The sequence below is a fragment of the Rattus norvegicus genome, chromosome 3 (genome assembly GCF_036323735.1).
Source record: "Rattus norvegicus strain BN/NHsdMcwi chromosome 3, GRCr8, whole genome shotgun sequence".
NCBI lineage: Eukaryota > Metazoa > Chordata > Mammalia > Rodentia > Muridae > Rattus > Rattus norvegicus.
The window spans coordinates 93,215,753-93,359,931 of NC_086021.1; the positions used below are offsets into that span (position 1 = coordinate 93,215,753).

General features: G+C 38.0%; 7 protein-coding genes and 3 pseudogenes across 7 annotated transcripts; 7 read left to right on the plus strand and 3 right to left on the minus strand.

The window, feature by feature from the left end:
* Positions 1-4,285: 4,285 nt before the first annotated feature.
* Or10ag2 (olfactory receptor family 10 subfamily AG member 2) lies at positions 4,286-5,257 on the plus strand. The gene has a single exon (NM_001000511.1). The coding sequence runs from the start codon at positions 4,286-4,288 to the stop codon at positions 5,255-5,257; it is 972 nt and encodes a 323-aa protein (NP_001000511.1).
* A 26,594-nt stretch (positions 5,258-31,851) lies between these two features.
* On the plus strand, positions 31,852-32,808 carry Or10ag58 (olfactory receptor family 10 subfamily AG member 58). Its single transcript, NM_001000667.1, has one exon. It carries the CDS (start codon positions 31,852-31,854, stop codon positions 32,806-32,808), a length of 957 nt encoding a protein of 318 aa, NP_001000667.1.
* An 11,479-nt stretch (positions 32,809-44,287) lies between these two features.
* Or10ag59b (olfactory receptor family 10 subfamily AG member 59B) lies at positions 44,288-45,232 on the plus strand. Its single transcript, NM_001000666.1, has one exon. It carries the CDS (start codon positions 44,288-44,290, stop codon positions 45,230-45,232), a length of 945 nt encoding a protein of 314 aa, NP_001000666.1.
* Or12e7b-ps1 (olfactory receptor family 12 subfamily E member 7B, pseudogene 1) lies at positions 54,852-55,623 on the plus strand (annotated as a pseudogene).
* Positions 57,374-58,216, minus strand: LOC108350559 (alpha-enolase pseudogene; annotated as a pseudogene).
* Olr565-ps (olfactory receptor pseudogene 565) lies at positions 69,617-70,503 on the plus strand (annotated as a pseudogene).
* Positions 83,572-84,516, plus strand: Or12e7 (olfactory receptor family 12 subfamily E member 7). Its single transcript, NM_001000665.1, has one exon. It carries the CDS (start codon positions 83,572-83,574, stop codon positions 84,514-84,516), a length of 945 nt encoding a protein of 314 aa, NP_001000665.1.
* A 26,775-nt stretch (positions 84,517-111,291) lies between these two features.
* Pramel7 (preferentially expressed antigen in melanoma-like 7) lies at positions 111,292-114,264 on the minus strand. The gene is made up of 3 exons (XM_578142.3): positions 113,978-114,264; positions 112,803-113,384; positions 111,292-111,859 (listed from the first exon to the last, which is right to left on the minus strand). The coding sequence occupies exons 1-3, from the start codon at positions 114,262-114,264 to the stop codon at positions 111,292-111,294; spliced, it is 1,437 nt and encodes a 478-aa protein (XP_578142.3).
* An 11,282-nt stretch (positions 114,265-125,546) lies between these two features.
* Positions 125,547-129,019, plus strand: Pramel6 (preferentially expressed antigen in melanoma-like 6). Its single transcript, NM_001109342.1, has 4 exons — positions 125,547-125,775; positions 126,525-126,838; positions 127,274-127,858; positions 128,299-129,019. Exons 2-4 carry the CDS (start codon positions 126,552-126,554, stop codon positions 128,903-128,905), a joined length of 1,479 nt encoding a protein of 492 aa, NP_001102812.1. The 5' UTR covers positions 125,547-125,775; positions 126,525-126,551; the 3' UTR covers positions 128,906-129,019.
* Positions 129,020-141,024: 12,005 nt separating this feature from the next.
* On the minus strand, positions 141,025-141,951 carry Or8w1b (olfactory receptor family 8 subfamily W member 1B). Its single transcript, NM_001000326.1, has one exon. The coding sequence runs from the start codon at positions 141,949-141,951 to the stop codon at positions 141,025-141,027; it is 927 nt and encodes a 308-aa protein (NP_001000326.1).
* Positions 141,952-144,179: the final 2,228 nt, after the last annotated feature.

The window sequence follows — 144,179 nt, forward strand, 5'->3', positions numbered from 1 at the left end:
TTCTACCAGAATTCTCAACTATACCACTCTGGTCAAATACTCCCCAAATGCCCTAGTATACCATAGGAACTATTGCTCAAAATGTTCATCTGCACTTTATTTGCAATAGCCAGAAACTGGAAACAAGCTACATGTCCTTCAACTGAAGAATGGATGAAGAAAATGTGGTCTATTTACACAGTTGAAAACTATACAGCTATTAAAAACAAAGACATCATGAACGTTCAAAGAAAATGAATGGAAGTTAAGAATATCATCCTGAGTATGATAACTAAGACTCAAGAAAGATGAATATTCAATTATAATTGGCCATTAGGCACAAAGTACAACATAACCATGCTACCATCTACAATGTACAAAAAGTATTCTATCACTAAATTTGTCCCAGTTTTACAGGGTTTATTCACTGATGGCCCAAATTTTCTATATTTTTCTTTGTGTATGCTTCCTTTTCCCATGGTGTCCTTCAATGTATCTCTCATACTTAAGCCCGAAAATTGAAGCACCACCTGATAAAGCAAGATCAGTCAGTCAACCTGGTCTCAAGGAAGGGAATATTAAAGCAAAAGGAGACAATTAGACTTTATAACATGACCCCACACCAGTGCTGAAACAGGTTTAAGTATTTCAAGTCTGATTTTATCATTCTAGATAGAGGTAAAAAATTATGGCCAGTTCTAAATCATAGAAAAGGAGTCAAGGAAAAATGAGGTATAAACAATGGTCCTATGGTATACAGGGACTTATAAACATGATCAAAATCTTGAACCTACTTCCTTGTCCTACCCCAAATATAAAATATTCTTGCCAATTTCTTTGAAATGGCGCTAATTTTTCTCCACACGGACTCATAGAATGTTGTTAATAAGAAGGGTCCAAGGGTGGCTGATGAATTTCACTCAAAAGGTAAAACAAAATAGTCATTAGATGTGGATGGAGAAAGGAAAGTGAGTGGGGGAGGGGAAAGAAAGGGAATGTGGGAGAGGATCAGGTGTGGGGAGAGACAGGAGAAAGAATCCAGTGCCAGGAGAATGAAAGGAAATCTGAAGTTGCCAAGAATAGGGAGTATGGGGAGATTCTTTACAAAGTCCAAGAGACCAGGTATGGGGAGGCTCCTATACGACCACCCAGGTGCTTAAAAAAACCTGAAGGGGCTACCTCTAATAGCCAGCCAGGACCCCCAGTAAGTACACCATTCCACCACAAAACTTTCACTCAAAATGTGTCCTGTCTAAAGGAATGCAGAGACAAAGATGAAGTTCAGACTGAAGAAATGGCCAACCAATAACCAGTCCAACTTGAAATTGATCCTATGGGCAAACATCTCACCCTTACATTATTAGTGGTAGTATGCTATGTTTGCAGATTGGAGCTTAGAATAACTGCCCTCTTGTAAGCTTTACCCTGTAGCTACTGAAAGAGACATAGATACCCATAACCAAGCATGGGATAGAGATCAGGTACACTTTTGGAAGAATTAGGAGAAAGATTGAAGGTGCTGAAGAGAATGGGACACCCACAGGAGGACCAACAGACCTGGATCTCTAGGAGTTCTCAGAGACTAAACCACCAACCAAACCTGGAACAAGCTTGGAACAAGGCTCTTGCAAATATGTATCAGATGTGCAGCTTAACCCCATGTGTGCCCCCAAACAACTCTACCAGAGGTTCCCCATGGAGGTGTAACCTGACTGATACCAGTGCACCAAACAAATTGCCTTGCCTAGTCTTGGTGGGAAGGTATGTGACAGGGATTTGATGCGCCAGAGTAGAGGAATAACCAGTGAGTGATCACAATCTCAGAGAGAAGGCAGGAGTGAGGATCTCTGTGGGAAGAGGCAATGTTTGGGATACAAATACACACACACACACACACACACACACACACACACACACACGTTCCAGTCGGGTCCCACACCCAGTCCCACAACATCCAGAGGAAGCTCAACTCACAGGTGCTCTAACACACCCAGGAACATACATGAGCAGACCACATCTGCCCCAACATCCTGAGTAACTGAGGTCTCAAGCATGAATCCCATAAGAGGACAAGGAGTTGGGCAGATGTGTCTTCTAGGGAAGGGAATGGAAAAGAGTTGGAAGAGGGAAGATGAGGGTTTATATCACCAAAATATTTGTATACATGTATGGCAGTTTCAAATAATTAAAAAATAAAATGAATGGACACACAATACAATCAAAATGGTAGGATTTTTCTGGCCTCTATGTGGGTATCTCTAAAAATCTACACAATGAGAATTCTAGTCTTTTCAAGAACATACCGGAACAGTCACAAGCATACATAGACACATGTCTACACACATATGTGAGTACATGGGCTCCATGCTTTTTCTCTCCCCATCTCCTTGCCGTCACACATACATTGGTTCACATAGGTGTTCTATTTCTGTTTCTCTGTCTGTCTCTGCCTGTCTGTCTCTGTCTGCCTCTCTCTCTTTCTCTTTCTCTGTCTTCTTTCTAGCTCTCTGTGTGAGACACACACATGCACACACAAAGGTAGAAAAATCCTATGAGTTAGCTTAATGATGAGTAACTAAGTAAGGGACTTGTTCATGCAAAGAAGAAAGCTTTGAAAAGTGAACCATAATTGTTGCCTAACAGATTTATTCCAGATAAATTGTTACGCTGGGGAAGCTTATCCCTAGAGTGAACATCAGTATTCTTATTTAAGCAGAGTTGCTGTTCAAAGCCAGCAAAATAAACTTGTAGAAGTTTTGTGACATTGAAAAATAAGATTAAGAAACTATAAATTAACAATCACTTATTTAATTAGTGTCTTCATGCAAAGGTACAAAGGTAAGATGCAACATTATTGTTTATAATTTACTTAAGGGTAGTTATAAATTTAAAAAAAAGAAAAATATATGCACTTTACTTAAATGGAGGACTTAATCATAAATGTTTAGGTTTATTATTTATAACATTAAAGAGTAGTATGTTTCAAGAAATAAAATTTTACATTTGAAATTAAAATGAGATAAATTTTTAAAACTAGTACTAATATAAGATAGGAGAAAATGTTTGAACATGAATGTAGCATTATCCTAACAAAAAAGTATCAGTTTATTATTCTGGAAGGTATGAGCACTTGAAAATTATGAAAGAACAAAGTCTTGTTTTTCAAACTTAGAAAATATGCATAAAGAAAAAGGTAAGCAAATCTTCAAATAGTGTTAACTTCTTTGCATTAGATGATTGTAGTATGAAAAAGCATGGAAATTTCTGTTTATTTTTGCTTTTAAGACTCCTTTCCATATTTGATCAATTGAAGATCCAGAGGAATCTGTAACTATATCTTTAAAAAGTCCAACAGTAAAAGTGAGAAAATATAGAAAAATGTGAAAAAGGAATTATACCTGAAAATGAGGAGTCTGTGTTAAAGAAAATCTCCACAGGGGCTGGGGATTTAGCTCAGTGGTAGAGCGCTTACCTAGGAAGCGCAAGGCCCTGGGTTCGGTCCCCAGCTCCGAAAAAAAGAACCAAAAAAAAAATATATATATATATATACGCAAGAAAATCTCCACAAAGAAAATTATGAAAATGTTTCATTTAAAAATATGAAAATACTATAAATGGAACTTATTTATTTATTGAAATGAATGGTTTTAAATATTTAGAATATACTTCACAGGAGCTAAAGGGTAAGGTTAATTTAACAAAACAATAAAATTAATCAAATAATAAAGCAAGACAACAGAAAGGAAAATAAAACCTAGATGCAATATTAATAAAGCATTGATAGAGAAAGGAGGGACAAATAAAACCAAGTTTGTTAATCCCCAAGAAATCATATTATTATATACAATACATATATATGGACAGCGGAGTCATGGTTTGTTATTTTGTCAACTCTCTGTTCAAGCCTCTATTTCTTTCTTTGATGCACACAATTAAGATTGCTCTGTTACTCCAAATGTCAAAATCTGATCTTTCTAGGTTTTATATATGTTAAGCTGCTTGAGCTACCAATACTCACAACAAAAAGCATAGGTTAGTAACATTTTAAACGGTAATGGCTACTGTTCAATATCTTCATGTCATTTTATCCAAAGCTGATAAAATAGAACAGATCTTATTATTTGGATTTAATTGATTTTTATTATTTACCTGTTGTCTACAACAATTTCAAGTCTCATTGAGACACCTTAAGTTAGCTATCATAATTTTTCAGTTATATATATAATATATATTATATGTATATTAATGTTCTTCATTCAAGTACAGTAAAATGTCAATGAGAATAGAAGGTATGACATAATTAACCATGTTTTATTTACTGTTTGTAGATGAACAGAAAATTAAATCAGAAATATCAAATGCTTCTTCTCTGATAGAATTTATTCTACTGGGTTTTTCTGATGTCCCCAATCTCCAATGGATTCTGTTTGGGATATTTTTGATGGTATATTTGACTATTCTAATGTGCAACAGTACTATAGTGCTAATAACAAGAACTGACCCTGCACTGCAGACGCCTATGTATTTTTTCCTTAGCAACTTTTCTTTTGTGGAAATATGTTATGTAACAGTCACAATCCCAAGGATGCTTGTGGACCTGTGTACTCAAAAAGGAAATATCTCAGTACTTGCCTGTGCCACTCAAATGTGTTTTATCCTTATGCTTGGAGGCACAGAGTGCCTCCTCCTGACAGCAATGGCCTATGACCGTTATGTGGCCATTTGTAACCCTCTACACTATTCTCTAGTCATGAACCACAGGATCTGTACCCTGTTAGTGGCAGCCTGCTGGATCAGTGTCATACCAGTTGTAATTGGACAAACATATCAAATTTTCTCTCTGCCTTTTTGTGGCTCTAATAGAATTAATCATTTCATCTGTGACATCCCACCTGTACTCAAACTTGCTTGTGGTGACACATTTGTGAACGAGATAGCAGTCTACATAGTTGCAATGGTATTTGTCATGGTTCCCTTTATGCTGATCATTTTTTCCTATTGCAAAATTATCTTGAGCATTCTGAAACTGTCATCAGCCAAAGGAAGGACCAAAGCTTTCTCCACCTGCTCCTCTCACCTGATTGTTGTAGTCTTGTTCTATGGAACAGCTGGCATCACATACTTACAACCCAAGCCAAATCAATCAGAAATTACAGGAAAACTGTTGTCTCTCTTCTACACCATTTTGATACCAACTCTGAATCCCATTATATACACTCTGAGGAACAAGGACATCATGGCAGCTCTGAGAAAACTGCTCAGTAAGATACTAGTGTGAAGCAAATACTTGATAGGTGGATGTCTGTTCATCATTTAGACAAAAAGAAAAATGTTTTATTCTGATGTTCTTTAAATATTGATTAAAATATGGAAACCACCCAAAGTTTGTCATGCATCATTAAGTTCACACTTTAGTACAGGGCTTTCATATTCCTTATTATATATTACATCACCTGTCCATGTCTTTTATAAAGCCTTTCCTTTTCTGTTTTTGCTAAATACTCTGTTCAGAATGCCTAAAGAACTTAGGATGACCAAAGAATGGATAATAACTAATTTTGTCCTATAACAAGAGGCTATTGTCATGATGTGAAATGGATTTTCTTTTGATTTGATTTAATATATGCTTGGTACTTTCATTCTGTGTTTAGGATCAGTCCATTGAAAGGTTGAAAAGTAGCTAATGTAGTGAGAGTGTAAAGGTAAGTCTTGGGTGGGAGAGGAGCTCAAAGATACTATGTCTCACTAATGAATTTTTTTGTCATTAATAAATTTCAGGTGAGTGGGTAATGACATAGTCAAGCCCTAATAGACAAATCTGACATATGCTCACACAGAGGTCCCTGGTTGTACTTAGTTACAGAACAAAAGAAAAAGTCATGAATCTTAAAAGGGAAAAGAAAGAAAGAAGGCAGGATTAATAGGGTTCAGAGACAGATATGAGGAGGTGGGAGAAAGTACAGAATTCATTATGTACATGTACTGCAAGTACAATGGATAAATATGCATCTAGTGTAATCCAAACTCATCATAGACATGTATAAAAATAATGAACTACCCTGAGAGAAACAAGTCATAGGATTTTAAATGTTAATTATTTTAATATTAAATGAAGCAACACCTCAAATCATTCTTGGTTGCAGCATTAGGAAAACATGAATCTACTGAAGAACCAAAATTTTTGAAGCAACACTGGCATTTTGTTTACTATAGTCATAACAAAACATATATAGAAATAAGAATAAAAAGATAATGATGTGTTGAGGATAAAGTTAGTGGGAAATTTTTATGAACTTACAAAAACACTGAAATAGAAAAAAAAACCTCATTAAAAGATTGTGCATCAATGTGCTAGTCCTCAAATATGAAACTTTTATGAAAGTATGTTTATTCTCTTAAATTATGAGGTTTTATTTACATATAGTCCCAAAATATGAAACTTTTATGAAAGTATGTTTATTCTCTTAAATAATGAGGTTTTATTTACATATACCAATATACTTTAAGGGCTGAAGAGATTGCTCAACAGTTAAGGGTTATTGCTGCTCTTGCAGAAAACACAAAATTCTCATGGAGCCTCATAACTCTCTTTTACTCTAGTTACAAGGGATCTAATTCTCTATTGTGGTCTCTGTGGGCATCAGGTATGCACATATATAAAATAAATATTGATAAATGGATATTAGCCCAAATGCTGGAATTACCCTAGATGCACAGAGCACATGAAACTCAAGAAGGATGACCAAAATGCGAATGCTTCACTCCTTCTTTAAAAAGGGAAGAATACCCTTGGGAGGGAATAGGGAGGCAAAGTTTAGAACAGAGGCAGAAGGAACACCCATTCAGAGCCTGTCCCACATGTAGCCCATACATATACAGCCACCAAACTAGATAAGATGGATGAAGCAAAGAAGTGCAGGCCTACAGGAACCGGATGTAGATCTCTCCTGAGAGACAGAGCCAGAATACAGCAAATACATAGGCGAATTTGCCAGCAGCAAACCACTGAACTGAGAATGGGACCCCCGTTGCAGGAATCAGAGAAAGGACTGAAAGAGCTTGAAAGGGCTTGGGACCCCATATGAACAATGCCAACCAACCAGAGCTTCCAGGGACTAAGAAACTACTCAAAGACTATACATGGACTGAAACTGTGCTCCAACCTCATAGGTAGCAATGAATAGCCTAGTAAGAACACCAGTGGAAGGGAAAGCCCTTGGTCTGGCCAAGACTGAACCACCAGTGAACATGATTGTTGTGGGGAGGGCGGTAATGGGGGAAGGATGGGGAGGGGAACACCCATAGAGAAGGGGAGGGAGAGGGGCTAGGGGGATGTTGGCTCGGAAACCAGGAAATGGAATAACAATCGAAATGTAAATAAGAAATACCCAATTTAATAAAGATGAAAAATATTTCAGTTTTACTAAAATGTACATTAAATGTTGATAAATAATTGGTTTATTAATTTGTCAAAGCAAAACAGTATGTTTGGTAAATACAAAGAATGATGGAGATGTGTGAAATAAAAATAGGCACATTTGAAAAAGAAACAAATAATATTATTATATATTTACCAAAAAGTAAATCCAAAAACCTATAACACCCTTAATTCTACATATAAATATGCACATATATTTTTTGTTTGCTTCCTTTTTTTTATTTGAGACAGATTTACCCTATTATGTTGCTCTGGCTGTCCTAAAATACACTATATATAGAACATAAAGATTTAATAAACTTTTCTCACCTGGGTTAACATTGCTCCCCTCAAGTGTCAAAGATTACCAACCAAAACCCCTGATACTAAGCATAAGAAATCCTCTTTTCAGTTATTGCCCAGGGCAAACCAAAAGAAAGTCCTAAAACAGAGTCAATTGTCTTTTTTTTTTATTCTGAGTAAGCAGAATGAGAGTCCCTATTGTTTAAAGAGATCATGGACTTCAGAAACAGAGCATAAAGACTCTTTTTAAATTTTTATTTTAAAAGTTGCTTTATTGGTTACAATTGTACTAATCTGGGACTGTATTAGGGCAGTGTTGGTAAGTTTGGGTGTCCAATCACAGCTTCACATGATTCATATTTTTCATTCACTGAGTGAACTTGTGCCTTTAGCATGTCTGTTGCTGTTCCACAGTAAAGAGGAAGCCGTTATTGAACACAGAGCCTAGTCACTACCTCTGTTTCTATGTATGTATGTATGTATGTATGTATGTATGTATGTATGTATGTATTATTGTTATTATTATACCAGAAATTTTATTCTCCTCCTAGTCTACCCCCTGAGGATTCCATTATCGAACACAAAGCCTAGTCACTAGCTCTGTTATTTATTTATTTATTTATTTATTTATTTATTTATTTATTATTACACTCGAGATTTTATTCCCCTCCTAGTCTACCACCTGAGGATTCCATATTCCATAACTCCTGCCCACCCCCACCCTTCTCCACAAGGATGTCCCCACACCACCCACCCCACCCACCAGACCTGTAAACTTCCTGGGGCCTCCAGTCTCTTGAGGGTTAGGTGCATCTTCTCTGACTGAAAGCAAACATGGGAGTTCTCTACTGTATATGTTTTGGGGGCCTCACCTCAGCTGGTGTATGCTGCCGCGTTGGTGATCCAATGTCTAAGTGATCTCTGGGTTAATTGATACTGTTGGTCCTCCTACAGGTTTACCCTCTTCTTTATCTTCCTCCACCATTTCCCTAATTCAAACAGAGGGGTCAGCAGCTTCTGTTCATTGGTTGGGTGGACATATCTGCATCTGACTCTTTTAGCTGCTTGTTGGGTCTTTTGGGGAGCAGTCATGGTAGGTCCCTTTTGGTGACTGTCCCATAGCTTAAGTAATGGTGTTAGGCTTCCTTAGGGCCTCCCCTTGAGCTGGAACCCACTTTGTGTCTGTTGCTGTACCTCTTTTTCTTCAGACTCTTCTCCATTTCCATCTCTGCATTTCTTTCAGACAGGAAGAATTATGGGTCAGAATTTTGACAGTAGAATAACCACCCCATCCCTCACTTGATGCCCTGTCTTTCTGCTGGAGGTGGATTCAATAAGTTCCCTTTCGCCATTGTAGGGCATTTCATCTAGAGTACCCCTCTTTGAACTCTCAGAGTCTCTCACTTCCCAGGTCCTTAGTACATTCTAGAAGGTCTGTACTTTTTAAATATTTGGCTAATATCAACCTATTTATGAGTACAAACCATGCATGTTCTTTCAGGTCTGAGTTACCTTGGCCAGGATTATATTAGAAAATTATTATTATATTATATAGAAAATTATATTAGAACTAGAAAGTTCCATCCATTTGCCTGCAAAATTTAGGATGTCCTCGTTCTTAAGAGCTAAGTAGTATTCCATTGTGTAAATGAACCACATGTTCTTATCCATTATTCTGTTGTGGGATATCTGGTTGTTTCCAGCTGTGCTGGAACTGACCTGAAAGCCCACTTCCTGAATATTAGCTTTCATAATAGTAGAAGGCACTATGCAAGCCCCAAAAGAAGTTCAGCGAAGTTATGATGCTTTGAAGTATATAAACATATATCATGACATTGTAAACATAGAGTGTAATAATGGCATACATACTTTGGGGATAAACATCAGCTCACTAAATGGATTTAACATGTGGGATCATACTCAACATTGAGAAACCTACCTACTCAGTGCTAGTGAAGCCATAGTTACTAGAGGAAAATCTACAGCTACTAATTTCTAAACCTGCATAACCCCTAACAACCATCTATAAACATTTGTCTGTATACCCACAAATAAATGGTCTTCAACCTTCAGCTAGAAAAAATATCTTTGCTATAGGGGATCACTACAGAAAACCAGAACCCATCAAAATACTGAATTATGAAGCCCACACCCAGATATAGCTATAAAACACCTAAAGACCTATGGCTCAGTGAATATTGAGAAATGGATGGTTAAAAGATTTGTTAGAGTCAGAGGACCAGGAAATTTGCTGTGAGATTGTTTATCATAGAAACATATATATATATATATATATATATATATATATATATATATATATATATATATATATATATACCAAACATGAACTGAACAAAAATGCCATCAATAAACATGCCATAGTGGACACAAAGTACCTTGTGAATCATTAACCCCAGAGAAAGAACTATAGTAAACTGAGACAGAGAGAGGTAATATTTTTCAGGGTAGAGTATGCCAGTTGTTTGTATATTATATATGAATATAATAGCAATTAGTGGCAGAAGAGGCTATGAATTTGATGAGTAGAAAGGGATTTTTATGGAAGGGTTTGCAAAGAGAAAGAAGAAGGGAGTAATCTTGAAATTATATTAAAACTTCAAAATTAAAATTAAAATTAGAGAACAGTAAACAAAATTGAAATACCTTATGACATAGGAGATTATTCAGTCAGCAAAATATTCATTTTCAATTATGAGAATTTCAAGTTGAGCCATGAAAACCACGTATAAATTCGGACAGACTATCACAAGTTTGTTATCTTAATGCTGAGAGACTGGAGACTGGATGGTTGTTAGTCTAATTATGACTAAATAATTGTAAACAAGTTTCTGTAGAGGAACATGTCTCAGAAAGTAAGGGGGACCTCTGGGTTCCATTCAGGTATAAATATGCATGTGTGCAAATACAATGAATCTGTAAACAAGAGATACACACATAGTACATGAAAATATTTAAAATATGTAATCATAGACATGTGATCAAACAATTAAAAATGGAATCAATGCTACATGAGAGCTGTGTATATAAATATGTGAAATGTAAGGAGTCTAAAAACAAGTCGAAGTAAAAGTGTCTATTGGGATCCATATAATTATAGGAAAATGCAAGGCTGATAGATATTGTTTTAATATCCTTAGAATTTTATTATATATTAACTTATAAACACCAGTGAGGTTTATGAGTATAACTTGAAATATTAGAATTTGAAGATAACATTGATATATAATGAAACAGCTATAGTTAGTACAATTTAAAATAATGAATAAATGTCTACTAGCAGCTTCCAGATGAAGATGGAGAACTCTCGGCTCCTCCTGCACCATGCTTGTCTGGATACTGCCATGCTTGCACGTTGATGATAATGGGATGAAACTAGAAACCTGTAAGCCAGTCACAATTAAATGTTGTCCTTATAAGAGTTGTCTTATAGGACAATGTCAGGGCAAGAAGGCAGGAGGGTGTGGGTGGGTGGGTGGGGAGCATCCTCATAGAGGCAGGGGAATAGAGGGAAGGAGGGAGAGGATAGTGGGTTTCTGGAGGGGAAACTGTGAAGGGGTATAACATTTGAAATGTAAATAAAAAATATCCGACAAAAGGAAAAATGGAAAAATAATAAATAAAAAACAGGATTACAGGGTAATTGATTACTTTTATTATTATTAGAGACAATACATAAACTAAAACTATAAATAGTACTTCACAACTAAATTTATTCTTTTCTGATTTTGTGGCATTTTCAAACACTTACATTTAGTGAGACTTGTCTGTGTAGCAATACTAACAATGATTAGAAATGGCATCTTTCTTTTTTCTAGTAGGTATTTGTTTAATGATTCACATTTTTCATCTTTTGGCAGTAAACTTTGAAATTAAAACAACCAAAACTCATTCTTTTCTTTAACTATGACACCTACATATATTTGTTCTTTTGCTTGGAAACAGAGTATTTCTTCCTGACAGTATTAGGTATGAATTCTTTGTGTCAATTCAAAAATTCCATACCTATCAAAGTGCTCTATACACTCCCCTCCAAGAAAAACAGATCAAATGCCCTGACACTGATAAAAAAAAAGGGGCCAAAATATGCTTGAAAGACTAAAAGACAAAAGAAAAAATTTTCTAAACAGGAAAAGGTAGCCTAGACACTAAGAGCAACAACTAATAAAGGGAATCTCATGAAGTCCAGAAGCTTTAGTGTGGGAAAGGACACAATCATTCAGAAATAGTAGACTACAGAATTGGAAGAGATTTTTCATCATACATACACACAATAGAGGTAAGTATATGAAATTTATGAATAACTTTTAAAAAAAACAAAACAATAGTGTGTATAGCCAGAGTTGACCTGGTCCCACAGCTCTCTGTACCCAAATCACCTGGGGGAAAGAGCTGGATACTCAGAAGTGCAGAAAATCCTGAGAGCTCAGTGGAGACCACCACTTCTGCTCACATTTTTCTCACATTCTTAGCCCAAGAGGAACCTGCCTAGGGACCTCTGGACACAGGAAGCTAGGATCCGTCCAGTCTCTGCCTGCAACCAGAGCTGAGAGCCAATGTCCAGTCTTTGGAACACCTGAGAGCAGAGGTAAGACTATTAATTCTGCTCTAAAGGACCTGTCTGGAGCCCCCAGGACACAGGAACACAGGAGCAGTCTTAGACAGGATCCTTCTGGTTTCTGACTGTGCCTGGAGCTGACCTTGTGTCACAGCTCTCTATACCAAGATACCAGTGAGAGAAAGTTGGGATCTAGGAGTGCTGAAACACAGGCTTACAGGAGGGTCAAGCCACTGTTAGAGACAACAAGACCAGCTAACACAAGGGACAACTGGATGGTAAGAGGCAAATACAGGAACCTGAGCAACAGAAACCAAGACTACTTGGCATCATCAGAGCCCAGTTCTCCCACCAAAGAAAATACTGGGTATCCAAACACACCTGTAAAGCAAGATTTGGGTTTAAAGTCACATCTCATGATAATGATAGATGACTTTAAGAAGGACATAAATAACTCCCTTAAAGAAATACAGGACGACACAGGTAAACAAGTAGAAGCCCTTAAAGAGGAAACACAAAAATCCCTTAAAGAATTACAGGAAAACACAAACAGGTGAAGGAATTGAACAAAACAATCCAGGATTTAAAAATGGAAATAGAAACAATAAAGAAATCACAAAGAGAGACAACCCTGGAAATAGAAAACCTAGGAAAGAGATCAGGAGTCACACATGTGAGCATCACTAACAGAATACAAGAGATAGAAGAGAGAATCTCAGGGGCAGAGATATAATAAAAAATATTGACACAGCTGGCAAAGAAATGGAAAATGGAAAAAGGTCCTAAACCAAAACATCCAGGAAATCCAGGACACAATGAGATCAAACCTAAGGATAATAGGTATAGAAGAGTATGAAGATTCCCAACTTAAAGGCCCAGTAAATATCATCAAGAAAATTATAGAAGAAAACTTCCCTAACTTAAAGAAAGAAAGGCCCATAAACATACAAGACCCCTACAGAACTCCAAATAGTTTGGACCAGAAAATAAATTGCTCCCTTCATGTATTGTCAAAACTCCAAATGCACAAAATGAAGAAAGACTATTAAAAGCAGTAAGAGAAAAAAGGTCAAGTAACATATAAAGACAGACCTATCAGAATTACACCAGACTTCTCACCAAAGACTATGAAAGCCATAAGATCCTGGGCATATGTCATGCAGACCCTAAGAGAACACAAATGCCAGCCCAGGCAACTATATTCAGCAAAACTCTCAACTAGCATAAATGGAGAAACTAAGACATTTCATGAGAAAACCAAATTTACACAATGTCTTTCTACAAATTCAGTCCTACAGAGGATAATAGACGGAAAACTCCAACACAAGGAGGGAAACTACACCCTAGAAAAAAGCAATAAAATGATCTTCTTGCAAAAACAAAAACAAAACAAAAACAAAAACAACAACAACAACAAAAAAAGATAGCCACACAAACATAATTGCACCTCTAACAACAAAAATAACAGGAAACAACAATCACTATTCCTTAATATCTCTTAACATCAATGGGCTCAACTCCCCAATAAAAAGACATAGACTAACAGATTGGATACATTAAAAGAACCCAGCATTTTGTTGCATACAGGAATATACCTCAGTGACAAAGGCAGATAGTACCTCAAAGCAAAAGGCTGAAAAACAATTTTCCAAACAAATGTTCTGAAGAAATAAGCTGGAGTAGCCATTCTGATATCAAATAAAATCAACTTTCAACCAAAAATTATCAAAAAGGATAAGGAAGGACACTTCTTTTTTTTTTAATTTAGAGAATACTTTATTAGTTTTTGTAATCAAACCCACGTATATAAGACCTTACATATTTAATACAGTGTGTTACCCCTGTACAAATGGAAAAAACTTAAGTTCAACATTTCTAGACCAATATGGCTGTTAATTTCTGTACAGTGCCAACTCAACACAGTAAATGGGGATACTTTTTTCCAAAGTTGACAGCACAGGTAAAGTTTCAAAAAATTCAAATTATATATCTGTATATATATATATATATATATATATATATATATATATATATATATATATATAGACCAATAATAGCAGTGTGTTATGCATCAACAGCAGCAACAGCTTTTCCAGGTTCTGCAGTCATCTGAACAAAACTGTAGAGACATCCAGCACACTCCATTAAAAAAAAAAAAAGTAAAAAAACAAAACCCGAGAAAACAGCACAGTTCTGTTACTCTTGTGGTACCTGGCACCATTTTTTTTTTAAATTAGCTTCTCAATCATCATCTGGAAAGAAAACATTCTGAGCAACATCATTAAAAACAGCTCTGATAAAGCACGGTCACTACTACGTATCATAAAGCAGGTACAAGCTATTTTACATCCACAGAGGTATGATACAGTACTGTTCTACATCTATAATACTAGAGGATACAATTTAAAAGGCATTATTTGAGACTTGATTCTACTTTTCCAGCAGAGGGCCCAAAGGATGGTGTGACACAGCTTTGTAAAGAAACATACTCTAGACAGGATTTCCTTTCACTAGTGGCACACTTCTAAGGATTCATTCTCCCCATGAATGTCAGCTAAAACCGTTATTAAAAAAATGAAATATCCCTAGAAGAAAACCGTATAACCACCGGATTCACATGAAGATGACCTAGTGGAGACAAGCTGGACCTCACCTTACCAACAAGCTATCAAATCTGTTATGTTTAAACAGTGAGACCTCCAAGGAAGGAGATGCCAAGTAGTGCTTCAAAGCTTCGGACCACAATCAAACACAGCATCCTTTTCAACAGAAGCAGAAGCTCATCTGAATATGCTCATGGATGCTGACATCAACATTTAATCATCTCCTCACTCATCAGGGAGAGGGGGAGATCAGTTACTACTGTACTTTATTGTGTTCAACCAAATCACCATGTTACAAAAATAGCAAGCTGCCATAATAAAAAATAAGGCTCCTCTATCCAGCACCAGATAGCATCATTTTACTTTCAAGTCTAGAAATTGCACACTTGTATATAAACCAATCGAAGATGAGGATTGAGAGTTCATCTTGGTGGATTTTTCCTTTGATGAATATGAAGTGTCCTTCCTTATCTTTTTTGATGACTTTTAATTGAAAATTGATTTTATTTGATATTAGAATGGCTACTCCAGCTTGCTTCTTCTGACCATTTGCTTGGAAAGTTGTTTTCCAGCCTTTCACTCTGAGGTAGTGTCTGTCTTTGTCTCTGAGGTGTGTTTCCTGTAGGCAGCAGAATGCAGGGTCCTCATTGCGTATCCAGTTTGTTAATCTATGTCTTTTTATTGGGGAGTTGAGGCCATTGATATTGAGAGATATTAAGGAATAGTGATTATTGCTTCCTGTTATATTCATATTTGGATGTGAGGTTATGTTTGTGTGCTTTCATTCTCTTTGTTTTGTTGCCAAGACGATTAGTTTCTTGCTTTTTCTAGGGTATAGCTTGCCTCCTTATGTTGGGCTTTACCCTTTATTATCCTTTGTAGTGCTGGATTTGTAGAAAGATATTGTGTAAATTTGGTTTTGTCATGGAATATCTTGGTTTCTCCATCTATGTTAATTGAGAGTTTTGCAGGATACAGTAACCTGGGCTGGCATTTGTGTTCTCTTAGGGTCTGTATGACATCTGTCCAGGATCTTCTGGCCTTCATAGTTTCTGGCGAAAAGTCTGGTGTGATTCTGATAGGTCTGCCTTTATATGTTACTTGACCTTTTTCCCTTACTGCTTTTAATATTCTTTCTTTATTTTGTGCGTTTGGTGTTTTGACTATTATGTGACGGGAGGTGTTTCTTTTCTGGTCCAATCTATTTGGAGTTCTGTAGGCTTCTTGTATGCCTATGGGTATATCTTTTTTTAGGTTAGGGAAGTTTTCTTCTATGATTTTGTTGAAGATATTTACTGGTCCTTTGAGCTGGGAGTCTTCACTCTCTTCTATACCTATTATCCTTAGGTTTGATCTTCTCATTGAGTCCTGGATTTCCTGTATGTTTTGGACCAGTAGCTTTTTCCGCTTTACATTATCTTTGACAGTTGAGTCAATGATTTCTATGGAATCTTCTGCTCCCGAGATTCTCTCTTCCATCTCTTGTATTCTGTTGGTGAAGCTTGTATCTACAGCTCCCTGTCTTTTCTTTTGATTTTCTATGTCCAGGGTTGTTTCCATGTGTTCTTTCTTGATTGCTTCTATTTCCATTTTTAATTCCTTCAACTGTTTGATTGCGTTTTCCTGGAATTCTTTCAGGGATTTTTGCGATTCCTTTCTGTAGGCTTCTACTTGTTCTCTAAGGGAGTTCTTTATGTCTTTCTTGAAGTCCTCCAGCATCATGATCAAATATGATTTTGAAACTAGATCTTGCTTTTCTGGTGTGTTTGGATATTCCGTGTTTGCTTTGGTGGGAGAATTGGTCTCCGATGATGCCATGTAGTCTTGGTTTCTGTTGCTTGGGTTCCTGCGCTTGCCTCTCGCCATCAGATTATCTCTAGTGTTACTTTGTTCTGCTATTTCTGACCGTGGCTAGACTGTCCTATAAGCCTGTGTGTCAGGAGTGCTGTAGACCTGTTTTCATGTTTTTCTTTCAGCCAGTTATGGGGACAGAGTGTTCTGCTTTCGGGCGTGTAGTTTTTCCTCTCTACAGGTCTTCAGCTGTTCCTGTGGGCCTGTGTCTTGAGTTCACCAGGCAGGTTTCTTGCAGGGGAAAAGTTGGTCCTACCTGTGGTTCCAAGGCTCAAGTTTGCTCGTGGGGTACTGCCTAAGTCCTCTCCGCGGCAGCAGCAACTGGGAAGATCTGCGCTGCTCTTTCCGGGAGCCTCCGTGCACCAGGGTTCCAGATGACGTTTGGTGTTTTCCTCTGGCGTCTGGATGTGCACAGAGTGCAGTCTCTTCTGGTTTCCCAGGCGTGTCTGCCTCTCTGAAGGTTTAGCTCTCCCTCCCACGGGATTTGGGTGCAGAGAACTGTTTATCCGGTCTGTTTCCTTCAGGTTCCGGCGGTGTCTCAGGCGCAGGGATCCTGCCGCTCCTGGGCCCTCCCCTACGGGAACCCAGAGGCCTTATACAGTTGCCTCTTGGGCCAGGGATGTGGGCAGGGGTGGGCAGTGTTGGTGGTCTCCTCTGCTCTGCAGCCTCAGGAGTGCCCACCTGATCAGGCGGTGAGGTCTCTCTCCCTGGAAGGACACTTCTTATTCTTTGTAGTGAGCCATATTGGATTTGGGCTTGGCCAGTTTGTAACTTGTATGGCCACAGTTAAGATTACTGCCATAAAGTCATGGGATTGTTGGACAGAGGCCTCTCCCATGTATTTACGGCACAGGAAGAAAAGACCAAGTAGTAAACACCCGGTGTCTCCACTGCATGACCTCTGCTGAGCCCGGCTGATGCATGTGGAACTGACACACCTGGACCACGCCTGGGTGGTGGTCAATTTACTTCTGCCTTTTGCTTCCTCAGCCTTTATCCTTGAGATTTAGGCTGGTCTTCTTGGATTTCTCCCTAATTAATTCAGGTCTCTTAGTAGGTCTTTTGTCACCGAAGTCTTGAGTCAGGTAGTCATGAGCCAGGGTTTCCCACTGTGCTTCCCAGATATTCTCTACCTGGAGACTTGGGTATGTAAGTGGTGAATAAAGCTACAGGCGTCTCTTCCGCTCTCCCTCTCTTCCTCCTTCTTCTCTCTCTCTGACTCTCTTCTGCTCTTCCTCTCTCTCTCTCTCTCTCTCTCTCTCTCTCTCTCTCTCTCTCTCTCTCTCTTCCTCTCCTGGCTTGGCACAATAACCTGTATGTGTGTGTGTATGTGTGTGTGTGTGTGTTTCTTTCATCCCGAAGGCTTTCACCCTATTCTCGGTGCCATGTTGGTGCTGGCGCTGACAATTCTTCAAAGGAAAAATCCACAAAGATGAACTCTCAATCTTGAATATCTATGTTCCACACATGGATAGACCCATGGCTTCAGCTGCATGTGCAGCAGAGGATCACCTTATTGGGTACCAATGTGAGGACAAGCCCTTGGTCCTGCCATGGTTGGACACCCCCCCCCCACTACTGAAGGAGAATGTCAGAGTGGGGAGGCAGGAAGGGGTGGGTGATTGGGTGGGGAAATACAGTCATAGAAGAAGGGGAGGGAGGTGGGATAAGGAATTTATGAATGGGAAACTGGGAAAGGGGATATCATTTGAAATGTAAGTTAAAAATAACAAATAAACAAAAAACAAAAGAACAAAAAATAAAAATAAAAATCTCTTGCTCTTGGCACTCATACATCACACAGCTTAAGTTTCCAATATCCTGAAATTAGACAAGCCGTGGACCTAGGTAACTATTTATTCTGCTGAAGGAACTTCACAATAAAATTACACCTAATGGCATTTTTGCCATACTCATAGGCCTGTACTTTGCTTAACCTTCCACCAATAAGCTTCTGCCTGCAGTTCATGGAAGCTAGCTTAGAGGTTCACAGCTTCTCCAAATAGATGTCTTTATTTAACTCCCTCAGTACTCAAGGGACTCAGCAGAAGAGAAAGGGAGAAGATTGTAATAGCTGGAAGGAGCACTTCATTCAAAGCTCCCCTCCCTTGAGTCCTAAGAATCTCTCACCTCCCAGGTCTTTGGTACATTCAAGAGACACCCCCTCATCTCCGCCTACCTCCCAAGGTTGCCCATTTCTATCTTTCTGCTGGCCTTCTGAGTTTCAGCCTAATCCCCTCTCCCAATACTTTATCATGTTACCTCCTTCCCCTCTCTGTCCCCTCTCTTACCCAGGTCTGTCCCTCACTCTACCCAAGGTGACTGCATTCTTCTCCCTCTCAAGTGAGATTGAGGAATCCTTACTTGGGACCATCAACTTGTTAACCTTCTTGAGTCTTGTGGTTTGTGTCCTGCCTATCCTGGTTTGGCCTCAGTGAGAATAGATACACCTAATCCTCAAGAGACTTGAGACCTGAGGGAGTGGGGAGACAGAGGGTGGGGGATATGGAGGGATGGGGGCATCCTCTTGCAGAGGGATATAGGATGGGGAACAATTGCAGGGCAGACTAGGAGGGATATGAAATCTAAACTGTAAAAAAGGATTCAAGAATAAAAATCATAAATATTTAAAAAGAAGAGCTAAAATGATGGAGCACTCCAAGGAAACTGCATACTATAGACAAATTAAGACTGATACATACATGAACCTCACAGATATTGTTGCATCATGTTCAGGACCTGCACGGATTCATGCTAGATGGATTCCCTGTGCTGAATGTGGGAAGTAGAAAAGAGCTCCCATCCCTAACAAGGAAGCTATCTGCAGTTGATAACCACTTGTTTTTTTTTAAAGCCTCCTTTTATAGATACTGAGAATATCAGCCACACATCAGGAGAGGTCCCATGCCCATCAGCAAGACAGCAAGATAGTCAACACCAAACAAACACAATGATGTTTTTGTCTCATGTTTCTTTGTTTCAACAAAGTTTTGGTCTTATTTGACCTTTGTTCCATTATTATGGTTTCAGATTTTGCTCTCTCTCTCTCTCTCTCTCTCTCTCTCTCTCTCTCTCTCTCTCCCATGTCTCTATATTTGTGAAGAAAGATAATGATAGAGAGAGATTCTTATGGGTTTTTTCCTGTTGTTTTCAATATTGAGAAAGAAAGGACCTGAAACTGTGTCATGATATAATGCAAGGGTCTCTCTCCTTCCCCAAATCCCACTAAGGCTGTGTCACATCTCTCCATATACAAATCCTGCCCTGGGAGAACTGGTATCACAGTTAGCTACACAAACATAATTCCATCTCTAATAACAAAACATTAGGAAACAACAGTCACTGGTCCTTCATATCTCTTAATATCAATGGACTGAATTCCCCAATAAAAAGATGCCCCAATATATAACAAGGACACATGCTCCACTACAGCCTTATTTATAATAGCCAGAAGCTAGAAAGAGCCCAGATGTTCCTCAACAGAGTATTTGATATAGAATATGTCGTACATTTATACAATGAAGTACTACTCAACTATTAAAACAATGACTTTATGAAATTCACATGCAAATGTATGGAACTAGAAAATATGCTGAGTCAGGTAACCAGGCACAAAAGAACACACATGGTATGTACTCACTGATAAGTGTATATTAGACTAAAAGCTCAGAGTACACATGATACAATTTACAGATTACAGGAGAAGAAAAACCAAAGTGTAGATTCCTCAGTCATCTCAGAATGGAGAAGAAATACTCACAGGAGGTAGAGAGAGGGGAGGATAAATGGGATGCAGGATCAGGTATTGGAGGATGCAGAGATAATATATGTAGGGTTAGAAAACTTAACAGAGATGTGTAACAATGGGAGATGAAGAACTGGTGGTAGCCACCAGAAAGTCCCAGATGTCAGGAAAGCAAGAGGCTCCCAGGACTCAATAAGGATGAGATTAGCTATAATGCCCAACAAAGGGAAGGGAGAACCTATAAAGACCATATCCAGAGGTTAGGCAAGCCCCTGGTTATGGGATGGGATCACCCATTCATCTCCAGAATTTTAACCCAGTATTGCTCCTGTCTAAAAGAAATATGGGGCAAAGTTTGGAGAAGACACTGACTGAAGGAAAGGCCATCCAGAGACTCATCCCATATACAGACACAAACCCCAACCATTATTGGGGATACCAATAAGTGCTTGATGATAGGAGCCTGATATAGCTGTCTACTGAGAGGCCCTGCCAGAGCCTAACAAATTAGAGAAGGATACTCACAGACAACCATTGGACTTAGCACTGGGACCCCAATGGAGGAGTTAGGAAAAGGTCTGAAGGAGCACAAGGTGTTTGCAACCCCATAAGAAAAATAACATTATCAACCAACCAAACACCCCAGAATTCTCAGGGACCAAACCACCAACCAAAGAGTACCCATGGAGAGGCCCACGGCTCCAGCTGCACGTGTAGAAGAGGATGGCCTTAACTGGCATCAATGGGCAGAGAGGTCATTGGTCCTGTGAAGGCTCGATGCCCCAGTATAGGGGAATGCTAAGAAAGTGAGGTGGGAGAGAGTAGTGGGTGGGTGGGGAAGCACTCACTTAGAAGTAGGGAGACGGAGGATGGGATACAGGTGTTTTGGAGGAGAAACTGGGAAAGGGTTAACATTTGAAATGTAAATAAATAAAATATTAAAGAAAAACAACCAAAGGACCATAATATTTCTGAAAGAAAGAAAGAAAGAAAGAAAGAAAGAAAGAAAGAAAGAAAGAAAGAAAGAAAGGAAGGAAGGAAGGAAGGAAAAAATGACAGGGCATTAAATGGTGAGAATGGGTTGCAATCCCACAGTCAAAAACTCTGACCCCACATTGTTCTTGTCTAAAAGAACTGCAGGGACAAAAATGGGGAAGAGACAGAGGAAAAGCCAGTATAGTGATTGGGCCAACTTGGGATCCATCTCAAGGGGAGGCTCCAAGGCCTGACACCATTACTGACGCTATGATGTGTTTACAGACAGGAATCTAGCATGGTTGTCCTCTGAGAGTCTCAACAAGCAGCTGACTGAGATGGATGTGGTTGAATTATGGAAAGACTGGAAGAAGCTGAGAAGGAAAGCGACTCCATTGGAAGAGCAGCAATCTCAACTAACATGGATCCCTGAGATCTCTCAGACATTAGCCACCAATCAGGCAGTATACAAGAGCCTTTCCAAGGCCCCAAACTCATATACAGCAGAGGACTGACTGATCTGGCCTCTGTGGATGAAGATGTGCCTAACCCTTGAGAGACTTGAGGCCCTTGAGTCTTGAGGGAATAGGAAAGCCTGTCAGGGGGCTTTGGGAACATCCTCTTGGAGACAATGTGAGGGGGAATTAATGGGTTGAGGAACTGTGGGAGGTGTGACTAGGAGGAGGGTAATGGCTGAACTGTAAAAATTAAAAGTAATATAAAAAATACAAGATGATAAACTCTATAGAGAAAAACTGTAATTAAATTTCATGTAGCTCTATAATGTTATTTTGTGCATATTTACTGTTTAAAAGATAAATGTCTAGGGTTGTCTAAACAACTAGATGCCTAGTCTAGTTATAAATATATATATATATATATATATATATATATACAACATATAATAGAAATATAAATCCTTGCTCTTATTATAGAAAAAATACAGTGGATTATTTTTTTGCCATCTACTACTGCACATTGAACTAAGTACACTAATATGTTAAGGAATTATTTTTAAAAGATGTTATAATTAATAACATTAATAAAAATGACTCCAAACTAATGATACTAATAAACTACAATTTTCAAAAAATGTTTTCTATTGTATAGGCATACTACTCAAATGCTTTAGAAGAGAAGGCAAGATAAAATATATTTAAAAAATAGTCTTAAATAGCCAATTATATGATGTCTCACACAAAGTTTACTTTACCAAATTAGAGAAAAAAACTCTCTTAATACTGAGAACACTCTCATTCATATACAGCTTAATCATTCAATCAGTTAAGTTCAGTGATATTAGTTTTGTATCCTCATGTAAAATTTATGCATGCAATAAAAGAAGTTCTAGGTTATTGGTAACTATAAATGTTCTGATTTAGATAATTAATACTGTTTGGTATCTGTTCCAAAACTTACATGATTTTCCCCTTCTTTTCTGTGATAAAAATATTAATTTTATTTTGGGCTTTGCTTTTGTATGTAAAGATCTATTACTAAGGGGAAGTAGCTCTTTATTTGAGACATGAATTTTAGTGTTTTCTTATTTATCAACAATGCCTTGCAAAATGTGAAACTTGTTTATTTTGCCTATGCAAAATTATTTTATTTTATAGTTTATTTTTAAGTTTAATTTTGTTTTAGAAAAATTTAGATATAGCTAGATTAGTAACATTTAAAAATAAAACATTAGATGATTTAATAATTTTACATTTTAAAGACTACTATACATAATTTTAGATGAAGTTTACTATAATTTAAATTATTAATAACATTTCCTTTCGAAATCCTGTCTAGAGTTTCTTTACAAAGCTGTGTCACACCATCCTTTGGGCCCTCTGCTGGAAAAGTAGAATCAAGTCTCAAATAATGCCTTTTAAATTGTATCCTCTAGTATTATAGATGTAGGACAGTACTGTATCATACCTCTGTGGATGTAAAATAGGTTGTACCTGCTTTATGATACGTAGTAGTGACCGTGCTTTATCAGAGCTGTTTTTAATGATGTTGCTCAGAATGTTTTCTTTCCAGATGATGATTGAGAAGCTAATTTAAAAAAAAATGGTGCCAGGTACCACAAGAGTAACAGAACTTTGCTGTTTTCTCGGGTTTTTTTTTTTTTACTTTTTTTTTTTTTTAATGGAGTGTGCTGGATGTCTCTACAGTTTTGTTCAGATGACTGCAGAACCTGGAAAAGCTGTTGCTGCTGTTGATGCATAACACACTGCTATTATTGGTCTTTTTATATAAATATAAATATAAATATATATATATACAGATATATAATTTGAATTTTTTGAAACTTTACCTGTGCTGTCAACTTTGGAAAAAAGTATCCCCATTTACTGTGTTGAGTTGGCACTGTACAGAAATTAACAGCCATATTGGTCTAGAAATGTTGAACTTAAGTTTTTTCCATTTGTACAGGGGTAACACACTGTATTAAATATGTAAGGTCTTATATACGTGGGTTTGATTACAAAAACTAATAAAGTATTCTCCAAATTAAAAAAAAAGAAGAAGGGGCTTGAGAGATGGCTCAGCGGTTAAGAGCACCCGACTGCTCTTCCAGAGGTCATGAGTTCAATTCCCAGCAACCACATGGTGGCTCACAACCATCTGTAAAAAGAGATCGGATGCCCCCTTCTGGTGTATCTGGAGACAGCTACAGTGTACTTATATATAATAAATAAAATAAATCTTAAAAAAAAAAGAAGAAAAAGATGAAGAAGAAGAAGAAGAAGAAGAAGAAGAAGAAGAAGAAGAAGAAGAAGAAGAAGAAGAAGAAGAAGAAGAAGAAGAAGAAGAAGAAGAAGATGACGACGACTCAAAATTGAGTGGGAAGTTGGGGGAGGGAATATGAATATGTTCTAAATGCATTGTATGAAATTCTCAAAGCATTAATAAAAATATTATTTAAACAAAAAAAGAAAAAATAACATTTCCTTTCTTTGCTTAAAAATTATTGTTTTCTAAATTATTATGTTTTAAATACCCATATGTTATGAATTTGTCTTACTATGCTTCATATAATTTTCATTTATATTTGCGTGGTTGGCAGGATATTCTTTTTCTGCCATCAGAAGATGTCTCTGTCCATTCTTTTAAGGGGTTAGGTTCTTACGTAAGCTTTTATCTCACCCTTCACCTAGCTACGGTTTGTATGTACACAGAAAAGAGCTTATTCTTGGTTGGCCTCTCATTGTCATCCTGAGCAATGCCATCGCTGGTCCCACATGAGGCCGTACTGCTTGTTCCTCTCCCCTTTTTCATGATGTTTTCATGTCTTCTCCACTTCTCATTAACTTTACCAAGTATGGTTTGCTCTCATAGTACTAAGATATAGGAGGTATTATCAGGAATCTTTTTTAATAATCAGAATTGTAAAAGTCACTAATGAATAATAATATTTAGTGTTATATTAGAGCCATAACAGTTTACCTTCAGTGAGAATCATTTTTAAAATCATTTTTATTTAAATATTATTCTTGCAATATATTTTGATTATATTGTTTCCCCTATTCATTGAAGAAGATTTTTAAGCTACCTAAATGTTAGGAGTGATTGTCATTCTCAGGAAAACATAGAAGCTTGGAATATATAGACATTGTTCTTCATGGACATTTTATTATTGCAACTGAACTTATTCCAGATTTTCATTCCCTCCTAAAAAAAGCTTGCCTTTTTTATATTTGTTATTAAAACTATAGCATAAACTTTTCTGTGAATAAAGGACACAGAAGCCATTATAGAATAGTGACTGGAGAAAAAAAAAAAACAAACAAGCTTACAGAGTCAGTGAACTGTGAACCAAGACAATATCTAGTGCCTTCAAAATAGAGAACATCGCAGTTGTAAATTTGCCAAAATAGATAATTAATGTCAAGCTGTGAATTGTGGACTCTCTTGCCTAATGCTGTCAGTATCCAGGAAATAAACTACACTGTGTTTTCAATTCCACTGGGAGCCAAATTTTATGTCAAGGTGGACTAAATATAATCTGGAAAAAATAAAATGGGCAAATAGGTAAACATAAAAGACATTCCCTGAGGTAGAAATTGGGACCTATGACAGAAAGCTAGTGGGAGATAGAACTACATTTACTTTATTGTCTTCAGAAACAAAATTACTTAACAGAAGATTACAAACCTTTGAAGATACGACTGGTTCCACTTAAAATAAATGGAATGTCTAAATTTGGGTGACAAAAAGTCAAAATTAATTGTGTAAGAAAGGTAAATATGAATTATTTTATACTGATATCATTAGATTAATATCAATTCAATCAATCTTAATAATTCTACATATAACATTCTACCTATTTTATAAATTAAATTAATTTAAAAGTTAACAAGTATTTAGTTGTATAAATATAATTTATATTGTGTTTCTTATAGTAAGCAAAGATGTTGAAATACATCAAAATAGACAAAGTTGTACTTATGATAATTTGTTAAACATGATTTTAGAGGAAACTTTGAAGCAGCAAAATTTTAATAAATTAAGTGGCAAATTTCTATGTTTAATTTTAATCATATTTTATTATGAAACTAAAAATTAAACAACCAAGAAAATAGATTATAGAACAGAAATTAAAAGAATAATCATTCTAGAAAAAAGATAATGGAATAAGGATGTTTTAAAATATTAAAAATTATTTTAATTTCAATGTAGTACTTTAAATTTATTAAAGCATTTGCATATAGTTCTTATGCATACCAAAATACACCCTGAAAACTTGGAAATTCTGAACTTTGGAAGACTTAGAACACTGTTAGAAATTCTTTTAAGTCTTTGGATTTATTCAGAAAAGAGAGTTAAAATACAAATAACCTGGCATCATTTTTATTATTGTAAACACTTATTACAAAGAAGAATGCTATTTGAGTAGAGCACACTGAATAATTTCTGCTATCTGTAGTTTCTTCTCCTCTGGAGTAGAAGATACATCAGTAGTCGGAATGTTGTTTTACTAAAATTTCATATTACACAACTTGAAACTGAATGACTTAGGAAATATTTTATAGGAGTATATTATAATAATCATTAAGGCTTAAAAACATGATGTAAAACATTTTATTTTTCATTTCTCCACATTAATTATCATTTTCTTCTGCTTGAAAGTGAAATTTTTCTTTAGACAGACTTTAATTCAAATTTAAATAACTCACAACAGACCATGCAGTACACCATTAATTGAAGAATAAACAGACTAAAGTAGGAAATTAGTCATAGCCTTTTCTGAAATATCACTTACTATTTGTATGATAAAGGCCATAACAAACCATAGAGAAAATTTCAACAAAAGGTTCTCATGTGGAGTCCTGATGTTTGAGCCACATTAAGGAGAGGTGACAGAAAGAAGAAAAAAAAATGTAAAAACAGATTCATGGGTAAGTTACCTTCAGGAAGGCTTTATGACTTTCTTTTAGTTTTTTATCATTCTAGGGAAATGACATTCATTTCCATAATAAATGTCAAGCAAATGGAGAGACTCAGAGAATGTTTTTTGGACTAAGTTTCGATTAAATCATTTGGACTAAGTCAAACAGAAAATATAGAAGAATCAAAGGTAAAATTTGAGAACAAATATAGATAACATTTGAAGAAACATATGTGTCATGAATAACTCAAGCATGTTTTGTTTTGGTTTGTTTGCTTGTATTAAGATGTATGATTCACACAATAATCTTAAGTAGTTTTAGAATTATTAGCTCATTTGATAGCTTAACAAATTATGCCCAATTGTTACACCAGACTGTATGTTATACAGTGAAAAAAAAGTTGAAAACAATTCAGCTGCATACGTTAGTAGGACTTTGTCCTATACTGCTAATTCTATTACTACATTTTTTTTATTTCTGGGCACTATTCAAAATATGGTATTGAAGAGATGAAAGGCAAACAGGTACACATGAAGAGTCAGACTTCATCTCAGATGAATTTCTTAGGAAGCAAACTTTTCAAGATTTAAAAAAGTACAATTTGATTCCTTAACATGAATTTCTTTGTCTCTATATGAAAATACTTCCTCTGAACATACCAAAATCCTGAGCCAGAAAAAAAAGTTTTCAGTAAAGTAAATCAATAAAGTCTTTAGATAAAGTTTTACTAAGCAGTGTGATGCATTCCTGGAAGAAAATAACCCAGTAGTACAAAATATCTAAAGGTTTACAAAAGTGGCAAAACAAAACAAAAATCTCTTTGAGTAAATAAATAAGTTATTACTGAATATTTCATCTATTTCCATTTCAAATGTCTGATTTCAAGATTACCCTTCCAGAAATCCCCTATTACATTCCCCCCTCCCAATGCAGAAGAAATGAGGTGTCACTCACTTACCCTCCCACCCACTCCCACATCACAACCCTAGCATTCCTGGGGAATCAAGCCTTCACAGAACCAACAGCCACTTTGATGTTCAACAAGGCTATCCTCTGCTAGATATGCAGCTAGAGTCATGGGTGGCTCCATGTGTACTCTTTGGTTGGTGGTTTGCTCCCTAGAAGCTCAGGGGGATTGGTTGGTTGATATTCTTATTCTTCCTTTGGGGTTTCAAACCCCTTCAACTCCTTCAATCTTTGTTTAACTCCTCATCGAGGATGTCATGCTCAGTCCAATAGTTGACTGTAAGCATCTGCCTCAGAATTTGTCAGGCTCTGGCAGTGTCTCTCAGGAGATATCTCTATCAGGCTCCTGTCATCAAGCACTTTTAGGCATCGCAATAGTGTCTGGGCTTGCTGTTGTAATATGGAATGGATCCCCAGGTGGAGCAGTGTCTGGATGACCTTTCCCTCAGTGTCTGCTCCACACATTGTCTCCATATTTCCTCCTTTGAGTATTTTGCTACTGCTTCTAAGAAAGACTGAAGCATCCACACTTTGGTCTTCCTTCTTGAGCTTCATGTGGTCTATGAATTGTATCTTGGGTAATTGAGCTTTAGGGTTAATATCCACTTATCAGTGAGTGCATATCATGTGTGTTCATTTGTTACAGGGTTACCTTACTCAGGATGATATTTTCTAGTTCCATCCATTTCCCTATGAATTTCATGAAGTCATTGTTTCTAATAGCTGAGTAGTACTGCAATGTGTAAATGTACCACATTTTCTGTATCCACTTTTCCACTGAAGGACATCTGGGTTCTTTTCATCTTGGGAATATTATAAATAAGGCTTTTATAAACATAGTAGAGCATGTGTTCTGCTTGTTGTAGCATCTTTTTGGTATATGCTCAGGAGAAGTATAGCTGGATGCTCAGATTGAATAATGTCCAATTTTCTGAGGAACTGCCAGACTGATTTCCAGAGTGATTCTACCAGCTTACAATCCCACCAACAATGGAGGAGTGTTCTTCTCTCTCCACATCCTTCCCAGTATCTGCTATCACCTGTATGGTGCTTAAGGTCATGGATATTAATTCCCCCAGAAGTTCTTTGATCTTATACATTCTGACTGGTGTGAGGTGGAATTTCAGGGTTGTTTTGATTTGCATTTCCTTGATGACTAAGGATGTTGAACATTTCTTTAGGTTCTTCTTTTGCTATTCAATATTCCTCAGCTGAGAATTTTTTGTTTAACACTGTACCCCATTTTTAATAGGGTTATTTCTCTGAAATCTAACTTATTGAGTTTCTTGTATATATTGAATATTACCCCTTTATCAGATGTAGGATTGGTAAATATCTTTTCTGAATTGATGGGTTGTCATTTTGTCCTAACAATGGTGTCCTTTGCTTTACAGAAGCTTTTCAACTTAATGAGGTTGACCTAAGATCATAAGCTTTTTGTGTTCTGTTCAGGAAAATTTCCCCTGTGCCCATTTGTTTGAGGTTCCTCCCCAGTTGTGTGGGTTGATTTCTGGGTTTTCAATTCTATTCGATTGATCTATCTGCCTGACTCTGTCCAAATGCCAAGCAGATTTTATCACTGCTGCACTACAATGCTGCTTAAAGTCAGGGGTGTTAATTCCCCCAGAAGTTTTTTTATTGTTGAGTATAGTTTTCATTATCCTGGGTTTTTTTGTTATTCCAAATGAGTTTGCAAATTGCTCTTTCTAATTCTATGAAGAACTGATTTGGAATTTTGTTGGTAATTGCATTGAATCTCTAGATCGCTTTTAGCAGGATGGCCATTTTTACTATATTTATATGTCCAATCAATAAGTATAGGAGTTCTTTCAATATTCTGAGATCTTCAATTTCCTTTTTAAGAGACTTGAAGTTCTTTTAACATAGATCTTTCATGTGCATGGTTAGAGTCACACCAAGGTATTTTATATCATTTGTGACTATTGTGAAGGGTGTCATTTCCCCAATTTCATTCTCAGTCTGTTTAGCACTTTACTGAAATTGTTTTATCAGGCTTAGGAGTTCTCTGGTGGAATTTTTGTGGTCACTTTTGTATACTATCATATCATCTGCAAATAGTGATATTTTGACGTTTTTCTTTCCAATTTGTATTCCCTTGGAATAAATGATATCTTAACACTGATTTATTTAGCTCTCAAAAAGCAAACATGATCAAGGTGTATTTTTTATTGTCTCACTGACAAAAATACAAACAGTTTGGATTGAAATTCAAGACTAATAAAGAAAATTTACTAAAAGGTATAGCCATAAAAGTCTAGTCAAAATTATTAGATTTTCTAATTTCTATATTATAATCATTCTTTTAAAAGTTAAAGTTAAAATTCTTACCTGAATTTCTGATTACTGGAGAAGTTCAAAATTGTTATGGTTCACAGAGTCATAGGAGTGTACTCCTTTCCCTCTACAGACAGTGCCATTTCTTCTCTATTGGCCTCCTACCTTATAAGAAATAATATTCCAGGGATAAGGGGTTTTGGAGGGGAAACTGGGAAAGGAAATAACATTTGAAATGTAAACAAATAATATATACAATAAAATACATTTTAAAAAGCTGCTTTAAATGAATGAAATGTTCTAAAATCTCTACTTCATATAATTCAGAAAGATACTTCTTTTAACTGTGCTATTCAAATTTTTGTGGTTATTTTTAAATTGTTTGTAACTATGAATTGAAAAATTAGGGAAATATGTGCAAATTTTAAATTCTAAAACAGAGGGAACCCCTGAAATAAATAAACAAAATATGCTGTAGTTCTCAAACAAGCTAATAGAAACACTTGGAAATTTTAATCATAAATTGATATTAAAATATTTGAAGAAATGAATAAATAGTAGTATGCATATTTGAAATACACTGTGCTAAGACATTGGTATGTACCATTATATATTACTCCACTGCTTTTTCTTTTAGGACTAAAATAAATGTTTGATGATTCTATATATTCCAATTATTGTTTGCCCTCACAGAAATCTTCCCACATATATCCACAACCTTTTCTTTCCCTCATTAGAATATAAAAGGTATCTAAAAAGTAATAAGAGTATACGCAAACATACCAAAGGAAGACAAAACCACGAAACAGAAGAAAAAAATCCAAGAAAAGCACAAGCACATATCATAGAGACACATATATTTAGACACTAAAGTCCCCCAAATCACAAAAGCAGAAACTGTAATATGTATGCAAAACACCAGTAATTTTAATAAATAATTCCCTAAAAAGAGATTATGGAACAAAGAACCTTCCAAAATGCCATTGAATTAATTTGTGTTAGCCATCTACTTCTTGGCATGGGGTCTGCCCTTAAGAGTGGTTTGTCTATCATGGGAGACTGTGTTGATGAAAATTATTTTTCCTCAGTAGATATCATTTGGAAACAACTTATGGATTTTATATTTCCAGTAAATGTTTTAAAATTTTTATTTGGAAAATACCAATGATATAATTTTCTGATATCTAAAAAGTTCACTTTAAACAGAAATGGACTGTCTTTTAAACTTTTATTAAATTCTCTTTTATTTGTATAACTATTGGTCAAGCAAGTGTACATTCCAGGTCAGTTTGAATTGTAGTTCCAGACAAGTTGTAAATTGCCATGTATGTGCTGATAATCAAACCTGCTTCTCTTGTAAGAACACCCAGTGATTTGAACTGCTGAGCCAACTCTCCACTCCAATGAAAGGATTGTCAGGAAATATAACTAATGATATCAGAGGTTGTTGTGTGTATCAGAAATGGTTTCTCATAGTTGAAAGGTCTCTGCTGTCTGGAACATAGTTTAGAATATACCATGATTTGTAGACTGAAACAGGTTAACATTAATTTTTGAAAGCATTTTAGAGACCTTATACAGCAATAACACATATGGTCTAATACAGCTGAAAGTAAAATTTGTAAACATCAGTAGTTTTATAGTAGACAAAATTTACCAGATACTTAAAATTAATCAGAATGTCTGTATATTAGGATAAAAGCCTCTTACACTAAAGGGAAAGAAAGGAACCCATGCTGACTGAATCTGCTTCACAGATGAACCATCAGCCAAAACCTCAAGAAGGAAATCTAACGAATCTGAAGGATTTTGTTCTTCTTGGATTTTCAGATGTTCCAAATCTCCAGTGGCTTCTATTTGGACTGTTGCTTGCCATATATTCCTTTATCATATTAGGCAATGGCACCATTGTACTACTCACAAAGGTAGACTCTGCTCTTCAGACCCCTATGTACTTTTTTCTTGGTAACTTTTCCTTTTTAGAGATTTGTTTTGTATCAATTACTCTTCCCAGAATGGTCTTCAACCTTGGAACACAGAGAAGGACCATCTCTTTCATTGGCTGTGCTACACAAATGTGCTGCACTCTTATCCTGGGGGCCACAGAGTGCTTCCTGCTGGCTGTAATGTCCTATGACCGCTATATTGCCATCTGTAACCCCCTGCGCTATCCTCTAGTTATGAATCAAAGAGTATGCTCTCAATTGGTGATTGGCTCCTGGATCAGTGGAATGCCAGTACAGATAGGGCAGACATCACAGATATTTTCTCTATCATTCTGTGGTTCCAACGAAATCAACCACTTCTTCTGTGACATTCCCCCAATACTTCACCTGGCCTGTGGGGACACCTTTATCAATGAGCTGATGGTTTTCCTAGGTGCTGCATTGTTTTCCTTCTTTCCACTCCTGTTAATAGTCTTTTCCTATAGTAAAATCATCTCTGCAGTCCTGAAATTGGCATCAGCCAAAAGTCGAGCCAAAGCCTTCTCTACCTGCTCATCCCATCTTGCAGTTGTGATGTTATTTTTTGGATCAGGTATGATTACATATTTTAGATCCAATACTAGTCATTCAGGTGAGATAGATAAAGTGATTTCTCTTTTCTATACTGTTGTGACTCCCATGTTTAACCCCATGGTATACAGTCTAAGAAACAAGGATGTCACAATAGCACTGAGAAAATTCTTATGCAAACAATTTGTAAAAATGTAATATGACTTATATTGGAGATATCATCAGTGTGAATGTCTGTGATCTGGGCTACAACCTGGGTTCATGTCAATGTCAGAGGGCTGAGATAAGCTGGCTCTACCCCCACCCACCTTTTTAGGGATGTGGAAGAGCTGGCTTCACCCTTACAGACTGCCATAAGCAGCCGAAATGTCCTGGCCCCTCACTTAGACAGCATGGTCCTGTGACTTGGAGGTGGTAGAGTTAATAAGCTGACCAACTCAGTTACCGCCCAGCCCCAGAACCAGGACTTTGAGGTGGTCCATCTCAACAGTACCCCATCTGTCAACCTCTAAGGGAGATGATGGGGACTGCAAAACCAAAGCAGCAGTATTTGCATGGCACATAACAACAAGAAGATATTTGACAGAAATACTGGTAGGGATCCAATATTGATGGTATAGTAGAAGTCAGAGGACTTAGAACAATTACTCATTTAAATGAAATGTGAGACAAAAGGGTGTACTATGTGTGACATACTGCCTCTTCCCCAGGAGAGATGAGATGTTTTTATTTTTGTTCTTGTTTTCCTTTTTTCTTTTTTTTTTTTTGGTTGTTTCCTTTGCAGAGGGAGTTTGCAATGGTGAAGGGAGGATAGAGAGGGTCTGGGAGATGAGTGTACCTCACAAAGAATGAAGAAAATATTAAAAAAAAAACTCCAGAAAGTAAACACCCTCTCAAGCTACTTTGGATATAATGGAATAAAATAGAAACTGAGATATTCCCTTACTAAAGAGGAAAAAATGGGGAACGGGGTGAGGGGAGGGAGTTGGTCAGAAGGAAGGATTGTTTTTAAAAAAGTAAAGTTCAAACACATATGTCATGGAAAAAGTCCAATGAAATCAGTTACCAATAGAGAGCTATAAACGAACACAGGGAGCGATGCCAAAGGCAGGGTTTGGCATTGTCTCTGTTTCTGAAAGACTGGCAATTTGTGAGTCATCCTCATCAACCTGAGAGCACTAATGGGAAGTTGTCTTCCAACATCCTTGCACAAACTCATTCTAACTTACTACAAATGAATTCTGTCTAATAGTCAATAAGATTATATTAATTATTTATTAATTTATGTCAGTAAATTTTATTAGAAAATCAGAAAGGAGACGAGAGACATTCCTGTTTCTGAGCACAGAGAAAAGTCATACTGAAAGGTAGACTAAATAATTATATGAGAATATTCAATGTCAGCTTAGCACGATTGTTCACAAAGATCTGATGAAGTCATGCAACAGCACCAAACTGCAGAGATGGACTCTGTTTATCTCATGGAGATCACACTTCTGAAGAGTCACAAATCTCCCCAATGTTTCCCACAATGGCAATTATGTAGTTATAACAGTTTAATAAAGTGGTTTGACATTGAGAAGTAAAGTTAGTAAACTAGAACTTCTACTGTCAATAAAAAAGAGGCTAGAGTCATGATCTGTTTAGTATCTCTAACTTCTTGAACTTCTTTCTTCAATCTGCCATGCCTTCTGTTGTCAGTCCACTTGAAATACCTCAGATGGCAGCATTCAGTTGTATTATAGAACCTTGCTTTATCTTTTGCTAAAAACTAAAACAATTCCTATTACTATGCAAATATCATGTGTATGCACTAGGATTACTTCCAATTTAATGATTTCCTAAGTTCTGGTAGGGACATGTGGAAATAAAAGTCATGGCCACCTTAACTGCAGCAATGAATTTTGTGTTATCTAGACATTCTACCTATTGGGTTTTTGTTGTTGTTGTTGTTGTTGTTGTTGTTGTTTTTAACACCCCTCCCTGTCTACTCTCTGACTGTCTCTGATTGTTCCACATTCCATACCTCCTCCCCAGGTCCTTGTCTCCAGGAAGCTGACCCCAGCACCCACAATACCCCTCCAAACACACCTACCCTACAGACCTCTAAATTACCTGGGGCCTCCATTCTCTTGATGCATCTTCTCTGACTGAAGCCAGACCCAGGAGTCCTCTGCTGTATATCTGCTGGGTGCCTCATATCACCTGATATATCATGCCTGGTTGACAGTCCAGTTTCTGAGAGATGTCAGGGGTGCAGAGTAATTGAGATTGCTGGTCTTCTTACAGAGTTTCCCTCCTCCTCAGCTTCTTCCAGCTTTTCCCCAATTCAAACACAGAGAGTAGCAGTTTCTGTCCGCTGGTTGAGTGCAAATATCTGCATCTGATTCTTTCACCTCCTTGTTGGGTCTTTCAGAGGGCAGTCATAATAGGTACCTTTTTGTGAGTCCTCCATAGCCTCAGTAATAGTGTCAGGCCTTAAGGCAACCCCTTGAGCTGTATCCCACTTTGGGCCTGTTGCTGGACCTCCTTTTCCTCAGGCTCCTCTCCATTTCCATTGCTGCAGTTCTTTCAGACAGGAACAATTAGCAATTATGGGTCCGAGTTTTGATTGTAGGTTAGCAACCCTATCGCTCACTTGATGCCCTGTCTTTCTGCTGGAGGTGGGCTTTTCATGTTCCTTCTCCCCACTTTAGGGCATTTAATCTAAAGTCCCTCCCTTTGAATCCTGAGGATCTCTCACCTCCCAGGTCTCTGATACATTTAAGAAGGTCCCCTAAACCTCCTGCCTACCATGGTTGCCAGTTTCCATTCTTTCTGTTAACCTTCAGGACTTCAGTCCTTTTCCCCCACCCAATACCAGATCATGTTCCCCTCTTACCTCCCTGTCCCCTTTCCCATCCATGTCTGTCCCTCCATTCCCCCTTTTCCTTGCTTTCTTCTCCCTCCTAAGTGGAACTGAGGAGTACTCACAAGTTTTATTACATTTAAAATAAATTTTAAAAATCAATGTCATCTAGATAGCTTATTTATTGCTACAAAGTCATGAGAAATAATCTTTATTGTATTATATACTATACATTATATAATATAATGGACTAATTTCATATATTGTATATTGTAACATAAATAAATGTTATAAATACCTAACATTTACTAGTTGTCATGACTAGTTTGGATGTCAGTGTCCTAAATATTATATATTACTTTTAACATTGAAAAGAACTTTCTGTCAAATGAAACTCTAGTTTATCTACTCCATGTAACTCATAACCAATAATGCTAAATTCATCAAATCTCTAAACCTTTTATGTAGGCAAATTCATTTTCCTTAAAGATTTTCCAACTTGCTTTAGGAATTTGATCCCTTTACAGAATTTTGGGAAACTTAAAGTTCAATGACTTCTTTTACATTTTTACTTCTTGTTGTATTATTACTCTTATAATATTTTAGTGAAAAAATATTATTATTAATTTAGGGAAGTTTATCAGAAGTTGGAATGTTAGTTGCATTAGCATCTAACAGTTCTTGTTGAGCTTCAAGATTGTGGGTGTTTATTTCACAAATCATATGAGGTTTCTCACAACCATCTGTATCTCGGGCTCTATAACCTCAAGTGTCCTGTTTTAGCCTCTATGTCACCACATGCATGCACACATATTCACATAAATAAAAAAACTATTTCTAAATGATGCAGAGGTTTAGTATCATTATATAATGGTTTGAATATAAACTATAATAATTATAAAAGTAACTTTTGCTAATGTGATGTAACTGTCTTCTCAGAGGCTCTCTGCTGAATAACCTCACCCATTCTATTATTTCTGGACCCTGAGAGGGAGGTTAAACTCAGCTGCCCTGGATCATACTCCTGTCCAAGCTGACTGATTCCATTTGGCTTCTCTCAATTTCTCATGAAATTGCTCTGCTTGACATCAAACTAAACATGGTAATTACTTCTAATTTTTTGGCTTTTTTTTTCTCTGGCCTCAACTGCCTTTGCTGAACTGCACTGAACTGCACTGAACTGCATGAACTTATGAAAAAAATTGAACTCCACTGCAGTACTGCATGGACTACCATTGCAGTCTCTCTCTGCCCACACTGTTCTTAAATAGGGTATCTTTCATAGGTTGGTCTCATCAGAGTGGTGTATATTGTGTCTCTGACTCATTCTGTCAAATGTTTTTCTGATTCATCACTTTGTCTGCTCTTCAATTAGACACCACTTTGAAACATGCCTGCTTCTTCTACTAACTTTACTTTAATGATTATCTGTGGGTTTTGCTGTATTCCAGTCAGAGGCATTAAAGGTGTGTGGTCCCCTGTCACGGCAGACTCTAGCCATGTGTTAGTGGATAAAAGTTCCTCTATAAATAACAATTATTTAGTATTATAAAATATTAATGACTACACTAAAGTAAAAATATTACAACTGTTATTGAGTACGAGATACTTCAAGGGACATGATGGTTGAAGTATCTAAGGTATATAGTCCATTTCTCTTTTCTAAAAACTTTCATCTGCATTAACATTATAAATTGCTGTATATTGTTCTAGTATTCTTCTCCACCATATTTTGACACATCAACATGTATTTGAATGGGAGCATCTGTGAGTCTACAAAAAAATTAGTTATATTACTTTATAACGTTCTACTATGTTTACAGCAGCCTTATTTACAGTAGCCAGAAGTTAGAAGCAACCCAGATGTCCCTAAACTGAGAAATGGATACAAAAATGTGGTACATTTATACAATGGACTACTTATCAGCTATTTAAAAAATGACCACGTGAAATTCACTGGCAAATGGATGTAACTAGAAAATATCATCCTGAGTATACTAACCTAGTCACAAAACAACACACATAGTATGTACTCAATGATAAGTGGATATTAGGAAAAAAGCTCAAATACCCACAATACAACTCACAGACCATAGGAAACTCAAGAAGAAGGAAGACCAAAGTGTGGATGCTTCAATTGTACTTAGAAGAGGGAACAAAATAATCACAGGAGGTAGAGATAGGGGGAGACTTGGGAGAGAGAGAGAGAGGAGGGAGAGGGAAACAGAAAGGGCAGGATCAAGTGTAGGGAGAGATAAGGAAGAAGTACAGAAAATCAGGAAATTGTATGGAGGTATGTAGTAGTTGGGGATCGGGAACTAGAGGTAGCTCCTAGAAAGTTCCAAATGCCAGGGAAGCAAGATGCTCCCAAGATGCAACTGGGATGGCATTAGCTGAAATACTCAACACAGGAGAGAGAAAACCTATAGAGACCATATCCAGTGGATAGGCACAGCCAGCATTTGAGGGATGAAGTTACCCACCCATCTCAAAAATTTTAGTCCAGAATTTTTCTTATCTAAAGAAAATACAGGGACTAAGCATCTAAAAGAATGACTGAGTGAATCACCATACCTGTCCTCAAGCTCTACAACAAAGCAATAGTGATACAAATTGGTACAGGGACAAACATGTTGATCAATGGAATAGAATTGAAGACCCAAATATAAAGCGCACACTTTTGCACTTGACCTTTGACAAAGAAGCTAAAAATATACAATGGAAAAGTCATTTTGAATAAGTGGTGTTAGTTTAACTGGCTGTCTGTATGTAGGAAAATGAAAATAGACCCATATTTGTCACCTTATACAAAGCTCAAGTCCAAGTGAATCAAGGACCTCAACATAAAACTAGATATACTGAATCTAATAGAAGACAAAGTGGGAAAAAGTCTTAAACTCATTGGTACACAGAGAAATTTCCTAAACAGAACTTCAATGGCTCATGTTCTAAGATTGAAAATAGATAAATGGTACCTCATGAAACTGGAAAGTGTCTTTAAGGCATAGGATATAGTCAATAAGACAAATTGGCAACCTACAGATTGGGGAAAAATTCTTTACTAACCCTACATCCGATAGAAGGCTAATATCTAAAATATATAAAGAAATCAAGAAGCTAACCACCAAAAAACCCAAACAACACAATCAAAAAATGAGGTATAGAACTAAACCAAGAATTCACAACAGAGGAATCATGAATGGCTGAAAAGCACCTAAAGAAATATTCAACATCCTTAGTGATCAGAGAAATGCAAATCAAAATGACATTACACCAATCAGAATGGATAAGAAAACCTTGGTGAAAACACATGTTGGTGAAGATGTGGAGATAGAGGAATAATCTTCCATTGCTGGTGGGATTGCAAACTGGTGCAACCATTCTGGAAATCAATCTGGAGGTTCCTCAGAAAATTGGAAATAAACTTACCTGAAAACCCAGCAATACCACTCTTGGGAATATACCCAAAAGATGTCCCATCATGCCACTGGGACATTTGTTCTATTATATTCATAGTGGTCTTCTTTGTGATAGCCAGAAACTGTAAAGAACTCAGATGTCCCACAACAGAGGAATGAATATAGAAAATGTGGTTCATTTTCACAGTGGAATATTACTCAGCTATTAAGAAAGAAGACATCCTAAGTTTTGCAGGCAAATGGATGGAACTAGAAAATATAATCCTGAGTGAGGTAACTCAGATCCAAAAGGACATGCATGGTATAACTCACTAATAAGTGGACACTAGCCAAAGATAAAAGTACATAATACCCAAGATATATTCCACAGAACTCAAAAAGCTGTAGGGCCGAAGTAAGTACTCAGTCCCACTTAGGAGGGAGAAGAAAGCAATCACAAGTGGGGAGGGAGGGACAGAACCGGAGGAGAAAGAGGATGGGGGGAAGGGGAGAACATGATCTGGTATTGGGTGAGGGAAAAGGACTGAAGCCCTGAAGGCCATCAGAAAAAAATGGAAACAGGCAACCTTGAGAGGTAGGAAATTCATTGGACTTTCTAGAATGTATCAGAGACCTGGGAGGTGCTAGACTTTCTGGACTCAAAGGGAGGGACTTTAGATGAAATGTCCTACAGTGGGGAAATTGAACTGGTAGAGCCCACTTCCAGCAGAAAGTCAGGGCATTAAATGAGTGATAGGGTTGCTACCCTACATATCAAAATTCTGACTCATAATTGTTCCTGTCTGCAAGAACTGCAGGAATGGAAATGGAGAGGAGCTTGAGGGAAAGGAGGTCCAGCAACAGGCCCAAAGTGGGTTACCTCAAGGCCAGACACTATTTCTGAGGTTATAGAGGACTCACAAAAATGTACCTGTTATGTCTACTCTCTGAAAGACCCAACAAGGAAGTGAAAGAATCAGATGCAGATATTTGCATTCAACCAGCAGACAGAAGCTACTACTCCCTGTGATTGAATTAGGGAAAACCTGGAAGAAGCTGAGGAGGAGGGCAGCCCTGTTCGAGGACCAGCAATCTCAATTACTCTCCACCCCCTGAGATCTCTCTGACACTGGACTATTAACCAGGCAGGATATATCAGGTGATATGAGGCACCCAACAGATATACAGCAGAGGACTGCTGGGTCTGTCTTCAGTCAGAGAAGATACACCTAACTCCCAAGAGACTGGAGGCCCCAGGGAGTTCAGAAGTCTGGTGGGGTGTTAGGGAGGGTTGGGGACATCCTCATGGAGACAGGGCCCTGGAGAGGAGGTATGGGATGTGGAACAGTCATAGGGTGGACTCAGAGAGAAATAAAATCTGGAGTATAAAAAATGATTAAATAAAAAGAAGGAATAAAAAAGACTCAGGTTTCAAATAAATATATGAAATTAAATAAAATAGTTACAAATTTTTGATGGTTTTTAATGGTTTTATTTTTTGAAAGTTAATACATTCTCTAAACTTTTTTTTTTCATTTCATTATTTGTTTAGAAACAAAGTCTTCCTATGAAGCCCTAGGAGGCTTCAAAATAACAATTCTTTTGCCTCTGCCTGTCAACTTTGAGATACCAGTCCTGTTCCTATTATCTTCTTATAATCACAAAATAGGAAAAGAATATTTAGACTACAAAACATAGTTTACTAAAGTGTATCTTCTTTGTTGTTTTGTTTTGTTTTGTTTTGTTCAGCCTCTTGATTCATGAGGACACATATTCCCTTCAATTAAAAAGTGACTTGGGAAAGAATTTATTCCCAGAGCAGAGACAGTATTGTACTTAAAGCACACAATGTGAAATACATTTGAGAAGGTGACTAACTTGTCTTTAAATAAATTAATACTTAAGCTTAGAAAACCACACATATTTGAAATTTTTATTCTGTAAATTTATAAAGGTAAGGATCATGTTTAGCATAATTTTACTTTGGATATATATCAAATTTGTATTTTCATGTGTTTTTTTATGTTAGCTGTAGGATGATATGATGTAGGTTAGTTGAGAACAAAATATGAAATACCATTAATTATAAAATGTTATGGAGCAGAAAACATTCTCAACATCACTGAGGATGAGTTTCTCCTTATGTGCTATCATAAGTCAAGTAATAATTGATTTTTCATTTTTAATTACATTCAAAGTAATAATTTTTCTTATATATATTTAGCTTTTTTACTAATATAAGATTTAGAGATCATATTCATAAAAATCTAACTATGAAAAATGATCAAAATGTTGAATGAACATCATTGAAATATGCCTATTAACTACAGTTATCAAAAGTACTCATGGTTGCTGAAAATTAAGATCTTTGATAACAGATTTTAAAATTATTAGGGACATATTAGCATATGCTTCACCTGAGTTTAGATTTTTTTCAAAAGAACATTTATGTGTTCAAATCTACTTTTAATTCCCTACTTTGATTCTATTTTATATATTTGCTCTATAGGGTTTCTATATGCTTTCTGTATATTGGGTTACTACATTATTGGATATTACAGTATTGACATTCAAGAACTTCATTCTTTCACAATGTATGCGATTTAAATAAGTACAAATATCTTTAGTCAATGCCAAAAGGACTATATCTCACTGTGTAACATAACAGCTTTTCAATTTATTTTTATTATTTCATATGTGAATATTATATTTACATAATTTTTATATATTTCTTTTGAACTCCATTTCTTAGTAAAAATTAATTGTTATGAAGTTTTCTAACAGAAAATTAGGAGAACTGCTAAAAGACTTGAGGATCCTTCATGGGAAAAGATGCTTATTATGCAGGAGTTGATCGTTTAGTACATTGATGGACCACTTGCCTAGCATGCACAAAGCCAGGGATTCAGATGCTAAACATTGAAATAAGCAACAAAGGAAGATGGAGGTATGTTTTCTGTAAGTATGCACATTTACAGTTGCTCATGCTAACCTTAGTTTAAAATGGAAAACTAAATAAATGTGAATAAAGTGGATGGCTTTTCCATTGAAAATGTTATTTATTTATACCACTTATTAGTTATTTGAGAATCTTATATATGATTACAATATATTTTGATGACTTTATTTTCTGGATAAAATATTGATACTTCCCACTGAGACAGAAATAACCAAAAAATTTCATGTAGAAGTAGAGAATGCAAAATATCTACTAATATAATTTTTATCTATATGTTTTAAGAAACATTATAGTTCTACTTAGAAACATACGGTTTTATTAAAATTGTTTTAAATGTAAACACATGGAGACCACAATATTAGGAAGACCCTGCTCTCCTATTCCTTAATTGAGTAGAGTAAAACCAAATCAAAAGGCATGTTTTATACTATTCATCATTTCAGGACATCATTAAGGAAGCAGATGTCACCTACATAATTCCTGGTTTTCAGGAAGATGATCTGGCTGAAAGATTTTGTCAAAATCTGTGAATATAACTCTACACTGAATTAAGGAGACCAGGAAACATGTTTAAATGAATTATGTAGTGTAATCAAGAAGGGAGAAACTTTTGTAATGTGTTATGATCTTGAGATGACCCTTTAGACCTGACATTTTAATAAAAAATATTTGTAACTTTTGGTTTCCGTTATAATAATTTTGCATTTTCATATTAAATTTTTATTAAGAGAAGTGTAAATTTTAATGTTAGAATGTTAGAATCAAGTTCTATTACTACATTAACTCTATTATAACATATGAAATAGTACAAAGGAGAAAATATTTTTTTACTTACTATTCCTATCCTTGTCACAACCAAGTTAGTCTCAAACCCTCCACATACCAAATTTGCATCTATGCTTTGGAATAAATTTTTGAACACCAACTATACATAACAATTTCAAAACTCAGTTGAAAGCCAAACTCTTCTTTGAAGTGAATTTACTGATTAATCCTTAGGTGAATATCACTGAACTTGTTAATTACTTTCTTTTTTTTTATTAACTTGAGTATTTCTTATATACATTTCGAGTATTATTCCCTTTCCCGGTATCCGGGCAAACATCCCCCTCCCCCCTCCCCTTCCTTATGGGTGTTCCCCTCCCAACCCTCCCCCCATTGCCGCCCTCCCCCCACCACTTTCAATATTGAGAATACCACAGTCAGTTTCTCATAGAGTAGATGATCATTGTAAATTTAACATTTTGCCCAAAGGCTCTACAACTAAAGACAATGCATCTACTATTGAAAACAATGAAATGTGTAGTTAGACAATATGTACCTGGAAGATAATGGGTAACATGAAAAGAGTATATGATAATTTTTGGATAAAGGTGTGTTTGGGTTTGTTATTTATGAAAGAAATGCTTACAAAAGGTTCTAAATAATTGAAATTTTATAATGAATATTAAAAAGCAAAAAATAATGTAAAGGAGTTTTAAAAGGAAATTATAATTCTAGAGGTATATAAAGCATAAGAGAAAGGAATAATAACTTGCCAGTGTTCCAAGTCATAAAACCCAGCAAAAATCAAAAAATGAAGAATGGAACAAGTGAACTAGGTGGGTAAGAAAAATAAGGACAAATATGAAGAGCATGGTGGAGCATGAAGTAAGCTCTGAAGGACCAGATTTTGCTACAATAGATGCATCTTCAAAATGGAGAGATAATAGCCTTAGTTATACTTCCTTGACCATGTGTGCAGATGAGAAAGGGGGTACAGCTTATGATCCTTGAACATACTGAGATAGAAAGACCTTAACATTCTTTATTTTATATTAAGTTCCTACTTTAAGGAGAGAAAGTTTAGTATCTGCTTAAAAAATTACGATATTGGTTTTCATAGTTTGTATCCTGAAAAGAAGAAAGCACAGATAATAAATTCCATATAGTATTTGGTGGACAGTTAATGAAGAATTGTACCAAAATATACTGTGTATAAATAAAACTTTTAAACCTAAAAGAGGAAGAAGGTTTAAATGTTAATATGTGTTATTTCTGAAACTTTAAGGTCTTTTAGAAAATGCTCATATATTATTTAAGAATTTATGAAATTAATCTCAAGTTAGTAATCATAAAAACAAATTACTGGACAGAGAAAAATTCAACTATAAGAATGATTTATTGTTAAACTAAATGTTAACTCAAATTTTGCGTTTAAAATACTGATACCTAAAATTAAAATAGCATGCATAATAATTCAAAAGAGCAAAAAATGCAAAAATTAAATAAAATAAAACTTTCCACTGCATATCCTGACTGGCATGAAATAGACTTCACAAAATTTGAGAATATATCAAAGAAATGTATATTTGTTTTTATTCTTTTAGAAATGTTAAGAAGTTCTAAACATGGTAACTGTAGCTTATATATAAGATAAGAAAACCAAATGCAGTAACAGCAGTAGCAATGCTGACTGAATCAACTCCAAGCATGGAGCACACACAGATCAGGGCAAAGCTCAATGCCTCCACCATTACACAATTCATTCTTCTGGGATTTTCCGAAATTCCCAATCTCCAGGGGTTTCTGTTTGGAATCTTCACCATAATTTACTTGATAATCATAATTGGAAATAGCTTCATTACTGTGATAACTAGAATTGATCCTGCACTACAGAAGCCCATGTATTTTTTCCTGGCAAATTTTTCTACTCTTGAAATCTGTTATGTATCAGTCACACTTCCTAGGATTCTGTTCAACATTGCTACTCAAGACAGACACATTTCTGTGCCGAGCTGTGCCATACAAACATGCTTCTTCCTTATGCTGGGAGCCAGTGAGAGCTTCCTGCTGGCTGTGATGTCCTATGACCGCTATGTGGCCATCTGTAACCCTCTGCACTATCCTCTGATCATGAACCCAACAAAGTGCATTCGGCTGGCAGTAGGTTCCTGGCTGGGAGGTATCCCAGTCCAGATAGGACAAACCTGTCAGATATTCTCTCTACATTTCTGCAGTTCTAACAAAATCAACCACTTCTTCTGTGACATACCTCCCATTCTGAAGCTGGCCTGTGGAGACACTTCTATTAATGAGCTGTCTGTCTACTTAGTGGCTATACTATTTGCTGCAGTCCCTTTTATGTTGATACTTGCTTCTTATAGCAAAATCATTGCCACTGTTCTGAAGTTGCCAACAGCCACAGGACAGGCAAAAGCATTTTCCACATGTTCTTCCCATTTGCTTGTTGTATTTTTGTTTTTTGGATCAGCCACTGTTACATACTCAAGGCCAAAGTCAAGCCACTCTCCAGAAATTGACAAAGTCTTCTCTCTATTCTACACCATTGTAACCCCTATGTTCAACCCCCTGATATACAGCTTCAGAAACAAGGATGTGATTGGTGCCCTGAGAAAACTGTTATATAGAAAATAATGTCACAGTGTATGCCCTGAAAACTAAAGTATTCTATTAACTTCTTGCGACGCAGTGTACTCTTGTCTTGGGGGTCACAGAATGCTACTTCTTAGCTACTTCTGTGTGGTCATCTGTAACCCTATTTGCTAATCTCTAGTAACTAACATCCAATCTATGCCTCCAGATAGTGGTGTGCTCTGAGGTCAGGAGATTTCTCACTTATAAAGGGTGAATTGCAAATGGTTTTTTTTTTGTCTTTTTAATGGTTCCTATCTAATCAGATACTTCTATTGTGCTATCCATTTGATATTGATCTTTGTAGTGTGAACATTGCTGAAAAGATTTAGATGATATTTTTGGTTCTGTTTTTTGCCTTGCTTCTTTTTATGCTAATAATCTTCTCTTAGTGTAAAATTGTCTCATAATCTTGAAATTTCTAACAGCCATATATTAGGCTAAAACAGCTTTCTGTTCATTGTGTTTTATAGTTGCAGTGTTATATAACAAGTTTTTGCCTTTGTATATTTTTGTAATTTCCATAATTATTCCAAGTAACATCCATATCATAATGGCAATTAATATTTAACTCTATGGGCATATTTCACTTTATATTTGGTTATATTTGGTTATATTAACATTATAGAACTCGATTTAGTTACACGATATCTATCTGACTCTACTGTAGTAATGATTTCCAAATAAGATTTAATTTGTATATGTTAAGGCAAAATTCTGTATGAACTATCAAACAAATAACTATTCCATTTTAATTCATACATTTTTGTGCAATATTCACTTTCCAAAGTTCATGTTTTTATAATCAAAAACATTTAATTTAATTTACTACTCCAGTTGGTTGGGGTCCATAATAACAGAACAAAGCAAGGCTACCAGAAGAACTGAGAATTCTAATCTAAAACCTCAGATAGCAGGGACAATATAGACTGGGAATGTACTGAGCCTTTGAGCAGATATTTTGATATACTATCTCAAAGTAATTCTCTTTTACAAACTTTTAAGGTGGTGATTTTGTTTTGTTTGGTTTTACTTTGCTTCTGTTTTAAGACATAGATGAACTGGTTAGTTTTTGTCAACAAACACTAGTTTGTGATTAAAAAACTAGAGACACATAGAAAGTCAGAGCCCTGACTGAAGATTTCTTTCCATTGGATTGGACTCTGGGCATATCAATGAGATGTTTTCTCAATTTCTGCTTGAAGTAGGAGGCCCACAGCCTATGAGTGATGTTATCCCTAGTAAGATGGACATAGTTGAGCAAGACACATGAAGTAAACTCTTTAGAAGTACTTCTTCTTTCCAGCTTCCTGCTTAAGCCTTCACATTAACTTTCTTTATTGACAGTTAGGTGAACTATCACTCAGAAACACACACACACACACACACACACACACACACAAATGCAAATGAAACAAAAACAAAACTTTTCCACTCCCAAGTGGCTTGTGATCAGACTCTCTACGACACAAACAGACAGCAAATGCAAAGTGTGAACAGTAGATAGTAAAAGAAAATATTAACAAAAAGATACAGTTAGGAACGCCCATTCATAACCTGCCCCACATGTGGACCATACATACACAAACTAGATAAGATAGATGAAGCAAAGAAGTACAGGCCAACAGTAACCGGATGTAGATCTCTCCTGAGAGACACAGCCAGAATAAGGCAAATACAGAAGCGAATGCCAGCAGCAAACCACTGAACTGAGAACGGGACCCCCGTTGAAGGAATCAGAGAAAGGACTGAAAGAGATGAAGGGGCTTGAGACCCCATATGAACGACAATGCAAACCAACCAGAGCTCCCAGGGACTAAGCCACTACCCAAAGACTATACATGGACTCACCCTGGGCTCCAACTGCATAGGTAGCAATGAATAGCGTAGTAAGAGCACCAGTGGAAGGGGAAGCCCTTCTGCCAAGACTGAACCCCCAGTGAACGTGATTGTTGTGGGGAGGGCGGTAATGGGGGGAGGATGGGGAGGGGAACACCCATATCAAAGGGGAGGGGAAGGGGTTAGGGGCATATTGGCCTGGAAACCTGGGAAGGGAATAACATGTGAAATGTAAATAAGAAATACCCAATTTAATAAAGATGGGAAAAGATGTCAACCAAATATATTTCTAATAATAATATTACATGTTATTACATTGTTCATAGGAAAGACTCATAGTTATAAAAAGAGAAAAAGCTAAAAAAAATAAGATACATGTGAACAGTTTGGTTTACAAAATGCCTCTCCAAACCACTCAGTTACGTTTTCTTGCTTGTTCGTAGTGTTATGAATTTTACTGTTGAGATTTGGACAAGTACACCAATCTCAGTTAAGGACAAATGGTTTAATGAACACACAGCATACTGCTGGATGTCCAAGACCACAAGAGGAAAAACCTAATTGTGGAACTAGTCAGTCCTCAGGGGAGGTTTTCTGTAGGAAAATCTTGTTTAAAAGTTCAAAGGTAAGTTAGGACGTGGTAGAGTAATTTTTGGCTAACTAGACAAAGTATTATCAGCTAATCTTTAAGCTGATTGGCTCTGATTGAGGTAAGAAGAGTGATAGGTGGTAAAGGGGAACTTCAGAACATTGAGATAACAGGATACAAATGAATCAACTGTAACGATTTGGTTTATTAGTGACATTTTTAATGTCACCTATGGATAATTACTTCTGGGAAGAAGAGTCTGAGAACCTGAACTTGAAAGTACTTAATGAGCAAAAATGAAGACTGAGTACAAAGTGGCTACAGTTCGATTTAAAGGATCAGGTCTCTACACTTCCCTAGATCATCACATATGCTGAGAAAATGTTATTCTTAGCTACATACATAGAAGGTCTCATTTGGGTGTTCATATTTTCATTAGACGTGACCATAGGTATTAAATATGGTTTGTTTCTTTATAGGCAAGGGTTCTATATGCGAAATCATGCTATTTAATACAGTAAATGCTATTAATGTATAAGAACTAAGAGAAGAATGTCTCAGTACACTTGCCTGTAGCTTTTTAATGAATATTGACAAGTGTTTTATAAAAATATTTTTCTCCATTAATTAATTTATTTGTTTATTTTGCATCATGATCACTGCCCCCTTGCCAATCCTCCCCACAGTCTTCCCTCATCATTCCATACCCTTCTCCTTTGAGCGGGTGGGGCCCCTCCTGAGTATGTCTTTGGCACATCAATACAAAAGTATTTTTTTTTTATTAACTTGAGTATTTCTTATATACATTTCAAGTGTTATTCCCTTTCCCGGTTTCCGGACAAACATCACCCTCCCCCCTCCCCTTCCTTATGGGTGTTCCCCTCCCAAACCTCCCCCCATTGCCACCCTCCCCGCATAGTCTAGTTCACTGGGGGTTCAGTCTTAGCAGGACCCAGGGCTTCCCCTTCCACTGGTGCTCTTACTAGGATATTCATTGCTACCTATGGGGACAGAGTCCAGGGTCAGTCCATGTATAGTCTTTAGGTAGTGGCTTAGTCCCTGGAAGCTCTGGTTGCTTGACATTGTTGTACTTTTGGGGTCTCGAGCACCTTCAAGCTCTTCCAGTTCTTTCTCTGATTCCTTCAACGGGGGACCTATTCTCAGTTCAGTGGTTTGCTGCTGGCATTCGCCTCTGTATTTGCTGTATTCTGGCTGTGTCTCTCAGGAGCGATCTACATCCGGCTCCTGTCGGTCTGCACTTCTTTGCTTCATCCATCTTGTCTAATTGGGTGGCTGTATATGTATGGGCCACCTGTGGGGCAGGCTCTGAATGGGTGTTCCTTCAGTCTCTGTTTTAATCTTTGCCTCTCCCTTCCCTGCCAAGGGTATTCTTTTTCCTCATTTAAAGAAGGAGTGAAGCATTCACATTTTGATCATCCGTCTTGAGTTTCCTTTGTTCTAGGGATCTAGGGTAATTCAAGCATTTGGGCTAATAGCCACTTATCAATGAGTGCATACCATGTATGTCTTGCTGTGAGTGGGTTAGCTCACTCAGGATGATATTTTCCAGTTCCAACCATTTGCCTACGAATTTCATAAACTCGTTGTTTTTGATAGCTGAGTAATATTCCATTGTGTAGATGTACCACATTTTCTGTATCCATTCCTCTGTTGAAGGGCATCTGGGTTCTTTCCAGTTTCTGGCTATTATAAATAAGGCTGCGATGAACATAGTGGAGCACGTGTCTCTTTTATATGTTGAGGCATCTTTTGGGTATATGCCCAAGAGAGGTATGGCTGGATCCTCAGGCAGTTCAATGTCCAATTTTCTGAGGAACCTCCAGACTGATTTCCAGAATGGTTTTACCAGTCTGCAATCCCACCAACAATGGAGGAGTGTTCCTCTTTCTCCACATCCTCGCCAGCATCTGCTGTCACCTGAGTTTTTGATCTTAGCCATTCTCACTGGTGTGAGGTGAAATCTCAGGGTTGTTTTGATTTGCATTTCCCTTATGACTAAAGATGTTGAACATTTCTTTAGGTGTTTCTCAGCCATTCGGCATTCCTCAGCTGTGAATTCTTTGTTTAGCTCTGAACCCCATTTTTAATAGGGTTATTTGTTTCCCTGCGGTCTAACTTCTTGAGTTCAATACAAAAGTATTTTTATGAGAACATATAAAGTACATAAAATTAGCAAACAAGAAAGACACTTATATGTAAGTATGCGTTTGTTAAAATGTTGGCACCTCACATGTGAATTTTACATGCATATAAAATTAAAGTACGAATGAAGATTACCAATATGTATTATAGATTGTATCATAATCATCTTCTTATTCTTTCTTTATATCACGGGGAAAAAATTGTGATTACTCTAGTTATGGGATGAATACCATTATATCCAGAAGGGAAAGACCATTTAAGGCCAGCAATGATAGTACAATGAGTTCCAGATCTAGTACTATACAGGCAGACTCGCTCTCCCTCTCTCTCTCTCTCTCTTTCTCTCTCTCTCTCTCTCTCTCTCTCTCTCTCTCTCTCTCTCTCTCCCTCTCTCTCTCTCTCCCTCTCTCTCTCTCTCTCTTTCTCTCTCTCTCTCACACACACACACACACACACGAATATATACATGCCAGTTTCTGATAGTTTCAATGTTCAATTTCTCTTAATAATCACAACATGGAAAAGTAAAACACAATTTGTGTAAAACCCAAGGAATTTCCTTGGTTTCAATTTTGTATGCTTAAATCCTACAGTGGGAGGATACATGAGTTTTCTTCTAGCAGAATGTAGCATGGGAATGGAACTTAATCCCAGAGTAGAGCACATCTCCTACTTAAACCTCACTGAGTCTTCTGACAGTACACTACATGCTTATTGGCTTGTTTGAAGTAATTGAAGTATTTAAGGCTTAAAACCAAAACATTCTTTTTTAATTAATTAATTAATTAATTATTTTATGTATATGAGTATACTGTAGCTGTCTTCCCACACACCAGATCCCATCACAGATGGTTGTGAGCCACCATGTGGTTGCTGGGATTTGAACTCAGGACCTCTGGAAGAGCAGTCAGTGCTCTTAACCACTGAGCAATCTCTCCAGTTCCCAAAACAAAACATTCTTATTGTTAATTTAAACTTACAATAAAGTTAAGGATTATGATTGACTCAATACTACACAGATAACTTCAAACTACATTTTCCAAATAACTAATATGGCCATAGCACGAATCTTCTTTTTAAATATCAGCAGTTGGAAGCAAACATTAAAATAAGTGAAAGTAATTTTGTATATAATTTTAACTAATCACAAATATTGCTCAAATTTCCTTCTACTCTTCTGACATTTTAAGCTTTAGAAGAAAGAATGAACTATGAAATATGTTTTACGATAAATCCAATACAAAAAAATAATAATGATATGGAGAGAATACTATGTGTTAACTTGTATCACAATGTTAGCATATTTTATTCAATTAAAAGTGAGAATGGCTAAGATCAAAAACTTAGGTGACAGCAAATGCTGGCGAGGATGCATAGAAAGAGGAATACTCCTCCATTGTTGGTGGGATTGCAGACTGGTACAACCATTCTGGAAATCAGTCTGGAGGTTCCTCAGAAAATTGGACTGCCTGAGGATCCAGCTATACCTCTCTTGGGCATATACCCAAAAGATGCCACAACATATAAAAAAGACACGTGCTCCACTATGTTCATAGCAGCCTTATTTATAATAGCCAGAAGCTGGAAAGAACCCAGATGCCCTTCAACAGAGGAATGGATACAGAAAATGTGGTACATCTACACAATGGAATATTACTCAGCTATCAAAAACAATGACTTTATGAAATTCGTAGGCAAATGGTTGGAACTGGAAAATATCATCCTGAGTGAGCTAGCCCAATCACAGAAAAACACACATGGTATGCACTCATTGATAAGTGGCTATTAGCCCCAATGCTTGAATTACCCTAGATGCCTAGAACAAATGAAAGTCAAGACAGATGATCAAAATGTGAGTGCTTCACTCCTTCTTTAAAAGGGGAACAAGAATATCCTTGGCAGGGAATAGAGAGGCAAAGATTAAAACAGACACAGAAGGAACACCCATTCAGAGCCTGCCCCACATGTGGCCCATACATATACAGCCACCCAATTAGACAAGATGGATGAAGCAAAGAAGTGGAGGCCCACAGGAGCCTGATGCAGATCTCTCCCGAGAGACACAGCCAGAATACAGCAAACACAGAGGCGAATACCAGCAGCAAACCACTGAACTGAGAACGGGACCCCCATTGAAGGAATCAGATAAAGAACTGGAAGAGCTTGAAGGAGCTTGAGACCCCTTATGAACAACAATGCCAAGCAACCAGAGCTTCCAGGGACTAAGCCACTACCTAAAGACTATACATGGACTGACCCTGGACTCTGACCTCATAGGTAGCAATGAATATCCTAGTAAGAGCACCAGTGGAAGGGGAAGCCCTTGGTCCTGCTAAGACTGAACCCCCAGTGAACGTGATTGTTGGGGGGAGGGCGGCAATGGGGGGAGGGTGGGGAGGGGAACACCCATAAAGAAGGGGAGGGGGAGGGGGATGTTTGCCGGGAAACCGGGAAAGGGAATAACGTTTGAAATGTAAATAAGAAATACTCAAGTTAATAAAAAAAAAAGTATTTATCTGTCAAGCTTTCTTTTCAGTTGTAAATGTACTTGACTGTTTTATATGAATAAGTTGGAGTTCATGGTTCTTAAAAAATCTATACTTTAAAATGGTAAAAAATTAGTGTCATTAAAGCACGTCAGCCTCCAAATACAGTCAAGGTGTTCCTATTACTGAAGGATTAAATCTATAAGTGATTATAAAAATATATATACAACTATAGCATATGTGTGTATGTCTTTAGTGATTTTTGCTAAAAGAAAAACTTTTTAATTTCGTGTAACTTCAAATGACTTTCAACCTCTTTTCTTAATTTTGTCAGAGAATAGTCCCTGTGTACACTTCCATGTTGAATACATTAGTTAAAATTGGAGGAAATGTAGGCAAAAATATCATTCTGTTGAAGATGTCAGATAAATAAGCATAAAGTATTCAAATGGAACAAAACTCCCTATTTCCAAAGGTACTAGTGGCTTTCTTTTTTAAAGTATGAATTGGTTTTTTAAAGGTTTGTAACAGTCCGAAACAATAACAATTATTTTGGAAGCACTAAGTATTATAGACACAGAAGTTCAAGAAGTACAATAGGAACTGATGCTTGCCTAGTGTATATCAGGCTGGTACTTCAATGCAGCATGACAGGAAAACTATATATGTATAATTTGGAAGGATCAGTATAGTTTCATCAACTTTTTAACGTATAGCTTTGAATGATCAATTATTAAAATGCAAATAAAATTTAAGATGATGTTACAAATGAAAATTTAAAATATTCCCACCCAAATACAGAAAACAAAATAAAAATGAAAACATTTTGTTCAGATAGATAGAAAATTAAACACTTGCTAATGATTCATCCATTTTTAGCACTTTGGAAGTGTGATTAGACTTTGATTTAGAAATCTATTACATCAGGGATTTTCCATTTGAACTTTTCTGTCTTCTGTGATGACAATCTTTGAGAGCAATATTTATGCAATGAAATACAACATGCATTATGTTTATGAACATAACATGAAATAATTTAAAAGAATATTTCTTTTCTATTCAAGTTATTGACTTTATGATAAGTCATAGATTTAATTAAGGATGTTAAAAAGAAGTTTAAATATTTGTAATTAATTTAAAGAATTAAACATTTTTAGTGTAGCTTTTCCTTGGAGCATTAATTTAGTAATTTTAGGTTTAATCTGAAATTTTCTATTTATTTTATATATTCAATTACGGTATTTTATATGTTAAGTTAACATTGAAGTATCTATATTTTCCTTGAAAGTATTTTATAGTTTTATTGAAATAGTACCTATTTTGGGTAGTACTTTAATATTAATATAAAAATGAAAATAGAAAGGAGATACTTTTTAACATTTAATCATTATAAAATTAGTGGGAAGTGAAAGTTTTTGCAAGATCAGTACTCATTTTTATGTGTCTTCAATATTTTGATTGTCAACTCTTAAAAGCAAACCCTACACATTCCATAAATCATGATTAGCAGTCAGAATCCTCCTTGTTGACAGTTTCTCCATTTGTCTATAGATAATTAAAATTGTGGCAATTAGACAGGAAGTAATGAAAAGAATATCCTAATGGAAATACCTCTGAAAAAGTAAAAATTTTTAATTCTTACATACTCAACTGTGATTTCAGAGCCACACACAGTATGTAGAAAAATACAGGTGCTATAAAATGAAGTTAAATACATGTATGGGAGTATATAGTATAAATATAGGGAAGTGGGTAAACAAGTGAAATGTTGGGAGCAGTGAAATATTAATTTTGAAATAAGAGGTGTGTGCATTGATAGCTTTTTAGGAAATTCTTTTGGGGTGTATCCATTTTCAGACAATTCCTAGTGAGTTTTGTAAGACTAAAACAATTTAATAGTTAAAAGTTCAGAGACTAATACAAAATAAAGAAATTGAAAAGAAACACACTGATTACTCATATCCGTTCCCACATGGATGTGTAGAGTAAAGTTGATTGGGACGATGCAAGTACTTGGAACACGTTCAGGATGAGCTGCAAAAAAGCTGCTTCTCTATAGTAGAAGCAGACAAGGAATAAAATGAGGTATCCTCCATTTATCTTCATTTCTTGACCACAGATGTTAATGAGACCCCTGAATTCCCTTCACCCTTCTCAACAAGGATGATTTGGCCGTGTTCAATTAATCATGCGAGAGAACAAACTGAAGTAGAAACATGTAATCTAAAATAAAGATTAATTATTAAAGTAAGTAGAAGCAGAGATTATTAATTGGGATTAAGATAAAAATTAATATGCTATGGATTTTCATCACTTCCCACAAAATGCAAAACACTTCATGAGTTCGAAAATATATATGACTGTTTTGCATGCCTTTGTAAAAATAAAATTTTTCTTTTTAAAAATTTGGAGCATATACAAAACATATAATTTTTCTTTAAGGGCATTGGAAATTTTGAACCTGTGTTATCATTACTTTATATGTGAGATAAAGAGTCCAAGGACAAGGAACTATTTCTCACTTTTGCTTGAATAATTCCCACAGATGAAATTCATAGAAATCTGGACTAAGAAAAATACTTCCACTGTGACACAGTTTCTCCTCCTGGGATTTTCAGACCTTCCCAACCTCCAAGGATTTCTGTTTGGAATGTTCTCCATAGTTTACTTGATTATCTTGATTAGAAATGGTTTCATAATTGTGAAAACAAGAATTGATCCTGTACTACAGAAGCCCATGTATTTTTTTTCCTGGCAAATTTTTCTACTCTGGAAATCTGTTATGTATCAGTCACACTTCCTAGGATTCTGTTCAACATTGCTACTCAAGACAGAAGCATATCTGTGTCGAACTGGGCCATACAAATGTGCTTTTTCATTATGCTGGGGACCACTGAGTGTTTCCTGCTGGCTGTGATGTCCTATGACCGCTATGTGGTCATCTGCAACCCTCTGCCCTATCCTCTTCTCATGAACCCAACAAAGTGCACTCAGCTGGCTGCAGGTTCCTGGCTGGGAGGCATTCCATTCCAGATAGGACAAACCTGTCAGATATTCTCTCTACATTTCTGCAATTCTAACCAAATACACCACTTCTTTTGTGACTTACCGCCCATTCTCAAGCTGGCCTTTTGGGATACTTCAATGCATGAGCTGTCTGTTTACTTAGTGGCTATGCTCTTTGTTGTTTTTCCTTTTATGTTGATACTTTCCTCTTACAGCAAAATCATTGCCACCATTCTGAAATTGCCAACAGCCACAGGATGGGCAAAAGCATTTCCCACATGTTCTTCCCATTTGCTTGTGGTGTTTTTGTTTTTTTGGATCAGCTACTGTTTCATACTTGAGGCCAAAATCCACTCATTCTCCAGGAACTGACAAATTGCTGTCTCTGTTTTACACTATTGTGACTCCAATGTTCAATCCACTGATATACAGTCCGAGGAACAAGGACATGGTTGCTGCACTGAGAAAGCTGTCACTTATAAAATAATGGTTCTGGAACAAATGATTAAAGTGCTTCTTACACAGTTACTAATAGGTACATTTTGATTCAGTTTTTGAAATATAATCACTTAATGTTTCTCAAATGCTTTTTTATTTTGAATAGTCGCCTGAACCTTGTTTTAAATGCATGTATGAATCTGTCTGCCTTCAAGAAAATATAATAAAAGAAAAGGCTATGTAATGTAAAGTACATACAGTGTAAATAGCAGTTTCTATGGGAAAACTTTGAACAGAATTAAAATATTGAAACATGATATAAATATACAGATAATTTGTCTAAATAGTTTAACAAATAATTATTCATTATACATACTTAACATGTGCACTTTAATATCAATGTGTGTTGGCTGAATTGCTAAAATAGTTGAAGAAAATGTTAATATATTGTTTCTCAGAGTTCTGGAATCTACTATATATACCATAGTATAAATAAAAATAAAAAATATTTAAACCTACTATTATTTTGTATAGCATATAGCCATAACACTGTGATAAATAGCTGCTTTTATGCTCGCAACTGTTTTTTTATTAGTGCAGAAAATCTTGATTATGTATTTATTTCATTTAATTTTTTAAATTGGATATTTTATTTATTTATTCCCTTTCCTGTTTTCCCCTCTGCAAAACCCCTGTCCCAATCCCCCTTATCCAGTTTCTATGAGTGTGCTCCCTCACCCACCCACCCACTCCTTCCTCACCACCCTAGCATTCCTCTACACTGTAACATCAAGCCTTCACAGGACCAAGGACCTCCCCTCCCATGGATACCAGATAAGGCCCCTTCAGCTCCTTCAGTCCTTCCCCTAACTCCTCTATTGGGGGTACCTGAGATCAGTCTAATGGTTGGCTTTGAGCGTCCCTGTCCCCGTCCCCATCTGCATTGGTGGGAATCTGTCAGAGCCTCTCAGGCAACAGATGTATTAAACACTTCTTATCATCACCAAGTGTCTGGGTTTGGTTGCTGCATGTAGGATGGATTCCCAGGTAGGGCAGTCTGTGAATGGCCTTTTTTTCTCTCTGCTCCACTCTTTGTCCCTGTATTTAATTTCTAACAACTGTGTCCAGCTTTCTGATATTGCAACAGACATGCTTCTCAAGAAAATTCACAGTACAGGATACTATAATCAAGTCCAAAAAATAAAATCGTTTTATGGGAAGGTGATAAAATGTTTCAATGGGTAAGAGAGCTTTCTTTGCAATCATATAACCTTAGGTTTTTGGTTTTGGGCTTTTATTGGGGAGGGGATGGGTCTTCTGCAGCTTTTATTTTTGCATGTAAACCATGGGGGAGTCTTGATGGTGGGCACCCTAGAAACTGCACTGGAGTTCTTGGGGCTCCAGACACTAGCTGGGAAGTCATATGACAGAAATAACGATTCAGACTAATCTCATGATTACAAAACCGTGGTCTTCAGCAGTGTTCCTGGTGGTAAGGTGTACACTTCTAAGGTAGTAGTGACATGGGAGGTGCAAGCACTGGGCCATCCTTGAACCACCTGGATGACATCAGGGACAGAAGACCTAAGCAGTTGGTGGCTCCAAGGATTTCCAATCCACACTTTACCAGGGTTTCCTGAAGGGCCTGCCAACAAACTTAGCTTTTCTACCCAGCTCTTCCTCGATTCTAGGGATCTGATTGCATTTGGCCAGGCACTCAGATCAGCAAGGGGCACCAGTCTTGATTTGCCCAGTGCAGAGCCCCACCACCAGGTCAGTCTGAAAGTGTCCTCAGTCTCTCCAGGTCGATGGGACACCATGACGCCCCAAACATTGAGCTGGGCCGACTTACACACCTACAGAGATTTGGTCACAGTGCTGATCTGGTTCACTTTGAGCAGGAGGCAGTTGCAGGACTTCTTGCCTATGGTCTTGGCAATCGACTTAGGGTTGATCACTGTGAAGTCATTGCTCACTACCTGCATGCCTGCACTAGCTGTGAACTTCTACCAGCCATCCCAGTTGTCTTGGTCAAAGGGGTCTTCAATGGACATCACTGGGTAGTGCTGGATAAAGGACTTGTACAGGTCAGTCAACTGGTCGGGTATGATTTACCTGCTAGAGTCACATGAGAACTTGAAGTTCAGGTCATCCTTGCCAGCCCTCTAGAACTTGAAGGCAGCCACATCCATGCGAATGACAACCTGGTGAATGTAGCCAGAGTTTTCAATGGTAGTCTTGAGCAGCTCCAGTGTTTCTTTGTTCTCTAGGATGTTAGGTACTCATCTGCCCTCACCTCAACATTGGTGGCATCTTTCCCTACTTTTCCTTGATGATGTTCTTCAGGTTGTGGTAAATCTCTGCCCCAAAGCACATGGCTTCCTGGAAAACTAATGCCTCCACAGGTAAGATCATGAACTCTTGCATGGCCAGCTTGTTGCCAACATGAGAAATGCCATTGATTATAATTTAAATGTTATCCACTTTCCCAGTTTTCCCACCAGAAACTCGCTATCCCATCGCCCTGTCCCCTGCTTCTATGAGGATGCTCCCCATCCCACCCACTCATGTCCACTTCAACACCCTGGCATTCCCCTACACTCTGGAAAAGAGCCTTCACAGGACCAAGGACCGACTGATGCCAGACAATGCAATCCTCTGCTACATATGCGGTTGGAGCCACAGGTCCCCCCAATGTGTACTCATTGGTTGGTGATTTAGTCCCTGGAAACTCTAGGGGAATCTGGTTTGTTGATATTGTTGTTCTTCCCATAGTGTTGCAAACTCCTTCCCTTCCTTCAGACCTTTCTCTAACTTCTTTTTTAAAAAAAATTCTTTTTAGATATCCTAAAAAACATGGACTGATCCTGGGCTCCAAATTCAGAGGTAGAAAAGAATAACCTAGTAGGGGCACCAGTGGAAGGGGAACCACTTGGTCTTGCCAAGGCTGGACCCCCAGTGAACAGGATTGTTGGAGGGAGGACGGTGATGGGGGGAGGATGGGGAGGAAAACACCCAAATAGAAGGGGAGGGGAAGGTGTTAGGGGGATGTTGGCCTGGAAACCAAAAGGGGAATAACATTTGAAATGTAAATAAGAAATACCCAATTTAATAAAGATGGAAAAATAAAATAAAAAATTAAAAAAAAATACTGTGAATATCTATAGAGAAGGTTATATATATTCTCCTCTGTCGTCTGTGTGGGCACAGACAAGCACTTGTAAGTGTACGCATTTGTTCTTGTGCACGTTTGCACACTCAGCATGCATGCACACACACAGGTGCATACATACTACATCCTTAATGATTATGTTATAATTTTTTGTTAGACAACATTTATAGCTATTCTGTGGCACATGTGGCCCTTACAATTTTGAGCTTATTAATATGAGCAAAATAGAATTTGACTAATAAATGTCTGATTTTATCTGAAATACATTTCTATATAGATCATCAGCAAACAATGTATGACAGTTTGAAACAAAGCAAATGAAGGACATTGAATTTATTCAGACCATCTCTGTGGAAGATTTTATTAATCCATTCACATTTCTTAAATTTCATCAAGTCCTTTTCAAAGATTATATGAATAAAACAGTTACTTGTGAAATTAGATACTTGTACTGATGAATAAAAGATAATCCAAGCATTCTAATTAATTATGTAAACATTTAAACTAGAAAGAAAAGAGGTGTAGCCTGCTAAGAGACAATTACAAATGAGAATGGAAAATGAGGCACAAGATTTATGTTACAGTTTTCAATTGAGCAAACTGATTAAGCAATAATTTAATAAAGTAGATACAAGGGTACTGAATTAACATTCTTTGATAAAACACTGAAATTGCTCCTTCCTCCTGAAGGAGCAAAAATTTCTAATAACTTTAATGAAGATATAAATTAATTGTTCAGGGAATGGTGGAAAAAATAAAAATAAATTAATTATTCATGATAGCCTCCAGAAGTAAGTTCTTCTCTGCTGCTATCTATATTTTTGCTCAGGTAGACATATACTTTCAACATGATTCTCCATGAGATTAGAACAAACAACATAAAATGTCCACAGCTTTGATGTCAAACCTACAAAACTGTGGAAGCCCCACTATAAAGACACATAGGGAGAGAGAGAGACCCAACCGCCTGGTCAGGTGGGCACTCCTGAGGCTGCAGAGCGGAAGAGACCACCAACACTGCTCACCCCTGCGCACATCCCTGGCCCAAGAGGAAACTGTATAAGGCCTCTGGGTTCCCGTGGGGGAGGGCCCAGGAGCAGCAGGACCCCTGCCTGAGACACCGCCGCAACCTGAAGGAAACAGACCGGATAAACAGTTCTCTGCACCCAAATCCCGTGGGAGGGAGAGCTAAACCTTCAGAGAGGCAGACAAGCCTGGGAAACCAGAAGAGACTGCTCTCTGCACACACATCTCGGACGCCAGAGGAAAAAGCCAAAGACCATCTGGAACCCTGGTGCACTGAAGCACCCGGAAGGGGCGGCACAGGTCTTCCTGGTTGCTGCCGCTGCAGAGAGCCCGTGGGCAGCACCCCACGAGCGAACTTGAGCCTTGGGACCACAGGTAAGACCAAGTTTTCTACTGCAAGAAAGCTGCCTGGTGAACTCAAGACACAGGCCCACAGGAACAGCTGAAGACCTGTAGAGAGGAAAAACTACACGCCCCAAAGCAGTCACTCTGTCCCCATAACTGACTGAAAGAGAGGAAAACAGGTCTACAGCACTCCTGACGCACAGGCTTATAGGACAGTCTAGCCACTGTCAGAAATAGCAGAACAAAGTAACACTAGAGATAATCTGATGGCGAGAGGCAAGCACACGAACCCAAGCAACAGAAACCAAGACTACATGGCATCATCGGAGCCCAATTCTCCCATCAAAACAAACATGGAATATCCAAACACACCAAAAAAGCAAGATCTAGTTTCAAAATCATTTTTGATCATGATGCTGGAGGACTTCAAGAAAGACGTGAAGAACTCCCTTAGAGAACAAGTAGAAGCCTACAGAGAGGAATGGCAAAAATGCCTGAAAAAATTCCAGGAAAACATAAATAAACAAGTAGAAGACCACAGAGAGGAGACACAAAAATCCCTGAAAAAATTCCAGGAAAACATAAATAAACAAGTAGAAGCCCATAGAGAGGAGACACAAAAATCCCTGAAAGAATTCCAGGAAAACACAATCAAACAGTTGAAGGAATTAAAAATGGAAATAGAAGCAATCAAGAAAGAACACATGGAAACAACCCTGGATATAGAAAACCAAAAGAAGAGACAAGGAGCTGTAGATACAAACTTCACCAACAGAATACAAGAGATGGAAGAGAGAATCTCAGGAGCAGAAGATTCCATAGAAATCATTGACTCAACTGTCAAAGATAATGTAAAGGGGAAAAAGCTACTGGTCCAAAACATACAGAAAATCCAGGACTCAATGAGAAGATCAAACCTAAGGATAATAGGTATAGAAGAGAGTGAAGACTCCCAGCTCAAAGGACCAGTAAATATCTTCAACAAAATCATAGAAGAAAACTTCCCTAACCTAAAAAAAGAGATACCCATAGACATAGAAGAAGCCTACAGAACTCCAAATACATTGGACCAGAAAAGAAACACCTCCCGTCACATAATTGTCAAAACACCAAACGCACAAAATAAAGAAAGAATATTAAAAGCAGTAAGGGAAAAAGGTCAAGTAACATATAAAGGCAGACCTATCAGAATCACACCAGACTTCTCGCCAGAAACAATGAAGGCCAGAAGATCCTGGACTGATGTCATACAGACCCTTAGAGAACACAAATGCCAGCCCAGGTTACTGTATCCAGCAAAACTCTCAATTAACATTGATGGAGAAACCAAGATATTCCATGACAAAACCAAATTTACACAATATCTTTCTACAAATCCAGCACTACAAAGGATAATAAATGGTAAAGCCCAACATAAGGAGGCAAGCTATACCCTAGAAGAAGCAAGAAACTAATTGTCTTGGCAACAAAACAAAGAGAATGAAAGCACACAAACATAACCTCACATCCAAATATGAATATAACGGGAAGCAATAATCACTATTCCTTAATATCTCTCAATATCAATGGCCTCAACTCCCCAATAAAAAGACATAGATTAACAAACTGGATACGAAACGAGGACCCTGCATTCTGCTGCCTACAGGAAACACACCTCAGACACAAAGACAGTCACTACCTCAGAGTGAAAGGCTGGAAAACAACTTTCCAAGCAAATGGTCAGAAGAAGCAAGCTGCAGTAGCCATTCTAATATCAAATAAAATCAATTTTCAACTAAAAGTCATCAAAAAAGATAAGGAAGGACACTTCATATTCATCAAAGGAAAAATCCACCAAGATGAACTCTCAATCCTAAATATCTATGCCCCAAATACAAGGGCAACTACATACGTAAAAGAAACCTTACTAAAGCTCAAAACACACATTGCACCTCACACAATAATAGTGGGAGATTTCAACACCCCACTCTCATCAATGGACAGATCATGGAAACAGAAATTAAACAGTGATGTCGACAGACTAAGAGAAGTCATGAGCCAAATGGACTTAACGGATATTTATAGAACATTCTATCCTAAAGCAAAAGGATATACCTTCTTCTCAGCTCCTCATGGTACTTTCTCCAAAATTGACCATATAATTGGTCAAAAAACGGGCCTCAACAGGTACAGAAAGATAGAAATAATCCCATGCGTGCTATCGGACCACCACGGCCTAAAACTGGTCTTCAATAACAATAAGGGAAGAATGCCCACATATACGTGGAAATTGAACAATGCTCTACTCAATGATAACCTGGTCAAGGAAGAAATAAGAAAGAAATTAAAAACTTTTTAGAAATTAATGAAAATGAAGATACAACATACCCAAACTTATGGGACACAATGAAAGCTGTGCTAAGAGGAAAACTCATAGCGCTGAGTGCCTGCAGAAAGAAACAGGAAAGAGCATATGTCAGCAGCTTGACAGCACACCTAAAAGCTCTAGAACAAAAAGAAGCAAATACACCCAGGAGGAGTAGAAGGGAGTAAATAATCAAACTCAGAGCTGAAATCAACCAAGTAGAAACAAAAAGGACCATAGAAAGGATCAACAGAACCAAAAGTTGGTTCTTTGAGAAAAACAACAAGATAGATAAACCTTTAGCCAGACTAACGAGAGGACACAGAGAGTGCGTCCAAATTAACAAAATCAGAAATGAAAAGGGAGACATAACTACAGATTCAGAGGAAATTCAAAAAATCATCAGATTTTACTATAAAAACCTATATTCAACAAACTTGAAAATCTTCAGGAAATGAACAATTTCCTAGACAGATACCAGGTATCGAAGTTAAATCAGGAACAGATAAACCAGTTAAACAACCCCATAACTCCTAAGGAAATAGAAGCAGTCATTAAAGGTCTCCCAACCAAAAAGAGCCCAGGTCCAGACGGGTTTAGTGCAGAATTCTATCAAACCTTCATAGAAGACCTCATACCAATATTATCCAAACTATTCCACAAAATTGAAACAGATGGAGCCCTACCGAATTCCTTCTACGAAGCCACGATTACTCTTATACCTAAACCACACAAAGACCCAACAAAGAAAGAGAACTTCAGACCAATTTTCCTTATGAATATCGACGCAAAAATACTCAATAAAATTCTGGCAAACCGAATTCAAGAGCACATCAAAACAATCATCCACCATGATCAAGTAGGCTTCATCCCAGGCATGCAGGGATGGTTTAATATACGGAAAACCATCAACGTGATCCATTATATAAACAAACTGAAAGAACAGAACCACATGATTATTTCATTAGATGCTGAGAAAGCATTTCACAAAATTCAACACCCCTTCATGATGAAAGTCCTGGAAAGAATAGGAATTCAAGGCCCATACCTAAACATAGTAAAAGCCATATACAGCAAACCAGTTGCTAACATTAAACTAAATGGAGAGAAACTTGAAGCAACCCCACTAAAATCAGGGACTAGACAAGGCTGCCCACTCTCTCCCTACTTATTCAATATAGTTCTTGAAGTTCTAGCCAGAGCAATCAGACAACAAAAGGAGATCAAGGGGATACAGATCGGAAAAGAAGAAGTCAAAATATCACTATTTGCAGATGACATGATAGTATATTTAAGTGATCCCAAAAGTTCCACCAGTGAACTACTAAAGCTGATAAACAACTTCAGCAACGTGGCTGGGTATAAATTTAACTCAAATAAATCAGTTGCCTTCCTCTATACAAAAGAGAAACAAGGCGAGAGAGAAATTAGGGAAACGACACCCTTCATAATAGACCCAAATAATATAAAGTACCTCGGTGTGACTTTAACCAAGCAAGTAAAAGATCTGTACAATAAGAACTTCAAGACACTGAGGAAAGAAATTGAAGAAGACCTCAGAAGATGGAAAGATATCCAATGCTCATGGATTGGCAGGATTAATATAGTAAAAATGGCCATTTTACCAAAAGCAATCTACAGATGCAATGCAATCCCCATCAAAATACCAATCCATTTCTTCAAACAGTTAGACAGAACAATTTGCAAATTCATCTGGAATAACAAAAAACCCAGGATAGCTAAAGCTATCCTCAAAAATAAAAGGACTTCAGGGGGAATCACTATCCCTGAACTCAAGCAGTATTACAGAGCAATAGTGATAAAAACTGCATGGTATTGGTACAGAGACAGACAGATAGACCAATGGAATAGAATTGAAGACCCAGAAATGAACCCACACACCTATGGTCACTTGATTTTTGACAAAGGAGCCAAAACCATCCAATGGAAAAAAGATAGCATTTTCAGCAAATGGTGCTGGTTCAACTGGAGGGCAACATGTAGAAGAATGCAGATCGATCCATCCTTATCACCCTGTACAAAGCTTAAGTCCAAGTGGATCAAGGACCTCCACATCAAACTAGACACACACAAACTAATAGAAGAAAAACTAGGGAAGCATCTGGAACACATGGGCACTGGAAAAAATTTCCTGAACAAAACACCAATGGCTTATGCTCTAAGATCAAGAATCGACAAATGGCATCTCATAAAACTGCAAAGCTTCTGTAAGGCAAAGGACACTGTGGTTAGGACAAAACAGCAACCAACAGATTGGGAAAAGATCTTTACCAATCCTACAACAGATAGAGGCCTTATATCCAAAATATACAAAGAACTCAAGAAGTTAGACCGCAGGGAAACAAATAACCCTATTAAAAAATGGGGTTCAGAGCTAAACAAAGAATTCACAGCTGAGGAATGCCGAATGGCTGAGAAACATCTAAGAAATGTTCAACATCTTTAGTCATAAGGGAAATGCAAATCAAAACAACCCTGAGATTTCACCTCACACCAGTGAGAATTGCTAAGATCAAAAACTCAGGTGACAGCAGATGCTGGCGAGGATGTGGAGAAAGAGGAACACTCCTCCATTGCTGGTGGGATTGCAGACTGGTAAAACCATTCTGGAAATCAGTCTGGAGGTTCCTCAGAAAATTGGACATTGAACTGCCTGAGGATCCAGCTATACCTCTCTTGGGCATATACCCAAAAGATGCCTCAACATATAAAAGAGACACGTGCTCCACTATGTTCATCGCAGCCTTATTTATAATAGCCAGAAAATGAAAAGAACCCAGAACCCCTTCAACAGAGGAATGGATACAGAAAATGTGGTACATCTACACAATGGAATATTACTCACCTATCAAAAACAATGAGTTTATGAAATTCGTAGGCAAATGGTTGGAACTGGAAAATATCATCCTGAGTGAGCTAACCCAATCACAGAATGACATACATGGTATGCACTCATTGATAAGTGGCTATTAGCCCAAATGCTTGAATTACCCTAGATCCCTAGAACAAACGAAACTCAAGACGGATGATCAAAATGTGAATGCTTCACTCCTTCTTTAAATGAGGAAAATGAATACCCTTGGCAGGGAAGGGAGAGGCAAAGATTAAAACAGAGACTGAACGAACACCCATTCAGAGCCTGCCCCACATGTGGCCCTTACATATACAGCCACCCAATTAGACAAGATGGATGAAGCAAAGAAGTGCAGACAGACAGGAGCCGGATGTAGATCGCTCCTGAGAGACACAGCCAGAATACAGCAAATACAGAGGTGAATGCCAGCAGCAAACCACTGAACTGAGAATAGGTCCCCCGTTGAAGGAATCAGAGAAAGAACTGGAAGAGCTTGAAGGGGCTCGAGACCCCATATGTACAACAATGCCAAGCAACCAGAGCTTCCAGGGACTAAGCCACTACCTAAAGACTATGCATGGACTGACCCTGGACTCTGACCTCATAGGTAGCAATGAATATCCTAGTAACAGCACCAGTGGAAGGGGAAGCCCTGGGTCCTGCTAAGACTGAACCCCCAGTGAACTAGACTATGGGGGGAGGGCGGCAATGGGGGAGGGTTGGGAGGGGAACACCCATAAGGAAGGGGAGGGGGAGGGGATGTTTGTCCGGAAACCGGGAAAGGGAATAACACTTGAAATGTATATAAGAAATACTCAAGTTAATAAAAAAACAAAAAAAAAAACAAAAAAAAAAAACAAAAAAACATTAAAAAAGTAAAAAAAAAAGAGTTTCTCAAAATAAAGGAATTATTTTTTAAATTAAAAAAAAAGACACATAGAACTCAACAATTCAATACTAAGACAACAAATAAGTAGTAAGACTGTGAGAAGCTCATGAGAGGACATGCGTATGACATTAAGATATCTGACCAATGCATAAAATCTGTTAAATACTATAGTCATTAAAGAAACTATATTATAGTACATTGTGCTGTTACGTTTTTTCCAGTTGAAATGACTACCATCTAAAAGATAAAAGGCAGGCTAGTGGTGGATGTTGGTGTTGTAGAGTGACAGTATATCAACGCAGAATATATATTATTCCTCTAGACTCATGAGCTTAAGACCCATTTCTCATGGAAGTTTGCTGACAATTGCCTGTAATTACGGACACAGACAAATCTTGTTGTTTCTGGTCTTTGTTTACTGTGATATACAAGTTGCACATAACCACACAAACATACGTGTATACACATATAATAACTGAAATGACTATTCCTGCTTGTTAAGTTGACTACATCTGGAAAGAACTACAAACCAGAAATGAAGGATACAGCTTTGATACAGAACATGAGGCTAGAAGGCATAGCCTTCTCACCTAGATCTTTATTTAGATATCTTGAGGCTTTGTGGCCATGAAAATCTTAGGCCCAGGAAAGATAATACATGCTTTTAATCTCAGGAGACTGAGGCTAGCAAGTCTCTTAATTCAAATCAGCATGACACAAAGCAAGCTCCAGATCCAGGGGGTAGTACACACATTTAATGTGGGCCACACTTTCTGCTGGAGGCCTACATAAGGGCAAGGAAAGAAGCAAGACACACTCTTCTTTGACTGCTTGCACTTACTTGCCAGCACATCTATTGGAACCTACTTCTTCATGATTCTAGCTTATACAGAAGACCAGCTGAAACAACTAGCCTCGTGGACTGAGCAACTACTAGATTCTTGGACGTCCCACTCACACCTGCTCTTATTCTGTTAGTTGAACTATAGAATGTAAGTCATCACAGTAAATTCCGTTAATACATAGATACATTCCATAAGTTCTTAGACTCTAGAGAACCCTGATACAATAACTTAAAAAATAGCCAGTGTGGTTGACAAGATGACTCAGCAGATAAGGATCCATGCTGTGCAAGCTTCATGACTTGAGTTCCTAGAAACCATATAAATGGAGAAGGAAAGCAGCTCCAAAAAAAGTGTACTTCCACTGCCACATGCATGACACAAACATAATACAAACATTAATAGTACATTTGAATTTTTAAAGTGAATAAGTCAGGGCACACCAGTCAAAAGAAGAGGTGACCCAAGAAGGAAATGCTGAGACAAAATGTAGAACAGAGACTGACTGAAGGAAAGGCCAACCAGAGACTGCCCCATCTAGGGATCTATCCCACATAAAGACACCAAACCCAGACAATACTGTGGATGCCAAGAAGGGCATGCTGATAGGAGCCTGGTATAGCTATCTTCTGAGAGGTTTTGCTAGAACCTGACAAATACCGGATGCTGATGCTTGCAGCCAACCACTGAACTGAGAACGGGATCCCAGTGGAGGACTTAGAGAAAGGACTGAAACAGCAGAAGGGAGCTGCAACCCCATAAGAACAACAACAATATCAACCAACCATACCCCCCGAGCTCCCAGGGATTAAACCACCATCCAAAGAGTACACAAGGAGGGATCCATGGCTCCAGCTATATATATAGCAGAGGATGACCTGGTTGGGCATAAATGAGAGAAGAGGGCCTTGGTCCTGTGATGGCTGGATGCCCCAGTATAATGAAATGTCAAGGCAGGGAGCCTGGAGGGAGTGGGAGTGGAGGGAGCACTCTCATAGAAGCAGGGGGAGGAGAGGTGGGAGAGCTGGTTTCAGGAAGAGAAACCAGGAAAGAGGATAACATTTGAAATGTTAATAAAGAAAATATCCAGGGGCTGGGGATTTAGCTCAGTGGTAGAGCGCTTACCTAGGAAGCGCAAGGCCCTGGGTTCGATCCCCAGCTCCGAAAAAAAAAAAGAACCAAAAAAAAAAAAAAAAATAGTAAAAAAAGAAAATATCCAATAAAAAAGAGAAAAAAGAAACTATAATGACTTTAGAAATTATAATGGACAACAGCAATCAAATTATAGACCCACAAATCAGGGACAATTATGATAAGAGAAGCAAGTCCCCAAGATGAGAGCTATGGATCTGATGATGGGAATAATGGCGATTGTAACAAAAGATTTTCATTGAAAAAATGCAGCTATTGACTAATGCAATATGAATTCAATTAAGTATACATTCCTGAGGATGCTTTTTCTTTTTTCTTTTCTTTTTTTCAGAGCTGGGGACCGAACCCAGGGCCTTGCGCTTGCTAGGCAAGCGCTCTACCACTGAGCTAAATCCCCAAACCCTGAGGATGCTTTTAAAATCTGTTTTAGTTTTGTTTTTTTCTTTTCTTTTCCATGCATCAGGCATATGGCCCTATAAATTATGATAAGTATAGTAGGAATAAAAATTTAAAGAAAAAAATTTAAAGGTTTATAACACTAAAATGTTTAAGGCATCCCATGTTGCTGACATAAAAAGCAGGTTGAGTATAGAGAAAGAAAAATAATTTGGCTCAGGATGAGGTCAGGCTGATCATATGTCCTGTTATGTTCAAAATCTCATTATTACTATTATTCATGGAAATTTTCCAAACGTGGCTTTCATTCAAATCCAAGCTAGTTTGAACTGTTATGTCTAGACTGCTGAAGAAACTTGGAAGAAGGCCAAACACCCTGCCACACATCTGTATCTCCTTAGGAGCAAATTTCTCTTTCCCTTTCACTCTGGATTGTGTCCAACGCCATAGCTTCCAGGTTCTGAGTCTGAGCTATAACTCTGAGTCTTGGGGAATAGTTTCAATAAACCAGTCCTGTTTAAATGAGACCCTAGTGCAACTGGTTTGTGAGGCAATTCCTGAACACCAATGCAAATAAATAAATAAATAAATAAATAAATAAATAAATAAGCAAAAATATACTGAAAATTATTACTGCATTTCCACACTGGCAAGAAACAAATTTCACATTGGAGAAAATATATATGATGTGTACTATTTTACATTCTTGTAAAAGTATTAGGAAGCTCTGGACTATGGTACCTGTAGCCGATATATAACATAAGAAAAGCAAATACAGTAATGTGACTTGTATTACTGACTGAATCACTTCCAAGCACTGAACACAAGAGATCAGGACAAAGAACAAGGCCTCCACAATTATAATTCATCCTTTGGGGGTGTTCTGAACTTCCCAATCCCCAATAGTTTTAGTTAGGGAAGTTCTCTATAATTTACTTGATTATCATAATTGGAATTAGCTTCATTACTTTCCTTATGAAAATTGCTCCTGCACTACAGAAGCCTATGTATATTTTTATGCCAAGCTTTTCTTCTCAGGAAATCTGTTTTTTTATCAGTCACTCTTCTGAGGATTCTGTTCAACATTGGTAGTCAAAATAGAAGTATATCCACCCTAGCCTGTGCAATACAAACCTGCTTCTTATTGTGAAGGGAACCATTGACAGTTTCCTTCTAGCTGTGATGTCCTATAACCCTTATATTCCAATCTGCAACCCTCTGCACTATCCCTTATGAATCCAATAAAGTAAAAAAGTACATATAGCTTACAAAAGGCTTCTGGCTCAGTAGCATACCATTCCAGTTTGGGCAAGCATTTCAGATACTCCCTATAAACTTCTTCAATTCAAACCAAATCCACCCCCTTTTCTGTGACATACCACCATTCTCAAGCTGGCCTCTGGAGACATTTCTCTTAATGAGTTGTCTGTCTACTTATCGTGATCCTCCTTGTGGCAGCCCATCATATGTTGATACTTGTTTCATATAGAAAAGTCATTACCACCATCCTGAAGTTGCCAAGAGCCATGTGAGAGACAAAAGCATTCACAATATGTTCTTTAATTTGAATGTGTTGTTTTTGGAGTTTTAGATCAACCACTGTTACTTATTAGAGGTCAAAGTCCTCCAATTCTCTAGGAACTGACAAACTGCTTCCTCTTCTTAACCCCACTGTGATCCTCATGTTCAACTCTTAAATACAGGTTAAGTAGCAGTCATGGTTGCACTGAGAAAATTGTTACATGAGAAATAATGGCATGCTTGTGTGTATTAATAACTGAAGTACTTTCTTTGATTAACTATGACACGGGGATACTCTTATCCTGGATGTCACAGAGAGCTACTTTCTAGCTACTGCTATAGCACCTTCTGTAGGCCTCTATGCTAAGGCCTAGTGGTGGGCTTTTAGATCAGTAGAATCCTGGTTTACATAGGGAAGGTTTGCACATGTTCTCCTTGTCATTTGAGTATTCCTACCAAACCAGTCACCTCTTTGACATTGGCCCCCACCCATGATTCACTTGCTATGTGTGATAATCTTTGTGAATGAGACACTGATCTTTCTTAGTGCTGTGTTATTATTTATGTTCCATCTATATTCATAATTTTCTACTAAAGTATAATCATATATACAATCTTAAAATGGCCATCAGCCATATGTAGGCATGAAAATTAAAAACCTGCTCTTTCTGTGCATTGCAACTTAGAAGTGTGGTGTTATTATTGTGACTCTGATGATTTATCTCCAAGAAAGAAAAATATTATGAGGCTGCAGAGATGACTTAGTGGTTAAGAGTGCTGACTGCTCTCAGAGGTCCTAAATTTGAATCCCAACAACCACATGGTGGCTCACAACCATCTATAATGAGATCGTATGCCTTTTTCTGGTGTGCCTGAAGACAGCTACAGTGTACTTATATATAATAAATAAGTAAATAAATAAATAAATCTTTAAAAAAGAAGAATATTATGTCAACATTGAGAAAGTATAACATAAAGAATTATCTGAAATTTATTATGGCAAATTCCAAACAAGATTTTAAATTTGTGCTTTACTCCTTTTTTTTTTTTTTTTCTTTTTTTCCTGCTTCTTTTTTTTCCCGGAGCTGGGGACCAAACCCAGGGCCTTGCACTTCCTAGGCAAGCGCTCTACCACTGAGCTAAATCCCCAACCCCTCTACTCCTTCTTTAAAAGGGGAACAAGAATACCCTTTGGAGGGAATAGGGAGGCAAAGTTTAGAACAAAGACTGAAGGAACACTTATTCAGAGCCTGCCCCACATGTGGCCCATACATATACAGCCACCAAACTAGATAAGATGGATGAAACAAAGAAGTGCAGGCTGACAGGAACCAAATGTAGATCTCTCCTGAGAGAAACAGCCATAATATGGCAAATACATAGGCGGATGCCAGCAACAAACCACTGAACTGAGAACGGGACCCCCGTTGAAGGAATCAGAGAAAGGACTGAAAGAGCTGAAGGGGCTTGAGACCCCATATGAACAACAATGCCAACCAACCAGAGCTTCCAGGGACTAAGCCACTACCCAAAGACTGACCCTGGGCTTCAAATTCATAGGTAGCAATGAATACCTAGCAGAGGCACCAGTGGAAGGGGAAGCCCTTTGCCCTACCAAGGCTGGACCCCAGTGAACATGACTGTTCGGGGGAGGGTGGTAATGCGGAGAGGATGGGGAGGGGAATACTCATATGGAAGAGGAGGGGGAGAGACTAGGGGGATGTTGGCCTGGAAACCAGAAAAGGGAATAACAATTGAAATGTAAATAAGAAATATCCAATTTACTAAGCCACTACCCAAGACTATATACATGGACTGACCCTGGGCTCCAACTGCAGAGGTAGCAATGAATAGCCTAGTAAGAGCACCAGTGGAAAGGGAAGCCCTTGGTCCTGCCAAGACTGAAGCCCCAGTGAACAGGATTGCTGGAGAGAGGGCAGTAATGGGGGGAGGATGGGGAGAGGAATAACCATATGAAAGGGGAGGGGGAGGGGTTAGGGGGATGTTGGCCTCTAAACCAGGAAATGGAACAACAATTGAAATGTAAATAAGAAATATCCAATTTAATAAAGATGGAGAAAAAATGTAAAGAAAAAATATCCAATTTAATAAAGATGGAGAAAAAATGTAACAAAAAAACGAAATACCCAATTTAATAAAGATGGAGAAAAAAATGATTTTAAATTTGTTCACAGTAACATTTCAGAACTATTCATGTTTATGTATGTATCATTTGTTTTTTAAATGGCCAATATTGCCAAATAAAATTTTATTTGTATGTGCTGAAGGATGGTGTTGTACACACTACCAAATAACTAGACATTCAGTTTTCATACATACAACTTTGCATAATATTCACTTACAAATTTCATTGGTTTTAAAGAAAGCATTTACTTAGGTTTACTAGTTCAGTGAGTTAGACTACATGATGACGAAGCTCTTAGAAGAGTTGAGAGTTCTAATCTCAAACCACAAGCATTAGGCAAAAATGCACACTGGGAATATCTTTAGTCATTAGCAGAAATGCTGTTATATTACAACAAATCTTGTAATTCTCTTACAAGAAATAGTCTTGTTAGGGTGGGCTTTTTCTTAAAGAAGATAGGTATGTTTTTCAGTTTTTGTGAACTTACCATAAGGTAATGTCAGTCTTGTGGCAAGCAGAAACTTAATTGAGGAACTGCCACTATCAAGTTGGACCCAGAACATGTCTGTGGGCAATTTTCTTAGTTTCTGAATTATTTAGGGTACTCTAACATGCTGTGAGTAGTGCTACCTTTCCCTGGTTTGTGTGTGTGTGTGTGTGTGTGTGTGTGTGTGTGTGTGTGTGTGTGTGCGTGTGTTTTTTGTTGCTTCCTTTGGTTGAACAAATCAGAGGAATTAAATCAATTAGCAAGGCTTGATCATGGCCTTTAGCACATCAAGAGAAAGAAAATGTATAGTAAACAATGAGTATATGCTCAAAAACAGGCACTCATGTACTTAGTTTGGATTAGAAATGACTCTACAAAGAACTCAGTTTAAACATAAGATCGCCAGGTTTCCTTATTCAGGTTTTTGTAGTATTGAGAATAATACCAAGTGCCTCACACATACTAAAGAAAAGTTTATGTTACTTAACTAAATGCATAAGGACTTAAAAATATCATTTAGATGTCCATAGTTCTATTAGTAATGACTGTATTAAGTACAATATATGTTTGATTATAGATGAAGTTTTATATATGATAAATGTTGCTATGAAAGAAAATAAATGTTACTAAGATGTTAATATGAGATATCATCCTCTGGGATCCATATTCTACTTCAGAACTCTTTCCCTAAGTCCTGTTTTCCCTTAAGTCACACAAATAACAAAGGCTCCATGTAAGATGATGCACAATGCTCTATCCCATATATCTATCAATTTCCCTTAAAGCACATCCAGGAGCTATAAACTGGACTGCATCCCATTGGCTTCATATTTCAGCCCACACCTTCCTGCTATTCTGGAGGCCATACTGGCATCAGAGAACACAAGCTAAACTTCATCTAGGAAATGCAGAAGTAACATTATTACCAAAAAACCCCACTGATCTTAACAGGCAATAAAAAAGGCACTGGGGAAACACTCTACTGGATCTGAAGACTTGCTAATCACCAGAAACCAAGGCCACTAAGGCTAGAATAACAAAGAGCAAACAGAAACAAAGGAGGAAAACATGTAAAAATATACCCATTTAACAAAATCAGAATCTAAAAATGTAATAACCCCAAAATACAAATTGCTACAGGCCAGCATAAAAACAATCAATAGCCAAAGCAATATAATTCTACCAGTGTCTAGCTACCCTGCAGTAGCAAGCCCTGGATATTCTAACATAGATGAAGCACGAGAAAATTATTTAAATTCGATCTTATGAACATGATGGAGATCTTTAAAGAGAAAATAAATCCCATAAATAAATAAAGATATAAAAATGCAGTCAACTGCTTAAAAGAAATGAATAAGTCTGTTAAAGTCCTGAAAATGAGAAAGGAAGCAGCAATACACGCAAGCATACACACACACACACACACACACACACACACACACACACACACACACACATACACGGACCTGAATTACGGAAATCCTGGAGACAGAAAATCTAGGTAAACCAATAGGAACTACAATTGCAAGCAATACACTGAAAGTGATGGATGAAAGAATCACAGGCATAGAAAATATTGTCAAGGAAGAGCTGGAGAGAAGGCTCATTGGTTAAGAACACTAACTGCTCTTCCAGAGGTCCTGGGTTTAAATCCTTGCAACCACATGGTGGCTCACAACCATCTGTAATGGGATCTGATGCCCTCTACCGGTGTGTCTGAAGGCAGCTACAGTGTACTTATATATAATAAATTAATAACTCTTTTGAAAAACAAAAAAGGAAAATATTGTCGAACAAATTGATATATTAGAATAAGGCTTTAAGTGTAAAAAGTTTCTGACACAAATTATCCAGGAAAGAGGGGACCTATGAGAAGGACAAACCTAAGACTAATAGCAACAGAAGAAAATTCTTAGCTGAAAGGCCTTTCAACAAAATCAGAGAAGAAAAATTTCCTAACTTAAAGAATGAGATACCTACAGCAAACCACTGAACTGAGAATAGGACCCCCGTTGAAGGAATCAGAGAAAGAACTGGAAGAGCTTGAAGGGGCTCGAGACCCCATATGTACAACAATGCCAAGCAACCAGAGCTTCCAGGGACTAAGCCACTACCTAAAGACTATACATGGACTGACCCTGGACTCTGACCTCATAGGTAGCAAGGAATATCCTAGTAAGAGCACCAGTGGAAGGGGAAGCTCTGGGTCCTGCTAAGACTGAACCCCCAGTGAACTAGACTGTTGGGGGGAGGGCGGCAATGGGGGGAGGGTTGGGAGGGGAACACCCATAAGGAAGGGGAGGGGGTAGGGGGATGTTTGCCCAGAAACCGGGAAAGGGAATAACTCTCGAAATGTATTTAAGAAATACTCAAGTTAATAATAATAAAAAAAAAAGAACAATGCAACAACTACAAAAAAAATAAAAAAGAATGAGATACCTATAAATGTATTAGCAGCTTACAGAACACCAAATAGATTGGAGAAGAAAAAAAAAAAGCCTCTAGCTACATAATAATCAAAACACTACATATAAAGAACAAACAGAGTGTTAAAAGTTGCAAGGGAAAATGGCCAACTACTATATAGGCAGACCTATCAGATTACAATTGACTTCTCAAAAGAGAATCTTGAAGACTCTAGGAGACTACAGATATCAGCTCAGATTACTATAATCAGCAAAACTTTCAATCACTGTAGATAGAGAATAGAACATATTCCATAACAAAACCAAATTAAACAGTATCTATCCTTGCTTCCAGCAAGTACAGAAAGTACTGGAAGAAAAATTCCAACCCACGAAAATTAAATATTCCTGTAAAAACACAGGAAAATATTTTATACCAGCCAAACCAAAAGAAAGGAAACACGAGTAGACATAGAAAACCATACACCTGTCACCTGTCAATATCAAAGTAACAAGAATTGATAACCATAGGTTATCAATACCCTTTAATATAATGAACTCAATCTCCAGTTAAAAAAAAACAAACAAAATAGATGTGAAAACAGCATCTATCATTCTGCTGCATACAAGAAAAACATCTTCACATCAAATCTCCAAGTTAAGGGCTAGGAGATTTTCCAAGAAAATTGACCCAAGAAGCCATCTGGCATGGTCACTCTAATATCTTCCAAAATAATCTTTCAATCAAAATTAATAAAAAGAAAAGGGAAAAGATACTGCACATTCATCAAAGAAAAAAATCCATCAAGATGGCATCTCAATTAAAGTATCTATGCCCCAAATGCAAGGAACACACATTTGTGAAATAAATATTACCAAGATTTAAATGATGCATCAAACTTCACATGTTTAATTATTTTTTCCAATGTTTATATAAGGGATTTAGTATTTTCCTTTTTAAAACCCTCTGTTTGATAGAATTTTCCTGTATTTCTCTGATGGATTTATTCATTTCTGCTTTAAAGGTATCAGTTATCTTTTTAAGGTTTTATTTAAGATCATTTTATTGTACATCATTTGTGTTAGAATATTCATGGCTTGCTGTAGTGGGATAGCTTTACTCTGAAAGTGCCCTGTAGCCCTGGCTTTTATTGTTTGTGTTCTTACACTAGCCTTTGGCCATGTGGTTTTCCCTTGCTATTCCTGGTACAGTAGGTATCCCGAAAGAAGGCCTAACCTGATGTTCTCCTGTCCCCCTTCAGCAAGACTCCAGTGGCAGCCTTGATCTGAGGGTACTTAGTGTAGCAGAATCTAGCTTGTTCTGTGGGAGTTATAGAAGGCAACAGAGCAACGGGCAGACAAGGGAGCTGAGGAGAGAGGTTGCAACTGGTTCAGAGCAGGTGGGCATGCCCCTGAAAATAGGCCCATTCTATCACCCTTCATAAAACTTATATCCAAGTGGTCCAAAACCTCAACATAATTCTAGACACATTGAACCTGACAGAGAAACTGTGAAATAGCCTTGAATGCATTGGCATAGGAGAAGACTTTCTGAACAGAACACCAATAGCACTGGCAGTAAGATCAATAAATAAATGGGGAATAAATAAATGGGGCCACGTAGAAATGAAAAGCTTCTGTAATCAAAAGGACAAAACACCAGCATAGAGAAGTGGAAAAATCTTCACCAATCCCACACCTGACATGTATACAAAATATATATTAAAAAATGAAAGAAACTAGACAGCAAAAAAATCAAATAATCATATTTGAAAATGGGATACAGATCTTCTAAAAGAATTCTCAACAGAGGAATCTTGAATGGCTGAGAAGCACTTAAATAAATGCTCAACAGTCTTATTCATCATGGAAACACGAATGGAAATGACTCTGAGTTCCCATCTTATACTGATCAGAATGGCTTAGTTCCAAATCTCAAGGGACAGCTCACGCTGGTAAAGATGTTGAACAAGGGGAACACTGCTCCCTTGCTGGTGGGAGTGCAAACTTGTGCAGTCACTTTGGAAATGAATTTGGTGGTTTCTCAGAAAATTGTAAATAGCTTTAAGACCCATCTGTACCACTCCTGGGGATATACCCAAAGTTGATCAACCATGGGACAAGAACACTTGTTTGATGATGTTCACAGCAATTTTATTCATAGTAGCCAGAAACTGGAAACAAACTAGATATACCTCCATGGAAGAATGGATAAGTAGATTGTAGTGCTTCTACACAATGGAATATACTTGGCTATTAAAAATGTCATTGTGAAATGTATAGGTAAACAGATGGAACTAGAAACAAACAAACACAAAAGCATCTTGTGCAGGGTAACCTAAACCCAGGAAGACAAATTTGGTATGTATTAAGTTACATATGGGGCTGGAGAGATGGCTCAGCGTTTAAGAGCACCCGACTGCTCTTCCAGAGGTCATGAGTTCAAATCCCAGCAACCACATGGTGGCTCACAACCATCTGTAAAGAGATCCGATGCCCTCTTCTGGTGTATATGAAGACAGCTACAGTGTACTTATATATAATAAATAAATAAATCTTTAAAAAAAGTTACATATGGATATTAGCTACAAAGTAAATGATAACCATGCCACAGTCCACAAACCCAAAGGAGCTATGTAACAAGAAGGAATAAGGGCCACAGGTGAATCTCACTGAGAAAGGGATAGAGGTAAGTCATAATGTTCAAAACTAAGCACATACATGGACAGATGGAAAGGTAAATGTCACTTTTATGTCCTCAGATGAAGTGATGAGATAAGTGCCATACTCAAGCTTTAAGTTACATGGCTCGGGCTGATCACAAAGTAGTTTCTTCTAAGTTCTATGTATCCCAGAGCCTAGATGTGGAAGCTTCTAGACTCCATACAATCTAATACTCAGCAAGCCCAGGCCTTGAAGGCTTTAACGTCCAGCCTTTGTCAGCTAACCTAGGCCTAGATTGTTTCAAACCTCTTGAGACTTACTGCAGACAAAACTTATTCTTCCTAGGTCCTTTTGAAGTCAGGCTGGCTGGTTTAATTAAGCTGTTCTGGATGAAACTCATCTCCAAGTTCATTGATTGCAGTTGGCTTCTCTCAGCTTCTGACTGAATTGCTCTGCTTGGAAAAACTGCCTCTGAACTAAACTGCTCCCAACTGACTCCTCTCCTCTCTGAACTGAACTGAACTTTTTCTCTCTCACTGTTCTTTAAGGAGCCTCTTTCCTCTCTGTTCTGAGAGTTGGGAATATCTTATCTCAAACTCATTCTATCAGTTTTTTTCTCAGATTCATCACTTCATAACTTTATCTGCCCCTCAACTAGATGCCATGGATTAAAGGGTATACTAAAGGGCCTTGTGCATTCCAGCCAGATGATTCAAAGGTGTGTCCTAGGGACATGGCAGAATTCTCGACAGAGGAGTTAAAAATGTGTATTCCAGCCGAAGAGATTAAAGGTGTGTGACTGTCTGCATTCCAGCCAGATCATATCTTTGGAAGTGATCATTTGCCAGAGCACCCATGTTACTAGACTAAAATTCCTCTATAGACTCTATATTTGTGGAAGGGTGGGTGGAAGCATGAGTGGTCAGGTGTTGGGAGGGCAGAGGAAGAGAGTACTGGGAGAGACAAGTGGAATGGGGTAGGAGAACATCCCTGGGACAACCTAGAAACCTAGAACAATAGAAACTCTTAGTAACTTATGAGGGTGACACTAGCTAAGACTCCTCAGAATGGGGGATATGAAGTCTGAACTAACCATCTCCTGTGACTAGGTAAGACATGAACCCAGCCAGAAAACCTCTGGCCTACAATTTTCCCTGCCTACAAGATGTGCACTGGTAAAAGTATAGCAGAAACTGAAGTAGTCAACCAAAGACTGGCCCAGTTTGATACCCATGACCTGAAAAAGATCCCACCACTGTCACTCTGATACTCTGTTACATTTGCACACAGGAGCCTAACATACTCCCATCAGATATGCAACTCACCTGCAACTAATGGAAACAGATGCAGAGACCCTCAGCCAAACATCATGTGCAGCTTGGGTAATCCTGCAGAAGGGGGGAAGAAAAGATTGTAGGAGCCAAAGGAGTCAAGGAGACCAAAACAAGAAGTGCTGAATCAAGTAACCTGGGCCCATAGGAACTCAAGGAGACTGAACTGCCAGAGAGACTGTGCATGTGACTGACCTAGGGTATCTGCGTGTATGTAACAGTTGTGTAGTTTGGTCTTCATGTGGGATTCCTAACAGCAAGGGCTATCTCTGACTCTGTTGACTGACTGGACTAAGCCAACTCGACTCCCTCATCTAGCCTCAATAGGAGAAGATGTGCCTAATCTTAATGCTAGATATGCCTGAGTGGGCTGATATCCTTGGGAGCCTCCCCTGTCCCTGCCCCTGCCCCCGCCCCTGTCCCGCCCCAACACCACCCACTGAAAAGAAAGTGTGGAGAAGTGGCTAGAGAAAAGGATAGGAGAAGAGGAGGGAAAGGAAACAAGATTAAAGGAAATTAATTCATTAATGATTAAAATTTAAAAGGTAAGTATGAAGTTTGAACTAAGAAAATGAATATTGGTAATATTGGCAAGTCGTTTTACATAGAATCCTGACAGGCTGTTTACTGAAAAATAGTTTTCATGTAGAGATATAAATATATTAAATCAGTGATTAAGACTGAACTTTAAATAAAAGCATGTATTTATTTTATAAATGCACATCACATGTGGATTAAATGGAAGTATTAATGAGGATATAATCATCAATGTGTAGGGTGTCTATGTCAGCATCGATTATCTTCTTACTCTTCCTTTATTTCTCTGACATAGGGATCTATATATAGGGTTAGACAGGGGCAAGTGTCAAGCACAAACACTTCTGAACATACACACTGTTGCCAATTTCTAACACTCCTTTCAATGTTCATTTTTCTTCATAATCACAAAACTGTAAATAAAACCAAAATGTATATGGGAGCAGTTACTTCTATTTCATTTTATTTTTCTCATTTAATGTATACATCCTATTGCTTAACTTTTGGACTGGAAGGAGAATTTTCTTGAATCAGGCCATAGCATGGGGAAGGACCATGATATCCCCAGAGTGGATATAATTTCCTATTTAAACAGCACTTGTGTTTGACAGTACATTAAAATGCTTGAAAGTGTTTTGCTTGAACAGATTAAAAAAATTAAAGGCTTAAAACCCAAAGTTACTTAACATTTTCTTTTACAACTCAATAAAGGTAAGATGTAGATTTAACCTAATATGACCTCAAACTACATGCCTACCTATGCCAAATATATATTTGAACTTGTCTCTTTTAAATACCAATATGAGATGGAATTGAAAAAGAAAATTGGAACAAATCTTATCTAAATTTTTATTTCAAATATTGTTTATTTTTTAGTCTTCTCATATTTTATGATATAGCTCAAAGAAGAAAAATATGAAGAATATAATATTGTATAAAAGGCCAGTGTATTAAAGAAAACTAACACAGACACCATCTTATATGGTAACCTGTATCAACTTGTTAACATAATTTTTTTCAATTATAGGTATTATTTATCTTTTGTCAAAGCCTTAATTTCAGCCATTCACATATTTATCTGCTTCATAGGAATAAGTTGGAGGTCATAGATTTTAAAATTTCAACATTTTAGGATGATAGAAAAATGAATTTCGTTAAAACATGTGTGCCACCTACTACAGTCAATGGTGTTGTTGGAGTTAAGGAATAAATACTGTAAGTGATTATAAAAATATTATACGACTTTTAACATGTGTGTGTGTGTGTGTGTGTGTGTGTTCAGTGATTTTTTGCAAAGAGAAAAACCTTTTTAATTCCTGTAACCATATAGGACTTTCAATATTTATCTTCACTTTTTATGAATTTGGTCAGAGAAATATAAATCCTGTGCATCATGAAACTTTAGGAAGGCCAATCTTTCATTCAAAGAAGATAACAGATAAATAAGCATAAAGTTCTTGAATAAAATAAAAGTGCCTGTATTTCAAAAAAGTGCTAGTGGCTTTCTTTCTTAGAGTATTGTTTGCGTTTTCCAAACGTTTTTTCAGTCAGAAACAATAGCAGTCAGGGCAAACATCTTAGAGACACCAAATTTCATAGGCAGAAAAATATAAGAATGCTTGCCTAGAGTGTGTAGGCTGGAACTGCCATGTCACAAAAAAAAAAAAAAAAACTACATCAGTCCCATTTAAATATATCAGTATACTTCCAATATCATGTTGACATGTAACATTAAATGGTCAAGTCCCAGAATGTGAATAAATCTGAGGATAGTTTTAAAAATGAAAAATTGAGATGTTCCCTCCCCAAACCAGAAAACAAAATAAAAATAAACAGAAGATTTCTTATAGCTATAGAAGAATACAATTCTGGCTAATGCTGCTTTCCATTTAGTAGTTTGGAAGTATGATTAGACTTTTATTTAGAAATCTATTACACCATCGCTTTTATATTAGTACTTTTTCAACCTTCTGGGATGATCATTTTGAGGGCAATAATTATCTACCAAAATACAATATGTATAGCATGAATATACCATGAAATATTTTAAACTAATAATTTTCTTTTCTATTTAATCATTGCCTTTATAATAAGTTCTAGATTTAATTAAGTAGTTAAAAAAGAAATTTAATTATTCCATAACTTATTATTTAAGAAAATATAACTTTGTACTTCAGTTTTTACCACTTGGAGACATACTTCAACAATGTGAGGATTTATTTGGAATTTACTATTCCATATATATATATATATATATATATATATAATTTTCACAATATAATATTAAATTATTTTGAAATATCCATATTTTTACTGAGAGTATTATATAGTTTACTAGGTAGTCCTTATTTTATCTAATGTTTTAATTTTTAATGTGAAAGTCTGAAATGGAAAACAATTACATGTTAAAATTTGAAAAATGTGATTTCCATCTCACATAAGTGTTTGGTATATGAACTCTTGAACACACACCATGCCCAGTTTTAAAATTATTTTTAGAGGTCAGAACTCTCTAACTGTGCTAGTTTGTCTCTCTCTCTTTAGGTAGATAACAATGTGGCAATTGGGCAATAAATATTGAAAATAATGCCATAATGGAAAAATTATGTAAAATTGGAAATTATAATTCTTACATTCCCAATAGTGACTACAAGTCACATTATGTAGAAAGATAAAACTGCTATCAAATGAAGTTAAATACATTTATGGGAGTAGATAGCATAAATATAGGGAAATGGATAGATAACTAAAATGTTTGCATAGAAACATATTAACTTAGAGAAAAAGGGTCAGTATAGTCATAGCTTTTTAGGAAATTCATTCAAGGATTTTCAAACAATTCATTGTGAAAATCTGGAAAAATTCAATAAAATGGAATAATTATGTCAAGACACGTTTACAAGAAAACAATGAAAAGAAACACACCAATGTGACTGTTTCAATTCCCACAGCAATGTGTGCAATAAAGTTGACTGGGTTGATGGAAATATTTAGAAATCTTTAGGTTGAGAAATGGTAAATCCTCTTTCCTGCAGTAGACACATAGACTACCTTCCCTTCATTAAAAAAAAAAGATGATCTGATAATTTTAAATCAATCTTGAGTTTATATCTAAGTGCCATATGAACATGGAAATGGAATTAAATAACTTATTTCCAATTTAAAATCTTTACACTGAACATTCAGAATAATAAGAAGTAGCATCCGATGTAATGTGGCATCCTGATATTCAGCAATTTCATAGAAAAATAACACATAAACCAAATAATAATGTGAAATTACATTTGGTATTAAAATAAACAGCATGAAATTATTTTAAATATTTTAAGAGTATTTAACCATGTATTAAAACTAACCTTAAATTAATGGCAGGAGAACACAAATATAACTAGAAGCCTTCAATCTGAGGAACAAATGAATTATTAAAAAATGTAAACAGAAATTGCCCATTTTCCTAATGGCATGGCTTACAACCAAAATCACCCAAACACATAGCATTTAGTATATAAGAAAATATAAAAGACAAACAAAAAAATTTTTTCTGAAAACATTTGGAGCATGTAGAAGGCATGTAATTTTTGTTCATGACACTGAAAAATTTGCAAGAGTGTTTCTATTACTTTATGCATGATAAAAAGAATCCAAGGACAAGAAAATGCTTTACATTTTCCTTTGAATCATCCTTATAGATGAAATCCACAGAAATCAGGGCAGAGGACAACGCTACCACTGTGACACAGTTTCTCCTCCTGGGATTTTCAGACCTTCCTAACTTACAAGGGATTCTGTTTGGGATGTTCTCCATAATTTACTTAATCATCTTGATTGGAAATAGTTTCATAATTGTGATAACTAGAATTGATCCTGCACTACAGAAGCCCATGTATTTTTTCCTGGCAAATTTTTCTACTCTTGAAATCTGTTATGTATCAGTCACACTTCCTAGGATTCTGTTCAACATTGCTACTCAAGACAGAAGCATATCTGTACTGAGCTGTGCCACACAAATGTGTTTCTTCCTGATGCTGGGAGCCACTGAGTGTTTCCTGCTGGCTGTGATGTCCTATGACCGCTATGTGGCCATCTGTAATCCTCTGCACTATCCTCTTGTCATGAACCCAACAAAGTGCACTCGGCTGGCAGCAGGCTCCTGGCTGGGAGGTATCCCAGTCCAGATAGGACAAACCTGTCAGATATTCTCTCTACGTTTTTGCAATTCTAACCAAATAAAACATTTCTTTTGTGACTTACCGCCCATTCTCAAGCTGGCCTGTGGGGATACTTCAATACATGAGCTGTCTGTCTACTTAGTGGCTATGCTGTTTGTTGCTTTCCCTTTCACACTGATACTTGCCTCTTACAGCAAAATCATTGCCACCATTCTGAAGCTGCCAACAGCCACAGGACGGGCAAAAGCATTTTCCACATGTTCTTCCCATTTGCTTGTGGTGTTTTTGTTTTTTGGATCAGCTACTGTTACCTATTTGAGGCCAAAATCTACCCATTCTCCAGGAATTGACAAACTGCTGTCTCTGTTTTACACTATTGTGACTCCCATGTTCAATCCACTGATATACAGCCTTAGAAACAAGGAAGTGATTGCTGCACTGAAAAAGCTGTTACCTAAAAAGTAGTCCTTGGAGCTCTGGAACAAAGACAGATTGTTTCATACACAGTTACTGAACAAACAGGTCATCTTTTATTCATTTCATTGAAATATAATCAGTTTATGCTTCTAAAATGTCTGTGCACTTTTGAATGATAGCCTGAAATATATTCTTTTTTAACTAATCTGCATATTAATCTGTATATATTTAATAAAATATGATAAACAGAAATATTTTAATATAAATAAAGTACAATGTGAAGCAGTTTTATTAGGAAAACTTAGAGTAAACTTCTAAATTTTTTAAAAGCTTTATTTATTTTATGTATGTGAGTACACTGTTAACTTCTCCAGACACACCAGAAGAGGGCATCAGATTCCATTATAGATGATTGTGAACCACCATTTGGTTGCTAGGTATTGAACTCAGGACCTCTGGAAGAGCAGTCAGTGCTCTTAACTGCTAAGCCCAAGACTTCTAATTTTTGAAATTTGTGTTATAAATACACAGTTAATATTTTAACCAATAAGGGTTGGGGATTTAGCTCAGTGGTAGAGCGCTTGCCTAGGAAGCGCAAGGCCCTGCGTTTGGTCCCCAGCTCCGAAAAAAAGAACCAAAAAAAAAATATTTTAACCAATTATTATCTCATATGCTGGGATTCTCTCATTCAGCATTATATAAAATTAACAATAGTACTTTAATATCAATGTGCTTTATTGAATTGCTAAATGAATTAATAAAATTGTTAATATTAATATGATTTTTAGAGTTCTGGCAACTTCTGAATTTGTCATCACATACATAAATATGAAACAAATATTTCAACCTACTATTTATCAGTATAGTATTCACCCTTAAAAGTGTGATGAACTCAGCTTTTTTCCCACCCACTTATTATCAGTGCACAAAGGTATTGATAATATATTTGTTACATTTAACTTCTATCAGTTGTGTCCAACTTTCTGACATTTCAACAAACATGGTTTTCAACGAATCTTTCACAACACAATCTTCAGAGTTGGTACATTATATATAAAATGGGCATTTGATTAGATGGTTCGATGGGCAGCATAGTTTTCTCTGTAATCATAACCAAAAGTTCACTAACTATCACCTATGTTAAAATATGTGCATGATCATACATTTGTCTTTTGCAACACTACTGTAGGGAAGAGATAAAGGATCATTGTATAGCGTTGTTTGTGGCCAGTCTAGTTTCAATTAAATGAGGAGTACTGTCATTTAAAAAATAATGTGGAAAATTGAAACAGATGGATCACTACCGAATTCCTTCTATGAAGCCACAATTACTCTTATACCTAAACCACACACAAAGACCCAACAAAGAAAGAGAACTTCAGACCAATTTCCCTTATGAATATCGATGCAAAAATACTCAATAAAATTCTGGCAAACCGAATCCAAGATCACATCAAAACAATCATCCACCATGATCAAGTAGGCTTCATCCCAGGCATGCAGGGATGGTTTAATATACAGAAAACCATCAACGTGATCCATTATATACACAAACTGAAAGAACAAAACCACATGCATGATCATTTCATTAGATGCTGAGAAAGCATTTGACAAAATTCAACACCCCTTCATGATAAAAGTCCTGGAAAGAATAGGAATTCAAGGCCCATACCTAAACATAGTAAAAGCCATATACAGCAAACCAGTTGCTAACATTAAACTAAATGGAGAGAAACTTGAAGCAATCCCACTAAAATCAGGGACTAGACAAGGCTGCCCACTCTCTCCCTACTTTTTCAATATAGTTCTTGAAGTTCTAGCCAGAGCAATCAGACAACAAAAGGAGATCAAGGGGATACAGATTGGAAAAGAAGAAGTCAAAATATAACTATTTGCAGATGATATGATAGTATATTTAAGTGATCCCAAAAGTTCCACCAGAGAACTACTAAAGCTGATAAACAACTTCAGCAAAGTGGCTGGGTATAAAATTAACTCAAATAAATGAGTTGCCTTCCTCTACACAAAAGATAAAGAAGCCGAGAAAGAAATTAGGGAAACGACACCCTTCTTTTTTTTTTTTTTTATTATCTTGAGTATTTCTTATATACATTTCAAGTGTTATTCCCTTTCCCGGTTTCCGGACAGACATCACCCTCCCCCCTCCCCTTCCTTGTGGGTGTTCCCCTCCCAAACCTCCCCCCATTGCCACCCTCCCCGCATAGTCTAGTACGACACCCTTCATAATAGACCCAAATAGTATAAAGTACCTTGGTGTGACTTTAACCAAGCAAGTAAAAGATTTGTACAATAAGAACTTCAAGACACTGAAGAAAGAAATTGAAGAAGACCTCAGAAGATGGAAAGATCTCCCATGCTCATGGATTGGCAGGATTAATATAGTAAAAATGGCCATTTTACCAAAAGCAATCTACAGATTCAATGCAATCCCCATCAAAATACCAATCCAATTCTTCAAAGAGTTAGACAGAACAATTTGCAAATTCATCTGGAATAACAAAAAACCGAGGATAGCTAAAACTATCCTCAACAATAAAAGGACTTCGGGGGGAATCACTATCCCTGAACTCAAGCAGTATTACAGAGCAATAGTGATAAAAACGGCATGGTATTGGTACAGAGACAGACAGATAGACCAATGGAACAGAATTGAAGACCCAGAAATGAACCCACACACCTATGGTCACTTGATTTTTGACAAAGGAGCCAAAACCATCCAATGGAAAAAAGATAGCATTTTCAGCAAATGGTGCTGGTTCAACTGGAGGTCAACATGTAGAAGAATGCAGATCGATCCATGCTTATCACCCTGTACAAAGCTTAAGTCCAAGTGGATCAAGGACCTCCACATCGAACCAGACACACTCAAACTAATAGAAGAAAAACTAGGGAAGCGTCTGGAATACATGGGCACTGGAAAAAATTTCCTGAACAAAACACAAATGGCTTATGCTCTAAGATCAAGAATTGACAAATGGGATCTCATAAAACTGCAAAGCTTCTGTAAGGCAAAGGACACTGTGGTTAGGACAAAACGGCAACCAACAGATTGGGAAAAGATCTTTACCAATCCTACAACAGATAGAGGCCTTATTTCCAAAATATACAAAGAACTCAAGAAGTTAGACCGCAGGGAGACAAATAACCCTATTAAAAAATGGGGTTCAGAGCTAAACAAAGAATTCACAGCTGAGGAATGCCGAATGGCTGAGAAACACCTAAAGAAATGTTCAACATCTTTAGTCATAAGGGAAATGCAAATCAAAACAACCCTTTGATTTCACCTCACACCAGTGAGAATGGCTAAGATCAAAAACTCAGGTGACAGCAGATGCTGGCGAGGATGTGGAGAAAGAGGAACACTCCTCCATTGTTGGTGGGGTTGCAGACTGATACAACCATTCTGGAAATCAGTCTGGAGGTTCCTCAGAAAATTGGACATTGAACTGCCTGAGGGTCCAGCTATACCTCTCTTGGGCATATACCCAAAAGATGCCACAACATATAAAAAAGACACGTGCTCCACTATGTTCATCGCAGCCTTATTTATAATAGCCAGAAGCTGGAAAGAACCCAGATGCCCTTCAACAGAGTTATGGATACAGAAAATGTGGTACATCTACACAATGGAATATTACTCAGCTATCAAAAACAATGACTTTATGAAATTCGTAGGCAAATGGTTGGAACTGGAAAATATCATCCTGAGTGAGCTAACCCAATCACAGAAAGACAAACATGGTATGCACTCATTGATAAGTGGCTATTAGCCCAAATGCTTGAATTACCCTAGATGCCTAGAACAAATGAAACTCAAGACGAATGATCAAAATGTGAATGCTTCACTCCTTCTTTAAAAGGGGAACAAGAATACCCTTGGCAGGGAATAGAGAGGCAAAGATTAAAACAGAGACTGAAGGAACACCTTCAGAGCCTGCCCCACATGTGGCCCATACATATACAGCCACCCAAATAGACAAGATGGATGAAGCAAAGAAGTGCAGGCTGACAGGAGCCGGATGTAGATCGCTCCTGAGAGACACAGCCAGAATACAGCAAATACAGAGGCGAACGCCAGCAGCAAACCACTGAACTGAGAACGGGACCCCCGTTGAAGGAATCAGAGAAAGAACTGGAAGAGCTTAAAGGTGCTCGAGACCCCATATGTACAACAATACCAAGCAACCAGAGCTTCCAGGGACTAAGCCACTACCTAAAGACTATATATGGACTGACCTTGGACTCTGACCTCATAGGTAGCAAGGACTATCCTAGTAAGAGCACCAGTGGAAGGGGAAGCCCTGGGTCCTGCTAAGACTGAACCCCCAGTCAACTAGACTGTTGGGGGGAGGGTGGCAATGGGGAGAGAGTGGGGAGGGGAACACCCATAAGGAAGGGGAGGAGGGAGGGGGATGTTTGCCCGGAAACCGGGGAAGGGAATAACACTCGAAATGTATATAATAAATTCATAAATACTCAAGTTAATAAAAAAAGTAAAAAAATAATAATAATGTGGAATTTTATACAAATGAACAACTGATATTTTTTTCTGGCCTCTGTGAAAGTACAGTTATGCACACATTGTATATCTCACATGTACATACACACATAAGAAAACACAAACACACACACACACACACACACACACACACAGACACACACACCCCAAAATCATAATATTTTTGGTTATGGTTATCTGCCAGAGCACACTTCTAGGAATCCTGAGGAAACGTTGCCACTTAACCCACTGATTAGAGCTTCTTGAACTGACATATTAATATAAACACAATAGAATTTGAGTATTAAATGTCTGATTTCTATCTGAAATATATTGCCTTGTGGAACATTGGTCAATAATTTACAACAGTTTGAAACAGATAAAATGAAGCACATTGAATTTTATTCAGCCTGCTTCTCTGGAACATTTTATAAAGCCTTTCAAGTTCCCTAAAAGTCATCAAGTCCTTTTTGTGGAATATGTGAGTAAAACAGTTACTTGTTAAATGGGGTAGTTTTACATTTGTATAACTTATAGTCTGAGCATCTTAATTAATTATCCTAAGACTTAAACTAAGAATGTAGAATGAATGCCACTAACAAAAGGTAACTGCAAACAAGGAAGGAAAGTGAGGCATTAGGATTTAAGTTACAGTATGTGATTTTGCAAATTGAGTAAGCAATGATTGAAGACAGTGAATGGTAATGGCACTGAACTGACATTTTCTGTTTTTGTTTTTTGGGGTTTTTTTTGTTTGTTTTTTTGTTTGTTTTTTGTTTTGTTTTGTTTTTTGTTTTCTTTTGTTTTGTTTTGTTTTGTTTTGGAAAACAGTGAAGTCACTCCTTCCACTTAAAATAGCAGAATTATACTTGAAATGTATATAAGAAATACTCAAGTTAATAAAAAAAAAATAGCAGAATTCTCACAATATCACTGAGAATACAAATTGATTGTGCATGATAGCTTCCGGGAAGCTGTGCTACTCTTTTCACATCTGTATTTTCTTTTTTTTTTAAAGATTTATTTATTTATTATATATAAGTACACTGTAGCTGTCTTCAGATACACCAGAAGAGGGCATCAGATCTCTTTTACAGATGGTTGTGAGCCACCATGTCACATCTGTATTTTCACTCAAGGATATAGATACTTTCAAAACAATCCTCAGTGAGACTACATAAAACAATGTGTAATGTTGTCCAACAGCATCGACTCTAAAACTATGAAACTGCAAAAGTTTACTGTAAAGATTTGTAGAACTCAAAAACTCAAAATATTGAGGAAATATATAACTATATAAAATTATGTGAAATGCAACAGATGCAACACTTTAGCCATTCAATCAAAACCTGTTGCAATTCCTTTTTACCATTCAAATGACTACCATATAATATATGAAAGGCAGAGTATGGCAAAGTGATATTGTGGAGAGTCTACCAGCGAAGAAGACAGATTGCCCTTCAAGAGACCTGAATTCGAGTTCTTCCACCTATGTAAAATTGCTCAAAATTGCTTGTAATTTCAGATGAGGGCTTATTGCCTCTGCTTGCTGTAATACTCAAGTGCACATAACCACACAGAAACATACAGGTATACACATAAAATTACTTAAAGAACAGACAGAGGTGTTGGCAAAGTGATAAACAGCAGATAAAGATATTTAGTGTGCAAGCTTTATGACCTGAATTCTAGAACCCAGAGAAATGTAGAAGAAAAGAATCAACTCCATAAAGTTGTTTTTGCCTCATACATGACAGAAACACAAATATTCATAATAATTTTTTAAGTTAAAATGAGTAAAGTCTGGCCACCTCAGTCAAAAGATGAGACACCTGCTAGCCAAAACTTCCCATTCCTAGATTTGATCTCTAAAACACATTTCACCACCACCCCTCCCATTTTCCCACCAGCCCAGTAGTTAGGCCCCTACCCCCTATTCTGGGAGATTCCTGCTGTTGAAGTTTCAGTCCCAACAGTTAAAAGACCAATTGAGTGACCTACCTCACAGCTGTGTCTCCTCCATCCCTAGGACATGCTCTCAGTGACCCATTCTAATGCGGCTCTGCTCAACTTTATGACCTAGTCCTTAGCCAGGATCCTGCATCCACATCTGGAGACTCCTGCAAATCATGTACAGTGAATGCCAGTCAAAAACTGCTGTGTCCATAACAGTCATTGGATCAGAGATGACCTTGCTGCACCAAAGTGAAATATCTTTGTCAGAAGTTCAGCTCCCAGCTGGGAGTGCCTACTAACTACAGGATGCAAAGATCAGAAGACCAAAGAGGAAACAGAAACCAAGGAAAAAAAAAATACCCATCCAACTCAGAAAGCAGCACCTTGCCTTGACCTATACGTATTAAAAACCCAGATGCCTAACTGCCAGTGAAAAAACGTAATCAACACAGACATGGCAATACAGCAACACTAGTGCTCAGCTATACTACTACAGCCAGATCTGAATATTTCAATGCAGCTGAAGCATAAGAAAACAATACTAAAATCAATTTTATGAAGGTGATAGAGGTCCTTAAAGAAGAAATTAAAAATTGTCTTAAAGAAATAAAGGAACAGACAAAAAATGGAAAAAAATAAAATTCATTAAAGAATATCCAGTAAGCCAAAAAAATAAATAAATAAAATAAAAAAAAAAAAACAAGACAAAAAAACAAACAAACAACCAACCCAATCAGTTGTGGAAAATGAATCAAGACCTGAAAATGGAAATAGAAGTAATAAAGAAGACACAATCTGATGGAATTCTGAAACTGTGAAATCTAGGTATGGAAGAAATTAATACATCTGTCAAAAAATTTTTAAATCTTAAAATAATTAGTAACCTAAAACATCCATGAAATCTGGATATTATGAGGAGTTCAAACCAAAAAGTAATAGGATTAGAAGAAGATTCCAAGATAAAAAACCCAGAAAATATATTTAGCATTATCATAGAAGAAAATCTATCTAATTATAAGATGAACATGCCTTTCAGTGTACAAGAAACTTAAAAAATGTCAAATAGATTGGATGAGAGGATAAGTCCTGTATACACTTCTACATTAGATGTATTCATTAAGATGCAAATAAATGATGGAAAAATCAATCATTCTTTCAGAGAAGATGACAGATAAATTCAAGTATTGAAGTATATACTTGAATAAACAAAAATTCCTATATTTGCAAATATACTAGTACCTTCTTTTGTTTGAGTACTATTTGTGATTTTTAAAGATTTTCAACAGACAGAAACAACACTAATAAAAACAAACATCTTAGAGACACTCAATAAAAATGAGAAATCACTGCTACATATTAAAGAATATTTAATCATATATTAAAATTCATCTTAAAACAATATAACAATCATTTAAGTAAAAATATGTAAATTGAAGAAGAGATTAATTATTAATAGAATTTAATGAAAATGAAGGCACCGCATACCCAAAAGTATGGGACACAATGAAAAGAGTGCAAAGAGGAAAAATCAGGGCTCTGAGTGACTCCAAAAATAAAAACAGGAGAAAGCATACATTAGCAGCTTGACAGCACACCTAAAAGATCTGGAACAAAAGAAGCAAATACACACAAGAGGAGTAGAAGACAGGAAATAATGAAACTCAAGGCTGATATCAACCAAGTAGAAACAAAAAGGACTATACAAACAATCAAAAGAACCAAGAGCTGGTTCTTGAGAAAATCTACAAGATAGATAAACCTTTAGCAAGACTAACCAGATGGCACAGAGACAGTATTGAAATTAACAAAATCAGAAATGAAAAGGGAGACATAACACCAGAATCTGAGTAAATTAAAAAAAATCATCAGATCCTACTACAAAAGTCTATATTCAAAACACTGGAAAATCTGGCAGAAATGGACACTTTTCTAGACAAATACCAGAAACAAAAATCAAATCAGGATCACATAAACCATCTAAACAACCCCATAACACCTAAAGAAATTGAAACAGTTATTAAAAGTCTCCCAACCAAAAAGAGCCCAGGACCAGATGAACCCATTTAGTGAAGAATTCTATTAGACATTCATAGAAGGCCTCGTACCAATAGTGTCCAAATTATTTCACAAAATAGAAACAGACAGAACACTATCCATTTCCTTCTATGAAGCCACAATTACACTTATACCTAAACCACACAAAGACCCAACAAATAAAGAGAACGTCAGGCATATTTCCCTTATGAATATCGACACAAAAATACTTGATAAAAATTCTTGCAAACCCAATCCAAGAACACATCAAAATGATCATCCATCATGATCAAGTAAGCTTCATCCAGGGATGCTGGGATGATTTAATATATGAAAATCGATCAACGTAATCCACTATATAAAAAACTCAAAGGAAATAAACCCATGATTATTTCATTAGATGCTGAGAAAGCATTTGACAAAATTCAACACCCCTGCATGATAAACATTCTGAAAAGATCAGGAATTCAAGGCCCATACCTAAACATAGTAAAAACTATATACACCAAACCAGTAGCTAACATTAAACTAAATGGAGAGAAATTTGAAGCAATCCCACTAAAATCAGGGACAAGACAAGGCTGCCCACTCTCTCCCTACCTATTCAAGATCTTACTTGTAGTCCTACCCAGAGAAATCAGACAATGAAAGTAGGTCAAAGAAATTGAAATTGGAAAGGAAGAAGTCAAAATATCACTATTTGAGATGATATGATACTTATATTTAAGTGACCCCCAAAGTTCCACCTGGATATAAAATTAACTCAAACAAATTAGTAGCCTTCCTCTACTCCAAAGATAAATGGGCTGAGAAAGAAATTAGGGAATCGACACCCTTCACAAACGTCAAAAATAATGTAAAATACCTTGGTGTGATTCTAACCAAGCAAGTAAAAGATTTTTATGACAAGAACTTCAGGTCTCTGAAAAAGAAATTGAAGAATATCTCAGAGGGTGGAAAGATTTCCTATGCTCATGGATTGGCAGGATTGATATAGTAAAAATGGCCATTTTTCCAGAAGCAATCTACAGATTCAATGCAATCCCCATCAAAATTCCAAATCAATTCTTCATAGAGTTATAAAGAGCAAATTGCCAATTCATTTGGAATAATAAAAAACCCATGACAGTGAAAACTATATTCAATAAGAAAAGAACTTCTGGGGGAATCAACATCCCTGACCTCAAGCAGTATTACAGAGCAATAGTGATAAAATCTGTATGGTATTGGTATAGAAACAAGACGGTAGATCAGTGGAAGAATTGAAGAATTGAAGGCCCAGAATGAACCCACACACCAATGGTCACTTGATCTTAGCAAAGGAGCTGAAAGCATCCATTAGAAAAGAGATAGCATTTTCAAGAAATGGTGTTGGTTCAACTGGAGGTCAGCATGTAGAAGAATTCAAATTGACTCATTCTTATCTCTCTCTACAAAGCTTAAATCCAGGTGGATCAAGGACCTCCACATCAAACCAGATACACTCAAACTAATAGAAGAAAAAGTGGAGAAGACTCTCGATCACATGGGCACTAGGGAAATTTTTCTGAACAAGACACCAATGGCTTATGCTATAAGATCAAGAATCTACAAATGGGACCTCATAAAACTGCAAAGCTTCTTTAAAGAAAAGAACACTGTCATTAGGACAAAATGGCAGCCAACAGAGTGGGAATAGATCTTTACCAATCCTACATCTGATAGAGGGCTAATATCCTAGTTATACAAAGAACTCAAGAAGTTAGACTCTGGAGAGCCAAATAATCCTTTAAAAAATGGAGTACAGATTTAAACAAAGATTTCCCAACTGAGGAATATCGAATAGCTGAGAACTACCTAAAGAATATTCAATGTCCTTTGCCATCAGGGAAATGCAAATCAAAACAACCACCTTACACCAGTCAGAATGGAGAAGTTCAAAAACTCAGGTGACTATACATGCTGGTAAATATATGGGGAAATAGGAATACTTCTCTATTTTTGGTGGAAATGCAAACTGGTACATCCACTCTGGAAATCAGTCTGGCAGTTCATCAGAAAATTGCACATACTATGAGGACCCAGCTATATCACACCTAGACATATGCCCCAAAGATGCTCCAACATATAGCATGGGCACATGCTCGACTATGTTCATAGCAGCCTTATTTATAATACCCAGAAGCTGAAAACAACCAAGATGAACTTCAACAGAGAAATAGATACAGAAAATGTGGTACATTTACTCAATGGAGTACTACTCTACCATTCAAATCTTTCTCCTGAAAGATTCTGCCAGAGCCTGACCAATACAGATGTGGGTTTTTCAGCCCATCATTGGACTGAGCACTGGGACCCCAATGGAAGAGTTAGGGGAAGGACTGAAAGAACTGAAGGGATTTGGAACCCCATAGAAAGAACAACAAAATTAACCAACCAGAACCCCCAGAACTCCCAAGAACTAAATGTGTACACGGAGAGACCCATGGCTCCAGCTTCATATGTATCAGAGGATGGCCCTTGGTCCTGTGAAGGCTCGATACCCCAGTATAGGGGAATGCTAGGTCAGTAAGCTGTGTGGGTGGAGGAGCCCCCTCATATAAGCAGGAGGGCAGGATATGACAGGATATTTTCAGAGGGGAATCTGGAAAGGGTGATAACATTTGAAATGTAAATAAATAAAACAATCAATAAAAAATAAAAGAGAGAAAAAGAGAATGTCTTCCAGGTCAAATTTGGCACATTCACATAGCTCATTGTCCTCCTGAACCACTTCTTTCATGTTTTATATCCATTATCAGTGAGCTAGATGATTTTCGTATGATGTATATGTGTGCATGTTTTGGTGTGTATTTTGGATAGTGATTTCCAGTGGACGCATGTTACCATCCACCTTGTTTTGGAGATGGGGAATATTACTGGCCTGGAAATCAACAAGTGTGTTTATATGGTAGGTTACACAAACCTGTCTGTCTCCCTAACCGTTGGTATTATTAAGGCTGCCTGGCTTTCTGACATGGACTTTACCCATGTAACTTGATGCTCTTTTGCCTGTGGACCAAACCCTTAATACACTGAGCTATCTCTCAGGCCAAAATCTGCAGGAATAGTAGGTGTTTATGAATAATTTTCTTTGCACATTTTTATACTGGTCATTTACTCCATGTTCTATTAGTGAGATTTCTTATTGGTTTTTGTGTTCTTCACCCACTGATTTTCTTTTTTTGAACAAAAATCCTTTATTTCAATAAAGATACTTTCTTACTGGATGACAAAGTGACATGTGTATTGTATACAAGATTATCTCAAACCATTTGTGTTAGAGTGGCTTCTTATACAGTTATCTCAAAGGAATGAGTGAAGTTTCCATTTCAAATAGCATGTGTTTTACAGTACTGGGGATCAAACTCAGGATTTGCACATGCTAGGCAAGTCTTCTATCTGGGAGCCATATCCCAGTTCCCTAACCCTCTTATTTTTCCATTTATTTGTTTTGTTTACTTATCTATCTATCTATCTATCTATATATTTAATTAATTAATTGACATTCCAATCACTGTTCTACTTCCTTGCTCCTCTGGGTCTGCCCCTTACAGAGTCTCTCCCTCAGCCCCCTCCTCTTCTTCTCTGAGGGGGTGGAGACTCCCTCTTCCAGGTATGTCCCCATCCTAGCACATCAATCCTATGCTGGGCTAGGCACATACTCTCCTTCTTAGGCCACACAGGAAGCCCCGTTGGGGGAATGGCAACAGCTCTAGGGACAGCTCCTGCTCCAGTTGAGAGGGGACCTATATAATGACAGCACTGTACATGTGCTGCATACGTGAGCGGTCCTTGGTGAACCGTATGTATTCTTTTTGGTTGGTGATTCAGTCAGTAAAATCTTAAAGGTCCAGATTAGTTGACTCTATTCGTCTTTCTGAGGAATTCCTATACCCTCCACAGATCTCAGTTCTTTCCCCAAATCTTCCATAAGACTACCTGAGCTCCTTCCACTGTTTAGTTGAGGAGCTGCTATTTCAGTCAGTTGCTGCTTGGAGCTTCTCAGAGGATAGTTACACTAGGCTCCTGTCTGCAAGTGTAACAGAGCGTCATTATACTGTCTTATGTGTCAGGGATGCCCTTGGGATGGATCTCAAGTTGGGGCAGTTATTGATTGATTATTCCCTCAGACTCTGCTGCATCTTTGTAGTTGTATTTCTTAGAAACAGGATAAATTTGGGGTCAAAAGTTTTGTGGATGACTTGGTATCCTTTTCTCTCCACTGGGAAGTATGCTGAGATACATAGTTTCCATGTCCTCACTGCTAGGAATCTAAGCTAACCCTCATAGCTTCCCCGGACCCACTCCATGTCAGGCCTCAGTTGCAGCCTAAAGATGTTACCCACAGCCTCCCCTAGCAACAGGTGTAGAGTTCCTTCATTCTCCTGGGCCTCTGCTCTCTCTCCTGCCTCTCTACATACTTGATTCTGAACCTCCCTTTCCACTCTCCCTCTTATCTGCTCTCCCATCTAGTTCCCTTCCTCCATCTGCCTCCTATGACTATTCTATTTTCTCTTCCAAATGAGATTCAAGCATCCTCCCTTGGGCATTCATTTTGTTTACTTTCTTTGAGTCTGTGGAGTAAATCATGAAGATCCAGTCCTTTTGGTTAATATTAACATATGAGTACATACCATGAATGTCCATTTGGGTCTGGCTTATCTCATTCAGAATGATATTTTGAGAATAAGATGATATATTTCCAGAATGATAAATGATATTTCAATCCATTTGTTTGAAAAATTCATGATGTCCTTCTTTTTCATAGTTGAATAGAATTTCATTTTGTAAGTGAACCACATCCTCTGTATCCATTTTTCAGTTAGGAGTCATCTGGATTGTTTCCAGTTCCTGGCTATTACGAATAAAGCTGCTATGAGCATAGTCGAGCAAATGTCTTTATGGGATATTGGAGAATCTTTTGGCCATATTCCCAAGAGTAGAGTGATATAGCTGGTTCCTGAGGTAGAACTAATTCTTATTTCCCGAGAAACCACCAAATGGATTTATGTAGTGGTTTTATAAGTTTTTACTCCCAGCAGCAATGGAAGAGTGTTTCCCTTTCCCACATCCTCATCCAAGCGTGTTCTATCACTTGATATTTTTTTGACCTTAGCTATCATGATGGTGGTAAGGTGGAATCTCAGGGTCGTTTTGATTTGCATTTCCCTGGTGACTAAAAACTTTAAACATTTCTTTAAGTGTTTCGCAGACATTAGGATTTTCTTTTTGGAGAGTTCTCTGTTTAGCTTTGTACCCCATTTCTAATTGCATTATTTGAGTTGCTGATATCTAACTTCTTGTGTTGTTTATATCTTGTGGGTATTAGACCCTTTGGATGTAGAATTGGTAAAGATGTTTTTTCCATCTGTAGTCTGTCATGTTTACATATTGACTTATAGAAGCTTTTCAGTTTCATGGAGTCCTATTTATTAATCAGTGATATTAGTGCCTAGGCTGTTGATGTTCTGTTCATGATGTTTTCTCCTGTACCAATTAGTTCAAGACTCTTCACCATCTTCTGTCCTATTACATTTATTACATCTGATTTTACACTGAGGTCTTAGATCCACTTGGACTTGAGGTTGATGAAGAGTGATAAATATGGAATTATTTGCATTACTCTACATACAAATATTCTGTTAGACCAGTACTACATATTGAAAGTGATTTCTTTTTCTATTGTGTGTTTTTGCTTCTCTTTCAAAAATCAAGTATCCATGGAGATGTGTGTTTATTTCCGGGTCTATGATTGAATTCCATTGATCAACCTATCTGTTCTTATTTCTATTGCCTTATAGTAGAGCTTGAAACCAGAGATGGTTACATCTCCAGAAGTTCTTTTATTGTACAGGATTGGTTTAGCTGTCCTGAATATTTCTTTTTTCTCACAAGAAGGTGAGAATTGTTCTTTTAAAGAATTGTGTTTGAATTTTCATGGGAATTGCATTGAATCTGTATATTGTTTTTGGTATAATATTAATCCTACCAATCCATGTGAATGGGAAATCTTTCCATATTCTGATATCTTCTTTAATTTCTTTTTCTTCAGAGGCTTGAAGTGTTTGTCATGCAGGTCTTTCACCTGATTGGTTAAGTTTAAGTCAAGGAGGTTTACATTATTTGTGACTATTATGAACAATGTTGTTTCCTCCATTTCTTTTTTAGCTATTTTTTTTTATAAAGAAGGGCTACTGACTTTTTTAGGTAATTTTTGTCTCCAGCCACTTTATTGAAGGAGTTTATTAACTGTAGGAGTCATTTGGAAGTTTTTGGGAACACTTCTATATACTATCATAGTATTCATGTATAGCAATACTTTAAATTCTTCCTTTCTAATTGGTATCCCCTTGATACCGTTTAGTTTTCTATTGCTCTAGCTTGGACTTCACTTACAATATTGAGATTAGCAGAGAGCAGACAGCCTTGCTTTTTCCCTGGTTTTAGTAGAATTGCTTTAAGTTTCTTTCCATTTAATTTGGTGTTGGCTATAGGGTTGCTGTATATTGCCTTTATTGTTTTAGGTGTGTACCTTGTATCTCTGATCTCTCCAAGACTTTTTTTTTCTTTTCTTTTCTTTTTTTTCAGAGCTGGGGACAGAACCCAGGGCCTTGCGCTTGCTAGGCAAACGCTCTACTACTGAGCTAAATTCACAACCCCCCAAGACTTTTAAGATGAGGGGTGTTGAATTTTGTCAAGGGATTTTTCTAATGAGATTAACATGCATCTTGTTTTCTTTTGATTTGTTTATACGCTAGATAAAATCGATGTCGTTTTATATATTAAACTGCCTCTGCATCAGTGGAATGAAGCCTCCTTGGTCATGGTCGATGATGTATTTAATACCTTCTTGGATTTAATTGGTGACTATTATGTTAAGATTTTTTGCTTTAATGTTCATAAGAAGACTGGTCTGAAATTTTCTTTTTTATGTGGTATAGGTATCAGAGTGACTGTGGCATCACAGATGAAATTGGCAATATTCTCTTCCTATTTAAAGAATATTTTGAGGAATGTTGGTAGAAGCTCTTGTTTGGTTTAATAGTGCACAATTATTTATTTCTTGTGTTTTCTTAATTGGATCAACCCTCATTGGGTTGGAGTATTCCTCCCAGTGTCTTCATTAGGGTTGAATTTGTGGAAAGATATTATTTAAATTTGGTTTTGTTATGGAGTATCTTAGTTTCTCCATCTATGGTGATTGAACGTTGTGCTGAATGAAGTAGTGTGGACAGATATCTGTGATCTCTTAGGGTCTTCAGGATATCTGTCTATGACTTTCTGGCTTTTAGAGCTTCTGTTGAGAAGTGAGGTATGATATCGGTAGGTCTATCTTTATAGGTTGCTTGGTCTTTTTTTCCTTAAAGCTTTTAATATATTTTTGGTGTGGTTCTGTGTATTGAAATTTTTGATTGTTATATGACAGTAGGAGTTGCTTTTCTGGTCCAGTATATTTGGAATTCTGTAAGCTTTTGTATATTTATAACTATCCATTTCTTTAGGTAAAGAAAATTTCCTCTATGAATTGTCAAAGTTATTTTCTGGGCCTTTAATATCGAAATTGAATCATCTCCTTCTAGTTCTATTATTATATTTGGTCTTTTCCTAGTATCATAAATTTCCTCCATGTTTAGTGTTACGAAAAATTTGTATTTTACATTTTCTTTTACCAACATATTGATTGCGTCTATGATACCTTACATGGCTGAGATTCTCTAATTTCTTGTATTCTGTTTGTGATGCTGTTATCTTTAGTTCCCATTCTCTCTTCTAGATTCTCCATCTCCAGGGTTGCCTCTGCTTTTCTTTTGTTTTGCATTTCTTTTTCTCCCCATATTCAGGTCTTGAACAGTTTTGTTCATTTCCTTCACCAATTTGATTGTATTTTCCTGTACTTCTTAATGTGTATTCATTTACTCCTTAAAGACCTGTATATATTTTATTGTATTTTACTGTATTTCTTTAAGGGAGTTATTTGGTTCCTTTTTAAAGGCCTCTATCATCATCATAAAAAAATTAAGGTCATTGTCTTTCTCTTCATGTGTTTTAGGATACTCAAGTCTTGCTGCAGTACAAGAGCTGAGATCAGGCTTATTATCCTAGCTTTTAGTGATTCTATTCTTTCACTGGCCTTTAGCCATGATGTTGTCTCTAATATTGGCTGGCCTGTTATTCTCTGGTGGTAGCAGGACTCTAAGACTGCAGATAAAGCTGGTGGTACAAAATGGCAACAGGGCTCTGCTTCTCCTGGCTAACAGCAAGCTACCAGGAAAACAGGAAGAACAGTTTCGCAGCCTCCATGGAGGCAAGCTAAGCTCTGACCCATGGTGTAGAGAGCAGATCAGAGTTTTCAGGTGGAGTTGTGAACTGGAAGATGGACACCTAGATGGACACTTAGGTTTTTATTATATAAGTCTTTCACTTGCTTGATTACAGTTACACCTAGATATTTTGTATTTTCTGGAGCTATTTTAAAAGGTGTTGTTACCTTGATTTTTGTCTCATCCCACTTGTCATTTGCATATACATGGGCTACAGATATTTATGAGATAATTTTGTATCCAGCTACTTTGCTGAAAGTGTTTCTCAGCTTGTAAAGTTTCCTGGTTGCATTTTTAATGTTACTTATATGACTCTTATCATATCATCAGCAAATAAAAATACATTGACTTTCTCTTCAATATCATCCCTTTTTTCTCCTTCAGTTCTCTTACTTCTCTACCTAAGACTTCAAGTACTATGCTGAATAGATATGTAATTCATTCTTCAACTTGTCTTGCAAGGTCTTTTTGTTTTCCTTGTTTTGTTTCTTGAAAAATTTTGCATGTGTGTTAAGGAAACTTGATATATTTTGGGTATTAGAATAACTGTGCCCTTTTAAACAAAACGTGGAAATGCAGTGTTTCTTCTTTGAAATTAGTTTTTGAAACAAGTTATTCAATGTTTGCATTAATATTTCTTGGAACATTTGGTGGATTATCCATTAAAATCACCATCCCCTGTTCAGTTTTGTTTTGTTTTGTTTTCCATAGTTGTTTTGTTGTTGTTTGCTGTAAGATACTGCTTACTGATTATATCTCACTCGAGGTTACAGATCTGTTTAAATTGCATGTCTGGTGGCTCATCTGATCTAGATTTAACTTTTGCAAATAGTATGTTCTGAGATAATTAGGCATTTCTTTGACATTTAACAATTTAGAGGAAAACAGGTTTTATAACATGACGTTCTGGTTCTCTAGATTTCTTCATTTTTTTGTTGTATGTCCACATTTTTATTTCTCATGCTATTAATTTGGATATTTTCTCTCAGTTTTTGTTAATTTGAAAAGGTTTCCTAATCTAATTTCTTAAAAAATGAATACCTTGTTTAATTGATAATTTTTGTATTATTTTATTGGTTTCTATTTTTTACTTCCCTGAGTTTGATTATATCTTGTTTTCTGCTTCCTTTTGGACATGAAATTTTCTTTTTGCAATAAGAATTTTAGGTGAGATGCTAAGTTGCTAGTATCAGATCTCTCTAGCCTTTTTGTATATAGACACTCAGTGCTATGTACTTACTTCTTACTTCTTAGAATGGTCCTCATTGTGTCAAATAAGTATAGGTATATATATATATATGTATATATATGTATATATATGTATATATGTATATATATATGTATGTATATGTATGTATTAAATTCTGGAAAAATGCTAATTTTCTTTTCTTTATAAAAGCAAATTTTTTGTTTGTTTACAATCCAGCCATTGCTCCTTCTCCTGGTTTTTCCTCCCACAGTTCTTCATTCCATTTCTCCCCACACAGCTAGTTCCTGAGAGGATGCTCTCCCACCACCAGGTCTCTCCCCTCCCTGGGGCCTCAGGTCTCTCAAGGATTCCGCTCATCTTCTCCCACAGAAGCCAGGCCAGGCCAGATAGTCCTCTGCTATATAGGCTCCCGTATGATGCCTAGTTGGTGCGTCAATGTCTGTGGGCTCCCAGGAGTAAATTGAGATTGCTAGTCTTCCTATAGGGTTGCCCTCCTCTTCTGTTTCTTCCTTTTAATCCTAATTTGACCATAGGTGTCCCTGACTTCAGTCCAATGGTTGGGTATATGTATCTACATCTGTCTCAGACAGCTCCTCTTTGGGTTTCTCAGGGAACAGAAATGCTAGGATCCTGTCTGCAACCACATCATAGCATCAATAAGAATTGGGCCTTTGTTTCCTCCCATTAGGTGGATCTCCAGTTGGCCTAGTCACTGGACTGCCTTTCCCTTAGTTTGTTTTCCATTTTTGTCCTGGCAGTCCTTATAGGCAAGAACACTTCTTTGCTAGAAATTTTGATTGTGGGTTGGTAACACCATCTCTCCTCTTAAGGCATTGTCTATCTACTGGCAGCAGACTCTTCCAGCTCTCACCACTGCTGGGCACTTCATCTAAGGTCCCTTTTATTAAGTTCTAAGTGTCTTTCACATTCTAGGTCTGTGATATTTTTTAGAGGATCTCGCTACCTCCCATCTTCTGAGGTTGCATATTTCCATTCATTCTGATGCCCCTCCCCACACCTCCCAGGCTTTGCTTTGCTTCCCTACCCCCATACGTGATCCTGTCCCCACTTTCCCCTCCTCCTTTCCTCTTCCATCCATATCCCTCCCTTCCTCAGTCTCCTTATTTTATTCCCCCTACTAAGTGGGATTGAATCATCCTCATTTTTCCTTTCTGATTGCTAAAGCTCTTAAATTCTGTGGGTCGTGTCCTAGGTATTCTGTACTTTCCAGCTAATACTGAATTATTAGTGAGTACATACCATGCATGTCTTTTGGGTCTGAATTACCTCACTCAGGATATCTTCTAGTTCCATCCATTTGCTGCAAAACTCTTGATGTCATCATTCAAATTCAATTCCCAGCATCAATTTCAGGTAGCACACAACCATCTCAAACTTCAGATCCAGAGGGATCCAACTCTTAAGGCCTTTGTGGTCACCTTCATCCCTGTGAACATTTCTCAATGCAGACAAGCACAAATAACTAAAATTAATGAAAACAAATCTTTAAAATATAGGAAAAATGAAGCTATCACCTTAGAAATTTAATGAGTAAATATATTTGTAAGTGTGCACTAAAACTAAATAAAGATAATTTCTAAGTAGTGTTTCTTTATACACAGCAGACTGTTATCATCTTGTTATTAAAGGTGCACAAATGCTTCAATATTTTATTTTACATTTTACAGTTTTATTAAATTGGGTATTTCTTATTTACATTTCTTTTTTTTTTTTTTATTTAAAATTTATTCATTTATTATATATAAGTACACTGTAGCTGTCTTCAGATACACCAGAAGAGGGCATCAGATCTCTTTACAGATGGTTGTGAGCCGCCATGTGGTTGCTGGGAATTGAACTCAGGACCTCTGGAAGAGCAGTCGGTGCTCTTAACCACTGAGCCATCTCTCCAGCCCTCTTATTTACATTTCAAATGTTATTCCCTTTCCCGGTTTCCTGTCCATCAGTCCCCTAACTCCTCTCCCCTCCCCTTCTACAAGGGTGTTTCCCTCCCGATCCACCCTCCATTATCCCTCCCCCAGCCGCCCCAACAATCCCTTACAATGGTAGTCCAACCTTGGCAGGACCAAGAGCTTCCCCTTACATTTTTAAAGTGTATCTTTTTTATGTGTTATGAGTGTTTTGCTTGCATGTATGTCTGTGACCCCAGCATAAAAACTTGTGATTATGGAAGCCAGAAGAGGGCTCCAGACTTCCAGGATTTGGAGTGACAAGAATTTGAGCCAACATGAGTACACTGAGTTGAATCCCAGTCATCTAGAAGAGTATCCAGTGCCTTTAGCTGCTAAGCCACATCTCTAAAACCTTGTTTAGAGAATTGTTGTAATCTCTTATTTTCTATGATGATACATGCACTGTAAAGGTAAGCACTTCCCCAATGAATCATATCCCAAGCCTTTTAATAACTTTAGTAATTATGTGTATATTAGTAATATACTTATATAACAGTAATATATACATATATTCATTCATTCACTCATTCATGCTGATTTTACTCGGTAGTACAGGTTGCTCTAGGATTCTTAGAGTATATAGGCTAGTGGCAAATATAAGGGAAACTTCCTGCCTAATTAGAGTTTAGTTATAGGCATGAGCCTGTAGTAATAGGTTGTTTCTTCTTTTATGAGTAGGGATTGGACATGCATCCAGAACTAACCTCTAACTTATGCTGTGAACCATGCTGGCATCCAACAAGTGAAGCTCCATCCTTAACAGCATAAGGTATCAGCAAGCCTGGCCCACAAACAGGGTCTAAAACATTTGTTTTAGATAAGACAACCAGTGATAATTTTGTGTAACCTTAAACGGTATTATTTGGGCAGATTGCCTTAGGTAGACTCAGTGATGACTGCATGGCTATCAAAATCTCCAGGAACTTAAGTAATGATTCCAGGTTCTAGGATTCTGATATTCTCCATTCCCTTATCTGAGATTTATTTTTGTTTTCCTGCTTGGTTTTTGTGTGTATAGTTTTGATGTAAGACAAGATTAAAGGAGGGAAGGGGTTTGCAACCCCATAGGAAGAACAATATCAAACAACCAAAACACCCAGAGCTCCCAGGGACTAAACCACCAATCAATGAGTACACATGGAGGGACCCTATGTAGCAGAGGATGCCATTGTCTAGCATCAGTAGGGGGAGAAGTCCTTGGTCCTGTGAAGGCTCCTTTCCCCACCGTAGGGGAATACTAGGGCACTGAGGTAGGAATGGATGGGTGAGAGTGAGAGCATATTCATAGAAGCAGGGGGAGGGGAGGGGAGGGGTTTGGGAGAGGCAGGAAACAGGATAACATTTGAAATATAAATACATAAAGTCCAATTTAAAAAAAAAAAAAAAAGACAGGCTATCAAGTTCTCAAAGCTATCAGTTAACCATTTAACTTAAGGTGACCTTGAACTTCAGGATTTTGCTGCCTTTCCCTCCCAAATGCAGGAATTTCAGGTATGTGCCTCTGTGATTTATCTGTATCAAACTGCCTAAGAGCCTCTGTACTCCAAACACTCTTTTATTTTTTTAAAGATTTATTTGTTATACATACACTGTCACTGCCTTCAGACACAACTGAAGAGGGCGTCAGATCCCATTACAGATGGTTGTGAGTCACCATGTGGTTGCTGGGAATTGAACTCAGGACCTCTGGAAGAGCAGTCAGTGCTCTTAACCACTGAGCCACCTCTCCAGCCCCAAACACTCTTTCCTAATAGTGGCTTCCAGTTATGACCAGATTCCTGAATCTGAATTCCACACACAGCTCTTCTTCCTGGGTTCCTAGGTAGTTTGGGAACTTATTGTATCAAATGTATCCAGAGGTGGCAAGAATTAGGGAAAAGGTATAGACAGGAGCCTATTATGTCCCATTCCATGAGCACTGACTGATTCGTGCTTGCTCATATTGGGCCAACTTGGGAGGGTAAAAGGCTGCCTGGCCTTTATGAGATCATACTACACAAATAATTTTCGAGTGAAGAAAAAGATCAGCAGCTACAATCATCTGGGCAAAGATACTCTATGGCTCAGCACCAAGGGCCTCAGTTCAAGCTGGATCTGGTAAAGATGAAACAGATGTGGAGGACATGATGTCTTCTACTGGGAATGTCCTCTTGATCAAGTTCTACTAGTCACTCTATTAACCTTTAGAACCTCAGCATCACAAGAAGTTGGGCTTCCAAATAGGAGCTTGCAATGAAAACCTGGTTAGAGTGCCATTGTCTCTCTCATGTGAACTAGACCAAAAAGGCCTAAGACCATACTTGACTGGGTATGAGACCCACTGGGCTTCCTGACAACATGTTGGCTGTAGTAACCCAGATTTCCTCAGTTTCTTGGTCAAAGTAACCTTTATTCTGCCTTTGATTCATTAATAACCTACAGTGAAATATGCATAACACACTTTAGAGAAAACTATAACTAGTCTCAAGAATGTCCAATTGATAAAACTATTTGGGAAATGTTAAAATGTGTCACCTTACAGAATATATGTCTATCTGATATTTGGCTTCTTAGGGCTTCTGTGCTATAAATAAAGTATAACTTCATAGCAAGTATTTTTTTATAAACATACAGTATCTGAGATTCTGAAGTAGTCTCTTATATTCATGTTTCCTTAGACTTAATTTTTAATTAAAATATTAATATGTAAATATCAATACGACTCACTGAAGAATGATACCCCAGATTCAAATAGTAGGCAAATGCAAAGGATGTTTTATTCTACAGAAGTTCTGTATGTTGGGGTCTCTCATTACCAAGATACGAGTCAAGCAAGTGGGCTTGCAGGCCTGATTTAAGGCACATTAGGGGAATCCCTGCATCCCAGAACCATTACCTGTGCATGAAGGCTGGAGTCTCTGGTTTTTTGTTTGTTTGTTTCTGGTAACCGACTTATGTGGGCTTGCCTAGACTTGCCCAGTTCTTAGGCCTGGTCTCTTGGACTGCAAATTTGAAGACCGTCATAGAGTGAGCCTGACCTTCTCATTTCTCCTTTAGTTTTGGGGCACCTCAGATCTTTGAGATGTTTAATAAATCAGTTCCTTAACAAACATAATTAAAGCATTGATTGTGTAGGGACCACAAGTTAAAGCTAACAACTGGGGTTGGAGACTTAGCTCAGTGGTAGAGCACTTGCCTAGCAAGTGCAAGGCCCTGGGTTCAGTCAGAAAAAAAAAAAAAAAAAAAAAAAAGAGACCTGTCTTAAAGTTACTACCTGACTAAGGCCATGGATTTTTTGACCACCCCATTACATATGAGACCCATGATCAAATGGAAACAATATTTTTTATCTAAGTTTGTGAGACTACTTCTTCCTTGCTTTCCTTTACTTGCCTTCCAGTTAATAAGGACTGGGATATTAAGGGTGGCTTGCTTCAGGCTGGAGAGATGGCTCAGTGGTTAAGAGCACTGACTGTTCTTACAGAGGTCCTGAGTTCAATTCCCAGCAACTACATGGTGGCTCACAACCATCTGTAATGGGATATGATGCCCTCTTCTGTGTGTCTGAAGACAGCTACTGTGTATCCATATAAATAAAATAAATCTTAAAAAAAAAAAAGATGACTTGCTTCCTGGGTGTCCAACAGCATTCGTTGCCCCCCCCCCCCTTGAATATGTATCCCAAATAGGTATCCTTCTTAGCAGACACATGGTAGCCAAGTTGACTCAGCTCCTGTAGCAGGTCTTGTGTGGCCTCAGATATGCCTCTATGTTTGGGACCCACAATATATACTGGAGCACACTTATTTATTGGTGAGCTCACCAATTACTGGTACTCCCCCAAGTCATTATTAAGTAACTTCTCAAAGGTAAGTTGGTGAGTTCTTGAATCCTTGAGACAGGCATGTCCAATCAGTTGTCCCCTGAAGCCTCACTCTAAGTCTTGTCATTCCAAGGCAAATGTGTGCCAGAGGCAGGCTACAAAGCCATTCAGTGCCTGAAGCTTCTAAGGGAAGTCAGGGTCAGTTTGGTTAACAAAAGACATGTTCACAGCTGACTGGTGCTCTCTGGCTTCTGTGTCAAAAGCAGTGTAGGTCTTATAGGCCTCAAAAAGTCTTTCTAGGAGCTAGATTAATGACTCAGTGGTTAAGAGTACTGACTGCTCTTCCAGAGGTCCTAATTTCAAATCCCAGCAACCACATGGTGGCTCACAACTATCTCTAATGGGATCTGATGCTCTCTTCTGATGTGTTTGAAGATAGCTACAATATATTTTATATATATAAAACATCTTTCTAGATATTCCCTGGGGGCCTTGGCCCCCATCAGAATCTAGAGGTAGACCCTGAGCCTCTCCTTACCTTCAGCAGTGTTAAAAGTCTCAGTTGGGTTGAATCACAAGATAAGAGAGCATTGATATCAGCCTCAATGTGAATGGGCAGCCCATTTGCTTCCAGAACCCATGATCCTCTTTCTCTCCTCTATCTTGTAGACCACCTAGAGCAGGTACTGACAGTCATTCCAGGTGCCCAGGTGAGTCAGCATGAGTGAATCTAGAAGACTTGTGAGAGCTAATGGTCAATGTCAAAATAGGGAGTGCTATAAATTTTAAAGATTCAATTGTAGAGATCATTATTGACAAATGACATGTCATAAACTATCTCCCCTGAGCATCTGGGGGTCCTGTAGCCCTGAGGTGTAAGGTGATAGCAGAGTCAACTCTCTGGGCAGTAAGTGTGAGGCTTAAGTGTGAGGTGGACTCTAAGTGGAATCAGGAGACTTAGGGCCTGCTCCTCTCTTCCTCTGTGCTCTCTGGGCTGAGCAGAGGCCACAGAAGCAGGAACATAAAAAGGGGGTCAGAGATAACCCTTGAGAGCAGAAAAGGGGATCAAGGCAGGAGCAGAAGCTGACCCTACTTTAGAGGAAGAAGTGTGGGGAGGAGTGTGACCAATGAGAAAAAAGTCTCATCCAAACTAGTGGCTTCTCACCAGGTATTGTCACATGGTGATTTATAGCCCTTGGTCTGGGTGGCCTCAAGCCTCTTAAAGAAAACACCTCGGGGTTAGGGATTTAGCTCAGTGGTAGAGCACTTGCCTAGCAAGCACAAGGCCCTGGGTTCAGTCTGCAGCTCTGAAAAAAAGAAAAAAAAATTAAAAAATAAAACACCTCAACCCTCCACCCCCAGGCCATTAGTGGGCCATTCATTCCTGCAAATGATGGTTTACTGGGATAAACAAAAGTCATGAGGCTTCTGTGACTCAGGGAAAGTCTTTAAAATGGTACAGGCCCAGGCCCAGTGCGGTGCTTCTGCCTGTCCCATCATAGGAATCAAAGAAAATTTTGTTTGAGAAGACATAAAGAACAAACAGAATATACACAAATATTCCCAGGAAACCAAAATCAAAAAGCTGTCTCAGATGGTCTTCTTTCCTGATCATGGGTGGCCTATAGACTCACAGCCAGTTCAGGATCCAGATGAGAACCAGTAAGTTCTCCTGCTTCTGGTAGGGGCTTGGGACTGTAATCCATTGCTCCTGGCCTAGTAACAAAATGTCTGTTTGATCCTCTCAGCCTCAAGAATAAACCTGAAACAGAATTAAACCCAAAACAGAAACACAGAAATGGACAAAAGACAACCAGGTAGCTGGACATACTGAAGTGAAAAACACTTCTCTATTTGGATCACAAGCTCTCCAGCAAATCATGGGGGAGGTCTCCAAATGTAAAGGTTCATGATTCATCAAAGATTGATACTCTAGGACACAATAGAATGTAAATGCAAAGAATGTTTTATTCTGCAAAAGCATAGCATGCTGGGGTCTCCCATAACCAAGATAGAAAACTAAATGAGTTTGTACATTAGGAAAATTCTGGCATTCTAGAACCATTACTAGGGCAAGGAGGCTGGAAACTGCAGCTGAGAATCCTTGGGTAGGAGAGCTTTATCTTCTTTTAGAGAGGACAGAAACTACTGGAGTCCTTAAGGTGCAGTAGGCTAATCAGTGGTTGGGAGCCCTGAAGGACAAACAGGGCCTCATAGTCAGGTGGTCTACAAGTTGGCCCTGGAGGTTATCTGTCAGCAACTACATTAATCTAAGTGGAAGGAAGAGGATGAGACATTCAATGCATGGCTAAGCTATAATGCACCACTAGAAAGAAAAATGATTTAAAAAGTTACTGAGACACCATCCCTTTGCTCTTCATTGTTTTCTTCTGCTTCAGCTATCTTTGATGCCAGACAACTCCAATTCCCCCAACTACACTGGATTGCAATCTGCTGCTCATTCACCAAAACTCCCTTTCAAGATTTGGCTTTGCATACATTGCTATTTTGAAGACTTTACACATGACTCTGTCAGATGCAGAAGGGGGGATGTTAGAACAGCTTCATTGCACATTATGAGGTCATATGAAACAAGAGGTTAGACAACACAGTATCCCTCCATTACTGTTTACAGTCAAAGAATTGTTCTGATCTTTTTTTTTTTTCTTTTTTTCGGAGCTGGGGACACGAACCCAGGACCTTGCGCTTCCTAGGTAAGCGCTCTACCACTGAGGTAAATCCCCTGCCCCCTGAGATCTTAAGGACCAATTAATGACTGAGAAACACACCAGAGACAGAATATCAGGTTCTCAGAATCTGACCATAATTTCATAGATAGGAGAAAAACCAGTGAAGAGTAAGTCCTGAAAGGAGTTTGGACTATTTTGTTTACATCACATTGAGAATTTCCAAATCCATGTGTCCTGTGGATGAGAGGCCAGTCCCTAGGACTAATTTCTTAGTACCCAGAAGAAATATTCCTGTTTTTACTCATGGCACTCACAAAGTTTGACCTCGTTTTCATAGATATAACGTGTATTGCAGTCATAACAGGGATAGGAACCAAAGCAGATTGACTTGGGCTTCCTTACAGTCGTAAGTTCATCCATGAGTTCAGCACAAAGCTGAGAAAAGCTCTCTACTTCAACATAATCAAACTCATTATAGACCTCTACTGGAGCAGGGTACATTTCTGTGGTTAGCTGGCTCAGGTCAGTAGTCTGGTGCAGAAAGTCCTTCAGAACATCCACGGAGATTTCATTGTCATACAAATTGATGCAAGTGAGCTGGGGGCATCGGGCCATGGTAGGCAGAAGGATACTGAGCTGGAAGTCATTCATACTACAGTCTTCTAATTCCAGAATCTGTAATGTGTCTGCAACACTCTCTAAGAACGTGTTTAGAGGAAAGACATCTAAGTAAGTTAAAATGGCACCTTTCAAGCACAGATGTTTAAGCTGACTGTAGTTCCAAGGCTGAGCAAATGACGACAAGTCTGACTGAGTAAACTGGCACAGAGTGATCTTGAGGGACACCAGTGGGGACTTCAGACACCTAGGGAGAAATCACATGGTTGGGATCAGTGTGACCATGGGGTGGCATGCAGTGTAATCTGTTGGGAGTTGGCTTACTTAAGTTAAACTATTTTGACCTGAGGGTATCACCTTCATAGTGGGTCTGGCTCCTTTCACAACTAAGTCTCCTAGTCTTCTCTGAGAAACAGAGACCCAGAGTTGCTCTATAGGCTAGTAGGAACCAGAGAAAGAGGAACATTGGAATCCATGACAATATATCAAGATGCCTCCTGAAAAATCACTGATTCCCTGACCTATATCTCTTCACCTCTTCACTCTTTACCCCTGACTCTCAACACCTCAGCCTTTGCATTTCTTGATCCACTTAGCTAGTCCTGGTCTGCAAACAGCCTTATACTGTTAGGGAATTAGGGGAAGGGCCATATTGGATTTGGGCCTAGCCGCTTTTTGACTGCATGGTTCAAAGTGACTCTGGGCTGTTTGGCCACAGAGACTCACCCCGAAGATGACTGCCATAAATCTTAAGATTGTTGGATAAAGCGTCTCCCATGAATTTACGGCACAGGAGTATAACATTCAAGGGATGCCTCAGCTTGAGCAGATACCAGTTATCTCCTCAGTCAACACCCAGTGTCTCCACCACCTGACCTCATCGCCTGACCTCTTTGCCTCCAGCTATCACTGCCTATACCCTCATCTCCCCCTCCTTCATATTTCACAAAGGTCACTCCCCCTACCTGAAAGCCTTAAAAGCTGCAATGTTCATCCCAATAAACGAGACCTTGACAACAGAACTTTTGCTTGGTCTCCTTCTTCTCTTCACCCCCATTTTGGCCCACAGGTAGAAAGCCTCTTCGGGACCCTGAATAACTGGGTCCCCGCTGGCGGGGACAAGTGTCTACTACTCTAATGTAAAAAGAGGTTTGTTTTAGTGACAGTGACAGCTTCTCATCCTTTCTTACCTAAACAACTCATTCATGTGGCCTGTGAGAAAATAGACATCATCAATAGTGAGATGCTGGAGACAGCTGAATTTGGAGAATAGAAAAATGATCTTGGTGATGATCTCCTTCTCCTTGGTTGTGTGAATTCTTGGTTGAAAGATGCGTACTAGCATGAGCTTCTGAAGATTTATCATCTTGCTAATGCAAGGTACAAATTTTTCCAATTTGGACAGATTCGCCACTGTATTCAGTTCCAATTCCTTGACGAACTCTGGCTCTAACAATTTTAACGAATCCCTGACTTTGGACACTTCCATTGCTCCGATCTCCAACTTCTCACAGCACAGATATAGGAAATTCCTTCTCTTCTTTGCCCACTGCAACAACTGTGCTTGGCGTTTATCTTCTTGCACAGGAAACATAAAGGAAAGGTCACTGAACACCCTCAAACGCTGGTTCCTTCTGTATCTTGAGTGGCCCTCCACTACTTGCTCCTCAAGCATAGTTTCTACTAAATGATTTCTACCCTCTCTTCCAACCTGCATATCTGAGGAGCTATGGTGTCCATCCCTCAGGTCAACCAGTTGAAGCGTGTGCATCCTGTGGATAACAAGAAATGTGTCAGAAGGGAAACTGAGACCAAACACTTTTTTTCATCATCTCTGATGCTATTTGTCCCTTGTTCTGCTATCTTCTATACACTCATAGTTTTCAGTGCTGGATCTCCAATGCAACCTCTAGTTGCCAAGCAAAGGCACTTTACCTGAGCTGCATCTGGATACCTGTTCTATTTCCCTCCATTCAATTGTCTTGGAGTTCTCTCAGCTCCTGTTTCTTTTGGTTTGTAGTTTTTCAGGACATGGTTTTTCTGTATATTCCTGGCTCTGTAGTTATATAAACTAGGCTGGCATCAAACTCAGAGATTTGCCTGCCTCTGCCTCCCAAGTATTGGGATTAAAGGTGACTGCCCTGCATGTCAGCTCCTATTTCCAATAACTGCTGGAGACACAGGGATAGGGTCATTCTTCTGTGGCTACATTTATACAAACCTGTATCTCATATTTAACTTACTACAAGAACTCAAAAGCTTTCCAGGCACCTATAGCCCTCTAAGACACTAGCCAAAGCCTCTGATCGAACTTTCACCCCATTCTCCTAAATGAAGTTGTTTCCTTACTTGGTATTCAGCTTACCTGAGGCGATATTTCCGCTTCAGCCATGTGTTTACTCCATCCAGTATAGTCTGGAATATTTCCAAGTTGGGGTTATTAATCAGCAACCCAACCTGAAGGCAAGAGTAGGGCCAGTATTCCACAAGGATCTTAATCATCTTTGTTTTTCTTTGCATGGCAGCCTCCTTGAACAGAAGTGGGAAGAACACACTTGGTAGGTATTCCAGAACAGAGATGGTCAATACCTCATTTCTCACCAGACTCTGTGAAGCCAGATTCAGAAGTGTGCGTGGAGTATCAGAGCCCATTCTGATGAATCTTTAGAACGATGATCCTGGGGAAAAAATTAGGGGAGACTGTATTTTCAGGGTCTCTGTTATGAGGCTTTTAACCCCTCATAGTAAGTGTCTGTCACCAGGGTAGTGATGATGGAGACTCAAATTTTCCATATTTCCTTCACTATTTACTGGTCTGAAAAGCAAACTCCCCACACAGGCAGCATGTGTAGTCTCTCTCAATCATTCATTGTCACCGTTGTCCCATTCAGTTCCAACCTTTGCTATTCGGAATCCCATATTCCTTTAGAAGGGGGAATCCAGGAAATAATCAGAGCCCATTCCTTATAGCAAAATCAATGTTAACCACCTTTCAGAGATAATTGGAAAAGCCATATACCAAAATAACCCATATTGTGCTCTCAAAAAATTGATTCAGCCTGGCAAAGACAGAGAAGAATTTATGAAATGGGGCATTTTTTAAAATATTTTTCTTTCTTTTCCTTTCTTCTGCTTCATTTTCAAACACTACCTCTGGTTTACGGCCCTGGCCATCCTGGACCTCACTTTGTGGACCAGGCTGCCCTTGAATTCAGAGATCTACCTGTCTCTGCCTCCTTTTGTGCTGGGACTAAACGAGTTCACTACCACATCTAACTTACTTTTTATTTTCAATGTTTTAGAGCCAGGTGTGGAAAACTTATCAAAGTCATACTACTTTGGAGCATAGAACATACTGGATGTGTGTAGAGGGTCCTGTCTGTCTTTTAGTAGCTTATTTGTTTCTATTGTAACAGGGTTTCACTATGTAGCCCAGTACTGACCAGTAGTCTAGGCTGGACTCAAACTCACTCTAAGATCCTAAAATTGAACACTAGTCAATATGATGGTGCCTTATTGGCTCAGCCTGTTGGCTTTATTCAAACATTTGTCTTTCAAATACTGAATGGATGGCAAGTTTGTAAGTAGGAGCTTATGGTTTCAATACTATAAGTATTGAGTCAGACACAGGATTCCATGTAGTCTGTAGTTTCAGGTCAGTCTAGTTTAAAAGCTTTTGAAAATAAAAAGCCAGAATAGTATGGATTGATAAGTTCCTTTGATTTTGGCTGTGGTTTTTTGGTGCTGGGTTTTGATTCTGGCTCATGTATGGCAAGTAATCAATTTCAGTTGCATTCAACTCAGCCCTTTCATTTTATATATAAAGGTCACTTCATGTGCCCCAGGCTACCCTGGAACATATTGGGTACCCTAATATCCCCAGTGCTAGGTTCCCAGAAGTATGTGACCAGCCCGCCTGGCATCTTTTTTATGTTTGTTTGAGCAGTGAACTTTTCAAATGACCAGGTTTAAGCTACTACATTCCTACAATCACAGTCCCCAGAATCACTGTGTCTTGTGGATCCTCCTAACAAACTGTCCCCAGGAGTTTTTAAGATGGAGTTAAAAAGAATTAGGCAGGGTGGTGCTGGCACACACCTTTAATCCCAGCCTGGGAAGAGAAATGTAGGTGGATCTGAGTTTGAAGCCAGCCTAGTCTACAGGAGTTCCAGGGCAGTCAGAGCTATACAAAGAAACTCAGTCTCAAAAGACAAAATCAATTAAACCTCAAAACTGTAGCCCATCAAGTATAATTTGTAGGATTACAAACAAGCTATATTACAATGAAACTGTAACTGAAATCCCAACATAGCAAAGTGGGGACAAAGCTAGAAGGCTAGAAATACAAGACCAGCCTGGGCTCTATGAAATCCTGTCTCAAAAGCGTAAACTATAGTCTACCACGAGGCATTTCTCATTAAAACATAACTAAACCAAAACAAACAAAAACATTACAACTTGCCTTTTGAAGAACATTTATTTCAAATTTTAAAAGTGCTATTTATTATGTGTGTATGGCTATCAGGACTGCATGTTTGTATGAGCACTACTTGCATGCAGTGTCCAAGAGGTTAGCAGAGAGTGTTACATGCATTGTAGTTGTGTGTGATATCTGACATGGATAGTAGCAAAGGAAACCAGTACTCCTGGAAGAGCAGATAGTGTGGTATCTCATCTGCGGGGCCATCTCTCCAGTTCTTGGAGAGAGTTTTAAAGCCTGGGTCTTTACATAGCTGAGTTACTTAGAGCAATTGCCTAGAATGCAAGTGCCCCAGGCTTTCATCTCTATCACTGAAAATTAACCCGAAACATACCTAGAATCCAGCACTGAGAAGTTGTAATTGAGAATATCATATATTCAAGTCAACCTGAGTCACATAGTAACTATGAAGGCTAGTATGGACTACAAGATAAAACCTTTAGAGATAGATATGAAGAAACAGACCCCTGTCCTAAAATCCATTTCTTCTGGGGTACAACAAGCAACATTAACAGTAAAAATCAGCCTAAATTAGAAAGTTTACGAACAAATGAGATTCCATCCCAAATAAAAATTCTAAAATCTTTAAAAGGCAGTCCGTCATTTGATGATATGAATCACAACATGAAGCAAAATTTAGGTCATCCCAGCACTCAGGGTGCTCAGACAAGAGAACCTTGATTCCCAAGCAAGTTAGTCCAGCACTGTCAGGCTCTTGATATTCAAACAGAGAAGCACAGAGGACATTGGAGATAAGAGCAGACCTGAATTTTGAACCAAGTCCAATATCCATGTGAAGAAACAGACTCCAGGAGGCTCTAGGCAGACATATATAAAATGTCTCTGAACCAGTTAAGGTATCCTGGCCTAGACAAAAGACTTACCTGATTAAGATACAGGTGACACACTGTACGGATCTGAGTGTCTTCTCTGGCTCCAATGACAGACACCTTTACAGACCTTTTCCCACATGCCCCTTATTAGCTCCACCACTAATCAAGTGCTATCATCTGATTGGATGATTTTGCCCCACCCATTTAATCTTATATGTTTTTTTTTTGTCATAATCATGTAACAAAACCACCTTGGAAGAAAGTAGAAAGGAAGAAACAAAATCCTGACTCTGGGATGAATATCAGGAGTCCATGCTTGAATTCATGTCATAACACTGAACTCATTTATTGTTTAAATTAATTCAATTATTTGCTTATTTATATACTTGGCTTGTAATTTACTTTTGTGACAGTCTCTCGCTAAGCTTGATTTGGATTCTCAGCAATTCTTCTGCCTCATTCTTCCTTCTGAGAGAATTGCTATTTTGAACTGGCACAGCTGGCTGAATTATATTCTGTGACCAACACTGTGCTGAGTATGAGTTAGGTCAGGGTTTAATCTGTGCCTCATTATAGAGAAACTTTTAGAAAAACAAACACAAAGTTATTATTTGCACAACTATGAATGTGTTGTAGAGTTCAAGGCTGAGTCTGGTACTCTGCTTGAGATGGCTGATGTGGGAGGTCCAGTCAAAGTCAGCTTCAGCTACAGAGGGAGACGGAGAACAGCCTGGGTTCATGGACACCATTTCTTCCAATCTCACATAAACCCAAACCAAAACAAAGAAAGTGGACTTTAGGGAGAAGCTGGCCCTGGTGCCCTGGAGGGTAATGGTGTTGGAGGAAGGATCAGCCAGAATATTGGCCAAAAAAGGGGAAATTGTAACTGGGTGGTGAGCAGGGTGTAGTGGCATACACTTTTAATCCCAGTAGTCTGGAGGCAGGAGGAAAAGAATCTCTCAATCTACATAGGGAATTCCAGCCCAGCCAAGGCCTCCCAATGATACTCTTGTTTCAGAATTAAAAAAGAAAAAAAGACAAACTAATTTTTTTTTTAAAACAAAGGAACTCTGCAGCTAGAGAAAGGGCACACTTGGCAATGGTGCTGACATTAAACCTACCTACCTAAGTTCATTTACAGGAACCCACATGCTTAAAGTTGAGAATGTCTTCCCTGGATGTTCTCCCAACTCAATATCTGTCCCCCATGACTGTTTCCCAAAAGAAGTAAATATTAAATAATAAAGAGAGGAACAATATATGGAAGCTAAGCAGGATTGTGGTATGAACTTACGTTTCAGAATTGAGGACACTGAAGAAGGATTGCTCTAAGATTGAGTCCAGTCTAAACCACTGAATGAAACTTTTATCTCAACCAACTAACAATAGTGGAAGCTGGGACTCAAGGCAGAGAGTATGCTCACATCCAGTCAAATACACCTCTCTCTCTCTCTCTCTCTCTCTCTCTCTCTCTCTCTCATACAATAATAAGTATAATAAAATAGGTTCAAAAAAGAAAGGAAAGAAAGAAAGAGAACCCCAAAGTCCTGTGCTAAGTGCCACTGTGATTATGTGCTGACTTCCATAAAACTTAACAGAGTGTGGCAGCTCTTTTAAACCCTTGTGCTCAACAGAAGTGTAACTAAGAAATGTGGCAACTCCTAAGACAGGGACACGTCAGGTGCAATGCCATTACAATGGACACTTAATACAATATTTCACATTTGATATAATTATGTCACATCAGAATTGACAAAGCCTAATAGCCATAAAGGCACGCTTTGAGTACTAGACAGACTTTAAAATATGCTGAATTATTTAAAATGCAGGGTCATTTAATTGAGTATCAGTGGATATGTCTAAAAAACACCGTATTGCCTAAAGCTCAGGAAACATAACAGAAGATAGGGTGGAAAGACTATGAGAGCCAGAGGATCAGGAAGTTAACTGTGAGATTGTGTCTCCTGGGAATGCAAGTAGTTACACCCTTGAAGTCTCACAAACATGACTACCTAAGCAAGAGCTGAACAAGAACCATACCCATGTTAAAATGGCCAGAAGAAAAACTAAAGCCCCGACCCTAGACAAAGAGTAAGGAATACGGAAAGTAGACAAATATTCCCTAGGCAGGAACACACAGTTTGGTTGTCTCAATACAAAGTGGTCAGCCCTGAAAGCATACATGAGTAATATACTAACAGAGTATATCAGAATAAATATGTATATAACAGCAATTAACAAAAAAGCAAGAGTCCATGAATGTAAAATCGAGCAATGAGGGGGACATGGGAGTTTTGGATAGACATCACTTTCGACAGAAGGCCAGCACCTCTATTATGTAGTATCATAGTTTTGTTAAATTATTATATTTATAATATATAATTGTTGATATACCATTATACTATTATGATTAAAAATAAAGTATTATGAAATACCTAATTTTTAAAATTATTTCAACTATATCATTGTTGAGTGTTTGCCTGCATGTATATTAATGTAACACATGACTGCAGAGCCAGAAGAGTACAGAGCACAGGGCCAGATAACCCTAGAATTGAATGGAGTTACAGATGGTTATGAACCTCTGTCTGAGTGCTAGTACTTTACCAGAAGTCTATCTGGGTCTTCTACAAGAGCTACTACTACTCTCACTCAGCTATCTCTCTAGGGCCCTCCTGGTTTCCCTGATTTGAGCCTGTGTCTAGTGGTTCCTCTTCCCCCCCCCCCTTTGGAGCTGGGGACCAAACCCAGGGCCTTGCGCTTGCTAGGCAAGCACTCTACCACTGAGCTAAATCCCCAACCCCAAGTATCTAGTGGTTCCTAAACTGATCTCAAACTCACCTTGCAAACAAAGAGAATTTTGAACTTCTGATCCTCATGCCTTCAGGTGCTGAATCCTGGAATTTCAGCTGTGGTCCACCACACCCAGTGTAAACATTGCTTCTTGTAGTAAATCAGACTCAGGCCTTTGTGATTGCTAGCCAAGAAGTCTGACAAGGAAGCTACAAACAGTCCTAAATTTTTTTTTGTTAGTTTCGTGTGATAAGATCTCATTTATTCAAGCTGTCTTCAGAATCCTTATGTAGCAGAAACTGGCCTGGGACTCATTATTATCTTGCCTTTTGCTTCTAAAATGCTGGTATTACAGGTGTGAGCTATCACATCTAGCCCTAATTTTTCTTACCTGGAAAAACAAGATGAACCTGTTATTACTACAACATTCAAGCATTTTCTGTTTGATGGTTTCACACATTTAATAAGAAAATCATGGGACTGATGAGGAGTTAAGGATAGTAGTTGCTCTCACAGAGAATCCATGATCAGTTCCCAGCACCTAGGTGGATAACTCACAACATATAACTCCATCTCAAGGGATCTGACATCCTCTTCCCTCTGGTCTCTGCAGTCAACTGCATTCATGGATTCATCCTTACATTCAGAGAAACTTGATCTTAAGAAAATTGGAAAGGAGAAACTTACTAGTTAAAAACTTCTTAATTTTTATTTTACTCTATGAGATTGAGCGTTTTCATCTCTGGTCCCTGGTGATGGAGTTGCAAACTTCTGTGGTTATAATCAACCATATGAATATGGTTGACGGGAATCCTTTCAAAGAATAGTCAGTGCTCTTAACTACTGGAAACTCTCTAGCATCCAATAATCATTTAGCTTTTTGCTTTCTTTTGTCTTTTGAGATCACATTGTATAAATCTGAAATTCTGTGGTGTTAATAATTTAGCCAGACGTTTGCCAGGAGCATCTCATGGCTGCTGAAAAGTCTGAAGCAGGAGAATTTCTGGAACCCAGTGAAACCTTGACATTCTTATGCACTTTTCCCTATCACCTCCTCGATTTCCATACCTAAAATTCTCTCAGAATATAGAGAGAGCAGCACCCGGATTATTTGTATTCAATATCTTAAGCACCAGCTTTACTTCGTCCATGGTATCTTTCCCTTCTTTCCTTAGATCACTGTTTTACAGTGTTGAGGACATTACCCAGCGTTTCTAGCTTGCTAGGTATAACTTCTCTTCCAGGTGTGGCAGTACACACCTTTAATCTCAGCTTTAATATTGACTAGATAAGGAATTCCAGGAAGAACAGGACTATATGCACAGTCCATATTTAAAAAAAAACAAAAAACAAAAAACAAACAAACAAACAAAAAAAAACCCAAGGAAACAAAAATACCCAAGGGTACTTCCTCAGAGAGATATCCTCAGAGAGATGTCCTTTACTAGTTAGGATTCTTTATTGTATAATACAGATTGGACCCTCTTTCTATGCCTGTGGGAACAGGCAGAAAGTCTCCTCCAGGCATTGCTGCATGTTCCCCAAGCAGTCCAGCACACCTAGTAGCCTTTTCCTAGATGGGCTTTTAAAGTCCCAGGATTCTCTAATAGTCTTCATCCAGAAGTTGCTGTCCTGCATTTTGACCCCATTCTCATCAAGACAGAATTTCATGTGATACACACTTGCTTGGACCTCCTTGTTCTGTTCCAGCTGACATTGAACACCAGGTCCCATTGCCTTCACCTAACAAGCCTAAACAACCATGCTCCTGTGCTCATCTCACCTCTGTCAACATTCGTTTTTGTTTTATTTCTGTACCTCACTCAATTTGTTAGTAGTTTTAATCTGGAGAGACAAAAGGAATGTTCTGTGGGCCAACTTGGTCTACTGTCATCCCTGAGTATTGGCTGAAAATGGGCTGCATTCCTTTAGGGTTTATAAATTACTACATTTGGACCAGATAGCAGGACATTCCAACCAGCAAATGATTGCAGCCTCCTTCATTGTAGATGGGATGGCTGATGGCTTCAATGCCTAGTCTGATATTCTTAAGTCTCTTAAAGACCATTTGAGTCCCAGGTTCTAGAATAGCCCATTAAGACCCATTTAAAGCATCCCACTGCTTTCCAAATCCAAATTCTTCTCAACAAATATATGGTCAGGCTCATTGAAATACCCTCATCATCCAGTCATTGAAACAAGAAGCTATAACATTGAAGTTGCCTTGGAGGCCCCAAGATATTCCAGATGCTAGAACCATGGGGTATCTGCTGAAGAAAGCTGATAAGGAGTGGAGCCAGCCCAGAAGAAAGAAGTTTGTTGCAGTCCACAAAGATGAAAAAGGAGTTGGAGATTTGAAGACTGCTTGATGTCAGACAAGAAGATGCAGAGTCTGGAGTTTGGCTAGTTGGTTTCCAATCTTGTTTTAGGGATTACAGTTATATGGATGCATTTCAAAAGAGACTTTGAATTTTGGAATTTTAACATTGTTGAGACTACTGTAAACAATGGGGACTTTTGAAGTTGGACTAATACATTTTGCGTTATGCTATGTTTAGATATTGCCCCAACAGACTCATATGTTTTAACAACCCTATGGGGGTCAGGGAGTGGATGTGATGGTTTGTACATGTTCTTCCCAGGGCATGGCACTATTAGAATGTGTGGCCCAGATTAAAGGTGTGTACCACCACACCTGGGTCTGGAACCTGCTTTGTCACAGATGACCTTGAACTCAGAGATCTCCTTGCCTTAGAGTTCAGGGATTCATAGCCACTATGCCTTAAGATCTCCATGCCAAGATCCAGGTCAGAAACCCAATATCTGGATCATTCCAATTCCAGATTGTAATTCATTCCAGATATAGTCAAGTTGACAACCAGGACTAGCCACTACACATTCACATTTTTTAAATTTAAATTTATTTTTTTTAATTATTCACTTTCTCACTATCCCTCTCCCATTCACCCACTTCCACAATCCTTCCCCCTATACTCTCATTCTTTGAGTGAGTGGGCCTCACTAGGTATCCCCTTACCTTGGCACTTCAAGTCTCTGCAAGGCTAGGCACTTCCTTTTCCACTGAAGCCAGACAAGGCCGTTGCCCAGCTAGAGGAAACTATCCCACATGCAGGCAATAGCTTTTGGAATAGCTCCTGCTCCAAGTGTTTGGGACTCACATGCAGACCAAAACGCACATTCACTACATACATGCAGGAGGCCTAAGTTCAGCCCGTGTATGTTCTTTGGTTGGTAGGTCAGACTGAGAGCTCCTGTGGTCTAGGTTAGTTGTCTCTGTCCGTCTTCCTGTGGAGTTACTATCTTCTTCAGTGCATACAATCATTCCTCCTATTCTCCCATAAGAGTGCCCAAGCTCCATCCACTGTTTGTCTGTGGGTGTCTGTATCGCTATGAGTCAGCTGCTGCGTGGAACCTCTCAAAGGACAACTTGTTCTTGTCTATATTCATAACAGAATATCATTAATAGTGTTAGGGATTGGTGCTTGCCTTTGGAATGGGTCTCAAGTTGGGCTAGTTTTTGGCTGGCTATCCCTTCAGTCTCTGATCTATCGATACCCTGTCCCTTCATTTCTTGTAGACAGGATAAGTTTTCTGGGTTGGCTGGTGTCTCCATTCCTCCACTAGGGTTCTTGTCTGGTTATAGGAGGTGGCCTCTTCTGAGCCTATATCTCTAATATAGGGAGTCACAGCTAAGGTCACGATCATAGATTCTTGTGCACCTTCTTTATTGCAGGTCTCTATGTCATCTGGAGAAATCCCCCACCTCCTCACCTCACTCATTTGTACATTCCCATTTATTTTCATGGCCATCTAGCCACCTTTCCTGTTCTTTCTCGACAGGTGATCCTGAACCTGTATTTCCTTCATACCCCCCACCCCCATCTCTCTCTTATTTTATGTTATTTATTATTTTATTTTATTTTCCCTTCTTTTCTTAGTGAGATTCAAGCTTCTTAGCTTGGTCCTTCCTTCTTCTTTAACTTCTTTGGGTTTGTGGACCTGATTTCATTATGTAGCTCAGGCTAGACTCAAGCTTTTGGCTCTCCAGCTGCCTCCTGTAATGATGTGTGTACATGCTAGACCTACCATATCAACTGAGCTGCATCCTCACCATCAATGTCACAAGATGAATGCCCTCACACCATCATGGTCCTTTGCATGCCACAGCATCCAGAACAGGTCTAAATCTCCAGAAGAGAATCTTAATGGAGACCATGCCAAAGGCCCACTAACACTGACATTCTCTGCTTTATATTTCAGATCAATCATGAGGAACAGTCCTGTAAACCCGAAGATGACTCACTCTCAGAACTATGCTGTTCATATAAGAATAAAACTCACTCAGATGTGCCAGCTCATACTATATCATAGGGAAGTCCGAGGCAGGAGGGTTTTAAGGCACCTAGTATGGGCAATATACTGAGTGCAAGCTAATCTTAGGTACACTTTGAAACCCCACTTCAAAAATTAAAACAAAACAAAACAATAGTAAGTCCATAAACCCATAACTAACAAGTCAGTGTTCACTAGCAGTACCAATGAATGAGTTTGCAACTGTTTATTGCTGTAGTTTAAGCCCCGCCCCCCAATTGAGATCTTATCCAATCCACCCTGATACCATCTAAATCACCAAATGAGCAAGTGTATTGTGATTCAACTATTAAATCAGACTGCAGATTCTGGCTGGGAGGGTGTGGCTACAAAGGAGGGGAAAGGTGTAAATAGTCAGAGGAGCCAGGGAAAACTTCAGGGTTTTGGAGCATTGAACCGCTTGGAGTTGCTAGTTGGGATCTAGAGACTGTCAGCGTTCACATCAGGTAAGTTCCTTATCTCCATTTGGGGCATTTGATTTCACTCAGCTAGAGTCTACCTTTAAGGTTCTTATCTCATTTGTATATATGTTTAGTTTACTAACTTTTTTTTCTTATAAGGACAGCATTTAATCGGGGCTGGCTGACAGGTTCAGAGGTTCAGTCCATCATCATGGAGGTGGGAGCATGGCAGTGTTCAGACAGTCATGCTGCTGGAGGAACTGAATTCTACATCTTGTTCTGTCCCCAGCTGGTGATGACAGTAGGGCTCCTGGCTGTAGTGGTCTACTTGTATACTGTGGTGGCCTTCAACTTCTTCCGCAAGTTCTGAGTCTAATCACAGTTCTTATTGCTTCTGATTTTTGGTTTTCTGGTCCTTTTTCAGTTCCTCTAGGACCACATGTTTCCTTCCCACTAACTTTTTTTGATGAGTATTTCCTACATAACCCTGCTCAGCATGTAATTCACAAAGCTCTCCTGCTGCCTTAGCAACTGGAGGGCCAGTACCTATCAGACCAGTGTGTGTTGCTTATAGCAAGTCCGTTTTTTTAAAAGTACTATATAATGTACACTATAGCTGTCATCAGATACACCAGAAGACAGTGTCAGTTCCCATTACTGATAGCTGTGTGTGTGCTCCCATGTGATTGCTGGGAATTGAACTCGGGACTTCTGGAAGAGCAGTTAGTACTCTTAACCACTGAGCCATTTCTCCAGATCACAAGTCAAATCTTTTTGAGTCTGTAGTTTCTGTGTTTATTTTTGAGACAGTCCCACTCTGAATATCAGTGTGACATTGAACTCCAGGAAATTCTGAAGGGATTTCAAACGTGAGTATTCAAATGTCTTGACTGTGTTGATCTTTATTGGGGGTGCTAGATCTTCACCTTTGTTTTGAGACAAGGTTTCTCTGCATGGGCCTGGCTATCCTAGAAATTGCTCTGTAGACCTGGCTTGTCTAGAACTCACAATGGTTCCTGAGTGTGGGATCAAACGAATAGGCTTGTGCCACCACCACCCAACTTGTTCTGATATGTAGGCCAATTTAAGCCCTTTCTGGATGGGTAAGAGGCAGAGTGATCTACAGAGCAAGATTCAGAATAGCAAGTGAAGAGACACTGTAACAATAATGAAAAAAGCACTTTGTCTGTGGTGGTGGATACATAGTCTCTTTGTGGAGAACAGGATGTCCCCAAACATGCATGATGTGGGTCAGCATCCCCTTGTCTTAAGTGTTCAAATTAAAAGTGTGAACCATCATTTTGCACTTAATTTTAAATTTCTTTTTTGATCTTCCACTAGTTTTTGGAGAGATCAGGTAAGGTCCAGAAGTAACCTACCATGACATTGAGTTCGTAAGTTTCCTCACTTTAACATGTATATTATCTACCCCATATTATAGTCCTGTCTTTGTAGATGCTTTATATATAGTTACAGAGCTTGGCAATGGCTAATACAGGTTTGTAGCTCTAGTGTTTTACCATCCTATTCTGCTCTGTAGCTTGAAGAGGACCTCACTTTACTCCCTTGGTTGAAATACCAGTACACATGATAGCCAATTATGAAGTCAGTGATGCCAATTTCACAGATTCCCTACATTCCACACAGGATCAGCTGAAAGAGACTGGGAAGGTTGGGCCCTGACTATTTACATCTTCAGTTGTCTCTCCAGGGTCTGTGGTGTTTAACAGTATATCACCAAAGTGGGGGCTTCCTTGATAACCCCTTCTCAGTAGGGTGTATTCCTCTGAGCTGTGGTTGGAATTGGATGGGTGTATTTGGGAAAGAGCAGACTTAGGAGAGGCTTCACACACCAGAGAGAAGTATGACTTTAAAATTAACATCCAGTGATCAAAATGCGTAACGTGCAACCTCTACCATCTCCACATTAGTGATATTGCCCAGAGAAGTCTTTGTGTGCACAATAGGCTTTCAAAGTTTTCTGAATGGTGTCTTTGCTTTTATGCTTCCCAGGATCATTTTCCCTGAAATCCAGTCACAATGAGCCTTGACTCCCCACCCACACTCTTCCACTTGGCAAGACACACTCTACTGATGGAGGAAGCTTTAGCCATTTCTGCTCTAGAGGAACTGCCCTGTCATCTATTCCCAGAGTTGTTCAAGGGGGCCTTCACTGACAGGCATACAAACGTCCTGACTGCAATGGTGTCTATTTGGCCTTTACCATGCCTTCCTGTAGGAACCCTGTTGGAGGAGCCTCACCTGGAGACTTTGAAAGCACTGCTTGATGGGTTAAATGTCCAGGTGACACAGACGTGTAATTCCAGGTAAGCAATAGCCAACTAGGCAGAGGAAGGCTCTGTATGTGCAGACAAGGAACTGCTGGGGACAGGGAGTATATATTTGTCGAAAGGTGATCAGAGCCTTCTGATATATTGTGTCAGCCTAGAGGATTGTAGAATTTTGGGCTCGGCCTCAGCCATCAGGTCAAATGATGGGAAATGTGGAGGACACAGTTACTGAGGAACCTGCCCTTGTTTTTCATACAGGCATAAGTGGAATGAAGCTGGCATTAATGGAATGAAGGGAAGACAGACAGGGCTGCAACTGTTTTTCTTGAAACAGATTCCTTTTTTGCTGAAGATGAGACCCAAGGCTTGATATTATGCATATGGTAGGGATAGCTGAAGTGTGAAGTGTGGACGAAAAGTATAATATAAGGTGTGTCTTCTGAAAAGTCTACTTTTTTTCATCCACTGTAGGTGCAAACTCAGAGTTCTTGATTTGAGGAGGAACATGCACCATGAGTTCTGGGGCATGAAGGCTGTCTCCCATGAAGATAACTGCTCACTACAGATCATGGCACAGAAACAGCCCATGGAGACCTGTCCTGACCCTGAGAGGGAGAATCCTTTTAAGGTGGTAACCGATTTTGAACTCAGGGATGCCAGTTTAGATGAATGGACCATATACTTGTTGCAGTGGGTCGAGCAGAGAAAATCATCCATTCATCTATGCTGTAGGAAGCTGCACGTTTGGGATTCACCATTCTCTACTGTCATAAAGATCTTGGAATTCGTGGATTTAAACTGTATCCTGGAGCTACGGCTGAGTCATTGGAGGTTTGAGTTCCTGGTAGACCTTGTTCCTTACCTGGAGCAGATGAATAATCTTCACACCCTCATGCTAGAGGGAATTAAGAATTCCTTAAATTTTACTGCTTGGGAAGAAGAGGAAGATGAGTGGCAAGGCTCATTTCCCTTTCAGTTCTCCAATTTCAGCTGTCTTCAGAATCTCTATTTGAATGATATCTACTTTATAGAAGACTCCCTTGAGGAATGGCTCAGGTAAGATGGGATGAAGAGCACTCCAGACCATAGAAAAAGATCCTTTCCAAATGAGTTAGTAAGACCTTGGTGGTCTGACCACACCCTATCAGTGTTAGAGATATATTTAGCATTTCTGAAGAAATGACCTCTGTGCTCAGATATGTGTGACCATGTACCAGCATGCTTCTAATTAATTGTTCATATGTGAAAGGTTGGTTTGAGTCCAGAAAGGGATTGAGTAGATGGAAAATGTGTGACACTAGATTTGAAGATGAGGAAGTAGATACACTTATGGTAGGGAACAGATCAAAGGCCTCTTAGGGACATCCCTAGGATGAATCTGAAACCATCATATGGACAGACAAAATTTGGGATAGGTGTTTTCTGCTGGACTTTCAAGTCCTTCAATCCTCTAGAATAACATTTTGCAAAACTAATGATCTCTTGCTCTCTCCTAGCTGCCTGATGACCCCTTTGGAGACCTTGTCCATTACTGATTGCCCTCGGCTCTTACAGTCAGACTTAGAATGCCTGCCCCGTTGTTCGAATATTTTTAAGCTCAAGCATCTGCACATGAATGCTATCTTACTATCTGATGCAGTCTCGGAGCTTCCTGGGCTCATCCTTGAGAAAGTCACAAGTACCCTTCAAATTCTGGAACTGGAGCAGTGTGGAATGAGGGACTCTCATTTCCAAGCTCTCTTGCCTGCCCTGAGCAAATGCTCCCAGCTCCTCAAAGTCAACTTCTATCATAATGATATCTCTCTGCCTGTCCTGAAGAGGCTTCTATGTCACACAGCCAACCTGAGCCAACTCACCCAGGAGCTGTACCCTGCCCCTCTGGAATGCTATGAGGGTAACAACACAATACTTAAAGACAGATTTAAGAAACTTTGTCCAGAGCTGCTGTGCTTCCTTAGGACCAAAAGGTTGCCCAAGAAAGTCTCCTTTGCTACAAATGCCTGCTCGCAGTGTTCGCATTCCTTTTACTATTATTATAACCAGGAGCCCAACGATTCCTGTTACTATTATAACCAGGAGACCAAAGATTGCCTTTGTCAGTAAGAAGAATAAGGTTGCTTCTGGTAACTTACTCTGGAAGAATGCAGGTCTAGTGAGAGGATATGAACACACTGTTTGTCCATCCTTGTTTGAATATAATAAATATGCTGAGCTTTTAGGCTGATAGTGCCCATTGTTCTCATCCTTTTAATATCTGTTTCTTTCTCCATTGCCCTAATCAGGTCAGTCTTATTAAAGTTGTGCTGGTTCTGGTTTCATCCTATATATCTGTCATCAAGGAGACCCAGAGGACATGGGCTTCACATTGGAAGGAAATTGGTGTGCAGTTGGTTCAAATCCCAGTGTCTTGCGATTGACATGGAAAATTATGGAATGAGGGCACAGGAGACTGGGTCAGAAAGACAATTATGCATTTTAAAATGATTATTTTGTATTAGACAACTATAAGCACAGAAATTCTGTTCCCTGAAGTTCCAGTTAGTGAGGGTTTCCCTAGAATGGTAGCACAAAGGTAGATAAGAGTTGGACCCTGCAAACCTGGAGTGTTCTAGGAACCTTGAGGAGGGCACAGAGGTCAAAGAACCACTAAGAGAACCAGGAATGTTAATCATACAGGGGTGGCTCCTCAATGCAGGAGATAAAACATAAAAAAAAAACAAAAAACAAAAAAAAAACAAAAAACCCTGGATTTCATCCAGGAAGCTGAATTTTTTTTTTTTTTTTTAGGACCTGGTGACCCTGTTGCTATCTATGGAGATAGGCCACACCTACCTTGTTATCTCTGGAGACAGACCTCACCTACATTTTTGCTTTGGAGGCAGACCTCACCCAAATTCCCCAGAATAGATTTCCAGGCTCTTCCCATCCTAGACCATTACCTAGCTACATAATCCTGAAAGGAGATGTCACATGTACTTTATGGCCTGCAGACTTTGCTTTCAGACCGAGACCACATTACATTATAGACCTTTTAGCTAAAGAACCCACCCTTATGGTCACATGTACTTTTAAAAATAGTCTCTATATAGTCACACACACACACACACACACACACACACACACACACACACACACACACACACACACACACGGATTTGGACTGATTGTTGCCTCTAAACCTCTCCCCAAACTACTATATTTTACATATGCTGACTGTGAACTGTCTGGCATTAGACTTTCTGAGGGCTGATCCAGGTGGAAGGAAATCTGTACAGCATTTTTATCTACTCGCATGGACCCCCACACACAAATGTGGGGGACATGAACCTAGGAGAACGTGAGAAAAGTTTTTAAAAGAAATTAGTAGCTTAGGAGTTCCTCTCACTGAAAAGAGGTCATGACTTTAAAGTGAGAGAGTCTAACTAAATAGGGGCTTTATTCAGTCCTCTGAGACCAAGCATATTTTATAATTAATACGTTAAGATATAGAGTACAATTCAGGAAGTGGTGGTACATGTCTTTAACTCACAGTACTCAGGAGGCAGAGGCAGATGGATATCTGAGTTTAACGCCAGCCTGGTCTACAGAGAAAAAAAAAAAAAAAAAAATCCAAAGGAAGGAAATAGAGCAACAGTCCTGCAACTTTATACACAAAGGATCTGAAGCAGGAGAACCCATGAAATGAGGGATGCTAAAGTCGCTGTCAATTTGTGTGTGTGAGTGTGTGTGTGTATGTGTGTATGTGTGCGTGTATGTGTGTGTGTGTGTGTGTGTGTGTGTGTGTGTGTGTGAGAGAGAGAGAGAGAGAGAGAGAGAGAGAGAGAGAGAGAGAGAGAAGCACATTTTGGTGAGGAATGGATTTCAGAGTCTTGATTTACAGGCCATCAAGACAAATTCTCTTCTCAGGATCTGACTGAACTTGCTCCCATGTTCTGTCTACCTGTCAACCCTTTCTGCCCAGGGCTGGCCAGAGCAGAGTAACACCTGAGGAATGACAGGTGAGACAGGGCTCCTCTGCTGCAGTATGAGCTAACTCGGCTGCCATTTTTTTTTTTTTTTTTTTTTTAGATGGAGGATGTTCTGTTCTCCTGATGTCTAAGTAACATTTAAATGAATGTTTTTTGCTTTTAGTAGATGAACTATATCATTGGTCTGTAAGTTGCTTTGTGAAAACCGTTCTATAAAAATGTAACATCTGTAACAGAGCAGGTTATATTGGCTTATTAAATAATATGGCTGCTAAAGAGGTACCTCACAGGAAAGAATAAATAAACTCTCACTGATAAGGAACCCACAAATGTTATTTCCACTAAATATGATGCAGGTAAATTATTCTACTCTATTGGTAATTGACAAGTCACATTAACATGTTACTTAGGATCTATAAAATAAGGTCATCTATTTTAAGATTTCATAAAAATGCTCCATAAGTCTTGCCTAAAGTTATGTTTTAATAAAGTATAGAAGTTGCTGTTAATGATTTTATAGATGGCTCTTAAAAAGGACAAAGCATGTTTACACACAAATTCCCATGTGTTCCACAATTGTACCTGCTCTGGAAAAAGCAGCTCATAGCCCGATCAATCAGCTACTATTATATGTTCTTAGTCATTGAATATTTTTTTTTGTCATTGAATATTTTAATTGACTCTGCTGTTTACTTAAATTTGGATGGTAGTTCACTGAATGGACTAAAATGAATGTTTTATAGTCAAGATTAGATTTGGAATTGTGGTTTTTACTTCCTAATTAAAAAATGGATATCTCTAAGGAGGACTGATATTCAATATTAACTGACATATGTACATGAAGAGTAGAGATGGACTGAGCATGGAAAGCAACCTAACTTGAGAAAAAAAATGTTACAAATGTGAAAGTAGAAAGGGTATAGTAGAAGGAAGCATTGGAAATGAGGTACTTGAGAATGAAGCCTAGTTAAAGTTGGAATGGATGGGATGGGAGTACTGTGGAGATAATGTTGGAAAGGGGAAAACAGTGGAGAAAAGGCTTAATGTACTCCTGCAGCTTCATTTATTTGCTTTAACAAATAATAAATCCAAATTCATTGTAACACAACAGTAATACCAAACTGCTTGCACCTCTGGAAAAACCTGTCTGGGAGGAAAGCGAGGAACAGCTGTGACTGTTACTGGTAAAAGGCAGCACCTATAAAATTTCCTGGTCCCAATGAACTTTATTATAATTTATTTTGAGACTAAGGAGGCAGCAGAAAATCTCCAAGATATTTTGAATAGGGATGGATTTGTGTATGATGTTATGTTTTTAAGGTTATAAAGGTAAATTCGCTTTAACAAAAATTAACTTTGTGTGTCTAAAGCTGCAAAATACTAATCTTACAAAAATTATTAAGTTGTTAGAAACTGTTCAAGGATAATTAAGACATGCAAGGTAGTGGTCAGTCACCTTTTATAATCAAATTCCTTTTTTGTGCTAAATACAAATTCATTTACAAGGCCAAGCATTTGCTTTCTTTCTTTTTTTTCCTCGCCCATACCCTTTGTCTTGCTTCTTTTTTTTTTTTTTCTTTATTAACTTGAGTTTCTTACTTACATTTCGATTGTTATTCCCTTTCCCAGTTTCCAGGCCAACATCCCCTTAACCCCTCCTCCATTATGGGTATTCACCTCCCCATTCTCCCCTCATTACCGCACTCCCACCCAACAATCCCATTCACTTGGGGTTCAGATTTTCTGGACCAAGGGCTGTCCCTTCTACTGGTGCCCTTACTAGTTTATTCATTGCTACCTATGCAGTTGGAGCCCAGGGTCAGTCCATGTATAGTTTTTGGGTAGTGGCTTAGTCCCTGGAAGCTCTGGTTGCTTGGCATTGTTGTTCATATGGGGTCTCAAGCCCCTTCAAGCTCTTCCAGTCCTTTCTCTGATTCCTTCAACCGGGTTCCCGTTCTCAGTTTAGTGGTTTGCTGCTGGCATTCGCTCACAGAGTATTTGCTGTATTCTGGGTGTGTCTCTCAGGAGAGGTCTACATCCAGTGCCTGTCTTCTTTGTTTCATCCATCTTATCTAGTTTGGTGGCTGTATATGTATGTGGGGCAGGCTCTGAATGGTTGTTCCTACTGCCTCTGTTCGAAACTTTGCCTCCCTAATCCCTCCCGAGGGTATTCTTGTTCCCCTTTTAAAGAAGAACTGAAGCATTTGCTTTTGGGTCATCCTTCTGAGTATCATGTGTTCTGTGCATCTAGGGTAATTCAAACATTTGGGATAATAGCCACTTATCAATGAGTGCATACCATGTGTGTTTTTCTGCGATTGGGTTACCTCACTCAGGATGATATTTTCCAGTTTCCTCCATTTGCCTATGAATTTCATAAAGTCATCATTTTTGATAGCTGAGTAATATTCCATTGTATAGATGTACCACATTTTCTGTATCCATTCCTCCGTTGAAGGGCATCTGGGTTCTTTCCAGCTTCTGGCTATTATAAATAAGGCTGCGATGAACATAGTGGAACCTGTGTCTTTGTTATATTTTGGGGCATCTTTTGGGTATATGCCCAAGAGAGGTATAGCTGGATCCTCAGGCAGTTCAATGTCCAATTTTCTGAGGAACCTCCAGACTGATTTCCAGAATGGTTGTACCAGTATGCAATCCCACCAACAGTGGAGGAGTGTTCCTCTTTCTCCACATCCTTGCCAGCATTTGCTGTCACCTGAGTTTTTGATCTTAGCCATTCTCACTGGTGTGAAGTGAAATCTCAGGGTTGTTTTGATTTGCATTTCCCTTATGACTAAAGATGTTGAACATTTCTTTAGGTGTTTCTCAGCCATTCGGCATTCCTCAGCTGTGGTCTAGGTATAAGAGTAATTGTGACTTCATAGAAGGAATTCGGTAGTGCTCCATCTGTTTCAATTTGTGGAATAATTTGGATAGTATTGGTATGATGTTTTCTATGAAGTTCTGATAGAATTCTGCACTGGATCTGGGCTCTTTTTGGTTGGGAGACCTTTAATGACTGCTTCTATTTCTTTAGGAGCTATGGGGTTGTTTAAATGGTTTATCTGTTTCTGATTAAACTTTGGTACCTGGTATTTGTCTAGGAAATTGTCCATTTCCAGCAGATTTTCAAGTTTTGTTGAATATAGGCTTTTGTAGTAGGATCTGATGATTTTTTTTGAATTTCCTCTGATTCTGTAGTTATGTCTCCCTTTTCATTTCTTAGTTTGTTAATTTGTACACACTCTCTGTGTCCTCTTGTTAGTCTGCCTAAGGGTTTATATGTATGCTCAAGGTTAACCCTAAAGCCAGTAACCAAATAAAAGTAAAGTTTGTTAAAAATCAGGTATGAGATGTGCTAAAGATGGCATTTAAAATGTTTAAAAGGCTTCCATGCTGCTTGGAATATGCTTCCTGCTCCAATTTTTTTTTTTTTTTTCGGAGCTGGGGACCGAACCCAGGGCCTTGCGCTTCCTAGGCAAGCGCTCTACCACTGAGCTAAATCCCCAGCCCCTTCCTGCTCCAATTTTATTGCAACTTCATCCACTGGACAAATCCATTATCAAAATCAGAATTTTATCATGTCTTTTATTACTAGAACTCTAATATTTTAAACATTTGTTTTCTTTTTTTTTTGTATAGCATAATGAACAACTCAAAAAATAACTTAAACTGTCTTAAGGTGGAGTTATAAAGAATAATGGGTATAAATTGAAAGTTTCTTATTTCTGGATAATATGGTCAAAAAAATTGCAAACATAATTAATTGTATGTTTTTCTTTTGTTTTTGGAGACAGTGTTTCACCGTGTAGTCTAGGCCGTCATGAAATTCAGTTTAAAGACCTAGCTGGCTTCAGCAATGTGCCTGCCGGAGTACTGGCATTAATGAAATGTGCTACCGCTGCCCAGAGTGCTTTTAAGTGCTTCTAATTATCCCTATAGTAAATGAAGGTTATTTCACCATGATCTGAATTGTCCGTCCGTCTGTCTGTCTGTCTATCTGTCTATCTGCCTAAGTTTTCAAGACAGTTTTTTGTCTGCAGTCATGGCTGTCCTGGAACTTTGTAGACCAGGCTGGTCTCACATAGATCCTGCTCCCTCTGTCTCTGGAGTGCTGGGATTAAAGGATCAGAACATGAGTTTCGCTTGCATGTATGCACCACACTTGTGCCTGGTATCTGTGGAGGGTAGAAGACATCTGACCTCGAATTATAGTCATTTGTGAGTTACCTTGTGGGTTTTGAATATGTAACACAGGTCCTATGAAAGCAGTATGTGGACTCCTAACCACTGAAACATCTTTCCAAACCCCACCCTTGTCCTTTCGACAAACTTTTCCAAGATTAAATTGTAGATTAAATATTTTGTGACCTTGAAGGTTTCCGAAGTCTCAAGACAAAGATAAAAGCCAAATAAAACACAGCCTAACTTTGTGATTCCAACTTTCTCAGATAACAGGATTCTGGAAGGGTGTGGCAGTCTCTGCCTTTATTCCCAGCCCATGGGAGGCATAGCCAGGCAGATCTCTGTGAGCTACACACCCTGAGATCCTGGTAGGGAAACAGGATTGTAAAGTAAGCTTTAAATGGCTGGCTTTTCATTCTAATGCTCTGGACCTAATGTTTTTAGTGTGGTTCTAATTTTAAATTCACTTCTCAAGAGAAAGCTCTTTGAAGCTTTCTCTTCACATTTCTATTCACATTCCAGATAACAGCCAACACCCTTTTAAATTATCTTGTACTTAGCACACAAACCAAAAAATATGCATGAGAATGGACAATCCTTTGGTTTGAAGGAGCTTCCAAATAAAGACTGATGGCTGGCTTTACAAATGTGAGCTCCCATTCTATTGCCTTTTTTTATTTTTTATTTTTTGTTTTTTTTTTTTGTTTTTTTCCAACCAGATCTCACTGTTGCCTTGGACATTAGCTGTGGATTTTAACCAGGGAGTAACTTCCAAAAGCAAGGATTTAATGGAAAACAGCATTAGAGCCTCACCTGATCCATTGCCTGTCCCCCCCCCCCCCCAGCTGTACCTAATTCTGCCGCAGCTGTACCTTCTCAGGAGGTGCAAGAGAATTGTGGATGGTGGAGTTGTAGCTGTATGGAAGACACTGTCTTTCACAGGAGGGACATAGCCAGTGTGCCATGGGACCATCTTTTGATTCCCCATAAGCAAACCCAATAAATAGTAATCCATCCAGCTCTATGTGGGTGGAATTGTAGTGCCAGGGAGATGTTAGTGATATACCCCCCTCCAAAACAAACAAACAAACAAAAACCATAAGTTGATCTAATGCAATTCACAGCAGTGTCTTTATTAGAGCTATCTTTGGACCTCCAGTGTACTGCTGGCAAACAGGACAGTTTTGGTGGTGGTGGGAGTTGGGAGAGGCCAGAATATCTATGGGGAAAGGCTTTATAGGAAGCAGCGGTGGAGGGGAGTGTGCAAGCATCTAACGGAAAAGCTACTGTGGCCTTTAACATAATTGGCTGGTGCTGGGAGTCATATCATAAACCTAATTCCTGCTTCCGGCTGCATTGGTGGTTGTTAGGCAGTGGGTGGGCTTGTAACCTGAATGTGAAGGTTTGATGGAGGAATAGCCTGGAGACAGGTCTTGTTGGAGATTAGCTTAAAGACATAGATTGGAGCTAGACTTGGGTTTGTTGGGGGCACCTTGGAAACTAATGCTAGGAACCAGCCTGTTTGTTTACCTGAATTCAAACTTAGGTCAGGTCCTCTAAAATGGAGGACTGAAAAGATTTGGCCTATCATTCCCCAGCCCCCTCCTTTTTCTTATGACTAGAAGGCCCAATCATAGGACTTCCTGAAGTTTCATGAAAACAGTAACAAGGCTATGTCTTTATGGTGTCTCTGAGTCAAGGGTAGGGGCCCATTTGTTGGAGACAGGAGAGAGTCTTGAGGCTGAATTCTCCTCCTGCTGGCCAGGGTCGTCTTCAACTTCAAACAGATGTCTGGTGGATCCATGCTGTAACTTTGTAGCACAGGGACTCTTTCAGTGAAGCTCTAGTGACCCCTGGCAGTGTCTCTTGACTAGGATTCATATCCAGGCTGAAGTTGGTGGAGCTCAGGAGGTGGACCTGTTATATGGAAAGCACAAAGTTTAAGACACACATGTTTTTGTTCCCACTGGATATCCTTGAGATTGTGTAATAACTTCTGTCAGTAAGTGAGCCAAACATAACTTTAAAAGGGGCAAGTGCCATCTGGTATAGGGCATTCTGTACTCTATAAAGGATGAAGGGAAGAAGAGTCATTCAGTTACCATCAGTCTCTAAGGTCAATTTTGTTAAGGTCTCTTTTAGGGTTCTATTTATCTTTTCTAGTTCTCCTGAACTCTGGGGTCTGTAAGCACAATAAAGTTTCCAATCAATCCCCATAAAATTAGCTAATTTCTAACTTACCCGGAACACAAATGTAGGTTCATTGTCTGACCTTGTATACTTAGAAAAAGCATATCTTGGAAGAATTTCTTTTACTAATTTCTTTGTTGTCATCTGCACAATCTCATGCTTATTTGGGAAAGTCTCAGTCCATCCTGAAAAGGTATCTATACATTTAAGCAAATGTTTGTATCTGAATTTTCTTGGTTTGACCTCCACGGAGTCCATTTCCTGATAGACTCCTGGCTTGGTGCTCCCGTGTTGAGTACCAGGGTTCTTCTCATTGGCATCCACATTAGTCATTTGACAGGCTTTACAGTTTTTAACAGTTTCAGCAGTTTTTGAATTGGCATCTCTAATTCTGATATGGAGGGAGAGTCCTACATTCTCCAGATTCCCATGCGTGAAGAACAATGGATCATTTTTTTTAGTATGTGTAAACCCATTTTCTCTGGTAACATTTGTAGTCAGCTGTCCTCCTTCATCTCCTATGACACTGAGACATGGGCAGGTTTTTGACCCAGACTATGTCTACTATCTGGTCAGAGTGTGGGCAATCAAAGACCTGATAGGTCCTGTTTCTAGGGTCACCCACTAGGCTGTCTTGTTGCCCTCTGGGATGTATTTTAGTCCTGCCTTAAGAAGACCTCTCTCCCTATAAATAGCCCCACAGATATGAGTGGTAGCAAAGGTACACTGACCAGCTGTGTGTGTCTCTTGTATTTTTCTCAGCTTTAACTCCTTGGTCAGAGCAATTAGTTCAGCTTTCTGGGCTAACATTCTTGTCAGAAGTGACTCTGTTCACATGATCTTGGTGTTTGAGACCACCATTGTCCCAGTCCATCCTGAATGAAGCTGTTGCCATTGAATGAAATTATCTCTGCATCTATCAAGGGGTTACTTTGGTCCCATAGATGTGGGTCAGAATGTCTAAGCAGTCATGCAGAGGCCCATCAATCGAGGTCAGGGTTAGGCAGCAGGGCAGATGAAAAGTTATCTTTGGGATATTCAAGAAGAGAGACTCATGAGTCATTCTGGCATCATCTTTAACCAGGAAGTCCTTGCTACATTGACCTGTAAATAGGACAGTGTCCAGCTTCTAGCAATTGGTGACAGATTGGCCAGTGGCTGATGCCAGAGCCCCGAGTCTGAGTATGCATCCCCTGGTTCTAGAGAGGTCACCTGTACTTGACAGAGCCTTCTTAGTGGAGGCTCTAGAGGTCCTGGGTTTTTTGTTTGTTTGTTTGTTTGTTTGTTTCTGTTGATACTGGAAGGTTATTTATAAACTGATGAAAAGCCTTTATCTACTGGTAGGCTCCCCTGTGGGGCCAGGAACCAGCTTTCTGGCCTCTTCTGTAGTGAAGGGAACCTGTAGAATGTGATAGACATAGCCTGTCTCATGTTAATATGTCCATCAAAGTCAAAGTCACTTTGTCCAAGTCATCTTTCAAAATGATCTCATCAAAGTCACCTTGTAACAAGAAACACAAACACAAAATACAAAAACAAAAATATAACCTTTCCTCTCAGGCATAAATAAGAAACAACCAGAAAGTAGCATTCATGCAAAAGACCTCTTTATGACACCCAAAACACAAGTCCAACCTTTTCTCTTTACCAGGCAGAAATGAGAAGCAACCAGAAAATGGTGCACACACTAGAAAACAACCAGATTTGTGTATGTTTCTCAGCTCCCCTGAGCCCACACCCACCCCACCCAGACAGAAATTCAGTACGTCTTCTGGCCCCACCATAGCCACTATTCCCAGATAAGTCTATCCCTACCTTCAAAACAGTGAAGTTCTATGAAGTGAACAGAGGCTATGCTAGGAAGATGGGGCTCATTGAGCTCAAGGTTTGCTCATCAAGGGATAATGCTAATTATTTCCTGGTTGGTCATTCTGTGTTGTTTTGTTCACATTATCTGTCCAATGATACGGTTTTGTGCTTGCCAGTTCAGAGGGAACTGTAGAACTGAGGGCAGAAACAATCACAGTGATGGTGTGTGTCCTGTACATAAAGTAACAAGACTTGAGTTGGTACCTCATCATTAGGGAACATTCACGTGTTTGCAAGATGTTTTCAGATTTATATTGGTCCTAACAAGCATCTGATACCTGAAAGTTAAAGCCTTGTCTCTACCATTATCTTGAACTTTCCTGAGATGAACTCCTTTGCTCCTCTGAAGCCCATGCTTATAGAGTCCCTTTGAATTCCTTGTAACCTCTCAGTGCACAGTCAGAGTTAGACATGACTTATCTGCCTCAGAATTCAAATGTTCATTATCTCAAACACCTGGACCTGAATAGCATCACCTGTATTGCACCTGCTGAGATGGCATATTGTCCCACATTATGAAACAGAGCAGCACTAGGTCTTCAATTCAGAAATATTTTCATGAAAGGTCATTTGCTACAGAACCAGGAAAACTGAATTAGCCTAGGAAAATTTAGAACTCATAATTGTGACTGAAAGAATGGGAGAATCAGCAATGGACTTTAAACATAGGTCTACAACCAAAGTTTTTCAGAAAGAATTTTTAGAGCTTCAGTCACAAGTCATCTTCTTCATAAGTTCATGAAAAAGGTATACCAAAAACACATTTAAAGGCAAGATGCTCATATCTCAGTAACATGATTATTTAAAATTATTTTAGATTTGTATCAACAACCTTATTTTGTACTTTCCTCACTCTAAAGTATACATCTATGAACATAAATATGCCACACTCTTTTGTAGAATTGTTTTAACAATGGCTAATAGGTATTCTTACATTTCATATTAAGAGTTTTATTTTGTTATTTGTTTTTTCTTGTGGTTTTCTACCTATGATACTGATATTTTCATAATTAGGGTCACTCAGTGTTTGAGCAAATGTATGCTTATACTTTCTCATTTCATGCAGTAACTTAAATGGCTGCAAATTAATGAATGCTTAGGACTAAGGGAGAAAAAAAGAATAAATAAAAAGTCAATGGTGGACATGATAGAAGATATTTCTAGCAGCCATGTATTTATTACCAAGACTGGTACTTTGCTAATCAAATATACTTGATTTTACAAACATATGTGTACCCACAGCAGACAACTAGTTATAAAAATCATGACACAGACTACTTCTCCTATCCTACAAGTGTCTTTTTTCTATAGAGACAGATTATCTACCTCTTAAAAAGATGGTGTCTTTTTTAAAAAAAAATATTTATTTATTATGTATAACTACACTGAAGCTATCTTCAGACATACCAGAAGAGAGCATCAGATCTCATTACAGATGGTAGTGAGCCACCATGTGGTTGCTGGGGATTTGAAATCAGGATCTCTGGAAGAGCAGTCAGTGCTCTTAACCATTGAGCCATCTCTCCAGCCCAAAAGATGGTATTCTAAAACTGGATTAGAGAGTCTGTTTTGATGTTGAATCAAAAGATAGGCACATAGACTTCTCTGAAATTATGTAATTATGAGAGTATACATTTATACATTATATATCGATATCTATATATCCATATATCTATATCTATATCAATGCCAAGTAAGCTACATAGATAGCTTAAAAAATTTAAATCTCTCCAAATCAGTGAATAATACACATCCTATTAAATTTGACATTGAAAGAAAGGATGGATACATTTTGTGCATAATGGAAATTGTTACCTAAATTTCTGCAAAGAGAGAGTATAATATGATGTTTGCTGAAAACTAAGCATAGATAGATGCACTCTTTTACTAAAATTAGATGATAGGCTTGTTGGTATATTGATATTAATTAATAGATGATGCAATATTTTGTGATAGAGAGTAAATTAAAAGCAAACACGTACAGTTATATCAGAAATTAATATAAAGTCACCTTTTAGTCTTCAACTTTTCAAGAGCCTCTTTCACATCCTTGTTCCTCAGGCTGTAAATCAGAGGATTCAACATTGGAATTACCAGGGTGTAGAACAATGAGGTCATTTTGTCTTCATCTAGAGAGTAAGAAGAACTTGGCCAGAAATACATAAAGAGCAGAGTTCCCTGAAAAATTGCAACTGCTGTTAAGTGGGAGGCACAGGTGGAGAAAGCTTTGAACCTGCCCTCATCTGAGCTGATCTTCAAGACTGATGAGATGATGTAACAGTAAGAGACAAGAAGTCCAGAAATTGTGCTTAGTTCAATAAAACCAAAAATTGTGAATATAGCTAACTCATTCGCCTCTGTATCCGAGCAAGATCTTAATAGAAGAGTAGGAACATCACAGAAAAAGTGGTTGATCTCATTAGACCTGCAGAAACACAAACTGAAGGCCAGCGTTGTATGTATCAAAGCATCTGCTGTTCCCACCAGGTAAACCCCAGCCATCATGAGGGAGCACAGTCTGCTGGACATGTTCACTGTATAGAGCAATGGATTATTGATGGCCTGGTACCTATCATAGGCCATCACTGCCAGCAGTAGATACTCAGAATCTACAAAGGCACAGAGGGTGAAGAACTGCAGAGCACAGCCAACTGTTGGAATTGATTTCTCCTCAGCTAAAAGATCCACCAGCATCTTGGGTCCAATTGCTGTGGAATAGCAAAGGTCACAGAAAGAGAGGTGGCTCAGGAAAAAGTACATGGGTGTGTGCAACTGAGTGTCCATTCTAATTAAGATTATCATCCCAAGGTTGGCCAGAAGATTAATGAGATAAACAAGTAGGAACGTGGTAAAGAGGGCCACTTTCATTTCAGGGTTATTGGTAATTCCCAAAAAAATGAATTCGTCCAGAGAGGAGCAATTTCTCTTGACCATGTTTCTTTGATAAACTTTAAAAATTAAAAGGCATGTATTCAAAATACATTTATTATGCAGAGAATTATTTTATTTTTAATTTATTTATCCCAAAACACATATAATTATATTTCAATCTTCAAATAAGAATGAATCATTTAATTTTAATAATCTCACATAACAACTAATAAATTCTGGAATCTAGAAATTGTTCTTTCCAAATATCACCTTCTACACATTAGTTTTTCTGAATTTGCTTTCCTTAACAGGGATAATATATTCATCATTATATCATCTTATAATCTTAAAAATATTATATACTAATCTCCTAAATTAGTGAGAATAAATGACACGATATCGAAGTTTCAAATTCACTGTACTTAATATGCATATATATATGAATATATACGTGAATGAATATATATATCCCCCAAACTTCAAGATTCTATGAAAAACTCTGAGTTTTAAAAGTGAGATCCCAAACAAAATAGCAGCTAATAGTTTTCCACTGTTTCTCAGCAAAATTTCTGTTAATTAGTATATGATAAGGAACAAATAATTCCCAAATACTTTTGTTTTCAAATACGATGACTGGCCATCATACTTGTATAGTATTTGGAGGGGGTGGCATTTGGAACGTAAAGAAAACTCTTACAGTCATTCAATGGAAAAGGCTAAGAAATGGTATAATTAAAACGAAGTCACACATACCTATGCATAGCTGAAGATATTGCATATTTCACATTAGAAACACTGAAACAATGTGAGGCTAAATCAAGAATAATAAGATGTACGGCGTTCTGTTTATGTGCAATTATGTGAATTTTTATGATTTTTCCAAGTGTGTGTGATTTAGAAAACATATGAAAATTAGAATGTAGGGATGTATTTTTATAGGAGAATTTGCCTGTTTCTATGTATCTTACTGAGAAATGAAATCTACAATTTATTATTTTAATACATTTTCACAATATTTATCTTGTAGAAACAGGTAATCAAAAATGCAGACAAGGGGCTGGGGATTTAGCTCAGTGGTAGAGCGCTTGCCTAGGAAGCACAAGGCCCTGGGTTCGGTCCCCAGCTCCGAAAAAAAGAACCAAAAAAAAAAAAAATGCAGACAAACAAAACTCAGTCCTTGAATTTACAGATATGTACACACAAATTAAAATGAATAAAGACTAGCTTCCAATAATCTATTAAAAACTATTAAAATATGATTTAATAGATACTAATAAGACAGTCTTCATTACTTAATATATAATCGTGTTTTCAATAGATTTTAGACATACTGATCCAAGTAAGACCCAAACATTCATTAATGTTAAACTATTTAGACCTTTTCTGAAAAGGTAATTTTTGATCTTATGTTATTGGATTAGGAATCTCAGGAATTTACCTTAGGTGAGTTGGTTTTCCTTAGAAGAAAGGGAAAGGCAGCATTTTATTCTATCATGTACCACCTGGGATTTATATCCCTGCAGTCTTTCCCCTAGGATTTATTGTTATAAAAACATGTTATTACTTTTACTCATGGCCTTTTACTCTCCTGTGAGTACATAACATTCCTCATTAAAGAATAAACTATACGGGGTTGGGGATTTAGCTCAGTGGTAGAGCGCTTACCTAGGAAGCACAAGGCCCTGGGTTCGGTCCCCAGCTCCGAAAAAAAAAAAAAAAAAAGAAAAAAAAAGAATAAACTATACTTTCTTACTATAGTCATCAATTTGGTATGTCAAAATAAAATTTTTTTTTCTTTTTTTCGGAGCTGGGGACCAAACCCAGGGCCTTGCGCTTGTTAGGTACGCGCTCTACCACTGAGCTAAATCCCCAACCCCCAAAATAAAAATTTTTAATTAAATTTAATTTGGAAAATATATAAAGCATGTTGTTGAAAGAAGGCAAGCAATAGTCTGAAACACACTGAGGTAGTCACGTAGTGTTTTGAAGGCTGGGAAAACTTTGGCTTGTTGAGAATACAAAACAAACTGCGTGTGTGTGTGTGTGTGTGTGTGTGTGTGTGTGTGTGTGTGTGTGTGTAATGAGTGTACCACAATATAGATCAAATCATTGCAGAAGATAGTCCATCATTTAAGAAATTTTCCAATTGAGATTGCTCGGTCTATGAGAAACTGTATTGAGTAATATGAGATTGATATTCCCTGGAATGAGTCTGAGATACATGAGACCTTCCCTGGAATGGGTCTGAGATGTATAAAAATCTAGCTGATCATGAGACTGTGAGTCAGTAA

Coding starts and splice junctions, on each gene's coding strand:
- Or10ag2 (NM_001000511.1), top strand. CDS start 4,286: ATGTTTTATTTACTGTTTGTAGATGAACAGAAAATTAAATCAGAAATA.
- Or10ag58 (NM_001000667.1), top strand. CDS start 31,852: ATGAACCATCAGCCAAAACCTCAAGAAGGAAATCTAACGAATCTGAAG.
- Or10ag59b (NM_001000666.1), top strand. CDS start 44,288: ATGGAGCACACACAGATCAGGGCAAAGCTCAATGCCTCCACCATTACA.
- Or12e7 (NM_001000665.1), top strand. CDS start 83,572: ATGAAATCCACAGAAATCAGGGCAGAGGACAACGCTACCACTGTGACA.
- Pramel7 (XM_578142.3), bottom strand. CDS start 114,264: ATGGGCTCTGATACTCCACGCACACTTCTGAATCTGGCTTCACAGAGT. Junction 113,385..113,977: donor AAGCGGAAATATCGCCTCAG/GTAAGCTGAATA, acceptor TGTTATCCACAG/GATGCACACGCTTCAACTGG. Junction 111,860..112,802: donor CACATGAATGAGTTGTTTAG/GTAAGAAAGGAT, acceptor ATTTCTCCCTAG/GTGTCTGAAGTCCCCACTGG.
- Pramel6 (NM_001109342.1), top strand. CDS start 126,552: ATGAGCCTTGACTCCCCACCCACACTCTTCCACTTGGCAAGACACACT. Junction 126,839..127,273: donor ACACAGACGTGTAATTCCAG/GTAAGCAATAGC, acceptor CATCCACTGTAG/GTGCAAACTCAGAGTTCTTG. Junction 127,859..128,298: donor TCCCTTGAGGAATGGCTCAG/GTAAGATGGGAT, acceptor GCTCTCTCCTAG/CTGCCTGATGACCCCTTTGG.
- Or8w1b (NM_001000326.1), bottom strand. CDS start 141,951: ATGGTCAAGAGAAATTGCTCCTCTCTGGACGAATTCATTTTTTTGGGA.